Source organism: Anomaloglossus baeobatrachus, chromosome 4, assembly GCF_048569485.1.
Source record: "Anomaloglossus baeobatrachus isolate aAnoBae1 chromosome 4, aAnoBae1.hap1, whole genome shotgun sequence".
In the NCBI taxonomy this organism is placed as follows: Eukaryota; Metazoa; Chordata; class Amphibia; order Anura; family Aromobatidae; genus Anomaloglossus; species Anomaloglossus baeobatrachus.
Window position 1 is genome coordinate 394,068,107 of NC_134356.1, and position 126,921 is coordinate 394,195,027.

Below are 126,921 nucleotides of genomic sequence, written 5' to 3' on the forward strand. Positions count from 1 at the left end.
GCTACGCTGCGGTCTCCGCGCCATTCCTGCCAATCCGGACCTGGTTCCCATCGCCTCGCAGATTTCCCTCGCGGGTGAGTACTTGCTCAATGCAGCCCTGGCGTCTGCAAGTTGCACGACCCAGGCCGCCAGCAACAATGTGGCCATCCGTCGAGCCCTTTGGCTCCGGTCCTGGAACGCGGATGCGGCCTCTAAGAAGTCACTAACTTCCCTGCCCTTCCTAGGGGAGCGTCTCTTCGGAGATAGGCTGGACCAGCTGATCTCCGATGCAACGGGAGGAAAGAGTACATCTCTCCCCCAATTGCGTCCCAAGCGCTTCCAGAATCGGCGCCCCACCGCTCGTTTCCGGCCCTTTCGCAGCTTCAGCTCCAATCCCCAGCCGCGGAAAAGCCGCTCTCCTCCGAGAGACAGGAAGACCCCGTCATTCAAGACCAATCCCGCCTGGCGTTCACGCCCCCGCCAGTCCACGAGATCCTCTTCCGGTTACCGCCGTCGTTCATCCAAGTGACTCGCGGTCGGCGCGCAACAGCGCCAGACTTGTGGGAGGGCGTCTGTCTCGTTTTCAGCATGTGTGGATCCCCCTGACCGCCGATGCCTGGGTCAGAGAGATCATCACATCAAGCTACAAAATAGAATTCGAGGCAAAGCCACCGAGACGTTTTTTCCTATCTCGCCCTCCCGAGTCTACCGCGCGGGCTCGCGCGTTCTTTCACTCCATAGACTCCCTCCTCCGAACCGGAGTCGTGGTACCAGTCCCTCCCGCAGAGCGTTTCAAGGGGTTCTATTCCAACCTTTTCGTGGTCCCCAAAAAGGACGGCTCTGTCCGTCCCGTCCTCGACCTAAAGCTTCTGAACAGGTCGGTGAGACCTCGGCCGTTTCGAATGGAGTCACTCCGGTCAGTCATCGCGTCCATGGAGGTAGGCGAATTCCTGGCATCGCTGGATATTCAAGACGCCTATCTTCACGTCCCGATAGCCACCTCTCACCAACAGTTCCTCCGCTTTGCGATAGCGGAAGATCACTTCCAGTTCACGGCTCTTCCCTTCGGCCTCGCATCCGCACCCAGGGTCTTTACGAAGATCATGGCTGCTGCCATGTCCGTCCTGCATGCCAGGGGTGTCATGGTCATCCCGTACTTGGACGATATGTTGATAAAGGGCTCTTCCTTCGAGGACTGTCGTCTTGGGGTTCAGGTCACGATCGACACCCTTTCACGGTTAGGGTGGCTGATAAATCGGAAGAAGTCCTCTATGATCCCGGCCCGTCGGATCACCTTTTTAGGCATGGTATTCGATACCATCCAAGGGCGAGTTTTCCTCACACAGGAGAAGATCTCCTCCCTACAACGAGGACTCCGCGCTCTCCGGCGTCAGCGCCAAGTGTCCATCAGGTTCGGCATGCGAGTCCTCGGTCGTATGGTGGCGGCGATGGAAGCGGTACCCTTTGCACAGTTCCATCTCCGACCCCTCCAGCTGGCCTTGCTGAAGAAGTGGGACAGATCTCCCTTTTCTCTGGACCGCAGGTTTCATCTTTCGCCGGAGACCCGCCACTCCCTCCGTTGGTGGCTCAATCAGCGCAACCTCGCATCAGGGAGGTCTTTCCTCCCGCTCCACTGGAAGATAGTGACCACCGACGCCAGTCTCCAGGGCTGGGGAGCAGTGTTTCGACATCACGCAGCGCAGGGCCGATGGTCACCGAGAGAGAGTTGCCTCCAGATCAACATTTTGGAGATAAGAGCCATCCGGCTAGCCTTGCAGCAGTTTCGGCACCTCGTACAGGGTTGCCCGGTCAGGATCCAGTCGGACAATGCGACGGCGGTGGCGTACATCAACCACCAAGGCGGCACAAGAAGTGTCGGGGCGATGCGAGAAGTCAAGAAGATCTTGCACTGGGCCGAGTGTCATCACTCCCTGATCTCAGCGGTACACATCCCAGGCGTGGACAATTGGGCGGCGGACTTCCTCAGCAGGGAAGGCCTCGCCTCCGGAGAATGGTCCCTCAACCGGGAAGTCTTCAACCAGATCTGCGACAGATGGGGAGTTCCGGACATGGACCTAATGGCCTCCCGGTTCAACCGTCAGGTTCCGCACTTTGTAGCACGGTGCCGCGACCGCTTGGCTTTAGGAGTCGACGCCCTCACCCTGTCATGGAGCCAGTTCAGTCTCCCGTACATCTTCCCTCCGCTCCCTCTAATTCCGAGGGTCCTCAAGAAGATCAAGGCGGAAGGGATACTGGTCATCCTAGTGGCTCCGGAGTGGCCCAGGCGAGCATGGTTCGCGGAACTAACTCAGCTCCTCGCAGACGCTCCGTGGCGCCTTCCAGACCGTCCAGATCTCCTGCAGCAGGGGCCTCTCTTCCATCAGAACTCACAGGTCCTAAATTTGACGGCCTGGCCATTGAATCCTGGGTTCTAGCTAAGGCTGGTTTTTCCTCAAGAGTGATTCAGACAATGATTAGGGCCAGGAAGCCATCTTCATCAAAGATTTACCACCGCACGTGGAAGGTTTTCTTCAGGTGGTGTGAAGAGCAGAATATTTCTTCTCCTCTCGCCTTCTCCCTTCCTTCCCTATTGGCATTCTTGCAGTCAGGCCTAGATGTGGGTCTCTCGCTCGCAACACTAAAGGGCCAGATATCGGCGTTATCAATCCTGTTTCAGAAGCCACTGGCCGCTCGTTCACAGGTTAAGACCTTCGTCCAGGGAGTTGCCCACCTGGCACCGCCGTACCGGCGGCCTCTAGAACCGTGGGACCTTAATCTAGTCCTAGGGTCACTTCAGGGCTCCCCATTCGAGCCCTTGCGAGAATCTTCCCTTTCTCACCTGTCATGGAAGGTGGTGTTTCTTGTTGCCATCACTTCTATTCGCAGGACGTCAGAGCTGGCAGCTCTCTCTTGTCGTTCCCCCTTTTTGATTTTTCACCAGGACAAAGCGGTTCTCCGGCCAGATCCCGCTTTTCTCCCAAAGGTGGTCTTCCCCGTTCCATCTTAACGAGGAAATCGTCCTTCCGTCCTTCTGTCCTGGCCCCTCTCACAGCTTGGAGAGGTCCTTGCACACCCTGGACCTAGTGCGTGCACTTAGAATTTATGTCTCCAGAACCGCGCCGTTCCGTAAGTCAGATGGTCTGTTTGTCCTCCCTTCTGGTCCCAAGAAGGGTGAATCGGCATCCAAGGCCACAATTGCCAGATGGATCCGTTCCGCCATATCAGAGGCCTATCGGATTCGGGACAAGTCTCCGCCGCGGGGGGTAAAGGCGCACTCTACCCGCGCAGTGGGAGCCTCTTGGGCGATTAGGCATCAGGCGTCGGCCGACCAGGTCTGCAAGGCCGCCACCTGGTCTAGCCTGCACACCTTTACTAGGTTCTACCAGGTTCACACCCAAGCATCGGCAGATGCTATTTTTGGGAGAAAGGTCTTGCAGGCAGCAGTTGCACACCTGTAATAGGGTGGCAGCATTCAATTATAGTGCAAGCCCGCCGAGGGAGGTTGTTGTTTTTTCTTCCTCTGCGGGTTTTTCGGTATTCCCACCCAGGGACTGCTTTTGGACGTCCCATGGTCCTGTGTCCCCCAATGAAACGATAGAGAAAGTAGGATTTTTGTGTACTCACCGTAAAATCTCTTTCTCTGAGTCTTCATTGGGGGACACAGCACCCACCCTGCTTGGTTTTTTGGTTGATTCAATTGCATTTGCCGGCTATTTTTTCAGTGGTCTTATGTTCATAGACCTCTTGTTTGCACGGCTGCATTGTTTTAGTTACAACTTGTGTTTATGTATGGTGATTCTGGTACTCCTCCTACTGCTTGTGCACCAACTGATCTGAGCCCGCCTCCGGCTCGGGGTGTATGCTGCTAGGGAGGAGCTAACTTTTTTATGTTTACTTAGTGTCAGCCTCCTAGTGACAGCAGCATAACCCATGGTCCTGTGTCCCCCAATGAAGACTCAGAGAAAGAGATTTTACGGTGAGTACACAAAAATCCTACTTTAGTATCAAAGCAGAAAAAACAAGAAAGTGGAAACAATAAGCAGAGGTACAAAAATTCCTTATCCTTATCTGAGAGGAGTTCTGGTAGTGAGCAGGGCTAGTTTCAGAATGTCCTTCACACAAAGGATATCCATTGAGCACCAGCAAGTAACAGGAGAAAACTGCTCAGTTATATAGTCCAATCTGAAATACCTGTTTGCCAGTCCTCCACAGGTGTGTGGCTTTCATTCCACAAATCAACTGCATCGCCAGCACTGACCACAAGAGGGAGCCCCAAACTGGAAAACGTATTCACAACATTTTTTTTTTCTTTTTCTTTCTGTAGATTCTATAAGGTTTTTGTTTTTTACTATTTACATAATGCTGACCTTTTTGTATTTATGGGGTTGTATTCATGATGTTTTTCTCTTAATATGAAGCCTACCTTTATATTGTTTAATGACAATTTTCATTTATCCTTTTTCTTTTTTTTTTTCTTCTCTTTTCTCCCCACATATTAGCGGAAGGAGGTATGTGACAATAATATCCACATAGCGTTTAAGATGTTTTTTTCCATACATTTTCTGTTTAAATCTAAAATATTTGATACTTTTCTTTTTTTTTTTTTGGTAGAATTTACAGAGACTATACTGATGCCTAAAATAGAATTTCGAAAGCGAATTGATGGTACGTATGTATATGGTAACAAGCTTATTGCATGGTAAATTGCCCTTGGTTTTTTTTTGTATTAGGTTTTGTAGGCTGATTTAAAGCACATTTTCTAATTAAGGAATTCACTTAATAATTTTACCATAGAGGTGTGTAACTATTGATCTACTTATTATTTTATCATGTACTGCTCCTGCAGTGAAGGAAATAATTATTTGATCCCTTGCTGATTTTGTAAGTTTGCCCACTGACAAAGACATGAACAGTCTATAATTGTCAATTTTAAGATTTTTTTTTTTTTGATTTTCAAGAAAACAGAGAGCACTTAACAAAACAGCTTATGAAGTGCCAACATTGACATATACACTTGAGTAAGTGCCTATAACTTGGAAGAGAGAAACAGGAGAAGGGAGAAAAAGACGTAGCAACTAAAAAGTGAGAGAGCGAGAGAATCGCCCGCTCGGGCAGATCCAAAAAGTTGTTAGAACTCAGAGCACGCGAATCCACCACTCCAGAGGAACAGTCTATAATTTTAAGAGTAGGTTAATTTTAACTGAGAGATAGAATATCCAAAATAAAATACAGAAAATCATTGTATAAATTTATTTGCATTTTATAGAGAGAAATAAGTATTTGATCCCTCTGGCAAACAAGACTTAATACTTGTTGGCAAGCACAGCAGTCAGACTTTTTTTGTAGCTCAGGAGGAATTTTGGTCCACTCCTCTTTGCAGATCATCTCTAAATCATTAAGATTTTGAGGCTGTTGCTTGGCAACTCGAATCTTCAGCTCCCTCCATAAGTTTTCTATGGATTTAAGGTCTGGTGACTGGCATGGCCACTCCATGACCTTAATGTGCTTCTTTTTGAGCCACTCATTTGTTACCTTGGCTGTATGTATTAGGTGATTGTCGTGCTGGAAGACCTAGCCATGACCCATTTTTAATGTCCTGATGGAGGGAAGGAGGTTGTCACTCAAAATTTTACGTTACATGGCTCCATCCATTGTCCCATTGATGCGGTGAAGTAGTCATGTGCCCTTAGCAAAGAAACACCCCCAAAACATAATGTTTCCACTTCCATGCTTGACAGTGCCGACGGTGGTCATAGGCAGAATATCTCTTCCTCCAAACATGATGAGTTGAGTTAATGCCAAAGAGTTTAATTTGTGTCTCATCTGACCACAGCACCATCTCCCAATCACTCTCAAAAGCATCCAGGTGGTCATTGGCAAACTTCAGAGGGGCCTAAATATGTGCTTTCTCGAGCAGTGGGACTTTGCGGGCACTGCAGGATCTTAAGCCATTACCAAGGGTTTTCTTGATTAGGGGTCCCAGCTGCCTTGACACAGTGTGTGTGTGTGTGTGTGTGTGTGTGTGTGTGTGTGTATATATTATATATATATATATATATATATATATATATATATATATATATATATATATATATATATATATATATATATATATATATATATAATATATATTTTTGTATTTTTCGCTTTATAAGACGCACCCCCAAATTTGGTGAAGGAATAGAGAATTTTTTAATAATTGGGGTATGTCTTATAATGCCAGTGTCCGTCTAACAAATCATATAGGGTATATGTCCCTCACAGCCCCCCCATCCTAAAATTAGCCTGCTTAATCTGGATATGGCCACCTTATATTGAATATAGCCCCCTTGTGCTGGCACACATCCCCCAGTGATGCCACATGTCCCCTATCGCTGGCACACGGCCCCTTGTGGCTGGCGCACGGCCCCCAGTGATGCCACATGTCCCCTATGGCTGGTACACAGCCCCCAGTGATGCCACACGTCCCCTATGGCTGACACACGGCCCCCTGTGTTAGACATCGCCCCCGTGCTGCTGCTTTTAGTAAAATAAACTCTTTCCTTACCTTCTCCAGCACGGTCTTCCCTCGTGTGTCCCTCCGTGGGTTTGAGCTCCTCCTGTCTCCTGCACTTCCTACTTCCTGGTTCTCGGTGCGGTCATGTGATCGGCACAGCAGACATATCTGCGTGCCTCATCACAGCAGCTGGAGGGAGGCTGGGTAGACACGCAGGAGGAGGTAAGTAAAGTTTTTTTATTTTACTATGGGCAGTAGCATGGGGGCCATAGCTAACACAGGGGTGCATGTGCGATCAAAGGGAGCACAGGCAGATAATATGCGCCGCTCTCCCAGCCAGTCACCGCGGTGCAGTTTCAGCACCACGGTGATGGACAGCGGCTGTGCATATTATATGAGCGGGAGCAGGAGATCTCCTGCTGTAGCCTTCCCCAGCTCACCAGCCTCCCTCAGCCTCCAGGACGGCTCCAGAGCGGCCCCCACCTCCCCTGGACCCTGCAGTATATAATCCGTATATTCGGATTATAAGACGCACCCCCTACTTTCCCCCAAAATTATTGGAACAAAAGTGCGTCTTATAAAGCGAAAAATACGGTGTGTATATATTTTGCATACACTCTCTCTCCTCATCCCCCGCTTCTTCTATCGTGGCCGCGGTCAGCACTAAATCTCAAATTCAGATGACCGTTTGGCCGATGCTGCGCAGAGTCAAGCTCTCTCAGCACAACTATTCTAATGCCAATTGTCAGCCAATCAGAGGCAAGCAGCTGATGTCCTACACGTTAGCTGTCTGCCTCTGATTGGCCAATGGCTGCCATTGGAATAGTTGTTCAGAGAGAGCTTGACTCTGCAGCGCCGACAAAACATTAATCTGAAATAAAGCACTGATGGCTGTGTTGGAGACCCCTGATATCGTATCATCTGGTATCAAATGTTTTATATTTAAAATATTTCAACTTTTTTTTTTCTTTGATAACTGTATTTAACTGTATTTACAGAACTGGTTGCAAATGAAAAACTAGTGGTGGACGCCAGGGTCTACACCTACGCCTTGGCCCTGGAGCATGCAGTGGCCAAACCATATGAACTCCCATTTCTCAAGGGATAAAGTTTCCTCTCACTTTGGATATGGACCAGATTTAGGCACTTAAATCATTCTACTTACAAGAGCAGCAGCCCATTTGATGTGAACATCAATTACCTGTATTGCCCTGACACATACCATGGTGTACTACGTAGCAAAGCCTTGCATTTTACCACAGATCTCCAACGCAATTGCATAAATTCGTAGTAAAACATTCAGGTTTTGTAATCCCTCCACGACCATTTGTTGTCCCCATCCTGGGGTTTTAGAACACTAAGGGGTACTTTGCACGTTGCGACATCGCAGGTGCGATGTCGGTGGGGGTCATGTCGAAAGTGACGCACTTCCGTGCGTCGCTCCCGACATTATAGTGTGTAAATCCTTCCTAGATGATACGATTAACGAGCGCAAAAGCGTCGTAATCTTATCGGTGCAGGGTCGGGGAAAACCATAATTAAGCTGCAGCGACGGTACGATGTTGTTCCTCACTCCTGTGGCAGCACACATCGCTGTGTGTAAAGCCGCAGGAGCGAGGAACATCACCTTACCTGCCTCCAGCAGCTCAGGCCGACTATGCGAAAGGAAGGAGGTGGGTGGGATGTTTACGTCCCCCTCCGCTTCTATTGGTCGCCTGCTGTGTGACGTCATTGACGCCGCACGACCCGCCCCCTTAATAAGGAGGCGGATCGCCGTCCAGAGCGATGTCGCAGGGGAGGCGAGTGCGTGTGAAGCTACCATAGCGATAATATTCGCTATGGCAGCTATCACTAGATAGTCCCCGCCCCCATCGCAGGTGCAATATCGCTGCAGCATCGGTATTGTTAGTGATGTCACAGCGTGCAAAGTACCTCTAAGGGTATGTTAAATCTGCTTGCAACAACCTTCCCATTCATTTAGATGGGAAAACCTGTCTACAGTGCAAGTCATACTTTTTTCCATGCATTTTAAACTATGCTGAAAAAAAAAAAACTGCTTTAAAGTGTTGTTTTCACAAAATTGTAACAAAAACCATGTGACTATTAGTAGTGGATATTTCTGCAGCATTTAAATTTTTTTTTATTTTCTTTCATGTGAACATAACCTTTAGGTTAAGTTCCAACGGTTCATTTTTGGTGAGTTTATAAAGCCGTGCATTTTTGCTGTGCAAACAAAAACAATATGTCTTGGGCTTATTTGCACAATGCATTGTTTCCATATAAAAAAATTTCAGCATTTTACAATGCCAGCAAAGTGCATTAGATTTCTGCACTCTCATGCACACTCTGCTTACTTTTATTTTTTTAGTGGAGATTTGTACCAAAGCGTTTTTTCCAAATCTGCAGTATACTTTGTTTTTTTTTTTTTTTTTAATATTTTGCACACATTCAAATGAATAGTAAAAAAAAAACAAAACCCATAATCAAAAACATGAAATCTGCTGGAAAAACGTGTGCACATGCCTTTATCGCTCCTTCGAGTACGCTGAGTGTAATGTGCAGATTTTCCCAATGGAATTGCATTAGGTGCAATAAATACACATTTCATATATACATATGCTTTTAACGCATTTCTGCTGCGTAAACTCACTAAAAATGCGTGTAATCAGCACATGACTGTATCAAAACAGTTGTGCTAAAGCCAAATATCAGGACGTATCAAAAATAGACGCTTTATTTAAAACAAGACCAATCAACACCCCTACGCCAAAAAACATGATTTAAAAAAGCACAATGAAAAATATGCATGTATATACAGTGCCTTGCGAAAGTATTCGGCCCCCTTGAATTTTTCAACCTTTTTCCACATTTCAGGCTTCAAACATAAACATAAACATTTTAATGTTATGGTGAAGGATCAACAAGTGGGACACAATTGTGAAGTTGAACAATATTTATTGCTTATTAAATTTTTGTAAAAAAACCCTGAAAATTGGGGTGTGGAAGATTATTCAGCCCCTTTCAGTTAATACTTTGTAGCGCCACCTTTTGCCGCGATTACAGCTGCAAGTCGCTTGGGGTATGTCTCAGTTTTGCACATCGAGAGGCTGAAACTCTTGCCTATTCTTCTTTTGCAAACAGCTGGAACGGAGTGAGGTTGGATGGAGAGCGATTGTGAACAGCAATTTTCAGTTCTGTCCACAGATTCTCGCCTGGCCATTCTAACACCTAGATATGTTTATTTGTGAACCATTCCATTGTAGATTTTGCTTTATGCTTGGGATCATTGTCTTGTTGGAAGAAAAATCTCCGTCCCAGTCTCAGGTCTTTTGCAGACTCAAGCATGTTTTCTTCAAGAATGGTCCTGTATTTGGCCCCATCCATCTTTCCATCAATTTTCCCTGTCCCTGCTGAAGAAAAGCAGCCCCAAACCAGGATGCTGCCACCACCATGTTTGGCAGTGGGAATGGTGTGTTCAGGGTGATGAGCTGTGTTGCTTTTACGCCAAACATATTGTTTGGCATTGTGCCAAAATAGTTCCATTTTGGTTTCATCTGACCAGAGCACCTTCTTCCACATGTTTGGTGTGTTTCCCAGGTGGCTTGTGGTAAACTTTAAACACCACTTTCTTTTTCGCTCCTAATTGGGAGACCCAGACAGTGGGTGTATAGCTACTGCCCTCTGGAGGCCGCACAAAGAACTACACTTAAAAGTGTAAGGCCCCTCCCCTTCTGGCTATACACCCTCCCGTAGGAGTACAGATTCCTCAGTTTTAGCTTTGTGCGCAAGGAGGTCAGACACGCACGCATAGCTCCATTGTTTTTAGTCAGCAGCAGCTGCTGACTATGTCGGATGGAAGAAAAGAGGGCCCATAAACAGGGCTCCCAGCATGCTCCCTTCTCACCCCACTGTATGTCGGAGGTGTTTGTAAGGTTGAGGTACCCATTGCGGGTACGGCGGCAGGAGCCCACATGCTGATTCCTTCCCCATCCCTTTTTACAGGGCTCTGGGTGAAGTGGGATTTACTGGTCTCCAGGCACTGAGACCGGGCTCCATCTACAGCCCCTGGACAAGATGCTGGATGGAGCGGAGTACATCAGGGACATGGCCCTGCATCCTCAAGGTACTCTGTGTCCCCGTGCAGGCGCTCACACCGCAGCATGCTGGGTGTTGTAGTGCGCCGGGGGACATCAGCGCTACGGCGCTTGTGCCATGGCCTCATTCAGCTTAGCTGAAGCAGGCACACTTCCAGGAATCGGTCGCGCCGGCCGCTGGGACGGCCCGTCCTGGATCTAAAGTTGCTCAACAGACACGTAAAAGTCAGGAGGTTCCGGATGGAATCCCTACGCTCCGTCATAGCCTCAATGTCTCAAGGAGATTTTCTAGCATCAATAGATATCAAAGATGCGTATCTCCACGTGCCGATCGCACCAGAGCATCAGCGTTTCCTACGCTTCGTCATACACGACGAACACCTGCAGTTCGTAGCGTTACCTTTCGGTCTGGCAACAGCCCCCCGGGTCTTCACCAAGGTCATGGCAGCAGTAGTAGCTGTTCTGCACTCGCAGGGTCACTCGGTCATCCCGTATCTAGACGACCTGCTTATAAAGGCACCCTCTCAAGAGGCATGCCAACACAGTCTGAAAGTGGCACTAGACACTCTCCAGAGTTTCGGGTGGATTATCAACTTTCCAAAGTCTCATCTAACCCCGACCCAATCTCTGACTTATCTTGGCATGGAGTTTCATACTCTCTCAGCGATAGTGAAGCTTCCACTGGACAAGCAGTGCTCGCTGCGGACTGGAGTGCAATCTCTCCTTCAGAGCCAGTCGCACTCACTGAGGCGCCTCATGCATTTCCTAGGAAAGATGGTAGCAGCAATGGAGGCAGTCCCGTTCGCGCAGTTTCATCTGCGCCCTCTACAATGGGACATTCTACGCCAATGGGACAGGAAATCGACGTCCCTCGACAGGACTGTCTCCCTCTCTCAGACTGCCAAGGACTCTCTGCGTTGGTGGCTTCTCCCCACCTCATTGTCACAGGGAAAGTCGTTCCTTCCCCCGTCCTGGGCAGTGGTCACGACGGATGCGAGCCTATCAGGGTGGGGAGCGGTGTATCTCCACCACAGGGCTCAGGGGATGTGGACTCTGGAAGAGTCCACCCTGCAGATCAATGTTCTGGAAATCAGAGCAATCTATCTTGCCCTGCGAGCCTTCCAACAATGGCTGGAAGGCAAACAGATTCGGATTCAGTCGGACAATTCCACGGCGGTGGCGTACATCAACCACCAAGGGGGAACACGCAGTCGCCAAGCCTTTCAAGAAGTCCAACGGATTTTGACGTGGGTGGAAAGCAGAGCGTCCACCATATCCGCAGTTCACATCCCAGGCGTGGAAAACTGGGAAGCAGACTTTCTCAGTCGCCAGGGCATGGACGCAGGAGAATGGTCCCTTCACCCGGACGTGTTTCAGCAGATCTGTTGCCGCTGGGGGACGCCGGACGTCGATCTGATGGCGTCACGACACAACAACAAGGTCCCAGTTTTCATGGCACGGTCTCACGATCACCGAGCACTGGCGGCAGACGCCTTGGTTCAGGATTGGTCGCAATTCCGACTCCCCTATGTGTTCCCACCTCTAGCATTGTTACCCAGAGTTCTCCGGAAAATCAGGTCCGACTGCCATCGAGCCATACTCGTCGCTCCAGATTGGCCAAGAAGGTCGTGGTACCCGGATCTGTGGCATCTCACGGTAGGCCAACCGTGGACACTACCAGACCGTCCAGATTTGCTGTCTCAAGGGCCGTTTTTCCATCTGAATTCTGCGGCCCTGAACCTGACTGTGTGGCCATTGAGTCCTGGATCCTAGCGGCCTCAGGTTTATCTCATGAAGTTGTTGCCACAATGAGACAGGCTAGAAAACCATCCTCAGCTAAGATCTATCACAGAACGTGGAAGATATTCTTAGCGTGGTGCGTGGCTCAAGGGTTTTCTCCCTGGCCATTTGCATTGCCAACTTTTCTTTCCTTCCTGCAGTCTGGGTTGGAAAAAGGCTTGTCGCTTAGCTCTCTTAAGGGTCAAGTCTCCGCGCTATCCGTATTCTTTCAGAAGCGCTTGGCACAGCTTTCTAAAGTACGCACTTTTCTCCAAGGAGTTTGTCATATCGTTCCTCCTTACAGACGGCCATTGGAACCCTGGGATCTGAACAAGGTTCTCATTGCTCTCCAGAAGCCGCCTTTCGAGCCTTTGAAAGAGGTTCCCCTTTCTCGGCTTTCACAAAAGGTAGTTTTTCTTGTGGCGGTCACGTCTCTTCGAAGAGTGTCCGAGCTAGCGGCGTTATCTTGCAAATCTCCCTTCCTGGTGTTTCACCAAGACAAGGTAGTACTGCGTCCAATTCCAGAGTTTTCTCCCAAGGTGGTTTCTTCCTTTCATCTCAATCAGGATATCACTTTACCATCTTTGTGTCCGCATCCAGTTCACCAATTTGAAAAGGGTTTACATCTGTTGGACCTGGTGAGAGCACTCAGGATTTACATTTCTCGCACGGCGGCTCTACGCCGTTCTGATGCGCTCTTTGTCCTAGTCGCTGGTCAGCATAAGGGATCGCAAGCTTCCAAATCCACCCTGGCGCGGTGGATCAAGGAACCAATTCTTCACACATACCGTTCTGCTGGGCTTCCGATTCCATCTGGACTGAAGGCCCATTCTACCAGAGCCGTGGGTGCGTCCTGGGCATTGCGGCATCAGGCTACGGCTCAGCAAGTGTGCCAGGCGGCTACCTGGTCGAGTCTGCACACGTTTACCAAACACTATCAAGTGCATACCTACGCTTCGGCAGATGCCAGCCTAGGTAGACAGGTCCTTCAGGCGGCGGTGGCCCACCTGTAGGAAGAGGCTGTCTGACAGCCCGTTCATGTGGTATCTTTTTACCCACCCAGGGACTGCTTTTGGACGTCCCACTGTCTGGGTCTCCCAATTAGGAGCGAAAAAGAAGAAGGGAATTTTGTTTACTTACCGTAAATTCCTTTTCTTCTAGCTCCAATTGGGAGACCCAGCACCCGCCCTATTTGTTCTTAGGGTTTCGTTTTTCGGGTGCACATGTTGTTCATGTTGTTTCTTAAGTTCTCCGATCATGTTATCGGATTGAATTTGTTTTTGAAACTGTTATTGGCTTTCCTCCTTCTTGCTTTGGTACTAAAACTGAGGAATCTGTACTCCTACGGGAGGGTGTATAGCCAGAAGGGGAGGGGCCTTACACTTTTAAGTGTAGTTCTTTGTGCGGCCTCCAGAGGGCAGTAGCTATACACCCACTGTCTGGGTCTCCCAATTGGAGCTAGAAGAAAAGGAATTTACGGTAAGTAAACAAAATTCCCTTCTTTGATGGATATGTTGGATAAATGGCTTTCTTCTTGCCACTCTTCCATAGAGGCCAGATTTGTGCAGTGTACGACTGATTGTTGTCCTATGGACAGACTCTCCCACCTCAGCTGTAGATCTCTGCAGTTCATCCAGAGTGATCATGGGCCTCTTGGCTTCATCTCTGATCAGTCTTCTTGTTTGACGTGAAATGTTTGAGAAATGGGCGGGTCTTGGTAGATTTGCAGTGGTATGATACTCCTTCCATTTCAATATGATTGCTTGCACAGTGCTCCTTGGGATGTTTAAAGTTTGAGATCTTTTTGTAACCAAATCCGGCTTTAAACTTCTTCACAACAGTATCATGGACCTGCCTGTTGTGTGCCTTGGTCTTCATGATACTCTCTGTGCTTTAAACAGAACACAGACTATCACAGAGCTGGTACAGTTATACGGACACTTTATTACACACAGATGGCTTATATTTATCATCAGCGGTCATTTAGGACAACATTGGATCATTCAGAGATCCTCAATGAACTTCTAGATTGTTTGCGGCACTGAAAGTAAAGCGGCCGAATAATATTGCACGCCCCACTTTTCAGTTATTTTTTACAAAAGTTTAAAATAAGCAATAAATATTGTTCACCTTCACAATTTGTGTCCCACTTGTTGATTCTTCACCATAAAATTAAAATTTTTATCTTTGTTTGAAGCCTGAAATGTGGGAAAAGGTTGACAAATTCAAGGGGGGTGAATACTTTCGCAAGGCACTATATCTAATAGGTTCAGAAAATTTGCAACCTCCAATACTCAACAAATGGTTATCGTGGGACTGGATCCTAGACGCTATCACTATGGTGTATGAAGGTGACAGAAGGTCATACTCGCAGCCATAGTTTCCGTTAAGTGTGTAGTATTCTACCAAACATGGGAGTGGACTCCTCCACAGAAGAACATTTCACGCTTCTGTTTTTTGTTTTATGTTTGTTTTTGCAAGAATTTATCTACTTAACATAAAGGAAAATAAGGACCATGTGAATATTTCTATAGGAAAGTGTTGAAAATCTCCTTAAATCAGTTAGTCCCTCTCTGACGTATTTAGGTCATATGATCGGAGTTGGATGATAACTTGCTTGTGTTACGGACATTTGATGTCTGTGTGACTCCACTGTATATAATGTGGTTATACCGAGGAGAGACCTTTTTTAATGTGTAGTTTCATATTCTAATTTTTTCACTGTCGTACTAATCATTATAACACATACAACATCTCTTCCTGATTAAAAGTGCAGAATGTTGTGCTGCCAGTCAGGACTGAGTGTATGCAATGTGGTCATGCTGACGTACAGCACGATTAAACGTCTGTCAAGTGCAAAATTGAAAATGAACATTCTTTGGAAAGAAGAGAGAGTTTCAATAGCATAGCAGATCATTAATTCTACTTAAAGGGCTTGTCCAGGAGTCTACAGCATTTCTGTATGCAAGGTGTCAATTCGTGTTGAATTGATGATGCCCTACAATTTTGTAATTCACTTTTTTTCTCTCTCGTTCTGTTTAAGATAAAAATGCTAACTCCGTTGTTTTCCACCAGTTGGTGCTATAGGTGGTTTCATTGCGTAGCGCATGGCTACTTTACCATACCTAGACACCACTTCTATATCTATAGCTGCCGCCGTTTTCAAGTTAATGGCGGAGGACAGGATATGGGTGGACACACTGTATATTGATGACCAGATCAAATTGAAGTGAATGAGGACAAAGCTGCAGTACCTGACAGTGGCCACTAGTCTGTGGAGATGTTCTGAAAACAGCTGATGAGAGAGATGTCTTCAGATATTGATGGCCTATTGTACATATAGCTCCTCAATATGTAAATCCTGAAAGCCCAATTATTTGGCACAGCTGAGATTCTAGCATATATTTGTTTCAATTTTGAAGTCTCTACAGGAATTCTTTGTGTGGCGTCTATATGTACTTTTTTACTTTACAACATATTCCAAGGATTATCTTTTGTGTTGTGGTACAAAGAAAATCCCTACCTCTAATCACTGTAAAATGCATAGCAAGAAATGTGTTAGCGGGATAAGGCTGTAAGGGAATACTTGACATTTATAGAATTGTAAAGCCTAATGCCAATTTTTTTTGTATTGGTTTAAATTAAAGAATTTAACAAAAAAAGTTTTGTTTTTTTCTGTTTACTGAAAAATTAAATGCTATACAATTAGAATGGTTTCATATTAAATTGTTGGCATGTCTCTGAGAGAGAACATTCTGATTCAGCCTTAGTCAAAATTTAATTACAAAAAATGCTCCTTAAAGCCGAGACTTGACTAATCTAATCTAAAAATTAAAAAACACCTGTGCACTAAAAATGTCCTTGCTATATAGCATGTGTTCAATGTAGATTAAAGTGAGTGAGGGCTCACTCACACTTGCGCTATTTTGACGCAAACTGAATCCGTCACTAATGTAGTACAGTTCATTTATTTACAGTGGAAGCGCGACATCATGTGGACACAAGCGGGCACTGTATGACACACACGCGCCATAGTAACGCGCTTCCAATGTAAATAAATGAACTGTACTACATTAGTGACGGATTCAGTTTGCGTCAAAATAGCGCAAGTGTGAAACTAGCCTTAACTGCACTACTGACACCACTCAGGATAGATCAAATAGGACACAAAATCATCCAAAAAGTGATAAAACAGACTACTACTACAATCCTGGTAACACTTTCACAATTCTATTGCGGCAAATAGAGTTGAAAGGAATGTACACTGAACAAAAATATAAACCTTTTTGTTTTTGCTCCCATTTTTCATGAGCTGAGCTCCAAGATCTTAGGCCTTTTGTGCACATAGAAAAAGAGTCTATTTCCCCCAAATACTCCACAAATTTGTCTAAATCTGTTAACACTTCTCCTTTGCTGAGATAATCCATCCACCTCACAGGTGTGGCATATCCAGATTAAACCGCATGATTATTACACAGGTTTGCCTTTTTAGGCTGGCCACAAATAAAAGCCACACTAAAAATATGCAGTTTTACAATATGGGGGGGGGGGCAGAAAACAAGTCAGTATCTTTTTTTGACCACCATTTGCCTTACACGGTGCAACAAATCTGCATATGGTTGATTGTGGAATGTTGGTCCACTTCTCTTCAATGGCTGTGCAAACTTGCTGAGTATTGGTAGGAACTTAAACACATTGTCTTATACTTTGATCCAGAGCATTCCAAACCTGCTCGATTGTGGTACTTGTCCTGTCAGTATGCTGGCCATACAAGAACTGGGGTGTTCTCAGCTTCTAGGAATTGTGTACAGATCTTTGCAACCGAGGGCCGTGCATTATCATGCTGCAATTTGAGGTGGTGGTTGTGGATGAATGGTACAATGGGACACAGGATGTTATGACGGTATTTCTATGCATTCAAAATGGCATCAATAAAATGCACATTTATTGGTTGTCTATAACATACTTCCCCGTACCATAACCTCACTGCCACCATGGGCCACTCGATTCAGTGTTGACATTCGGAAACTGCTCACCTACACAACGCCATACACACAGTATGGCGTTTGCCCTATACAGTAAAAACTAGAATTCATTCTTGAGGAGAACACCTCTCCAATCTGCCAGATGCCTTCAAATTTGAGCATTTGCCCACTCAAGTTCGTTACGACGACAAACTGCAACCAGTTGCAGACCAAGATGAGGACAAGCATGTAGATGAGCTTCCCCGAGGCAGTTTGTTCAGACATTCTTTGGTAATGCAAACCCATTGTTGCAGCAGCTCTCCGGGTGGCTGGTCTCAGATGATCTTTGAGGTGAAGATTCTGGCTGTTGAGGTCTTGGGCTGGTGTGGTTACATGTGGTTTACGGTTGTAACTCGTGAGGACACTTGGATGTAATGCCAAATTCAATGAAATGCCTTTTGGAGCCGGCTTATGGTAAATAAATGAGCATTCAATTCAAGGGCAACAGCTCTGGTAGACATTCCTGCAGTTAGCATGCCAATTGCACGCTCCTTCAAAACTTGCGACATCAATGTCATTGTACTGTGTGATAAAACTGCACATTTTAGAGTGACCTTTTATTGTGGCCAGCCTATGGCACTACTGTGCAATAATCATGCTGCGTAATCCTCACCTTGATATACTACACCTGTGAGGTGGATGATTATTTTGGCGAAGGAGAAATGCTCACTAAGGCTAGAATCATACTTGTGCATGTAAAATTGGTCTGATTCTCATGCTAGAAAGTCGGACGATTTTAGTTCACTTTTCATCAGTCTGCAATCAGTTTTTACCCTCAGCAGCTGCTACTCATGTACTGTTATGTACAGGAGCATTTACAGTGTTCTCTGCTACATGCGTGAAATGTATTGAGAAAAACGGATGTCACTAGGATGGTGTGTGTGCCGTCCGTGTGACATCCGGTATTTTTTCACGCACCCATAGACTTGCATTGAAGAGACTCGTGTGAGAAACTCACCAAAACGCAGCATGCTGCGATTTTTCTCAGTCCGATTCGGACTGAGAAAAAAATAGCAGATGGGAGCTGCCTCATTGATTAACGTTGGTCTGAGTGCAATGCGAGAATATCTCGCATTGCACTCGTGTGAGTTAATCGCAAGTGTGAAGCCGGCCTAACACAAATTTAGACAAATTTGTGAATATTTAAGCAGAAAAAGGTCTTTTGGGTAAATAGAAAAAATCTTGATTTTTGAAATTAGCATATGAAAAAATGGGAGTAAAAACAAGTGTTGCATTTATTTTTTTGCTCAATCTAAATCAAAAAAATTAGAGAATAGCAGCACTTGCAATGTCCATAAAAAAACCCGCACAACAATGTGTATTGGTTGAAAAAGGCTGCAAACCAGTATAGCACACCCTGTAAATTGTGCATTTTGTCAAAGAGGACCACAAATAATTTCCTGCGCGCTACACAATGTCTCTACACAATCACATGGTAACATGTTAATCAAAGTACTGAAAACAGGTCAGGTATTAAAGGGAACCTGTCACCAGATTTGTACTCTATAACCTGTGGTCACCACCAGTAAGCGCCTATATACAGCATTGTAGAAGGCTCACCTGCAGGGCGGTCCAGTCCGATGGGCGTCACTAGTCTCGGTCCGGCACTGCCTATCTTCTTGCGATTGCTGGCCCGCCTTCACTGTGCCTTTGGGATGACGTGTCCTACGTCATCCACACAAGAGTCCTCCATTGTGCTACTATTCAGGACAGGTCAAAGTATTATAGTGCACATGGGTGGCATTCTTTACCTCTTGCCTACACATTACAGTACTTTTCTCTGCCCACCGCAGGGCAGACAGAAGTGCACATGTGCAGGACATGTCATCCACATGAAGCAAGAAGAGATGAGGCATGACCTCCGCAGAGTTCGAGTTGCCTCTGGGGACGTGGCAGGGCTGCCCACTATCGCCGCTCCTATTTGCTATTGCAATAGAGCCTCTGGCTGCAGCCATTAAGAAATTGAAGGAGATCCATGGATTTAGATATGGGCATTTAGAGGAGAAAATAGCATGCAGGTAATAGAGAAATTTGGAGAAGTTTCGGGACTGACCATTAATTGGTCTAAATCGAGCCTCTTTAAAGTGGATGGGGAAGTAACCTGGACAAATGGTGATACTGGGGCTAAAAAATTGAAGAGTGGACGAATTTAAATATCTAGGTATCCAGATCTCTGCCAGTAGAAAAATACATACAGGTGAACTTATGGCCGCTTCTTAAAAAATTGAGAGCTAAAGTGGATGCCTGGAACAAGCTACATTTGTCAGTTGTTGGAAGGGTTAATTTACTAAAGATGGTAGTAATGCCTAAACTCCTATACATACTGCACAATGCCCCTGTTTGTAGTTCAAAGAAAAGATTTAAAAGGGATAAACTCGCTGTTTAGAGACCTGGTGTGGGGTAAAAAGCAGCCCAGGGTGCCATTAGAGACTTTACAAAGGCCGAAAGATGAGGGGGGTCTAGCAATCCCAAATCCGGAATTGTATTATATGGCGGCACAATGTCAACATCTCAGGGAGTGGTCTGATCGAGAGAAAGATGGGGGCATTAAAGAAGTGCTGGAATACACAGTGGGTAGAAGTCCATTGGTAACGGGACTAGAGGATGGTGTGGTGGGGCTCCTGGGTGGAACATCTCCTACAATGGCACTTATAAATAAGACCTGGGAGAAGCTGAAAAGGTTGAGAGTGGTGACCCGGTTAACTAAGTTTACACCTATCTGGAATAACAGTAATCTCCCGGAGATTAAGAAAATGGGGAATATTGAGGAATGGAGACGCAAGGGTGTAATATGTCGTGGGCGGAGGAGGGGACGCTGCGCTCTCCCACTGCTCGGGTCCGGATGCTGCTGCTGCTCGGTGGTGGCTCGAGCGGTGGGCCAGATCCCGGGGACTCGAGCGGCGTTCCTCGCCCGTGAGTGAAAAGGGGGGAATTGATTGTGGGGATTTGATATTGTCCGTGACGCCACCCACGGTTGTGGTGAGATTGGTGACACCACCGCTGCTCTGGACGAGGATCCCAGGAGCGATGACAGGGAGCAGCCTGGATGTTAGTTCTCCCCTCCGTGGGTAGGGGGGTTGGTTGTCCCGGGGCCCGGTGATGGGGTAGGGATGGATGGCAGGCGGGTTACGGGGCCTGGCGAGGTGCAGGGTCGCGGGGGAAGCGCTGTGCCGCATGGCACGGTGGTACTCACTCAGCCAATGATGTGCACAAAGTCTCCGGTAAAACAAACGGCTGGATGGACGGGTCCCACAGACGGCTGTGGTGTTTCTCCTCCCGGCAGGTTGATGGTGACTGCCTTTCCCTGCACCTGTGTAGTGTAAACGGTTCCAATGGGTTCCCACCGGTAACCCGCTCCCCAGCTTGAAGGTTGCTGAAGGAGCCCCTTTTGCCCGCAGGCTCTGGCCCTGGGAACTTTAGCCTTGGCGGTGACTGTGTTTCCCTCTAACGGTTGGACTGTTGCCTTCTGTCGGGACTTGGCTGCTGGGAAACCCAGGAAGTTCCCATCGCTAACGGATTTGACAAATTGCACGGCGACTCCTAGCCTTGTCTGGGTCCGTAAGCCCCTGCCGGATGGTGCTGGCTTCTCTTTGCGTACGGGTCCGGTACCGCCGGGCCACCCCCCGTCCACGGTCCTTACGGCTAGCTCCAATCGGCCTCTCCTGCAGACGGTCACCACCGTCTGCCAACCTTGCTGTTCCGTCCGGGCCACACACCCGGACCAACTTCAGACTCCTCAACTGCCACTTCACTTCCACAACTCAACTGCAAACTGACTCATTTCCCGCCTCCAGGACTGTGTACTCCTCGGTGGGTGGGACCAACCGCCTGGCCCACCCCGTGGTGTGGAGATCAGCCCCTGGAGGGAAGCAACAAGGGTTTTTGTTTGACTTAGGTGTGCCTGACCGGGAGTGTGGGGTATGTTGGTGTAGTGCTTGTGACGTCCTGGCTTTCCCAGGGCGCCACATATACATGCATCAGATATTGGACGGAAGAATTCTGAAATCGTTCCCACAGTTACAGAGTGAGTTTCAGTTGCCGGCTGGCTCCACTACAGTGAATTGAAACATGCGATTGCAGCCCAAGCGGCTAAAAAAAAAAAAAGTGTGGACATACAGACTGACATGGTACTGGAGTATGTCTGTAAGGGGAGAGGAAGCACTAAAGGGATAATTTCTGGCACGTATAAAGATATACTACATACCTTTCTTTTAGACTACCCACTTAAAACTAAATCTAAATGGGAGGAGGAAGTTGGGACGATAACGGAGGAGGTGTGGGAGAGTATCCTGGAGTATGTGCCTAAACTCTCTGAGTGAACCGGCCAGAGTATCTCACCTATACGTGATTCACCGCGTATATAGGTCTCCCTTACTGATGTTTAAAATGGGGTTGACAAGGAATTCGGAGTGTCCAAGGTGTCAGGGATCTGACGCAGGTATTTTTCATATGATGTGGTTGTGTCCGAGACTGGTCTCCTTTTGGACTAAGATTATCCACAAGATAGGAAGAACATATGGGTGTGTCCTTCCCAGGGAACCATTGATATGCCTATTGGGATATGTGGAGGAGCTTGGGGTGGAAAATACTATGAAAATTGCCATTGCTAGGCTGCTGTATGCGGCAAGAAAGCTAATTGCCAGGTCCTGGATTAAAAAAGACGTCCCCGACCAGGGGAGAGTCATTAAAAGGGTGAAATTTATTCTTCAGATGGAACAGGGAGTGTATGAAAGAAGGGGGAATGTTAAAACGTTTGAGAAGCTATGGTCTCCTTGGCTGCAATGTGAATAAGACGAGTGATGGACCAGTAAACTGATTTGGGACCGGGATAGCCGTCGGAGACCTCTGATGTGTGTGCTCTGTTTTATTTGTGTTACTAGTAGTTCCTCCTGCACGTCGGGATGAACGGGATGGTTGCTATACTGCAGTTGGAGGGTATTCTAAGTGTGTACTAAATGGGATGTAGTACTGGGGAGGAGGGTTGCTGCCGGGGAAGGGGGCGGGAGGAGGAGGGAAAGGGGTAATAAATATAATAAACTTAATTTGGATGCCGATTTGTTATACTGTTTTATGTATTCTGTTTTAATAAAGTATCTGATTTAAAAAAAAAAAAATCATTGCCTGATTACGACAAGCAACGCCAACCGGACCGCCCCTTAGGCAAGTATAATGAAAGCTTTAATGTTTTACAGATCGGCTTAGGCACTTAGACCATTATAGAATACTGTATATATGTAAAGGCTTACTGGTGGTGGCAGCAATCTCTGACAGCAGGATTTGACACGCAGAGGCTGGGAGTGCTCCAGTTCATCAGCAGCCATATGAAGTGATCGGGGGGAGCTGATGGGTTGTCTTGGCAGCTGGCGTCAGCTGATGACTTCTGCGTCTGACATGACCAACTTCCTTTGAGCCGGAGTTCATAGGAGAACGTGATTTTGGCTATACAGAGCAGTGCTGATGACCTGCTCTGTATAGCACAACCAATTGGATGATAGCAACCTCAAGTCTAAGGGGACTACTAAATACAAAAAAAAAGTGAGAAAAATAAAGTTAAGAAAGTTCAAATCACCCCCCTTTTTTAAAAAAAAAAAAAAAAATACACATTTGGTATCACTGTATTCAGAAACATCCAATCCATTAAAATATAAATTAAATCCAAACGTTACATGGTGTAATGGAAAAAAAATTAAAACGCCAAAATTATGTGTTATTGTTAAAAATAAAAAAGTTATAGCTCTTGGAATAAAGGGAGGAAAAAATAAAAAATGGATTGACTTGGAGAAAATTCTCAGGCTCCATATATAAATCAGCTTGGAGGGATGAACGAGTCCTCCACCCCTGGAGGTACTAGGGCTTTCAAAGTGGTTTTCCTCACTGTTGTTACAGTGTTCCCCCTGAAACTAAGCCCTATCAGAAATTTTCGGCCTTTTCGGCTTAAAGCTTAAATATAAGCCCTACCCCAAAAATAATCCCTAGCTACAGTTCAATAATAAAGTGTTCATGCAGCTAAAAAAGTTAATGAATACTGCTGGACACTTCATAAAAGAAATCAGATACCCCTAAATGAAAGAAGACAGACCCCACAACCATACTCGCCAGATCAGGATGCTGTAGAACGTGAGGATCTGCAGTGGAATACATTAAGGATTTGTGGTGGAACACACACACATCTGGTGATACCGTACTGCTCTGGTGACCTGGGATGCTGTGGAACGCATCCTTGTGCTCCACATGTTGATTCTCCTGGGGAGAGGGTGTCTGCCTTTTTGAGGTGGAAAACTTGCCCCTAACCTTTGTTTCCCCAAAATAAGCCCTACCCTATTTTTTGGGGCAAAAAATAAATATAAGACTGTGTCTTATTTTCATGGAAACACGGTATCTGTCAAAAAAAAAAAAAAGATGGGTTTAATCAGACTTTTAAGATAATGTATGTTCTTTCAGATGAACAGTATGGATTGACTACCCCTCCTAAAGTGGATGTGTCGGTTGTCAAATTATCAAAACACATTTTGGCTCCATCCTTGAGATTCCTATGGATTGAAGAATTAATTGTGCATTAAAAACACACACATTTCTTCAAATACTTCCAAGCTAAAGTCAGTGTGGCATCTTATGATACAATGAACACACTGAGAACATGCGTTTGGTGCACGCAAGAAGAATTGTCTGGATAAAAGCCCAGGTTGCATATGCCATTTGCAAAATAGCATGTGCAACTGCAATACGGAGTTCAAGCCAGGATATTTTCGGGAGACAGAGCTGGATCAGTTCATGAGGTACAGTGCTGATAAAAAAAGGGACGGTTTCTCACCTTAGTAAAAGCCATGGCAACTGGCAAGTGTATATTTTTGGACACTAATATATATACAATTTTGGAAAAAACATAAGTTTGAAGACCACGTTTATATCTTCACCGACAGGCTACATACCCTTGGACTTTTAACATGGATATTTCCACCTTCCTGGATAATGAGGAACGGAGGAAGAGGGTAGAAACAGTTTTTTCTGAACATACTGACACGCCGGATTCAGGAAGGCGATTTGCAAAATGATAATATCCATACCTTTTGGATCTTAGAAAAGATATCTATACAGAGATTAAAAACCTGGTGGGACTCCATGACTTTAAAAAAAATACAATTGAGAAAAACATGGTCCCGAGAGGCCTGAGACTAAAGAAGTCCCCCACCTTTATATTTTCTGACAAATTCATGGATGAATGGAATTCCATTTTATCGTCCTGCTCACTTAAATTAATGGATATGATCATTAGAGAAGAGGAGTCACGTATCTCAGATTTGGATACGAAAATTAAGGAGATACATGATTATCTGGTTAGAACTTATGATACATCTGACTTTGATAAGTTAAATATGAGATTCAGAAATACCATTGACAAAATCGAATCCAGTATTATGGAGTTAAAACAAAATAAATATCGTCGGGATACGAAAGATTGAGCTGAATCAAGTGTATACTTGGCAGGCAGCCAAGAAAACTAAATCTATCTTGAAGAAGCAGAGTCAGTATACCCATAACGAAAGATCTGTGTACTTTTCCTCCACGGACTTGGATTCCACTGAGGGTAGTGTTAGCTCGTATGAATCAAGCAGGGAAACAAATGCCCCCCGGTATACAAAAAAAACTTACCGGCAAAAAACGCAAATCGCACAGAGGGGGAAAGAAGCACAATCGATATAGAGGAGAGATATCCCCTGCGCTCAAAAAAAAACGCAGATACTGGAGGAATTAGATAATCCAGATTCTTTGGAGATCTCTGTTTTGAATCTTTCAGCATGCATCATGAGTTCTGCCCAAATTGACATTCTGCAAAAAGGGTTAACTTTCGCACCCAGCAACAGAGCCAACCTTTCTCAAACCATGAGAGATATAAACATATTTGTCAGAAACCTTACGGTAAAAAAACGCTTTTCTCTATCGTTTCATTGGGGGACACAGGACCATGGGTTATGCTGCTGTCACTAGGAGGCTGACACTAAGTAAACAGAAAAAGTTAGCTCCTCCCCAGCAGTATAACCCCTGAGCCGGAGGCGGGCTCAATCAGTTTTTTGCTTAGTGTCGTAGGAGGCTGATGTGGGCCGACTGGGCCCCCTTCAGCCACTTGTTTTTTTGCGTATATTTTTTCTTTTTTCTCTCGGCGACGCTCGTCGCTCTCATCTGTTGGATTTCTCTTTTTCTGCAGGTATCGTTTTCTCTACCTCAGCTCTCGCAGCCCGTGTGGGTACCACTCCCCTGGGTAGCAGAAGCTTGTTTCGTCGGGCCCTCTCCCCCGTCCAATTCCACGGTACCACTCCCGGGTTGGCACGCGGGGCTAATCCTTCCTGGGCACCCCCTATTCACCCTGCGGTATCACTCCAAAGGGTGCAAGGGGCATACAGCAGGGACTGGACCTCGCAGCGCGTTTGGATGATATCGGGCCCGCAGCGCTGCCTCACTACAGGGGGCTCCCTGCCCCCACCAGCGTCCATCTTCCTGCCTGTCTGCCTGCCTCATTCTCTTCTGCGGCCCGCAGCCAGACCTCCGGTGTGCGGAGCGGACACAGGTGCAGAGCTCCACGCCTGCACACTGCCAGATGCGGCGCCGCCGACCAGGTAGGACACTCACCCTCCCTTCTCCCGGGCGGCTACAAGATATAGGCCCCGGTCTGGGCCTACTCACCGAGCACCCCGGCCTCGCCCCCACCCGGCGCTGGAGTCCACACAGGCAGGGCTCGGCCGGTGCCCGGACATCGCTGCCGCGCCGCCGCTCCCGCAGGTAGGACCCCCGGTCTCTACCTTCCCCTGCGCCGGCGGTTTCAAATTTAGGCCCCGGTCCGGGCCTACTCACCGGGCGCCCCGGCCGCGTCTCCATCCGGCGATGGAGTCCTTCTCCGCGCCTGCGGTGCTCGTCGCTGCCGTGCCGCCGCTCCTGCGGGTGGATCCGCCGGTCTCTGTTTTCCCCTGCGCCGGCTGCCTCAAAATTTAGGCCCCGGCTTCGGCCCTGTCTCCGGCGTCCCAGGCCCGCCCCCCGCCGCATCGCTATTGGCCGCCGGCCGCTCCGTCTCCGCCCTCCGCTCAGCCCCAGGCATCGCAGTGGGGGCGGTGGTTGCGTTTTCCCGCTCTCCTGGGCCCACCTCCAGCCTCCTCAGCGTTCATTAAAAAAAAAAAAAGGTGATTATGGCAAACTCCTGGTATGCGGTTTACTGACGCTGCAGCAGCCCGTATATCAGGGGAAGATAAACCCTAGTTTCCATGATGATTAAATACAGTGGGGTTTTTTATCAGGGCTTGCGTTTTGTACATTATACATTAACCTCTTCAGGTACTTTTTTCGGGTTTTTTGCATCAGGACACATCCCAATAGGGTTAGTCTAAGAGCTCTCAGAGCTGAGTTTTTTAATTATTTGGGACCGGTAGCTCAAGTTTGCGGTTCCCTTAATGGTAATTTCCCGCACATAATGGCAGATTAGTGTTGACAGCTACCGCAGCCCCTGGCACCGCACGCCCCTGTGTCTCGCCCCTGCCGGCTGGTTAACGCCCTGTCTCAGGCCATATATTCCCTCGCTGACATCCCTCGGGTTCGTGCGCATGCGCTGCGTCCCCCGCCGACGCTTGGTCATACCATCCACAAGACGGCGCCATTCCCTCGGGGAGACAAGTCCCGTACCAGGGACCTTTTTCCTAGGCTGGAAGCGGACCTGTCAGGTCTCGTCTTTCGTGGCCCCCCAGTTTTCCACCTTATTCCCCAGGTCCAGACTGCCCTTCCTACGGTAGTCTTACGACCTCTCGGGTGTTGGCCCAGGCTTTCCATCTCCGCTGGACTCCGAGCAGGACCTAGATGTTTTGGCGCAGGACGCATTAGTATGCTAGAAACGGTGAGTCAAGCCGTAAGGCTACGGACAGCCCCTCTTCTCTCCGTGCACCCAGGTCTCCTTTAGGGCGTTGGGAGCAGACCCTTGATGTGCTCGGGGGACATCCAGAGTTCGCCGAGTTACCGCGTGTTCACGGACAACTACCAGACACGACGTTTGCCTACGGTAAGCCATGTCATTGTCTTTTTTCCCTTCTCCAAAGGGGTTTTCGGAAAGTATGGCCAGGCTACACTGGAGTCTTGGATTGATTACAGACATCTACCAGACACGCCGTTTACCACCGGTAAGTCGTGTGTTTTTGGCATTATCATTCCCCCGAAGGGCTCTGGAGAGAGGGGGCAGTCACCTTGCAGAGACGAAGACGGCAGGCCCCTTCGGTTTCAGTGGAATACAGTTCGCCGTGTGACTGTGTTAGCACGGATAATACCAGGCCTCGATTTCTACCAATGGTAAGTCCTTTTATTGTCATTACCCCTTATAAAAAGGGGCTCCAAAAGGAAGGGGCACCCCACCCTGTGGTCGACCCGCCTGTGTTCCTCCGGGTTTCTCGTCCCGAACGTGGCGTCCCTCAGAGAATCAGCGGACTCCATACGCAGCGGACCAAGTTCCACCTATCCCGTCCCAGGACTGGTTATCATCTTCAGTGAGTACCCTCTCTTCACATACCTGGGGCCTGCCTACTGCTCGGCCTAAGCCTCTACCATCAGTGTGTCCACCTGTCGAGACCGCTGACTCGGGATCAGGAACGCAGATTTGACATCTAGGAGGTCACTGACTTCCCTTCCGACTTTAGGGAACGCCACTCTGAAGATAGGCGAGTCCAGTGGCCCCACTTGGCTACGTCAGAGTAGAGTACTTCTCTACCCTAGACTACGTAAGGGAAGGATTCATCCTTTTCCCTGCATCGACCCAGATGCATCAGGATCGTCCCCTCACACTAGGTCCCAGCCCGTTCACGCCGCACCCGTCAGGAAGCCTCTATCCCTCCAACAGCCCCTCCACCTTGAGTGGCAGTGGACCGTTCCAGTTTTTTATCAGAGCGCTTGCAGGGATCACTGTCCCTGCGCACCCTACTCTACAGGGCTGCTAGGTTCTCTACGCCCAAGTACGGCCGGGAGGCCCAGAGTTCTCCCTTCAAGGATCCTTGCTTGGGGTTTAGACCGTCATATTCACTTTTCGCTACTAGCGCAGCTGAGATACCGGAAGGAGTCCTACCAGACCCCGGCTCGGTCCATCATCCCTTGGGCACGTTTTTTTCGAGCCCGTTCAGGGGTAGCTACTCCTCACGCAGGAATAGTTTTTTCCTTCCTGGCACAGAGTCCCGCGTACCCTTGCCACCCGCTCCCGTTTTGGCTATGCGAGCCCTCGGCAGTCTGTGGCGGTGATAGCGACGGTGCACGTACCAGATTCATCCCTTAACTCGCTGACCTCGGCAGTACATCCCTAGCATGGACGTTTTAGACGGCCGATTTTTTTCGGTAGGAAAGACCTCCCTTAGGAAAAGGGCTCCTCAACAGGGGAGTCACCAGTCAGTTCCCGGGCGAGGGAAGACCTCCAGTCGTGGACCTATTGTTCTCCCGTTCCAGCTTTCAAGTCAATGGTACGTCGAGTGTACCACCTGCTCTGGACTAGGTGACGACGCCCTCGACCGGTCGGGTAGCCTTTTCAGGTTCTCCTGCATCTTCCCGCAGTTTCCCATGGTCTCGAGGGTTCTCAGGATGGACCAAGGCAACGATGCCTCTGGAGTGTCCCAGGCGAGCATAGTTCGCATAGCCTACTCAACTCCTCACGGAGGCCCCGGGGCTCCTTCCCGACCGCCAAGTTCTCCGTGTCGGGGCCCCTCTCTTCTACCAGGACTCAAAGTCCCAAGTTCGACGGCCACGCCAGTGGATCCCGGGCTCTGCCTCGGTCAGGTCTGTTGACAAGAGGATTACAGACAACATTGAGGGCCGGGAATCCAGTTTCCTCCAGGATTTATTTCCACTAGGAAAGAGCTTCCCGGTGGGTGAGGACCACATCTTCCCTCCTTCTTGCTGGCATTCTTCCAGTCAGATCCGAATGCGGCCCTCTCGCGCGTCCGTGTTTCGGCCAGGTGTCGGCCCGTTTCGCTTCGGTGTGTTCAGAGTCTTTTCACTTCCCGTCCTCCAATCGGGGCCTTCGCTCAGAGAAGCGTCCATCTGGCTCGGCTGTTTCATCGTTCGCTAAAAACGTGGGTCCTTATTCCAGTGAGGGGTTCGTTCAAGGTAACCCTTTTTGCCCGGCTCCACCTGTTTTTGTTAGGTGGGCTCCTCGTGGACATCTTGTTGTTACAGACAGCATCGGGGCGGACAGCCCTCTTGTCGCTCTTTCCCCCCTTTTTTGTTTTCCAGCTCCTCCAGCAGGACAAGGGGAGGCTCCGGCCAGAACTCTTCGTTCCTGTCCAGGGCAGCTCGCTGATTCCTTCCAGAAGATGTGTTTAGTTTTTGGTTTTCGGTTCTAGTCTCCTCTCTCAGCCGGAAAGGGGCCTAGTTCGTTCCAGAACTGGTACGAGCCCTCAGTCTTACATGTCTGCAGGACACCCCTTTCGGTTACACCGACACCCAGTCCACCACGCCACCCGTTCCCAAGGGGCGCATGCCGGCGCCAGAGGCCAGAATTGTCACATGGATCCATTACTCCATAGGTGAAGACTTTCGCTTGAAGGGCGGACTTCCGCCACGGGCTACCGAGCAAGGGGTACCCTTTGGACGATTGGACTCCAGATGTCGACCGTCCAGGTTCCCTGGGCCGCCACCCGATCTAGTCGGCATACCTTTACTAGTTTCTACCAGGGTCACACCCAGGCTTCGACAGCGGCCAGTCTTGGAGTAAGGTCTGCGGGTGGCAGTGGCACACCTGTCACAACGTAGGTGCTTGTACGTCTGGCGCGAGCCCGACAGGGGGAAGCGGTTGCCTTCCTGTCTCCGGTGATGGTTTCTCTTCCCACCCAGGGACTGCTTTTGGACGTCCCATGGTCCTGTGTCCCCCAATGAAACGATAGAGAAAGAAGGATTTTTGTGTACTCACCGTAAAATCTCTTTCTCTGAGTCTTCATTGGGGGACACAGCACCCACCCTGCTTGTGTTATTGGTTATATATATTACCTGTCGGTTGCATCAGTGGCCATTTCCCCAGGCCACTAGTCACACGATTACTGGTCATAGTTTTTAACTTGTTTTATCCAGGATTGTTTGATTCTCCTCCTACTGCTTGTGCACTAAACTGATTGAGCCCGCCTCCGGCTCAGGGGTTATACTGCTGGGGAGGAGCTAACTTTTTCTGTTTACTTAGTGTCAGCCTCCTAGTGACAGCAGCATAACCCATGGTCCTGTGTCCCCCAATGAAGACTCAGAGAAAGAGATTTTACGGTGAGTACACAAAAATCCTTCTTTCTCATACTACAATACCACCACAATTCCTTTATTCTTGTATTTAAAGGAACAAATCTCTATAATGAATTTGCAAGAACTGATTGAATCTTGTACAATATCTGAAATACCTCCATTTGGCACTAAGAATCCGGGTTTCTATTCCGTAGCCTCTCGAGCATCGGTCATGGACACTTACCAGGATCTAATGGAGACAGAAGTTAGGAGAATTCTTTCTTCCAAACCTGATGTCCAGGATAATTTACCCCTTCGGGAGAGAAGTGCCCTTAGAGACTTGATGAAAAATGAGTATACATCACCATCCGGATGGCAGATAAGGTTGGATCAGTAGTCGTACTAGATAACACCTTATATGAGAGGAAAATAAATACCATGTTGAATGACAGTTCCACTTACAGGCGCTTGCATAATGACCCTACATCGATTTTTTTCCACTAAATTGCAAACTATATTATCACAGGGTCTGGAGTGGGGTATCATTAATAAAAATCTATGAATATCTTTTGATTGACATGCCTATAAGTCCAATTTTTCAGGGTCTCCCAAAAGTGCATAAAGGCATATTTCCCCCTCCTCTAAGACCCATTGTTGCCAGCACAGGTTCCTTAACCAGCCATCTCTCTGATTGGCTTGACAACATTTTACAGCCACTCATGAGACGTACTACAGGATATATAAGGGACACTAAGAGCCTTTTACAGAATTTAGGGGAGATGACTTGGACAAAACACTCTTTCTAGATAACCAGCGATGTCATATCGCTATACCCCAGTATTCCACATGATGAGGCACTGCAAGCCCTCTTCTACCATCTCGAGAAGTATAGCTCACTTGAGGACATTTTCAAAGAATATATCCTCACCGTCACAGGCTTCTTACTGAGACACAACTTTTTCCAGTTCAATGGGGCTTACTATCTCCAAATAACTGGATGCCCCATGGGAGCCAGTTTCTCGTGTGCCCTAGTGAATATCTATATGGGCACCATGCCTCAGCCTACATGGATATCGGGACAATAAAACTCACACCACTAATCAAAGCTAATTAAGGTTACACTTTCTAAGCTCAGTGTTTGTTTATTTAAATGTCCTTTTACTATGCATCGCTCTGCCCTGTTTTGTGTATATATTTGTGTTTCTTCAGATATTTTGTCATACCATGCCTGATGAAGAGACCTGAGATGTCTCGAAAGCTTGCTTTATAACATCAGATTTTATTTTTACTTTTAGTTAGCCATTAAGAGGTATCACAACTACAAAATTTTAATTTTGTTTCTCTCACTGAGAGCAATCAATCAAAGATCATGATACACCTCAAGATTTCACCAACTCTTTGAGTGCATATCTTAATAACACCAACTTAAAATTAGGGTGTACTGTGAATTATCACATACACCTGGCACCCTTCCTAGATATCCAATTATTTGGTAATCCTGATACAGGGACTATTGATTCTATTTTATATAGGAAACCGGTTAGTGGCAATACCACACTCCACGCTGACAGTTGTTGCATGCCACACACATTACAGAACTTACCCGTGGGAGAATTCTTACGGGCAAAAATACTGTGTTCATCGGAAATATCTTATTTCAAAGAGGCCAATCATATCAGGAACAGATTAAAGAAAAGAAGGTATACTGACCATTACTGCCAATAGAACATGGGATAGTTTGTTGGAAGAACGACCGAAAAATAAAAAACAAATGGAGCGTGTTACATTTTCCACTCCCTACAGTGTAGATTTTTTCCGCATTAAAAAGCAATTCTGCAATTTATTCCCCTTCTTCGGCAGGACACTGAATTGGACTCCAGTCTCTCACAGGGGATCAATATTGTGGCCAAGAAAGCACAAACTATCAGTAACCTGGTATCACCAAGTATGTATGTGGCGAGCAAACCCAAAACAACTTGGTTGAGTACCTCAGGCTCTTATAAATGCAGTTCACAGCACTGCAGTCTTTGTAAATGTATGCATAAAACAAAATCATTTATGGGAAAGAATGATGAAGTTTTTAAAATTAACTCATTCATTAATTGCTCTTCAACACACATAGTATACAAGGCGACATGCACCAGCTGTGATAAAAATTATATTAGTTGCACATCGAGGTCCCTTAGGGTCAGAATATCTGAACATATCAGAACTTCTTCATTAGTTCAAGATACAACTACCTCTAACAGATTAACAAAAAAACGTTCCATGTCAGGTCTTACTAAATATTTTCTTGATTCTCACGCAGCAGATTTTTCTTCCCTTACCATCACGGGCATTGAACACGTTCCCAAACCCCCTAGAGGTGGGGATTGGTTTAAAAAAAAGAAAGAAAAATTTGATATGATATCGGAAGTGTTAATGGGGAAACATTAATGGGTGTCAAATATACACAGGTTTGCAAATAGGGGTTGATGACAAAGATCCCAGCATTAATACATACTGATATATATACATCTTAGCAGTAGTTCCCCCCCCCCCCATTTTTGTGTGCTCATCTCCCATATATATTGGGATATAACGGAATAATATTAATATTAACCCTAGAACGCGCAAGCAATACAATCTACCATAGAAAACAAATGACCTAGCAGGCTTACGAGGCCCCAGGTATGCGTTCTAGGGTTAAGGGTAAGAACGCACTTTGCTTTTTACCTGCTTTTTCAACTGCAGCGTTTAATGTCAAAATGGATGTGTTCTGCTTTTCAAGCAAAGTCTATGGGAATTTGGTTTTCTAAACCGCACTATGCAGTTCAAACTGCAGCCTTTTTGTGGCAGAACTTTGGGCAAAAACTCAACTTTGCAGTGCAAAACCCAAATGGCAAAAACAATTGACAGGTCATTGTGTGTGCGTGCCTGGCAGAGCATTGTGTGCGTGCGTGCGTGCATGCATGGGTCTGAGCATTTTGTGCGTGCGTGCGTGCATGCATGCATATCTGTTAGTGCTAGCCACCAATCAGCGCGGCCTGTACAGCCACATGTCCGGGAGGAGTGGAAGGGAGACAAGCGCGGGAAGGTGAGTGAGGCTGCTGTCGCTTCACCATATTAATAATATCTCTAATGTGTCTCTGTGTGCATGTATGACGTGTATCTATGTATGTCAGTGTATATGACTTTATTTTTATGTCTATGTATTTTTTTGTGAATTTGTCTTTAAATATGTATGTGTACGTATGCCTGTATGTGTACACATGTTGTGCATGTCTGTGCATGTGCATCTCTACGTGAGGGTGGGGCCCACTGAGACGCTTTTGCCTGGGGCCCACAAAAACCTGGAGCCGGCCCTGCCTTGAAGTACAGTCTGACTTATGTACTATCTCAAATGTGAGGAGATTGTTGCATAAGATCTGACCAGATATCAGTAATAGTGATTCCATATTTACCCAAGAAGGTCTTGTTCACATAACTCAAAGTAAGGCAAGTTTTGGATACTTTGGTTATAATGGTCAGTTCTACTAGACCTGTGTCAACTTCTGCTGCAAAATGATTTGTTGTCTAAGTAAACATATTTGTGGTGCAGAACCTGCTCCTCTTCTTCCACCTCTATTACAGGACAATTATTTAGGAGAGACTTCCTTTCGGCAGTCTGTTCTTAAAGTTGTGGTATATATATCCCACTCACGATGTGGTGATTTATCATTTATATTTATTTTTTACTCTTAGTCCCATCAGCAATACAATCCTTATTTCTTTTGTTAAGCAAAATACTTGAAAAATTACACAAGAGGGGTGGCGTTTTAGGGTCCTTTAACAGGCTATCAAAAATTCCACGTGTCCCATCAGCTCACAGGGTGGAGTTTTTCCACAAATGTGCTGCTGATGGGACTAAAGGGTACTTTACACGCTGCGATCTCGCTAGTGAGATCGCAAGCGATCGTATCCGCCCCCGTCGGTTGTGCGACACCGGCAAATCGCTGCTCGTGGCGCTCAACCTCGCTTACACCCGTCATCCGACTTACCTGCCTGCCGTGCGACGTCGCTCTACCCTCGAACTGCCTCCTTTCTAAAGGGGCGGTTCGTGCAGCGTCATAACGACGTCACACGGCAAGCGTCCAATAGAAGCGGAGGGGCGGAGATGAGCGGGACGTAACATCCCGCCCACCTCCTTCCATCCACATTGCCGGTGGAGGCAGGTAAGGAGATGTTCTTCGCTCCTGCGGTGTCACACACAGCGATGTGTGGTGCCGCAGGAACGACGAACAACATCGCTAATAAGCAGAGAACGATCTCTCCGCGGCAAACGATTTTGACCGCTTTTGCGATCGTTTAAGGTCGCACGTACTTGTCACACACTGCGATATCGTTAATGACACCGGATGTGTGTCACAAACACCGTGACCCCGACGATAATTCATTAACGATATTGCAGCATGTAAAGTACCCTTAAGGGAAAACAGATTTATATTCTAAATCATCACTTCTTGATACAGAGATCAAGTAGGTTGTTCTAATAAATGACCAACAGCCTTTCTAGAATGAGCAAGAATACATAGCTATCAGTCCCTAGTTATAACAACTTCTTTTTAATCTTTTGCCATAAAAACATATCCATTGGCTCGGCTTCTCCTGTAGTAGGACATGATGCTAATAGTTCAGGCTGTTTCTTCAATTTGAAATGTTCCTTTTACTCTTGGGACTCTTGTAACCACAGAATGACTGCTCAAACCAAGTGCTGGCACTCTGTGCATCATGGTGGGGGCTAAACATATAAGTGTACCGGTCCACCTGCTTCTTTTCCCCTTTATATCTACCCCTCTTCCTTTTTAATTGACCGCTGTGGCTTCATAGAGCCAGACAAGGGCAGAGATGGAGGGAAAACAAACATGTAGTAAGATGCACTTAAATGTTTGGCCACACCATGCTGCACTGAGCTCCTGTACTTGGTTTGAACAGTCAGTCATTCTGTGCTAACAGAGTCCCTTTACGAAGGCTCGAAACACAGATTTACTTGCGTTCTCAAGGTGCAGACTAAGATTGCGTTGCCCATACACATTAATGGGGTTATCCACTACTAGACAACCTCTTATTAATGGGCTCATGGAGGTTAGAACAATATAAAAAATTGATATACCCCAGATCAGTGCTGCTTCCCTTCCTTCAGAATATCTTCTGGCTTGGCTTGCCCAAAATGTCAACATTGCAGCCACCTAGCAGCAGCTGACCAGCTGTAGTGAATCCCCTGACAGAGGTTCAGACCAACATGGGAAGCATCGCTGACTATGGAGATATGGTGTCAGTCCAGGAGGTGAATATTAATGGTTTCTTTTTTCCTACCTTCCTGGGCCCATTGATTTACACTAAGTAAATTTGGTCTTCCTTTCCCCATATAAAATACTTGTTTATTCTATTGAGTTGAGCATGCATCTGTATAAGAAAGCAGGGATTAATAGTTTTCACGTGACATCTAGGTTAAGACATAAAGAGACATTTGAGGGAAATTTTGTTTTACTTACATGGATTGTCGGTTAAAATAATTTCTGCAAGTAGATTTCAATAACATTTTGAACTGTTGCGCTCTGTATGACTGGATATGGCTGAATGTGTAATATTTTTCTCATCACATCAAAAATGAGCTGAAACTATTTTTGAATTAGAATTTTTTTAATGTCATACATTGTCTTATAATAATAAATAGGTAAAATAAGAAAACAGCACAATTAATAGCAATAAACATTATGGTTGATAAAATCAACACGTTCAACTATATTCTAACTACTTTGTACAAATGTTATCACATACAAAAATGTAAGAATTTTTACTTGAAAACCGACACTGAATTTTGAACAACACAGTTTTACTACAGTATTATGTATTTTGACTTCATAATTATCGCTGTCTAAAATGTTAACCAAATATAACAGAAAAAAAGGATAGTCATTGATTAAGGATACCCCCAAAAGGGATCCAGTCCTGTTCTGATAAAAAAAAAAATTAAATCAAGGAGGATAATGTAGAGTTAAAGTTTTTTTTTCTATCCTCTAAGTAAAGACCAATTCTGTCCACTAGGGAATAATAAAAATGATAAAAATGTACTTATATAAAAGGAGCCCTTAATTACAGAAATCACTGTCTAACATTCAGATTGACTATTATTGTGTATTATTGTATAGTGCAAGACTTGCCTAAACTGAATTTACAAGGAAGGATAATAGTCCAGCTCACCTTGTGGTAACGGAACGGCATGTATGGACCAACATTCTGGGGATGTCAAAAGGAGCAATGAAAAGAGACAAATTATCCAGCTTACGTGTTGTAGTGAAAAGGACACTTTGATTAAAACGTGTTTCGAACACAATCCACGTTCTTTGTCAAGCCAGAAAAAATGCGGATTGTGTTCGAAACGCATTTTAATCGAATAAAGTCTTCTTTTCACTACAACATGGAAGCTGGATCCCTTGTCTGCCTTTTAAAACTGTATTACTATGTTATTACACTACTGTTAAAGTGTTAGCCCACTACTCAATCACCTCTGAAATACTGTCTTTCCCTAGTATAATATGAAAATAAACAAACACCTCCCACAGCGACACCATTCCAACAATGTTGGTACCAAGTCTCCCAGGGCTCATGTGACATAGCCATGAGCGGTAACTAATGGGCTTCAATTCTCACCCATCCTCCAAAATAGCCAAGGTTTGTCCAAAGGAAGTGTGAGCAAAGCAGTCCATTAGGGACCACAGACTAGCTGCAGCGCTTACCTGGCATAACATCATGCAAGTCCTGGGAGACCCGGCATTGACATCATTGGAATGGCACTGATGCTGGAGGACAGCCATTTGTTATTAATTTACACTGGGAATACAATTTTTAAGGTGTTGTCTATGTAGCAGACAAAACCTTTAAGAGATGTGATGTACGCAGAAACAGAGTAAGAACAATTTGTTTGAAACGCCTACATCTTTCTATGTTGTTATGACCTGAGGATGGACTTTTTTTTTTTAAAAAAAACTATGGAATAAAAAAAAAAAAAATAGTATTTTTATAAAAAATTATTTTGGACCTGTTTGCTGGATTTTCCTCATGATACCCAACACAAAACATTATATATTTGTCTTTGGCTGCGTTTACACGTTGCTGCCGCAGTGTAGATTTTTTTTTTTTTACTACACACAATTATTTCATGAACCACATTGTTTTGCCACAGTTTTCCTAAATTGTGGTAAAAACATTGCAGTTATACTGTGTTCATGGCAAAACACGCAGCGCCACTAGAACTTGTAACCACAGCTTTTGGGTATCCTCACACTTTGGGTATGCTCACACGTAGCTTTTTCATATTTTTTCTGTATGAAAAACAAAAAACTATGGCAATGAAACTAGAGTGGAAATTATGTGCATTCTTGCCGCATTACTTGATGGGTTTTTGGTTTGCTTTTTAAAGTTAACCCATTTTAATTTCAATGATGGCAAACATTGAAACATTAAAATAATGGATATGCTGCTCTTTTGCTTTTTTTGTGTGTATACTGTAAAATGCTTGTTTTTTTTCCTGCACAAAAACCATGCATCAAATATACATGTAAACAAGCCTTTTCAGAGTATTTGCACATACCACAAGGATTGTGAAGCTGAAATTTGCACCAAATTATTTTTTTCCCAAGTAAATTATTTAAATAACGCGTGGGTATTCCACATCTTTAAGTCAAGAAACAACTATTAGGCCAGAGTCACACTTGCGAGTGGCTCGCGTGTAACTCGCGCGAGTCTCTCATTGAATCACCCGGCATGGACTCACACTCTCAGGACAGGAGCGTCTCAGCTGCATAGACATACATGCAACCGACCCTCTCCTGTCAGGAGTGTGCGAGTCCGTGCCGGATGATTCAATGAGAGACTCGCACGAGTTACACGCGAGCCACTCGCAAGTGTGACTCTGGCCTTAACAAGACATTAGTAAATATCATAAAATTCCTTCACCCAATGTTGACTTTCTTTCCCCCCCAATAAAAGGAAACAGCCCCTTTAATATACTGCAGTTCTTGCAATCTAGCTGGCTGTCTTCATTTGATTTAAAAATCCCATTGACACTTGTAGCAGAGTAAGAAGTAGATTAGTGCTTTGATCCCTGTCCTGAGAGGAATGAAGGTTTACAGAGAAGAATTGGCTTCTGTCATTCAGTTCCTAAAATGTTCTTGAAAAGAAATGCATGATACTGTCCAGAATTGATGCAGGTAAAATGTACATTCTCCTAGTTATATAAATGTTTTTCTAATGATATCTTCTTGTTGCTGGTGGTGTAGAGTCCCGATTCCCACTGCCGGTGCAGGAAGCGCAGGTCTGCTTACAAGTTGTAGCTAGAATGACAAAAAAAAATCCCAAAATAACATTTTTGAAGATAAAGCGATAAGAACTAACACCAATAATGTATCAGTTAGAGCATTATTGTGTGTAGGTGATGGACACAGCACATCTCCTCCCTCTTCCTGCACAAATCATACAGCATGCCTAAAACAGTCTCCCTTAGGCCCCTTTCACACGTCAGTGATTCTGGTACGTTTGTGCTTTTTTTTAAACGTACCAGAATCACTGACATACGCAGACCCATTATAATGAATGGGTGTGCTCACACGTCAGTGATTTTTCACTGCACGTGTCTCCGTGCGGCATACCCGCGTGTGCGTGTTTGCCGCACGGAGACATGTCCATTTTTTTCTGGCATCACTGATGTTCCACGGACCACGCAGTGGTGTGGTCCGTGAAACACGTGCCAGAAAAAAAACGTGCTTTTAAAATAAAAAACATTTTAACTCACCCGGCGTCCAGCGATGTCCTCTGCAGCCCGTTCTGCCGGCTGCTTCTGAGCCGGCTCATTATTGTCGCGCATATTCATTATGCGTGACACAGCCGACCCGGAAGCAGCTGCTGCGGGGGTCACCGCCGGCCGGATGCTACACCGCGGGAGCGATCAGCATCATGGACAGCGGGAGCGCGCACAGGTGAGTAGTTTTCTAAGTGCAATCACGGGCCACGGAGAACGGAGCCCGGATTGCACTTAGACAACCCACGTGTACCGAGAATCACGGCACACGCAGGGACATGTGCGTGTTTTACACGCCAGTGAAAAACGTCACTGTTTTTCACTGACGTGTGAAACGGGCCTTAGACTACAGTGGAACCTCGCTTAACGAGTAACCCACTTAACGAGAATTTCGCTTAACAAGCAAAGCCTTCTGTAAATTTGTAACTCTGTTTACGAGAAAGCTTTGCTGTACGAGATAAATACTCACCGCACACACTTCCGGTTCCGTACATCCACCGCACTCTGACCCGCTCTTGCAGTCCACACAAACCCACACAAGCACGCACAAAAACACACACAAACAAACACGCACGCACGCACACACATACAGTATTATGCTCACCTTACCTTTCGTTCAATCGCCGGCCTCATGGTGCTTGTAGTCCGCCGGTACATCGCGACGAGGGAGGAATCCTTGCGGCGAACTACAAGATCCAGGAGGCCGGCGATGGAACGGAAGGTAAGGTGAGCATAATATGTGTACGTTCTGTTCCATCGCCGGCCTCCTGGGTCCTGTAGTTCGCCGCTCCAGGATGTGTATCGGCAACCATAGCGACAAGGCAGGAACTTCGGCTGTCAGACGCTACTCAAAGGCAGCGCGCTGGCCAATCAGAGGCAAGCGGCTCCTGCCTTTGACGTCAGCGCTCTGGCATGATGGTTACCAGATACACAGCCCGCACTAGAGAACAGCAAGTCCCAGGAGACCGGCGATGGAATGGAAGGTAAGGTGAGCATAATATGTGCGTGTGCATGCGTGTTTGTGTGTGCTTGTGTGTGTGTGAGTTTGTACGTGTGTGGAATGGCACAATAGGGGACCAGGATGGGACATTTAACAAGTTGTGGAACGAATTGTCTGCATTGCAATGATTTCCTATGGGAAATCTTGCTTTGCTGAACGAGTAACTTGGTTAACAAGCACAGTCCCAGAACGGATTGCTCTTGCTAACCAAGGTTCCACTGTATGTGCAATCAATGTCTTTTTCCGGTGGATTCTGCCTGGACCCTGTCTGAAAAACTGCTAAAAAAAAAATAAAAAAATGGCAATCATAACAAACACGAGCACAGCAATTGAAAAACGACTTGATGTGCATATGTTCAGTCTTTTTTCAGGCTTTGAAAGCAGTGAGGAGGCTGAAAGAAATGACCTGACTACTATTTTGGTATCTTCTGCATGAAAGTAGCCACTAACCACTGAAATAATAATTTAAAAAAAATAAATATAAATCAGAATCGGTTTTTGGCTAGGGAAAAAAAAAAAAAAAAAAAAAAGACATACAATCCATATATTCCTTAAAACAGCAATAACAACACAGACTGGACAGATTTTGAAAAGTATACCAGACTTCTCAAACATTGACAAATTTTTTGTAAAGGCAAATTTAATATGCTTTTCTAACATTTCGCAAGTCCTATACAATAGGAGCAAACACCACCATACATTCGACAAATTTCTTTTATTCGTATACATATACAATACAAACAATAAAATAGAATAGACACACAGATTTTATTTTGTTATTGTATCTATTGTGTACAAATAAAATAAATAATGTGTAAATGTATGAAGTGATGTTTGCTCTTATTGTACAGCAATTGATGGTTTTTGGAAGAGCTACACCTAATGATTACTAACTAGATTTTATTGTGGGCTTTTTTTTGCTTTTTTTTTTTATACAGTTAGCCACAATGCACAAATTAAATGGTTTAAATAGTTTTGAGAATATAAAAAACAAAAACAAAAAAAAATCCTCTTGCCGCATTACCAATGACTAGATTCCAATGCTTTAATTTAAGTTTCCCTAAATAGCATGTTCCCTAGTGAGCATCGTTTTGTTTTCTTGCCACACTTTAGGCCACAAGTATTTTCTGGTTTTCAATGCCTACATATGTCACATTGGCTAGCACTAGTATCTTAGCCAGTTTCAGCTACTACATGTGGTGGATCTATATCGAAGAGTCGTCACACAGGAACATTTTAGGCATTTCACTGAGCATGGGTACAACAAACTAAGTCTGAACTGCATATCTTTGAGTATTGTTGGCAGACCTCGTCAGATAATGTACACCGAGGCAGCTAAATGAAAATATGACTTTGCAACTAGAGAGGCATCCCGTAAGATGGTAAAATGCCTGCAATTCAGCAACAAAAAACTCAGACTAACATGAAGACAAATGAAAATGAACTGGTCAACTAATAATCACTGTTAGCGTCGATCTTAATGAGAAAGCGTGCTAGAGTCAAGATGCTGCCAGTTCATAAAGAGGTGCCCACGTCTTCGGGAATCAGGAGCATCTGACGAGGGGCGTGCGCTTCCATGTTCTAAGACAGAAATCTCACTCCAGATACTGGAGTGAGATTTCTAGTGTAGGGAATGTCAGTCATGAATTCGAAGTAATTCTGGAAGTAATTCGAAGTAATTCGAGTAAGACTGTATTGCGCACACTGTAGTTTTAACGGCACCCAAAACTGCACCTTGTCACATAGAGCCTGGAAATGTTAAAAAATGTTTGAAATGATGGTGCGTTTTTGTTGCTTTTTTGGTGCATTGTTGTTGCATTTTTGTCAATTCTGACTTCATGTGTTTGTCAGTATAGACAGTGTGACAAAAGTGCAACAAAAAAAGCAAGAAGAATGAACATGCTGCATTTTTTTGTCAGAAATTTGTGACAAATAAACTGCAGACAAAAAACTGCAACCAGCGCACAGCAAATTTGATTTCTCATAGACTTTGCTGGAAAGTGAAAAGTCAAAACTTGCTGACAACAAAACTGCACCAAAAAAGGAACAAAAACTGCAGCGTGCGCATACAGCCTTATGCCATCACACCACAGTGGTAATTTTCTTTTTACTGCATGGAACGATTGTATTTAAGGGGAACTAAATATATAAAGATGAGATGCACAGTGTAGTTATATTATCCTTACAATACCCTTCACCTTACCTTTAACCTTTCAGTGTTACAGGAGCTGCTCTTTCTGCTCCCCCTCTCCTTTGGGATTTTACGTCACACATCAGGAGGCCTGGCCTGCTCCATGCTGTTCGTAAGAACCAGTCTCCTGATATCTGCTTCTGTCCAGAACCGGGTACATGGTGGAGGTGTGATATAATCAGAACATTATATGGAGAGAAGGTATGCGCACCAGTGACTATGTAAGGGAAATATATGAAAAGCAGAAACTGCTGTGTGAATACTGATATGAAAAATCCAATAGCTATATGTAAGAGTGAAAGTATGAAAAATGGAATCTGCATTACTGCCATGAACATATGAATAAAGAGAAATTTAGCTATTGAATTGATCAATGCAACAGAGCCCCAATTTTTCATACTATCACTCTTAAATATAGCTATTGGATTTTTCATGTCAGTATTCACACAGCAGTTTCTGCTTTTCATATATTCCCCTTACATAGTCACTGGTGTGCATACCTTCTCTCCATAAAGTGTAGCATTTTTTAGGTTTTTGCACCCAGTTCAGACTCAGAATGGTGTTCCAGACGTTATTTCTTGAATAATCAGAACATTGGCTGTTACTAACCATAGGGCGCAAGCCACGTCTCCTGATGTGTGATGTAACATCCCAGATGTGAAAAGGGATTAAAATAGCGGCTCCAGCGTCACACGGAATTACAGGTATTGTATGGAAAATAGAACTGCACTGTGCATCACATCTTTATGAAGACAGGGACAGTAGAACATTTTCCTTTTATTTCCCCACAGTACTCCTTTAAATTACCACAAATGGTATATCTTCCTGCAGTTCAAGCGATGCTAAGGGTGGACACATCTGTTAATATTAATAGCAGTATGTAAGCTGGATAGTAAAATATATTAACATTATCTAGAAACCTTACCTTTCGCCCCAACTGCTTCTCACACCTGGGTGCAACAAAAGACCAAGCACCCATATTTTGTGGCTCTTCTTGGCTCCAAATAAAATCTTGAAAAATAAGAATAGAATTTATTGACTATAAATCTTTCTGTTAATTTTAACTAAAACATGGTGTTGATAATGGTAAAATCAAGTAATAAAAATTGTAGACAGGTTGTACATTTGATTTTTCTTTTTCCTTTTAAGAAAAATATTCCATTTGACTCAATACATTAGCAACTGTAAATCTTGAACTATTGTTGCAAATTTGCAGAATGCAACTTCATTTAAAGTAAGGACTTGGTTGTGGCCATTGAAGGCTCAAAACATCCCACGATATGTAAATGTAATATTAATAAATAAAATTTGCCCTACAGTGCCCACCCCTGAAATATGGATATGGTTTGGGTAATGATTTGATTTTCTAGACTTCAGCCATTAACTACTATAGAAGCCAATTAATGAAGGGAGTGCACCTCATTAGTAGGGCGTGTTTACATCTCGTTTGTGCTGTGTGTTGTGGCTCCTTTGGGAAATGAATTAACAAAACCTATTGTTTATGGCTTTATGCATGGATATGGTGAAAAAAAAGCACAAATGGCATCCAAAAATCCATGTTTAGGTCTCCCATTTGATATTAACATCTTTGGCTCTACGAGAGAGAATGCCACAAACGTGTGGCAGTAACGTAATGTAATATTAACAACTGGACTACAGGAGCAAAACTAATAATGTCACATTACTAGTTTTGTATGTGTAAGTAGTTGTGGTAGTAGTGTTTTTTTTCTAACAATGGATTCATGTAAAACTATTTGTTAAATCAAATATAATAAATTAATATTTCTATAGTGTTGATATTAAACATTTTGTTAAGGACTAACGCTCCACCTGACTTTTCACTGGTTTTATGTAACTCTCCCCTTCAAATAAAAAAAAAAAAAAAAGAACCAAATTCTTATTGCAGCATATGAGAAAGTTCAACCATTAACCATGTATATATAGCATGAGCTTTGTTAGATGCACTTGCCAGAGAAATGAGAGTTAAGTGAAACATCCCCAGAACTCACCTTTGGCCTTTGGATATTTGCTCAATTCGTGCTGCAGTGATTCTAATGGGAACGGACATAGCTCTTCCATCCTAATAATGGCATATTTGTGTCCTTGTTCTCCAAATGTTTCTTTCTGTTTAGCTAAGGCATAATAGTGCTTTCCAGAACACAAAATCACCGTGCTAACTCTGAAAATACAAAAAAAGAGACAAGTAGCAGTGATGTGCTCGTGCAACTTTATGGAAGTCTAGATGTCATTTTGTAAATGTAATTTTTAATAAAGGTCAAAAGTTTTATTTTTATAACATTTGTTCAATGGACTGGACTCAGTAGACAGGAATAGAATAATGTATAAACATTTAGAGTCATCTAATAGGTAGGAAATCGTACTTTTATCAAACATGCTAATTAAGTGAATAGGGCAATCTGAAGCCTATGGAGTGCTCTGGCTGTCCTCAGTAATCCTGCTCCAGTACAAACCCTTAGGGCCCGTGCCTATGATCAGGTGTTACCTGTGTTTGGATGCAGCGTGTTTTTGCTGTTTCCAAAACGCTGGGTTATACAGTACATGAACAGTGGATGGATGGAATTTATAGAAATGCCATGCCCGCTGTGCTCCTTTTTAATACTGCATAAACAGATTTGTGGGGCAGATTTCTGAACCGCAGCTCCTGATCATGAGCATGTACAGCGCATTCTCCTGCATTGGACACTAGCGTCTCTGCAAGAGAAAATACGCTGCATCCAGAACCCAAGGAAGCCTGATCATGGGCACGTACCCTTACTTTCTTAGGTTCTGAAGTCTCCTCACATAATGTGGCATCCTGGGACAATAACACAGAGATATGGCACATGCGCAGTCATTAATTGAGTAGGATGATTATTGCACATGTGCCATCCCAGGATTTCATTGGGGATACACAAGAGTTCAGCAATTAAAGGGGTGCCCTCAAGTTTGAAAGCAAGTTATCTCCTGTGCGAAGGACAGGGTTAACTTATTAATCGCTGGGAGTCCGACCGCCGTGGCCACACCGATAATAAAAACCTGGGCTCTGAAGAGCCCTGGCTGAGTGGAGCAGAAATCGATAATGCATACTGCCTTTCAATACATTCCAATATTAGCGCTGAAGCTCAGCCGATTTCTGCACATGCCAATCTCTGGAGCTCCTATTAGGAATCAAAGGAGCGGTAATGCTCATGACTGACCTTTGCTCCATTCAAGGCTTTTCAGAGACAGAATTCTCTGAAACGGTGTTGGCCACAGCAGTCTGAAAGTTACACCCTATCCCATCGATAATTTTTAAACTTGATAACACCCCTTTAAGCAGTTTATATTAAGTTTTTAAGAGTTGTGCATAGTTGTCTCTGGCAGTCCCATAGACAATGAATGAGGTAGAAAAGTCCATGCTTGGCTTTTGCTCCCTTCCTAATGTTCTCTATCTCACCCAGTTCTTTAAATCTGCAGGAGGCCAAACATTCAGACCCCCCAGGGATCAGCAATTTATTCCATATCCTTTAGATAAAACTTATAAACTTTGTTTAAACCCTTTTAAAAAGAAGGTAAAGCCCCAGTCACATTTAACGACTTACCAGCGATACCGAAAACAATGCGACCTGATAAGGATCGTTGGTAAGTCGCTTGGAGGTCGCTGGTGAGATGTCACACAGTCAGACCTTACCAAGGACGTTACTCAGTAACGATGAGTGACCTGTATAGGAGGTCATTGTTAGATGTCAAACACAGTGATGTGTCCTGCCCAGCAGGACATCACCTTTGAAGAAAATTGTCCAGACCATTCTGCAACGACTAGCGATCTCACACCACTGTATTGGCATCCTAGCTAGTGTTACTGCTATCAAGGGGAAGACAGACTGCATTTAAGCTAAATCAGTCAGTACCACTAATATTAATTCATTAACTGGTTGCAGGCTCTGCAGTAGACAAGTAACTCCACAAGAACAGTGGCAGGACGGGAAATTTAACCAATAGTCAATGCTCAACTCTTTACATTAGATTTGCACATACTGTAGTTTCCTTTGGCTCCATGAAAATATCATGTACTACAAAAAAATAGGTACACATGTAAGAGAATCAACCAATATTATCAAAAGAACAGGAAAAAAAAAAACAAAAAACAAAACACAGTATGGGTGAAAATTAAGAATCTGAACAGATTAGTCGGATGGCAGGTGAATGGGCCCTTTTTAGAACACTTTTATAATGGAGGTGTAATCAATCAAAGTACCTTTTGGGGTCTGCAGCAACGTCTCCTATAACAGGCTTAAATGTGCTTCCTGGTGCCAGATCTTTAAAGCTGGAAACAGCAGCCTTCCAAACAAAAAAAAAAAATGAAATTAATAAAACTGTCAAATGTCAGTAACGTGAAAAAAAAAAAAAAAAGTATATAAATGTAAGTTATATATATCTATGCACAAATACAGGTTTTTTTTTTGTTTTAAATTCAGATCTTATATTTTTAACTCTAGTGATATTCATAGAGAATACTGACATCATGGAGAATATAAAACCTCAGTTAATCAGTCATTGTGCTAGGTCTTTCCTAGTTCAAGCAGTAGAACAATCTTTAGATTAACTGTTCAGCGGTTAAGGTGGTGTCACACACAGCGACGACGACAACGACGTCGCTGCTACGTCACCATTTTCTGTGATGTTGCAGCGACGTCCCGTCGCTGTCGCTGTGTGTGACATCCAGCAACGAGCTGGCCCCTGCTGTGAGGTCGTTGCTCGTTGCTGAATGTCCTGCTTCATTTTTTCGTCGTCGCTCTCCCGCTGTGAAGCACACATCGCTGTGTGTGACAGCGAGAGAGCGACGAAATGAAGCGAGCAGGGAGCAGGAGCCGGCGTCTGGCAGCTGCGGAAAGCTGTAACCAAGGTAAACATCGGGTAACCAAGGGAAGACCTTTCCCTGGTTACCCGATATTTACCTTCGTTACCAGCCTCCGCCGCTCTTGCTGCTAGTGCCGGCTCCTGCTCTGTGCAGATGTAGCTGCAGTACGCATCGGGTTAATTAACCCGATGTGTACTGTAGCTAGGAGAGCAAGGAGCCAGCGCTAAGCAGTGTGCGCGGCTCCCTGCTCTCTGCACATGTAGCGACGTTATGATCGCTGCTGCGTCGCTGTGTTTGACAGCTAAGCAGCAATCATAACAGCGACTTACAAGGTCGCTGTTACGTCACAGAAAATGGTGACGTAACAGCGACGTCGTTGTCGCTGTCGTTAAGTGTGACCCCAGCTTAATCCTCCTCTGTAGAAACATCAGACCAGTGGCACTTTGTCCTTTGAGCTGATAAATACACATGTAAGATTTTTGTTCATAAGTCTGTTACTTACAGAAAAGGTGAACAGATTATGTCTAAACGTGTGGTTCCCACCTTGAAGAATGAATAATAGCGAGTACTTTGTTGTTGATCCTTCAAAATTTATATAGAATTTGCATTCACATTTAACCAGCAGGGCTACCACACACTTTAGCAAGATAAACTGTGTGGCTGTGTAGGAGATGGATGGAATGTCATCTGGTATCCCATATAGGGACAGTTTATTGTGGATACCTAAGCTACTCTAATGCCCTGCATATGAGGTTCTGTAAGTGACATAGCTAATCAGGGGAACTATACCACATTTCTAATTGGAGGTATTTGCTATTATTATTATTATTATTATAATACCACCTACAAAATATTGGAATAGGATCTTGGCGATGGGAATATTAAGCTCTATTATCCTTTTACTCACTGTACAGTTCCACCACCTTTTATTATTCCACTTTCATGCTTTACTAATACTCTAATTCTAAACGCAACATATATATCATACACACACACACACACACACACACACACACACACACACACACACACACACATATATATATATATATATATAATTGCCCCGATTTATTAAGATTGGAGTTTCATACACCAGTGTTAATGAAAGCCATGCAGGAACATGATACATACTTAAAAGGGAACCAGTTCTGGGTGCATATTGTTAATCTCTGCCCAACTGTCCCTGTATCTAGTAGCATAGGGGCGTGCTAACATGCTATTCAATGCCCACTGCCCAGTATCATCATCAGCAGTGAGTGCATAGCTGTGTCAGTTGCACCGCCTTAGTACGCCAGGCATAGGGTATTGATACGCATGATAATGCGCATGATACGTCCCCAGCATTTCCAGTCGTGCGCACTAGACATCGCTCAAGTCGTGAGGCGCATACCCGGCTTCATAGTGCGCATGACAGGAAGTGCCGGGGACTTGTGATCTCGCGCATTAACTCTATGTCCGGTACATGGTCATCGCTGATTAGATTGGGCATTAAGTATCGCTCATTATCATAAAGGATCTTTAGATATACTTTTTCTAAAGATCTCTTTATCTATGCTACTAGATACAGGGATGGTCAGGCAGGAATTAGCATTATGCACCCAGAACTGCATGTGGTTCTGGGTGCATATTGCATCTGACAGGTTCCCTTTAAATCTCTTAAGTGCATGCCACATAATGAATTTGGTACAGCTTATTAAAGCATGCATCTTGCCAGAAATGTTACTCCATTCCAAGACCAGAGTAGCATTTTTGGCATCAAAAACCGTGCTGGCGTTCTGTAATTTGAAAGGCAGACAAGCCAGGCCATCAAAGCTCCTCCCTAGCTCCGCTCTTGTTGGCGGTGATGCTTCAATCTGCTGTGAAAACTCGAAAAGTTGCAAAATCTGTTACACAAACATTTTGCGTTTTTTCAAAGTGTTTTACTACAGTGTTTTGGCAAAAACATTGATTAATTGCTTGCAACATGTTTACTAAAAGAAAAAAAAAAAAAAAGACCACAATCAGAGTGGTTATCAACAAGCCTTAGTTGTGGAGAACAGTTTTGTTTCACTTACACCATTGATGGCAAAGTGCTTTTTAAAACACTTGTCAAAATACAATGCCATGTTCATCCAGCATCCCACAATCTAAAATCTAAAGTGACTGGGTTAATTGACCATAATATGTTTTTGTTTTAATTCTTGGCATTATGTATTTATTGCAAGAGAAAAAATATATATAGTTACCGGATATCGGAGTAACATTTTTGGAGAGGCTACAATTAGAGGTTTTCTGAAATTTCTTATCATTTGTCGGCGTAACAAATGAAAGTATTGTGCTGGAGTTGTGGGATTAGCAACACACATATTTACAGCATCACTGTCTACTCCTTCTTCTGTGCTGTCACACATCTATGTAGGAAAATAAAACATTGTTAGTAACATTGTACCACATTGCATTGTAACAAACAGCTAAATAAAAGTGTCACGAAATTTCCAGGGGTATGTTAAAGTGAATCTACATTTCTCATATAGTCACCCCACAAGTGCCCTGAGTTTGTCTCTTTTTGCCTCTTCCGCTGGTGTTCCGGTCTTCCTACATTCAATATTGATATGACATTCACATAGTCACATGGGGAGCACAGCGGTAAGTTCCTCTGCACGGAAAAGGCAGGGGAGGTGCTGTTCAGACCTTCCTATTCCACAGTATGACTAGAAATCTTGTCTCAGCAGAAAAGGCAGCAGGAGGCAGCTTGTAAGGCTATGTGCCCACGCTGCGGAAAATTTGCCGCGATTTTTTTGTGGAAATTCCGTAGATTTTTCAAAAATCCACAATACAGCGACTCCCCAGCCATTTCTACGGCATTTGGGGAGTGCTGTTCCCATGCTGCGTTTTTTTCCGCAGCAGAAATAATGCGGATTTTCCTGCGGAAAAATCTGCAGCATGTCAATTATTCCTGCGGATTTTTCCGCACGATCCCATACTTACCTGCCTTGATAGAAGACACCGGAGTCACTTCCTCCGGTGCAGAGGAGCGCAGTGGAGCCAGGAGCAGGAAGTAGGCGGGGCCTGCACGAGCTCCGGTCATGTGACAGCCAGAGCTAGTTCAGGCCCGCCCACCTTCTCTGGCAATATGCACACAGACAGGGCCGGAGAGTGAAGTGCTGCATGATGGAGGTAAGTATGATCGCCCCGATCACTCCAGCACTTGTTTTGCATTGAGGATGCAGTGCCAAAGCCATGGTACTGTATCCTCAATGCAGGATACCGCAGCATATCCGCAGGACATTCCGCAATAAAACCGCAGCATGGAAACAGACAAAGTTGTGCTGCGGTTTTCTGGGAGCTCCTGCGGAATGTCCTGTGGCTATATCCGCAGGACACTTTCCCCGTGGGCACATAGCCTTAGGGTCACTATGCATTACAGAGCTATAGTAACTTTTCAATACCAGGTTTAAGGGTTCCAAAGAAATTCAAGGTGTCCTGCAGGGTGCATCATTGTCAGCACGAACGATCTGTCGACATTTTAATGAAACTAAACGCTATGTCTGGAGACCCTGGAGGACTCCACAGCTGACACTGCCTCTACACTGGGTGTCTTGACTGTGTGCAAGGAGTCATGAAATCTGAAGGATTACTAAAGGATTTTGGGTCACAATGTAGTGCCCAATGTCAGAAAGTTGGGATTATGTCCTAGGTCATGGGTTTTCCAGCAAGAGAGTGTCCCCAAACATACTGCAAGAAGCACCCAGAAATGGATGGAAAGCGCTGGAGAGTTCTGAAGTGGCAGCAATGAGATTGGATCTAAATCCTATTGAAAATCTGGAGAGATCTTAAAATTGCTGTTGGGAAAAGGCGCCTTCAAATATGAGAGACCTGGAGCAGTTTGCAATATTGGAGTGGTCTAAAATTCCAGGTGAGAGGAGTAAAGCTTGTTGATGGTTATAGGAAGCGATTGATTGCAATTATTTATTCCAAAAGGTGTGCAACCAAATATTAAAAGTAGATTGTGGCAACAATTATGTCAGGCCCACTTTGGGGAGATGTGTGTGAAACTATGTCTAATTTTCTTTTTTTCCTCTGTTTATTTTTCTGTTGTTCCAATATACACAAAGAAAATAAACAGGTTTATGCCAAAACGTGTATGTCGGTCACTAATATGCTGCAGTTTGCAAGGTTCTAACAATGCCTCTCCTTCAGTGTGGCTCCCAAGTCCACTTCTGGGTTGTGCTCTGTGATAAGAGAGAGGAGTGTTGTCCACTACTCGGACAACTCCTTCCCAATTCTTATGTTTCCCCACTGGTTCATCTGGGGATTGCATGACATTATTAAGTCATGCGACCCCTGCAGCCAAGCAGCACAGGCTTCACTCTCCTCTCCTTCGGACAAATCAAACATATGGAGGAAGTGAGATCTGTTGCTGCTCTCTCTCTTCCTTTGCATGTCAATTACATCCATAGGAGAGGGGAGTAAAGCCTACCCCGATTGGTATACCAATGTCATGCGATCCTGAAAGAGTCCATGCTGACGCTGCTGGAATGACGCTTGCGTCGGAGGTGAATATAGGTGTTATTATTTTACAGAGGGGAAACATAGGGATTGAGAAATGATTGTTCTAATAGTGGACATCCCCTTTAAAAGCTAAGCCAGCCTCTTACAATGTCTGGTATAATGACAAAGTCAAGGAAAGGGACTACTTGAGCTATTAAAAAGAGCAGTCAGCTGGCTCCCTTACACACAATATTGGTTAGATACGGGCACAGAAAAGTTCTCTCCTATATTGAGCACAGGATTAAAGTAAGGCGGGCTTTACAAGCTGCGACATCGCTAGCGATTGCTAGCGATGTCGAGCGCTATTGCACCCGCCCCCGTCGCACAAGCGTTATGTGGTGCTTGCTGCCGTAGCAAACATTATCGCTACGGCAGCTTCACGCACATACCTGGTCGGCGACGTCGCTGTGACCGCTGAACAATCCCTCCTTCAAGGGGGAGGTGCGTTCGGCGTCACCGCGACGTCACTAAGCGGCCGGCCAATGGAAGCGGAGGGGCGGAGATGAGCGGGACATAACATCCCGCCCACCTCCTTCTTCTGCATTGTCGGTGGACGCAGGTAAGGAGATGTTTGTCATTCCTGCGGTGTCACACACAGCGATGTGTGGTGCTCTACGACGACAAACAACATCGTACCGGCAGCAGTAACAATATTATGAAAAAGAGCGACGTGTCACCGATCAACGATTTTTGACGTTTTTGCGATCGGTGATTGTCGCTCCTAGGGTTTACACGCTGCAATGTCGGTAACTGCGCCGGATGTGCGTCACTAACGACGTGACCCTGACGATATATCGTTACCAATGTCGCAACGTGTAAAGCCCGCCTAAGGCTGGTGATGGTTAAGGAAAGGCAAAAATAGAGCTTTCCTAGCTGAATTGCGTAATTATATAAGTATATTTACATAAATAAAATCTATAGCTATTATTTTTCAAATAAACAACCACCATGAGTGGCTAATCTTTTTATATTTAGGGCTACCTGTAAAAAGCGTTCAATGCGGCAGGAAGAATGTTCTGGACCTGCACCATCATATCCGTGTGGAAGCAGAATCACAATTCCACTCTGTAAAAGCCACTTAGCCTCACCTATATGGGCATAAAAACAAAACAATGAAGCACTGTAATTTCAAACTGTCATTTACTTTTCAGAGCTTAGCCATGGTCTCAAATATCTTTGCATAAAGTACATGGAGGTGAATGTTATTATTTACATTTGTTCTGATTAACGTGGATAGCGCGATGACAGCTCTCCATAGGCTATCGACCATTGGAAGCTGACATGGCTTGTCTTATTTTTACAAAGGGCTAACTGGGCGATTGATAAACTACTAGCTGTCTATGATGGTAGTCAAGAACAGATTTGTAACAATTACAGGTTTGGCAATTTATAAATTTCAAAGTTCAAATTCACTAAGTTCGAAGTATTCTATATCTCTGTAACTTGGACAACCTGTGAATAACAAGCCGTTTCGTACATTGTACAATTACAGCAAATTTAAAGATACATTTTCAAGACATATTTGCCATAGCAGTGTTATGTTCTGTAATTCAGAGTCCCTGACTACTGAGCATTGCTCATCACCACAGCCATTGGGGAGAGGGACTGCCCACAGACCTGAACACATTATCTACTTACATTCCACAAACAGAAAACCCCCATTAATATATATTCAGTAGATTTTAAAACTTAGATAAATGACTGTCACGGGGTAAATTGAAACAGGAAAGGGGCCCCTAGGCTGGCCCTGAGGCTTATGACCCTGTGCTGTTCCTTATCTCGAAGGTAGGTTTGAGGGTAACGAGGTTCAAGCCCCTAGCGTGACCCTAACTCCTGTCCGGGTCATGATCTTACGACCCCTCAAAATGACACGGACAAAAGCGAACGTAAACTCGTACACATAGCCTCAAAACACACAGGAGAGACAATAAGTGTACTGGGGTGCAATGCAAAAGGGAAGGAAGTAACGCACAACCGGAAAACGCTCACATTACTCAAACGCAGCACGGATCACCATTCACAGGAAAAGCACCAAGACCGGGTTCGCTCAAGTAAAACTGAAGCTAAGATCGGCACCTCTTGGAAGGAGGCAGTGCCTTAAAGGGAACCTGTCACCTAGAATATGCATTCTGACCTATCAGCAGACGCATGTGTGCCCTAATTACACCTCCCTACCCATCCCTGTGCTGTAAAATTGTATTATATGAAAGTAATAAAAAACGTTTTTCTTACCTTCATATTTGTTATGTAAATAGCAGGGTATTTGGTTCCATGGGCGGCGCCTTGCCCTATAGACGTCTGCATACTTTACCCACAGGGGCGTGATACCATGGAGTCACATAAGCGACGTCCCCGTCGCTCATTCTATCCTGCGCGCTTTGCGGCAGGCTTCTCTTCCGGGTTCTCCTTGTCAGTTTCAGACGCGCACTGCGCATGCGCAGTGCACGTCTGAAGCCAGCAAATGAACACCCGGAGAAGAAGCCTGCCGCAATGCGCGCAGGATAGAATGAGCGACGGGGACGTCGCTCATGTGACTCCATGGTATCACGCCCACAGGAGGGGGGTGATACCACGGAAAGTATGCAGACGTCTATAGGGCAAGGCGCCGCCCATGGGACCAAATACCCTGCTATTTACATAGGAAATATGAAGGTAATAAAAACGTTTTTTATTACTTTCATATAATACAATTTAACAGCACAGGGATGGGTAGGGAGGTGTAATTAGGGAACACATGCGTCTGCTGATAGGTCATAACGCCTATTCTAGGTGACAGGTTCCCTTTAAATAGGGAAGTGACAGCTGCACTTGGCAATCATCAGCCTGAGCACTTAGGTCCCACTCAGCAGTCTTCAGGAATTAACTCCTGCAGAGCTGAAGACCAGTGAACATTAACCAGCAGACGCCCTGCTCTGGCTGAACAATCCAGAAGTCTCAGGTTGCTTGCCAGACTCTCTAGTGTGAACAGAGTCTGACACCACAGTACCAGCCGGTGTGTGCAGAGCTGAACATCGCATGACAATGACATTTTGCCCTACTGATATCCACGCTTTCATACTAATAAAGGCAAAAATCAATTGGTTTGACAAGGTATTCAGACAGAAAATGCACACTGTGAAAAATGATTACATTCAGTTTTCAATTTACCCTGTAACCAGCACTGAACTTCAGATAATAGAAAAACGCTACATCAGATGCATTGACTAAGAAAGAAATTGATAGAAAACTTTGTTGCCACTTTGATTTATTTGGTTTTAAATTCAGTCAATTTTTATTATTTATCAGTTATTTAATACCATCATACCTCCAGAAATAAAGGTGTCAAATATTATCTGTGCTCCATTGAAGAAATCTCCAAACTGTGCCTCCCAAATTGGCAGCAACTTGGGACTTTCTATACTCATGCCGTATTCAAATCCAAGGACGGCTTCCTCCGATAAAGCACTATTGCTTACCTGCAATTAGAGGAAACAATTTTTTTTTTTTTTAACTAACTATAGTAAAATATGGCCCTGCTGAATTATAGCTTTTTCTTGTTAAAAATAGACTGTTCGTAGTGAGCAGTAAGTGTATGATCAAAAGCAAGTTCGACATGGAGTAAAAGACAAAATATTGGCATTGCAATCTGTTATATCAGATTTCTGTTGCTCTCTGATTGCCGGAAATGTTTAGCCTTTTCTCACCATAAAATCGAAACCTGATGGACCCATTATAAATTAAATGGCTCACACAAAGGTTAATGCCAAGTTTTATGTAACAATGGCCATAAAAGTCAAGATGCCAATGAGAACATAATATGGAACATAGTAGTGCATTATGCATGGTTTTAGGGAAACTGACCTCCAAAAATCCTTTTTGTTCTGACATTATGTGGTTCAGAGGAATATAAGTGTCGTTAGTCTCTTGACAAACCACCATGGCATGTCTTTGACTGAATGTTCCACGTCCTACATCTTGTCCACTTAGTCGAACATGAAAACCTTTTAATGGAAAGAAAAAGGTGTCATATGTCAGACAGAGAATTCAATAAACATTATGGAAAAAAAAAAAATCTATCAAGAGTATTTGATCAAGAAAGCGAGGTTACCTTGACAAAGCAAGGAACCAAAAGCCAAAGCTTCAGCTGTAGCCCAGTCTAACTTTGTTCCTTCCTGGAGCTTCTGTATTCTGGACTAAACATAGAAACATACAATTATATCTTCACTCTCATTTACTAAAACTCATAAGTAGGTTGGATCCCCCAAAGATACACATGAGGGAAATCACTTAGCCCCAACCTGCGCATGCATCTTGAGAAGATGGCTGTGCATCTGAATTTCAGCAGGAACTTCTACAGATTTGGCCCCGATAAACTGTAGTAAATTAGTGGGAACACCAGAGTCCCATGCTGTTATCCGTTTACTTGGTTCAACCATCTCACTCCAGTTAGCCTGAAGGTTAGTCGGAGGTGGTGTGTATAATGTCATGTTGTTGAGCTGGTCACTTAATTTGGTGTAATAAGAGGTCTTTATATCTCCAACCTCTTCTGTAGTCAATAGTCCAACAGATATTAAATTCTCAGCATATACATCTGGGATGCTTTTTCGGGACCTGCACAAGAAAAAAAAAAAATAATATTTTCAAATCAAAATAACGTACCGTGCCTTGCGAAAGTATTCAGCCCCCTTGAAATTTTTAACCTTTTCCCACATTTCAGGCTTCAAACATAAAGATAAAAATTTTAATGTTATGGTGAAGAATCAACAACAAGTGGGACATAATTGTGAAGTTGAATGAAATTTATTGCTCATTTTAAAAACTTTTTTAAAAAATAAAATAACTGAAAAGTGGGGCGTGCAATATTATTTGTCCCCTTTAAGTTAATACTATGTAGCCCCACCTTTTGCTGCGATTACAGCTGCAAGTCGATTGGGGTATGTCTCTATCAGTTTTACACATCGAGAGACTGAAATTCTTGCCCATTCTTCCTTTGCAAATAGCTGGAGCTCAGTGAGGTTGGATGGAGAGCGTTTGTGAACAGCAGTTTTCAGCTCTTTCCACAGATTCTCGATTGGATTCAGGTCTGGACTTTGACTTGGCCATTCTAACACCTGGATACGTTTATTTGTGAACCATTCCATTGTAGATTTTGCTTTATGTTCGGGATCATTGTCTTGTTGGAAGACAAATCTCTGTCCCAGTCTCAGGTCTTTTGCAGACTCCAATAGGTTTTCTTCAAGAATGGTCCTGTATTTGGCTCCATCCATCTTCCCATCAATTTTAACCATCTTCCCTGTCCCTGCTGAAGAAAAGCAGGCCCAAACCATGATACTGCCACCACCATGTTTGAGAGTGGGGATGGTGTGTTCACGGTGATGAGCTGTGTTGCTTTTACGCCAAACATATCGTTTGGCATTGTGCCCAAATAGTTCGATTTTGGTTTCATCTGACTAGAGCACTTTCTTCCACATGTTTGGTGTGTCTCCCAGGTGGCTTGTGACAAACTTTAAACAACACTTTTTATGGATATCTTTGAGAAATGTCTTTCTCCTTGCCACTCTTCCATAAAAGGCCAGATTTGTGCAGTGTATGACTGATTGTTGTCCTATGGACAGACTCTCCCACCTCAGCTGTACATCTCTGCAGTTCATCCATGGTGATCATGGGCCTCATGGCTGCATCTCTGGTCAGTCTTCTCCTTGTTTGAGATGAAAGTTTGGATGGACAGTCGGGTCTTGATAGATTAGCAGTGGTATGATACTCCTTCCATTTCAATATGATCGCTTGCACAGTGCTCCTTGGGATGTTTAAAGTTTTGGAAATCTTTTTGTAACCAAATCCGGCTTTAAACTTCTTCACAACAGTATCATGGACCTGCCTGTTGCGTTCCTTGGTCTTCATGATAGTCTCAGTGTTCTGTTTAAAGCACAGAGAGTATCACAGAGCTGGTACAGTTATACGGAGACTTGATTATACACAGGTGGCTTATATTTATCATCATCGGTCATTTAGGACAACATTGGATCATTCAGAGATCCTCAATGAACTTCTAGAGTGAGTTTGCTGCACTGAAAGTAAAGCGGCCGAATAATATTGCACGCCCCACTTTTCAGTTATTTTTTACAAAAGTTTAAAATAAGCAATAAATATTGTTCACCTTCACAATTGTGTCCCACTTGTTGATTCTTCACTATAAAATTAAAATTTTTATCTTTGTTTGAAGCCTGAAATGTGGGAAAAGGTTGACAAATTCAAGGGGGGCGAATACTTTCGCAAGGCACTGTATCTAATAGGTTCAGAAAATTTGCAACCTCCAATACTCAAATGGTTATCGTGGGACTGGATCCTAGACGCTATCACTATGGTGTATGAAGGTGACAGAAGGTCATACTCGCAACCATAGTTTCCGTTAAGTGTGTAGTATTCTACCAAACATGGGAGTGGACTCCTCCACAGAAGAACATTTCACGCTTCTGTTTTTTGTTTTAGGTTTGTTTTTGCAAGAATTTATCTACTTAACATAAAGGAAAATAAGGACCATGTGAATATTTCTATAGGAAAGTGTTGAAAATCTCCTTAAATCAGTTAGTCCCTCTCTGACGTATTTAGGTCATATGATCGGAGTTGGATGATAACTTGCTTGTGTTACGGACATTTGATGTCTGTGTGACTCTACTGTATACAGTTAGGTCCAGAAATATTTCACACAATTTTCGCGAGTTGGGCTCTGCATGCCACCACATTGGATTTGAAATTAAACCTCTACAACAGAATTCAAGTGCAGATTGTAACGTTTAATTTGAAGGTTTGAACAAAAATATCTGATAGAAATTGTAGGAATTGTACACATTTCTTTACAAACACTCCACATTTTAGGAGGTCAAAAGTAATTGGACAAATAAACCAAACCCAAACAAAATATTTTTATTTTCAATATTTTGTTGCGAATCCTTTGGAGGCAATCACTGCCTTAAGTCTGGAAGCCATGGACATCACCAAACGCTGGGTTTCCTCCTTCTTAATGCTTTGCCAGGCCTTTACAGCCGCAGCCTTCAGGTCTTGCTTGTTTGTGGGTCTTTCCATCTTAAGTCTGGATTTGAGCAAGTGAAATGCATGCTCAATTGGGTTAAGATCTGGTGATTGACTTGGCCATTGCAGAATGTTCCACTTTTTTGCACTCATGAACTCCTGGGTAGCTTTGGCTGTATGCTTGGGGTCATTGTCCATCTGTACTATGAAGCGCCGTCCGATCAACTTTGCGGCATTTGGCTGAATCTGGGCTGAAAGTATATCCCGGTACACTTCAGAATTCATCCGGCTACTCTTGTCTGCTGTTATGTCATCAATAAACACAAGTGACCCAGTGCCATTGAAAGCCATGCATGCCCATGCCATCACGTTGCCTCCACCATGTTTTACAGAGGATGTGGTGTGCCTTGGATCATGTGCCGTTCCCTTTCTTCTCCAAACTTTTTTCTTCCCATCATTCTGGTACAGGTTGATCTTTGTCTCATCTGTCCATAGAATACTTTTCCAGAACTGAGCTGGCTTCATGAGGTGTTTTTCAGCAAATTTAACTCTGGCCTGTCTATTTTTGGAATTGATGAATGGTTTGCATCTAGATGTGAACTCTTTGTATTTACTTTCATGGAGTCTTCTCTTTACTGTTGACTTAGAGACAGATACACTTACTTCACTGAGAGTGTTCTGGACTTCAGTTGATGTTGTGAACAGGTTCTTCTTCACCAAAGAAAGTATGCGGCGATCATCCACCACTGTTGTCATCCGTGGACGCCCAGGCCTTTTTGAGTTCCCAAGCTCACCAGTCAATTCCTTTTTTTCTCAGAATGTACCAGACTGTTGATTTTGCTACTCCAAGCATGTCTGCTATCTCTCGGATGGATTTTTTCTTTTTTTTCAGCCTCAGGATGTTCTGCTTCACCTCAATTGAGAGTTCCTTAGACCGCATGTTGTCTGGTCACAGCAACAGCTTCCAAATGCAAAACCACACACCTGTAATCAACCCCAGACCTTTCAACTACTTCATTGATTACAGGTTAACGAGGGAGACGCCTTCAGAGTTAATTGCAGCCCTTAGAGTCCCTTGTCCAATTACTTTTGGTCCCTTGAAAAAGAGGAGGCTATGCATTACAGAGCTATGATTCCTAAACCCTTTCTCCGATTTGGATGTGAAAACTCTCATATTGAAGCTGGGAGTGTGCACTTTCAGCCCATATTATATATATAATTGTATTTCTGAACATGTTTTTGTAAACAGCTAAAATAACAAAACTTGTGTCACTGTCCAAATATTTCTGGCCCTGACTGTATAATGTGGTCATACCGAGGAGAGACCTTTTTCAATGTGTAGTTTCATATTCAAATTTTTTCACTGTCGTACTAATCATTAGAACACATATAACGGGTCTTGATAGATTAGCAGTGGTATGATACTCCTTCCATTTCAATATGATCGCTTGCACAGTGCTCCTTGGGATGTTTAAAGTTTTGGAAATCTTTTGTAACCAAATCCGGCTTTAAACTTCTCCACAACAGTATCAAGGACCTGCCTGTTGTGTTCCTTGGTCTTCATGATGCTCTCTGTGCTTTAAACAAAACACAGACTGTCACAGAGCAGGTGCATTTATACGGAGACTTGATTACACATAGGTGGCTTATATTTATCATCAGTCATTTAGGACAACATTGGATCATTCAGAGATCCTCAATGAACTTCTGGAGTGAGTTTGCTGCACTGAAAGTAAAGGGGCCGAACAATATTGCACGTCCCAATTTTCAGTTATTTATTTCTTTAAAAAGTTTAAAATAGGGGGGGGCGGAGCCAGACATGGCTGAGTGAGGACACTGTTTTCCTGAGCTCCTCTCTACACTCTCCCATAAAGCCGGTTTTAACTTCAAAATGGGCAAATCCTCCACTAAAAAGAAGAAACCCTGCACCCCATGGCGCCCACCTACCTCCCAAAGCAACATCGGAGCATATCTTACCCGCTCCCGGGAGCTTGGGGCCGTTTCACTACCAGGGCAGGAATTGAGGCCTGCAGACCCTGCACCCCAGCTGAGATCGGAGAACCAGCATAACTCACCTGCAACCGGCGCTGGTAGAATCCAGGAGGTGGGGACCGGCCGATGCGAGGTACACGTGGGCCTGGGCTCAGGCGATGACTCACCGCTGCAGCAGCGGGCACTGAGGAACCAGCTGCTGCGCAATGAAGCTGATCGGCAGGAACCTCCATCATCACCTCCATCATCACCATCAAACACAGGTGCTGTGGCTGGGGGAGAGGGGGGTATAATGATTAACCATAAGGGACTGCCTGGCTGTATCACCCAGAAGCAGGGACAGCAGGGGGTCCTGATGGACAGGGCTCAGGCTGGGGGCAACAGTAATAACCCCAGCCATACCTTCTATATGGGAGGTCCCACAGCCTTCAGGGGGAGCTGGAGAAGGAGGGAGGCCACAGGAGCCCCTGGTGGATGCTGGTGAATCGTGGGGACTCCCTGAAAGAGAGGTATCCCCCACACCCTCAGGGAGCTGGTCCACGGGATTCTCCTGGGCTGAGCACCTGTCAGGCCCTAATAGGGATCTAGAGAGGGGCACACTGATGCCCGTGAACAGGGGATCCAAGATGCTGGGGTCTCCCCTCAATCCGTCTTGCGGCAGACCCACGGGCGTGGGATGACATAATCAACCCTCATGACACGCAAAACATGACATGTGGTCCAACTCCACAGGACTCTTTTCGTGCATTCCCCAACATATCTCATATAGCCGCTGCGATGGGCGAGGACCGCCCGGCATCCCTGGCAGACCTGCGGTCATTGCTACAAGCGATTCCCACCAAGAATGATATTGCTGCACTGGCCAGCCAAGTGGTAGCAGAATGTAAACAAGAATTCACCCAATTACGGTCTGAACTTTCCATACTTTTTTTTTTTAAATCAGATACTTTTTTATTAAAACAGAATACATACAACAGAATAACAAATCGGCATCCAAATTAAATTTATCACATCTATTACCCCTTTAACTCCCCCTCCCGCCCCCTCCCCCACCCCGGCAGCAACACTTCTCCCCGATACTACATCCCATTTAGTACACACTTAGGATACCCTTCAACTGTAGTATAGCAACCATCCCGTTGTGCAAGAGGAACAACTAGTAACACAAATAAAACAAAACATACACATCAGAGGTCTCAGACGGCTATCCCGGTCCCAGACCAGTTTATTGGTCCATCACTCGTCTTATTCGCATTGCAGCCAAGGAGACCATAGCTTCTCAAACATTTTAACATTCCCCCTTCTTTCATACACTCCCCGTTCCAGCTGAAGAATACATCTCACCCTTTTAATGTACTCTCCCCTGGTCGGGGGGTCTTTTTTAATCCAGGACCTGGCGATTAGCTTTCTTGCCGCATACAGCAGCCTAGCAATGACAATTTTCATAGTATTTTCCACCCCAAGCTCCTCAACATATCCCAATAGGCATATCACTGGTTCCCTGGGGAGGACACAACCATATGTTCTTCCTATCTTGTGGATAACCTGAGTCCAAAAGGAGACCAGTCTAGGACAAGACCACATCATGTGAAAAATACCTGCGTCAGATCCCTGACACCTTGGACACTCCGAATTCCTTTTCAACCCCATTTTAAACATCAGTAAAGGAGACCTATATACCCGGTGAATCACGTATAGGTGAGACAGTCTGGCTGGTTCGCTCATGGAAAGTTTAGGGATATACTCTAAGATACTCTCCCACACCTCCTCCGTTATCGGCCCAACTTCCTCCTCCCATTTAGATTTAGTTTTAATTGGGTAGTCTAAAGAAGGGAATTTTGTTTACTTACCGTAAATTCCTTTTCTTCTAGCTCTAATTGGGAGACCCAGACAATTGGGTGTATAGGCTATGCCTCCGGAGGCCGCACAAAGTACTACACTTAAAAGTGTTAGGCCCCTCCCCTTCTGCCTATACACCCCCCGTGCTCCCACGGGCTGCTCAGTTTTGGTGCAAAAGCAAGAAGGAGGAAAAATAATTATAAACTGGTTTAAAGTAACTTCAATCCGAAGGAAACTCGGAGAACTGAAACCATTCAACATGAACAACATGTGTACACAAAAAAACAGGGGCGGGTGCTGGGTCTCCCAATTAGAGCTAGAAGAAAAGGAATTTACGGTAAGTAAACAAAATTCCCTTCTTTTTCGCTCTATTGGGAGACCCAGACAATTGGGACGTCCAAAAGCAGTCCCTGGGTGGGTAAAATAATACCACGTAAGAGAGCCGTAAAACGGCCCTTTCCTACAGGTGGGCAACCGCCGCCTGAAGGACTCGTCTACCTAGGCTGGCATCTGCCGCAGCATAGGTATGCACCTGATAGTGCTTCGTGAAAGTGTGCAGGCTCGACCAGGTAGCCGCCTGACACACCTGTTGAGCCGCAGCCTGGTGCCTCAAAGCCCAGGACGCTCCCACGGCTCTGGTAGAATGGGCCTTCAGCCCTGAGGGAACCGGAAGCCCAGCCGAATGGTAAGCTTCGATAATTGGCTCCTTGATCCACCGAGCCAGGGTTGATTTGGAATCCTGTGACCCTTTACGCTGGCCAGCGACAAGGACAAAGAGTGCATCCGAGCGGCGCAGGGGCGCCGTACGAGAAATGTAGAGTCTGAGTGCTCTCACCAGATCTAACAAGTGCAAATCCTTTTCACATTGGTGAACTGGATGAGGATAAAAAGAGGGTAAGGAAATATCCTGATTGAGATGAAAGGGGGATACCACCTTAGGGAGAAATTCCGGAACCGGACGTAGAACCACCTTGTCCTGGTGAAAAACCAGAAAAGGGGCTTTGCACGACAACACTGCTAGCTCAGACACTCTCCGAAGAGAAGTGACTGCTACTAGAAAAACCACTTTCTGCGAAAGTCGTGAGAGGGAGATATCTCTCATTGGCTCGAATGGTGGTTTCTGAAGAACCATCAGCACCCTGTTTAGATCCCAGGGTTCTAACGGCCGCTTGTAAGGTGGAACGATGTGACAAACTCCCTGCAGGAACGTGCGTACCTGTGGAAGTCTAGCTAGGCGCTTCTGGAAAAACACAGAGAGCGCTGAAACTTGTCCCTTAAGGGAACCGAGCGACAAACCCTTTTCCAGTCCAGATTGAAGGAAGGACAGAAAAGTAGGTAATGCAAATGGCCAGGGAGAAAAACCCTGAGCAGAGCACCACGACAGGAAAATTTTCCACGTCCTGTGATAAATCTTGGCGGACGTTGGTTTCCTAGCCTGTCTCATAGTGGCAATGACTTCTTGAGATAACCCTGAAGACGCTAGGATCCAGGACTCAATGGCCACACAGTCAGGTTGAGGGCCGCAGAATTCAGATGGAAAAACGGCCCTTGAGACAGCAAGTCTGGTCGGTCTGGTAGTGCCCACGGTTGGCCGACCGTGAGATGCCACAGATCCGGGTACCACGACCTCCTCGGCCAGTCTGGAGCGACGAGGATGGCGCGGCGGCAGTCGGCCCTGATCTTGCGTAACACTCTGGGCAACAGTGCCAGCGGAGGAAACACATAAGGGAGCTGAAACTGCGACCAATCCTGAACTAAGGCGTCTGCCGCCAGAGCTCTGGGATCTTGAGACCGTGCCATGAACGTTGGTACCTTGTTGTTGTGCCGGGACGCCATGAGGTCGACGTCCGGCACCCCCCAGCGGCAACAGATCTCCTGAAACACGTCCGGGTGAAGGGACCATTCCCCTGCGTCCATGCCCTGGCGACTGAGATAATCTGCTTCCCAGTTTTCCACGCCTGGGATGTGAACTGCGGATATGGTGGAGGCCGTGGCTTCCACCCACATCAAAATCCGCCGGACTTCCTGGAAGGCTTGTCGACTGTGTGTGCCGCCTTGGTGGTTGATGTATGCCACCGCTGTGGAATTGTCCGACTGAATTCGGATCTGCTTGCCTTCCAGCCACTGCTGGAACGCTTTCAGGGCAAGATACACTGCCCGAATTTCCAGAACATTGATCTGAAGCGAGGACTCTTGCCGGGACCACGTACCCTGAGTCCTGTGGTGGAGAAAAACCGCTCCCCACCCTGACAGACTTGCGTCCGTCATGACTACTTCCCAGGATGGGGGTAGGAAGGATTTCCCCTTCGATAATGAAGTGGGAAGAAGCCACCACCGAAGGGAAGCTTTGGTCGCCTGAGAGAGGGAGACGGTCCTGTCGAGGGACGTCGGCTTCCTGTCCCATTTGCGTAGGATGTCCCATTGAAGAGGACGCAGGCGAAACTGCGCGAAAGGGACCATCTTCCCCAGGAAGTGCATGAGGCGCCTCAAGGGGTGTGACTGGCCTTGAAGGAGAGATTGTACCCCTGTCTGTAGTGACCGCTGCTTGATCAGCGGAAGCTTCACTATCGCTGAGAGGGTATGAAACTCCATGCCAAGGTATGTGAGCGATTGGGCCGGTGTCAGATTTGACTTTGGAAAATTGATGATCCACCCGAAACTCTGGAGAGTCTCCAGGGTAGCGTCGAGGCTGTGTTGGCATGCCTCTTGAGAGGGTGCCTTGATCAACAGATCGTCCAAGTACGGGAACACCGAGTGACCCTGAGAATGGAGGACCGCTACTACAGTAGCCATAGCCTTGGTGAAAACCCGTGGGGCTGTTGCCAGGCCGAATGGCAGTGCCACGAACTGCAGGTGTTCGTTTCCTATGGCGAAGCGCAAGAAGCGCTGTTGCTCTGGGGCAATCGGAACGTGGAGATAAGCATCTTTGATATCGATCGATGCAAGGAAATCTCCTTGGGACATTGAGGCGATGACGGAGCGAAGGGATTCCATCCGGAACCGTCTGGTCTTTACGTGTTTGTTGAGAAGTTTCAGGTCTATGACAGGACGGAAAGACCCGTCCTTCTTTGGGACCACAAACAAGTTGGAGTAAAAACCGTGGCCCTGTTGATGAAGAGGAACAGGGACCACCACTCCTTCTGCCTTCAGAGTGCCCAGCGCCTGCAGAAGAGCCTCGGCTCTCTCGGGAGGCGGAGAAGACCTGAAGAATCGAGTCGGGGGACAAGAGATTAACTCTATCTTGTAACCGTGAGACAGAATGTCTCTCACCCAGCGGTCTTTTATTTGTGGCAGCCAGGCGTCGCAAAAGCGGGAGAGCCTGCCACCGACCGAGGATGCTACTAGAGGAGGTCGAAAGTCATGAGGAAGCCGCCTTGTTAGCGGTGCCTCCAATGTTCTTTTTAGGACGTGACTTAGACCGCCATGCATCAGAGTTCCTTTGTTCTTTCTGAGACCTTTTGGACGAGGAGAATTGGGACCTGCCCGCGCCCCGAAAGGACCGAAACCTCGCCTGCCCTCTCCTCTGTTGGGGAATGTTCTGTTTGGGCTGGGGTAAGGATGTATCCTTTCCCTTGGATTGTTTGATGATTTCATCCAGACGCTCGCCAAACAGCCTGTCGCCAGAAATTGGCAAACTGGTTAAGCGCTTTTTGGAAGCAGAATCTGCCTTCCATTCCCGTAGCCACAAGGCCCTGCGGAGTACCACCGAATTGGCGGTCGCCACCGCCGTACGGCTCACAGAGTCCAGGACAGCATTAATAGCGTAAGACGCAATTGCCGAGGTCTGGGTGGTAATGGATGCCACTTGTGGCGCGGCCGTGCAAGTGGCTGCTTCAATTTGCGCTTGACCTGCTGAAATAGCTTGCAGCGCCCATACGGCTGCGAATGCTGGGGCAAAAGAAGCTCCGATAGCTTCATAGATGGATTTCAACCAGAGCTCCATCTGCCTGTCAGTGGCATCTTTGAGCGAGGCCCCATCTTCCACTGCAAGTATGGATCTAGCCGCCAGTCTGGAGATTGGAGGATCCACTTTGGGACATTGAGTCCAACCTTTAACCACGTCCGGGGGGAAAGGATAACGTGTATCCTTAAGGCGCTTAGAAAAACGCTTATCTGGACAAGCATGGTGATTCTGGATTGCCTCTCTGAAATCAGAGTGGTCTAGAAACATACTCTGTGTCCGCTTGGGAAACCTGAAACGAAATTTCTCCTGCTGAGAAGCTGACTCCTCCGCCGGAGGGGCTGAGGGAGAAATATCCAGCAACTGATGGATGGACGCAATAAGATCGTTTACTATGGCGTCCCCGTCTGGAGAATTAAGATTGAGAGCGCTCTCAGGATCAGAATCCTGATCAGCTGTCTCCGCATCATCAACCAAAGATTCCCCCCGCTGAGACCCTACACAATATGATGTCGAGGGAAATTCTAAGCGAGCCCGCTTAGTCAATCTGGGGCTGGGGTCTAAGTCAGAACCCTCAGACTGGGATGTAGGAGATACCCCGGGAGGACATTGTTGGTCCAACTGAGGGGGGCCCGGGAACAACGATTCAACAGGGTCCCGTTGCTGAGATACCGGCCTGGACTGCAAGGCTTCTAGTATCTTAGCCATAGTCTCAGAGAGTTTAGCAAACTCAGTCCCCGTCACCTGGACAGTGTCAACAGGTGTCTCCCCCTGGGCCCCTCTTAGCATAGGCTCCGGCTGAAGAAGTGGCACAGGGGTCGAACACTGCACACAATGAGGGTCAGTGGAACCTGCCGGTAGTGGGGTCTTACAAGCGGCGCAGGCAGCATAATAAGCCTGTGTTTTGGCACCCCTGCCTTTTGTGGGCGCCATGCTATAGTTTTCCTTGAGTTACACAAAAGGGTATATAGCCAGAATGCACTGTGCTCATACAGTGTAAAGTATATATGATACACAAATAATGTACCAATACACTACAGCACCATGGGGCTAGCACCAACAGGTGCTGCTTACCAGCCGCCTAAAGCGGTTGTGAGGCCACCAGAGACCGTGTCTGGGTCTCCCAGGACTTGTCCCTCTTCTGCAGCGTCGGTGGAGCTGACAGGAATGGCTGCGGCGTCCTGACGAGATGAGGGAGCTGTGGGCGTGGCCGAGAAAGAGCGCGAACTGGTGCTCACACCGTGCACAGTGAGGGGGGTGGAGTATGTAAATCATACTCCAGCCCTCAGAGCTGCTCGCTCCGTGCAGCGTCCCGCCCTTCCCCTGCCTGTCAGGGCTGAGGGAGGGAGAAAAGTAAACTAGGCCGCAAGGAAGCCGGGGACTCTAGTAATAAACGCGGCCGCCGTAAAAGCGCGGCCGGCGTGAAAGTCCCCGGCGAACTACAAGTCCCAGCCGCGCCGCAGTGTCCCATGGCAGCGGCGGTTAGTGCGGTAGCCCTTACATATAAACACACTCAGCGACGCTGAGTGTGTAATGGCACATATAGACCCGGTCAGCGCCGCGGTCCCCGGTGCACTAGCACACCCAGCAAAGCTGAGGTGATGCCGTGCGCGGTCCCCACAGGGATACAGAGTACCTCCAAGATGCAGGGCCATGTCCCTGAACGATACTCGGCTCCTATCCATCAGGCTCCACAGGAGTTGTGGATGGAGCACGGTCTCAGTGCCTGGAGACCGGTAAGATCCCACTTCACCCAGAGCCCAGAGGGGGATGGGGAAGGAAAGCAGCATGTGGGCTCCAGCCTCCGTACCCGCAATGGATACCTCAACCTTAACAACACCGCCGACAAGAGTGGGGTGAGAAGGGAGCATGCTGGGGGCCCTATATGGGCCCACTTTTCTTCCATCCGACATTGGTCAGCAGCAGCTGCTGACTATCTGTGGAGCTGTGCTGTGCGTGTCTGACCTCCTTCGCACAAAGCAAAAAACTGAGCAGCCCGTGGGAGCACGGGGGGTGTATAGGCAGAAGGGGAGGGGCCTAACACTTTTAAGTGTAGTACTTTGTGCGGCCTCCGGAGGCATAGCCTATACACCCAATTGTCTGGGTCTCCCAATAGAGCGAAAAAGAAAGAAAGGTATGTAGTATATCTTTATACGTGCCAGAAATGATCCCTTTAGTGCTTCCTCCGCCCTTGCACACATACTCCAGTACCAGGTCAGTCTGTATGGCCACACTTTGTTTAGCCGCTTGGGCTGCAATCGCATGTTTTAATTGTCTGTAGTGGAGCCAGCCGGACGCCGGTAACTGAAACTCACTCTGTAACTGCGGGAACGACTTCACAATTCCTCCGTCCAATATCTGATGCATGTATATCACACCCTTGCGTCTCCACTCCTCAATATTCCCCATTTTCTGAATCTCCGGGAGATTACCGTTATCCCAGATAGGTGTAAACTTAGTTAACCGGGTCACCCCTCTCACCCTTTTCAGCCTATCCCAGGTCTTATTTATAAGTGCCATTGTAGGAGATGTTCTACCCAGGAGCCCCACCGCACCATCCTCTAGTCCCATTACCAATGGACTTCTACCCACTATGTATTCCAGTACTTCTTTAATGCCCCCATCTTTCTCTCGATCAGACCAACCCCTGAGGTGTTGACATTGCGCCGCTATATAATACAATTCCGGATTTGGGATTGCTAGACCCCCCTCATCCTTCGGCCTTTGTAAAGTCTCTAATCGCACCCTAGGCTGCTTTTTACCCCACACCAGGTCCCTAAACAGCGAGTTTATCCCTTTAAATCTTTTCCTTGAAATACAAACAGGGGCATTGTGCAGTATGTATAGGAGTTTAGGCATTACTACCATCTTTAGCAAATTAACCCTTCCAACAACTGACAAATGTAGCTTGTTCCAGGCATCCACCTTGGCTCTCAATTTTTTAAGGAGAGGCCATAAGTTCACCTGTATGTATTTTTCTACTGGCAGAGATATCTGGATACCTAGATATTTAAATTCGTCCACATTCTTCAATTTGTTAGCCCCAGTATCCTCATTTGTCCAGGCTACTTCCCCATCCACTTTAAAGAGGCTCGATTTAGACCAATTAATGGTCAGTCCCGAAACTTCTCCAAATTTCTCTATTATCTGCATGGCATGATCCAATGAGGCTGATGGATCCCCCAAGAAAAGTAATAAATCGTCAGCATAAAGAGCTATTTTCTCCTCTAAATGCCCATACTTAAATCCATGGATCTCCTTTGTTTTCCTAATGGCCGCCGCCAGAGGCTCTATTGCAATAGCAAATAGGAGCGGTGATAGTGGGCAGCCCTGTCTCGTTCCCCGGTGCAACTCAAACGCTGAGGAGGTCATACCGTTAACTCTAACTTTAGCAGTAGGCCTATTATACAACAGCTGCACCCACTTTACAAACCTTGGGCCAAAACCCATATGCTGCAACACTTTCCACAGATACCCCCACTCAACACTATCGAACGCTTTCTGGGCATCTAGCGAAGCGATCACCCTCCGGCCAGGGTTGTCAGGCGGCAACTGTAGATTAAGGTACAATCTCCTGATATTAGCAGCTGTTGACCTATTGGCCATGAACCCTGATTGGTCCATATGGATTAGGTTAGATATAACTCCAGTCAGCCGGTTTGACAACACCTTAGCCAGAAGCTTCACGTCCGCTGTTAATAACGAGATGGGTCTATATGAGTCTGGAAGCCTCGGATTTTTATCCTCCTTAGGAATTACTACTATTATTGCTTCTCTCATAGAGTCAGGCAATACACCTTCCCCCTCCGCCACCTCAAAGACTTTCAATAGTTTGGGTAATAGGATTTCTTCTAACTGTTTATAAATTTCAACTGGTAGCCCGTCTGCTCCCGGTGCCTTGTCATTGCTCATGCCATGCAGAGCGCCCTCCAGTTCATCAATAGTAATAGGTGACTCCAGTTTATCTCTATCCGCCACAGACAACACCGGAAGCTCACCTCGCTCAAGAAATGAGTCCACCTCTTCCACCCTCATCTCTCCAATAGAAGAATATAGCGTGCGATAGAAATCTTTAAAGACCCCAAGGATCTCCTCAACCTCAGTGACCTGTGTCCCCTCCACCGTGTCCATACCATGCACAAATGAACTACTTCTTTGAGCTGCAGCTATGACCGATAATAGATGACCAACTTTTTCCCCCTCCTCATAAAAATGCAATTTTTGGAATGCCTGCTTCCTTACCGCCTTCTCCAAAAGCATCTTATTAACCTGTTCATGCGCCTGCCTAAGATTTTGCTTCGCGTCCGTAGTAGTACTCCGGATTGCTTCCAGCTCTGCCTTATCTAAGGCCTCCAGGCTATCCTTTCTCATCCTGCCTCGTCTGTGTTTTACGTTTACAGATATCCCTGAACAGGAGCCCCCTGAGGTATGCCTTCATCGCATCCCATACCACCAGCGGACCAGTGCTACCCTCGTTGTGGATAAAGAAATCCCCAAGATCCCGTTCTATATTCCCCATATTAATATGACGGATCCATGCTGGATGAAGCTTCCACTCTCCCCTCCTTCCCCCTGTCAGGGTCCCCCGTCGTATGGATACTAGAATTGGGCTATGATCTGAAATCACTCTTGTCAGATATTGCACGTCGCTTATCATTGCATCCATCAGATCACTAGCTAGAGCCATGTCAATGCGGGACAGACTGTTATGTGAAGCCGAATAACAAGAGAAGCAGGATACCCTCCCATTCCTCACTCGCCAGGCATCCACCATTCCAAGTTCCCCAATAAGAGTGCCAAACGAAGTCATACAACTATCCTGGATACCTGGAGGTCTACTACTCCTATCCCAGTACAGATCTATCACATTATTGAAGTCCCCCACCAGTAAAAAAAGGATTACTCCCCCCTTCTCAGAGAACTCCCTTATCTCCCTTAGTTTGGTGCACTTATATGGAGGTGGTATATATATTGCAGCTATACACATGAGTCTGCCAAATATTTTACACTTGACGGCCACACACTGTCCCTCTTTATCCACATACACTTCTATCTCTTCATATTGCACAGAGTTATGGATCAGCAGTGATACACCCCTTGCATAGTTGGAAAAGGTGGAGTGATAGGCCTTCTGCACCCATCTCCTATTTAAAACATGTGTTGTCTCCTTTGTGAGATGCGTTTCTAGTAGACATATTACTGACAGGTTCTGGTCTTGAACATATTTAATTAATGCCGCTCTCCTAGACCTATCTGATAACCCTCTAATATTCCAACTCAACTCCTTAATTCTATCCCCCATTATCCCACCCAGTAAAACCATCAAACCTTGTAGTATCTCCCCATGCTGCCTCTACCCTACCCCTTTCCCCCCTCCCTCCCTGCTCCCCTCCCCCCCTGCTCCCCCCCCCCCCTACTCCCCACCACTTCGTGTTTTCGAGTACTCCCGTGAAGCATCGGGTTTTCCAAACCTGGTCCATAATCCCTACTAAATTCCCCCCTACCTCCCTCGCCTTCCCCTCTTAGACACATTTTAAAACTCGTCCCTTTTCCAACAATTCTCCACTCCCCCCCTTTCTATGTATAATCATATTCCACTCAACCAATATAACAGTAAAATGGCGAACAGTAATTAAACTGGAATCTCAAATTGTAAATACCACCACCGCGCCTAATTAGGCAGTCCCCATGTCCTGCGAAGCTCACATCAAACCCTTCGCATTCCCCCTGCATACTACCTCAATCCCAAAGGGAAGGAGAAAAAAAAAGAAAAAACAAGAAGGGTCCCCTGTAAGCTCCTAAGGATGTTGTAGAGCCTCAGCCGGCCTTCTCCAACACACTGCAGATTCAGACAGTCAGCTCATTCCTTCAAACGGATCCGCTTTTCGTTTGCGTCCAACCACTGCATGGCTTCCTCCGGAGTTGTAAAAAAGTGCACCCGCTCCAACGCCGTCACTCTTAGCTTTGCCGGGAACATCATTGAGTATTGCACCCCCATCTCTCGCAGGCGCCTCTTTACTCCTGTAAAAGTCATACGTAGCTTTTGAACAGAAATGGAGTAGTCCGGGTATATGGAAATTCTCTGGCCGTCAATCATAAGATCCTCCATGTCTCTTGCCTTTCGCAGTATAGTGTCCCTGTCTCTGTAGTTGAGGAGCTTGGCTAGCATAGTGCGAGGGCCCCTGCCTGCTGGTTGTGGCTGCATCGGGACTCTGTGTGCACGTTCCACGGCATAGAGCTTGGATAAGACATTAGCACCCATTTTCCCCCTGAGCCAGTCTTCTACATATTCAGTGGGGTTTCTTCCTTCCGCTTTCTCAGGGATGCCGACAATTCGGATGTTATTTCTTCTAGAGCGGTTCTCTAAATCATCATTTTTTGCCATGATTTCAGCTATCTGCTGTGCAAATGTTTTTTCAGACTTTTGTAGTTTTGTAATATGATCCTCTGTTATCCCCACTCTCTCCTCTACAGCCGTTGTTCTCAGATCGGCTTTCTTGAGGTCTTTCTTGATGTCAGCAACCTCTGCCTGTAATCCCTTAACTTACTTCGTCAGGGTAGTCAGAGCTGTTTTACAAAAAGACACCACTGCAAAAATGTCCTTTAAAGTGGGGTTTTCTGGAGCCTCCTGTGCACTATGTGCTTTCTCCACTTCTCCTGTCTTATCTTGCTGCTTTTCACCATCCCCCATCTCATCAGAGCTGGCATTATCTTCTCCCTCCTCACCTCTGTTATCTATATGCTGAAGTGATTTCTCTGAAGTCCGGGCAAATTTCTCCAGCCTTGCCGCGACCTGCATCCTCTCCTGACAGGCTGCATTAACTTTCTCAGCTTCCTGCCTTATCATGGCACCATCTTGAGAGCTGGGGACTTTCCCGCCTCCATTATCTTTTTGCCTGTGACGGACCATGGCACTCTGCATCCACCAGACTCACCCCAGACAAGTCCTCACCACCTTATCTTCCTGACAGCCGGCTGAGGCAGTGATAACAGCGGTATTCAGGGATTTATCAAGGGAGTTTGCAGGAGAGCTCCACAAACACGTCTCTTCACATTGCCGTCCAGGCCACACCCCCTGAACTTTCCATACTTACCCACAGGGTAGACGCCCTTGATGAGCAGCAATCAAATTCTCAGGTCTCTATGCAATCTATCCAAGAGACAGTAAAAAACCAGTCCAAGCAATTATTTGCCCTCCAACAGCACGTAGATGATTTAGAGAACAGAAACAGAAGGAACAATATACGTGTTAGGGGCATTCCTGAGTCCATTGCTGCCCCCGATATCCCAGCAGTCCTTTGTTCACTTTTTAATGGCTTGCTAAAGAGACCACCAGGTGCCCCCCTTGAACTTGACAGAGCTCACAGGGCCCTACGTCCTCCTTACCCAGTGGACTCTCGCCCGAGGGATGTTGTGTGCAGGGTGCACTTTTTTGCCGTCAAAGAGGCCATCTTGCAAGTTGCTAGGAGGAAACAGACCTTATCATACAATGTTTCCGCCATCCGTATAATGCCGGATCTCTCAAGGCACACCCTGGCCCAGCGCGCCAATCTTAAGCCTCTCCTGGATGTATTAAAGGAGAAGGGTTTACCGTTCTGATGGGGATTCCCCTTCTCCCTATCGGTGCAGAAGGACTCGCGGTGGTGGGTCCTACGTTCCCCAGAGGACTTTCTGGCCTTCATCTCGAGCCTTGGTCTACCCGCAGTATCCATTTCAGTATGGCCTACCACCCTGCTTCAGCCGTGGGTCCCCGGGGGGGGACGAACGCTCCCAAGTCAAACCCACCTGCAGAATCCAGCAGGGGGCTACCCACGAGAGGAGAAAGGGGTCGCAGAGGGGGCCGCCTTCGGCAGACGACATAGAAAAGCCCGGAGGCCATGCACGCCTTTATGACTCATATTACTTACAGTCATTTATGCTAATTAACCTTCATATGTCGCCCTTCAAAACTTACTTATTGCCCGTATTGCTTAAACATTTGTTACCTTTGCCGGTGTTTATGGTTATCTTTAATGTTCAAAGTATAGATTGAGCTCTGCTCGGTTATGTCTGACATCTTTCCCCAAATAGGTTGGGATCCCCGGTCCTGCTTAGTTGAAGCGGATATGTTCCCTATGAACGTTTGTTCAGACTTAGATTACTGTGTAAGGTCTTTATACCTGCTGTTCTTGTTGTTTTTTTCTCTGATACACTCTACCCTTCCAAAGTCTCTCTCCTTTACTCTTCCGCGGCCGGGCTGATCGTGTTCGATCCCCTCTTTCATATATCTCTAATATGTCTCATTCCCTTACAGATGGCGGACCTAACCATCGCTTCTTTCAATGCCAAGGGCCTCAATGTTCCGGAGAAACGGACACAGGTACTTTACCACCTTCACAAACGGAAGGTGGGAATAGTGTGTTTCCAGGAGACCCACTTCAAGCTAGGACATGCCCCCATTATTAAAAATAAGTATTATTACCAGACATGGGTATTCTCTGACAACCCAGATTCCCGTTCTAAAGGAGTGGCGATTGCCATCCATAAATCTCTCCCGCATCAATTCTTAAAATGCTCGACTGATAGTTTTGGCAGATACATCATCCTCTCTCAGAGTGGGGGACCAAACTCTCACAATAATCAATGCCTATGCCCCAAACCAAAGGCAGGACAGCTTTATTACCCGCTTGGTCGACGAGGCGATCCCGCTGATACAGGGTTAGGCAATTCTGTGTGGCGACCTCAATGTCACCCTGGACCCCACATTGAACAATTCCAGGGGGAAATCCAGCAGTTCATACACTACCATTAAACGCATCAAAAAAAGCTTTATTGCGTATTCAACTGTTCGACACATGGAGACTGAAACACCCGTCGGACAGAGACTATAGCTTCTGCTCCCATACACAAGACTCATACAGTCGTATAGACTATATACTACTACAGCACAATGCTCTTCCATGGATCCAACATTCTAGGATGGATAACATATTGTGGTCAGACCACGCGCCGGTCTATTGTACGATTGCAATTCCCTCTCTCTCGGCCCCTTCAGGGTCGTGGCGGCTGAATGAGTCGTTGTTGCTGGATGAGCTCTGCGTCACAGACGTTCAGACCTCTATCACAAGGTTCATGGAGGACCACTCGGCGAACGGCACAGCCCCCACTTACAAGTGGGAAGCATTGAAGTGTGTCCTACGAGGTATTTTTATCAAGCATGGGTCCCGAATTAAAAAAGAAAGGGCCCAAGACATAGTAAACGCTCTCCATAGGGTCTCTGAACTGGAACTCATCCATAAACGATCGTTATCGGCCACAAATTTACAAGCTCTTTTTCAAGCCAGGATTGAGGTTAAAAAACTGTTAGATTCCTCTTACAAGCGCCTACTACAGGTGGGGAAAGGGAAGTTTTACGAGTTTGGGGACAAGCCAGGAAGATTGTTGGCTAATGCGTTGAGAGAAGGGAGAGCCCATACCCTCATTCCTTGCATCAAAAACTCATGCGATGAACTGCTCTATGCTACCCCCGACATTTCAAACACCTTTCATGACTTTTATTCCAAGTTATATAACCTACCTGTCGAGCCCCCGGAGCCGAAGGTAGGCGGTCCTTTAATGTCCTCACCTTTCCGACGTCTTAATAGCTCTATAATTGAAAATTTGGAAAGCCCATTTTCACTGGAGGAATTGTTGGCGGTGATTAGCGACTGGTAATAAGAGTCCTGGACCAGACGGGTTCCCCGCCAAATTCTACAAATCCTTTTTTGAACAATTGGCTCCCCTAATGCTTCTCTCCTTCAATTCAATTTCTGACTCTGTCCCTCTCCCGCCCCATTCCACTACGGCCCACATCCCCTTGCTCCGCAAGGCTGGAAAAGACCCCACGGCGTGTAGCAGTTTTAGACCGATCTCACTCCTTAATGTCGATTTAAAATTCTATGCCAAGCTTTTGGCAAATAGACTTGGCCCTTTTCTCCCTGACCTGATACATCTTGACCAGGTCGGATTTGTCCCGGGTAGGGAGGCGAGGGACAATACAATAAAGACCTTGGACCTGATCCAACATGCACACACAAAAAAAACTCTTTGATGTTGCTATCTCTGGACGCTGAGAAGGCCTTCGACAGAGTCTCCTGGCAGTCGCTTTCACAAACACTGGACCATATGGGCCTGGGGCCAGTTTTTTCGTCCAGGATTATGGCGCTATATCATTCTCCGACTGCACATCTTAAAATTAATGGCACTCTGTCGAGGCCCTTCTCCGTCCATAACGGGACCAGGCAGGGGTGTCCCTTGTCACCTCTGCTATAGCCTGGTCATGGAGCACTTGTTGTCGGCCATTAGGACCAACCCGGATATACAGGGAATTAGGATCGCCAATCGGGAACATAAATGCGCCGCCTTTGCCGACGATCTTCTTATTTACCTCTGTAACCCTCTCACATCACTCCCACCCTTAATGCTAGAACTAAACCGCTTTAGTAAATGGTCCAACTTTAAAATTAATTTTGATAAATCAGAGGCCCTAAATATTACTTTGCCACAAACGACAATAAATGCAATAAGACCTAACTTCCCCTTCAGATGGCCACCCCACGGCAGTATTGGATACTTGGGCATCAATATCCCATCCGATTTGACGAGACTTTCAACTAAACTATCAAAGCTTCCTGTCAAAGCTTGAGGGAGACCTGACCTTGTGGCAGAGAGGTACTCTTTCAGAGGTACTCTTTCATGGTTCGGCAGGATTGGTGCCCTTAGAATGACAGCCCTGCCTAGATTGCTGTACTTGATACAGACGGTCCTGGTTTACGTTCCGGCAGCCTATTGGGCCAGGATACAGCGCTTATTTAATCAATTTGTTTGGTCAAAGAAGCGCGCCCGTCTCAGGAGCAGCGTTCTAACTAGGACCAAGAACGCAGGAGGTGTGGGGCTGCCCGACTGCAGGCGTTATTACATGGCGGCCGCCCATGCCAGAGTTTTGGACCTCTTGCATAGCTCTGGGTCTAAGCTTTGGGTCTGCCTAGCGCAGGATCTATGCCCCTTGTCAGTGCTGACCCTGCCGTGGACCTGGCCACTCCTTACCAAACATAAGAGCGAAATGTCTTATAGCACTAAACACACATTGAAAACTGTACACTCTACATCATTACGCAATTGCCTGATTCAGCCGGGAGGACCCCTTATGCCATTAACCGATAACGCTGAGTTTCTACCGGGGGCATCACCCAACAACTTCCTGGGCAGTACGAAACAGAGCCCCTTAAGACTGAACCAGGTGGCCCCTGGGAGTTCCCTTCTACCGCTTCTGGAGATTGTGGAAAATCGTAATTTCAGGATGCGGTTTAATTTTCAATATTCACAACTCAAACCCTTCATAATCTCACAAAACATTGTTATGGCGCATCTTTCACCCCAAACCCCATTTGAAAACCTTTGCACTGGGTCCTTAGATACACGTCATGCGATATCAAAAATATATAAGATCATAACCAACACGGCAGAGGCATCCCTTCCTCGCTTTTGTGCGGCGTGGGAAGCAGAGGTCAACCAGACGTTCCTCAGGAACCAGTGGGCACATTGCTTCCGACTGACCCACAAGTCCGTCGTGGCCACCAGAATGCAAGAAACCAGCTATAAAAATACTCTCCAGGTGGTACAGGGTCCCAGCGTCTCTTCATGCGTAGTGTCCCGAGGTACCTGATACCTGTTGGCGTTGTGGAGCACAGGGAGGCACCATGTCCCACATCTGGTGGTATTGCCCGGGCTTGGGGGTCTTTTGGCTAGTCCCCAGCCGCTTAGAGGCAGTCCTACTATACATTTTTAACGTCTCGGAAAAGGCCTTTAGAAAGTCCCTCTTGGGCCACCTTCTCCAGGCAGCCAAGACAGTGGTCCCACGGCGCTGGATAGATCCTGCCCCCCCTACGATATACGAGTGGGTAATGGAGGTGAATGTGATCCACCGCATGGCAATGGTGATGGCCCAGTCGCGTGGACAGACGGTGGCGACAGCCACTAAATGGTTTCAATGGGAGTCATTCCTCTCTGGCAAAAAAAATTCTTGAATTAATCTAACCTCCGGAAGATAGGCACCTTGGCCCCACTTACTTCAGATAATATTCACCACCCTTCCAACATGTCTTGGCCCAACGGACAAAGTATCAGACCCGGCCGATGCGCTCTACTCTCCATCTCTTCCCCTCCTGCCCTGACTTATCCTTCCTTCGCTATTTTTTGTGATCATACTGCTTCTTAACCTTTCCTCAAATGGCATATTATTTTGTTTCAAAACGACTATCCATGTATTATATCAAATCATTTACATACAGTACTGTCATGACGTTTGCGAATGTGTTGTGTCGCATGCATAGACTTTGGTTTCGCATTGTCAGTTATAACATGGATCCATATTCTTTTAATGTATTCTTTAAAACTCAATAAAACTTTAAATTGGAAAAAAAAAAAGTTTAAAATAAGCAATAAATTTCGTTCAACTTCACAATTGTGTCCCACTTGTTGATTCTTCACCATAACATTAAAATTTTTATCTTTATGTTTGAAGCCTGAAATGTAGGAAAAGGTTGAAAAATTCAAGGGAACCGAATACTTTCGCAAGGCACTTTAAATGGCATAATGAACTTTATACAGAAACGGGGGAGGGGGGGGGGAGATGGTTTAACCCTTTTAGGACTAAGCAATTTTTTTTGCAACTTCTTTCCAAGAGATATATTGTAATTTGTTTTATGAATCTGTCGACAAAGCCATAAAGATGTCTTATCTTTTTTGCAGGATAAGTTGCAGTTTTGCTTTATATCATTCATTTTACCATAAAATGTAATAAAATGTTGAAAACGTTATTTTTCCAGTAGGGTACAATTATGGAGTAATCAAACTTGCATACATTTTTTTTTTTTATTTTTTTTTTAAAGTGGCGGGTTAATTTATTTTATATTTTGATAGAGTGGCCTTAATTTTTTAATGTGGAAAAAAGGGGTCAGATAAATTTCCATATTTAAATCATTTTTTTAAAAAATATTTTTAATTTGTTTTTTCAGTCGTACCATGGGATTTGAACCAGCAAATGCTTGATCACATACTATCCTACCTTAGTATTGCAGTATAAAAAGTAAATCTGTCTCCTTTAGAGTTCAGGCTGTGACAGACCTCCAGCTGCTATGATAACCTGTCAGTGCCCATACATCATGTCACAATTACGTGAATATAAAAGCATATACAGCCATATCAGATAAGGAGGGGCTGCAGTATTGGAAATCAATAAAGAAATAGAAAAACTCAGAATTGTTCACACCTATATGAAATTTTCAGAATATGTAATACTGAACAACGATAAAAAAATTAAAACCTCAAAAAGGAAAGTTTTGCTACAGTAAGTAGATATTAATATGCTCAGATGCAAAAATCTGGTGAAAACTTGTAAAGTGGTCTCAAATTATCAAAATATAATATATAGTGTATAGAATGTCTAATATATAAAATATATCCTAAATAGTTTGGACATAGATATGAATGTAAACTAATAAGATTTTTTCTTGAGTGTCCAGATGAAGGAGACGGAGTTCTCTGAAACGCGTTAACCTGAATAACAAAAAAACCTTTTAAATAATCAACATCTGGACCTTCTGGTGACAGTGCAGCATACACCCGGTTTCTCTACTTTGGCACTGATTTCTACATACCCGGGGCTGCGGCGGCCACCATTTCTGCTGCGTGATTAGGAGTTGTGACAGGTACATCCCTAATAGGTTTATTTGCCTGGATCTCTTCACTTTCTTTGCCTATATATATATATATATATATATATATATATTTTTTTTTTTTTTTAAATCTGTCACAGATGAAGTGTACCTACGATAAAAATTATAGACCTCTCTATTCTTTGTAGGATGGAAAACTTGCAAAATTGGCAGTGTCTCAAATACTTATTTTCCTCACGGTAGAATCACCTAAATATACTATATACACAGTATTTACCAACTACATTCAGAATACACTTCTATGGATCAGTTGCATCTCAAGAGTGTTTGCGACTGGTTTACACCTACATGTGGTTTCATATGGCTGTATATATACAGAAAGTATTTTGCAGCTATGATATGAACAGGACCTTACTCCGTTTACATTAACTTGGCAAGTATAATAAAACGTGAACTCACCGGATAATTTTGTACATCCCAGGATTAGTAAAGAAGGGCTCATCTAGCTCATTATGGCCCCACTGCCGATAGCACAATAAATCTACAATCACATCCTTTCTAAATAGTCTTTGATATTCCACTGCTAATTGTGTTGCTCGCACAACTTCTTCTGGACAGTCTCCATTGACGTGAATTACTGCACACCCAACAATTTTACCTACATTGTAAGAAATTAGGAAATTATTATTGTAGCATGGTTATAGCATATCGAATACAGTACTGAGTGCGGACTTTGGAAGCATACAAAATACATAAGCATTTTTCATGTCTGGATAAAACAGGGTTCTACTGACACTGTGCTGGGATCTCTAACTTGCAAGATTTGGAAAAGTTGACTCAAGATTGCAGAGTCATGTGGATTTACATTCAATCAGATTAGACGGGCGAAATTGAGGAATTGTGTGGTAACGCAAAGGTTATACCAGCCCACTGACATGGACCAGCAAATCTCACTGACGTACATGCAACAAGTGTGTATTTTGATTTAGAAAAAGTTTAATCCAAAGGCAAAATCTATATATTTTACACTATTTTGAAGGGTAAGACACTTACCAACATCACTGCAATACAATGATGATCTACCACGATCTGAAGGCGTGGTATATCCTAATTGATTATTTACAATTAAATGAATGCTTCCCCCGACTCGATAATGAGGAAGGTTTGAAATTGTAAAAGTTTCAGGCACAATGCCCTGACCAGAAAAAGCAGCATCTCCATGAACCTAAAAAAGAAGATAATGAATACGAGTAGATTAACTGTACTTTCAAGCAAATGAATAAAATTCAATAAATATTCATAACATAACATGAAAACAGAAATATACTACCTGACTGCTTAGGGTAGATCATCACGGCTATTCACATATTAAGAAATTTACTAGAATAAATTACTTATGGGATTGATGGCTTTGACAGAAAGAAGGCTTGAAAAGAGGTTACTCAGGACTTTGTTTTTCCTATGGTGCTTTGCACTTATTGTCAGGCAGTTGCCAACTACCCGACTGTGCTGCCCTGCGAAGATCTCACCTGGCTCACAACAATTGCGGACCGCTGCTGCAAGCAATTTTCCCGATTCCTGTTACGTCACATTGACAGAACACTTCCTTCTCCACTCTGTCGATAGAAGGTCACTGCTGATGTCATGTTGATCGACAGCCAGCTCCACCCTGCAATAGGCTGAGACAGCTGTCAATCAACATGAGATTCTTAGAATGGGATCTGCAAAGCCCATTCCTAAAATAAGCCACACATGCTCGGCCTTATACTACACTCATTGTCTAATAAACTGCCAGGGAAAGTGGAGTACAGAGCTCTGCTATTTTCAGGAATCTCATACGCTTAAAATAAAGATGACGTGTGCAAACTCGACCTCCGCTCTACTCGTTAAGGGGTTCTGCAGAGCCCATTCTTAAATGAAGCTGCAGGTGTGCATGCTCGACCTATACTATGCTCAATGTTTATTAGACTGCTAGGGAAAGCGGAGTACAGAGCTCAGCTATTTTCAGCAGTCTCATACACCTAAAATGAAGCAGAGGTGTGTATGCTCAACCTCCGCTCTATTCATTAAGGCTAGGTTCACATTTCCGTGGTTTTGCATCAGTCACATGCGTTGCTTGATGCTTGTGACTGATGCGTTGTACAAAAGATGAAATTACTGGAATTAAAGCGGATTCCGTTGTAAAACGAGAGCGAGAGAACCATCAGCTGATCGTTCACAATAGCCGGCTTTTGAGAGCGATCAGCTGATCGCTCACAGCAGCCGGCCGCCGGGAGATCAGCTGATCGCTCACAGCAGCCGGCCCCCGGGAGATCAGCTGATCGCTCACAGCAGCCGGCCCCCGGGAGATCAGCTGATCGCTCACAGCAGCCGGCCCCCGGGAGATCAGCTGATCGCTCACAGCAGCCGGCCCCCGGGAGATCAGCTGATCGCTCACAGCAGCCGGCCCCCGGGAGATCAGCTGATCGCTCACAGCAGCCGGCCCCCGGGAGATCAGCTGATCGCTCACAGCAGCCGGCCCCCGGGAGATCAGCTGATCGCTCACAGCAGCCGGCCCCCGGGAGATCAGCTGATTGCTCACAGCAGCCGGCCGCTGGGAAATCAGCTGATCGCTCACAGAAGGCGGCTGCCGGGCGATCAGCTGATCGTTCGGCCGCTGAGAGAGAGCATGTGCAGCGAAAGCCTAAGGATTCCGCTACTCAAAAAAAACGTTACACTCTGCATTCCTGCCGCCCGACGGTCAGTCGTTCCACGACTGATCAGTCGGGCGAAGGATGCAACGCAAGAGCATCAGTCACAATCCGACGCTCAAATAAGTCTATGGGAAACAATGGAATCTGACAAACGGATTGCGTTGTTTATCAGACGGCGGATTGTGACTGATTCAAAACAACGGAAATGTGAACCTAGCCTAAGGGCTTCTGAAGAGGCTAGTTCTGAAACCTTTTTTTGACAATAACCCATTAATTCTAGTTTGTGTTGACATTTACAAAAATGTAACTAAACCAGTTTCTATCCTGACAATGCTTAACAAAAAAATCACTTAAAATATTTAAATGTCAAAAAGGAAAAGACATGATTATTGCTTAATATTGTGATATGATATAAACGTGAATCAGAGTCACTGCGTTATTTGTATATTACAGATACATCATTCACACATCTACATCTTAAATCCAACTATTTACCTGAAGACATATAACCTTGTCACCAGGTTGTGCAGAGCTATCTGATGAGTAGTCTCCATCTGACAAAGACTGTTGCCTTGCACGAGTTTTGCCCACAGCGACAGGGTTAATTGCTTCCAAGTGTGAAGGATTGGGCAACATTGTGACGTGAAGAGTCTTATCTGATCCAAAATCCAAATCGACGGAGGAAGTCAAATGGGAAAGGACGTCGCCTATGGCTGGGGAGTTTTCAGGGAACTCACTTAAGCCTCGCATTTTACGAAACATCAGCTACAAGTAAAAGGTAATAAAAAAAAAATAAATAACAGATATGTATCAAAATTGTTGCAAAAGTAAGAAGCAAAAGTTATCTATAGCAACCAATGAAAATGAGATGGAATCTTCTTCTCACTACCATATTTATGCACCACTATTAAATGGATAGTCCAAGTTAAGTAAAATCCTACCACAGTCAATGACACTGGTAGAATAATTAGACTTGGTCTCCTCTGTTCCAGAGTTTGCCTCCAGTGCTCTCCACCTGTATAATATTTACATCGGATGCACGCAGCACAGTCTGTACACTTCACAAGACGACTACAAAGGTCTCCGTACACCAGGGAGCATGGCGGACAGCACTGGAAAGGAGGTTATCCAATTGTTTTCTATTACTATCGAGGAGGAGCTTTTCCTTAACCTGGACAACCTTTTTAATACATACTCCCATTAGCCTCTGTATATAAAAACTAAGTTCTGGTCCTACACTCTGATGCACAGGTTATGACAAATTAAACAGAAAATCCTCTATGTAATGTAGCAGTATCAGTACATAACCCTGGATGACTAAATATCAGCTGATAATTTACCTGGATAAATATTTATCAGCATCTAGCAATCTTAAAAACACATGCAAACGATGAGTGTTTGGGCAGTTTTTTCCCCTCAGTATGTGTAAGACAAAACCAGGAGTGGAACAATCGGAAGAAAAGTACAATAGAACCACAAGCACCAATTCTGCATTTATTACCCACTCCTGGTTTTGGCTACAAATACTGAGGTAAAAACTCACCAAATACTCAATGTGTGCATGTGGCCTAAAAGAAATGTGTGGTCACTCAAGGAACTATTATTTAAATCGGTCAACAGGTTTTTGCTATGTAAGCTCTTATCAGTGTATGTGCAATTGTTTCCATAAACTTAAGGGTTTATTACCCTGTGATTACCATTACAGGACTAGATACTCATGTACAGGGTAGTCTGACACTCCACCCTCCTCTGATTGTGCATGGATTGTGAGGTGTCAATCCCGATTGAGAGCCTGGCGTGGGCAGGCACTGCTGTGTTCCAGAATCTAACTTTTTTGATTCTGTCAGAACAGCTGCACCCAGTAATCTATGTGATACACCATTCGATTCAGACTCTCCTTGCCTACATTATGCTGCTGTCAAATGAGGTAGCAAAAACGTGCTAACAGATACTCTTAAAGAAGGGAATTTTGTTACTTACCGTAAATTCCTTTTCTTCTAGCTCTTATTGGGAGACCCAGACGATTGGGGTATAGCTACTGCCCTCCGGAGGCCACACAAAGCACTACACTAAAAAGTGCAAGGCCCCTCCCCTTCTGGCTATACCCCCCCGTGGTATCACGGGTACTCCAGTTTTAGTGCCAAAGCAAGAAGGAGGAAGCCAATAACTGGTTTAAACAAATTAACTCCGAGAAACATCGGAGAACTGAAAAACCGTTCAACATGAACAACATGTGTACCCGCAAACAACAAAAAAATCCCGAAGGACAACAGGGCGGGTGCTGGGTCTCCCAATAAGAGCTAGAAGAAAAGGAATTTACGGTAAGTAACAAAATTCCCTTCTTCTTCAGCGCTCTATTGGGAGACCCAGACGATTGGGACGTCCAAAAGCTGTCCCTGGGTGGGTAAAGAAATACCTCATGTTAGAGCTGCAAAAAAACAGCCCTCCCCTACGGGGATGTCACTGCCGCCTGCAGGACTCTTCTACCTAAGCTGGCATCCGCCGAAGCATAGGTATGCACCTGATAATGCTTGGTGAAAGTGTGCAGACTGGACCAGGTTGCTGCCTGGCACACCTGTTGAGCCGAAGCCTGGTGTCGTAATGCCCAGGACGCACCCACAGCTCTGGTTGAGTGGGCTTTTAGCCCTGAAGGAACCGGAAGCCCCGCAGAGCGGTAGGCCTCTAGAATTGGTTCTTTGATCCATCGAGCCAGGGTGGCTTTAGAAGCCTGCAACCCCTTGCGCGGACCAGCGACAAGGACAAAAAGTGCATCGGAACGGCGTATGGGCGCCGTTCGGGAAATGTAGATTCTGAGTGCTCTCACCAGATCTAGCAAACGTAAGTCCTTTTCATACCGGTGAACCGGATGAGGGTAAAAGGAAGGCAAGGATATATCCTGATTAAGATGAAACGAGGATACGACCTTAGGGAGAAACTCCGTAATGGGGCGCAGCACTACCTTGTCCTGGTGGAACACCAGGAAAGGAGCCTTGGATGACAAAGCTGCCAGCTCAGACACTCGCCGAAGCGATGTGATCGCGACAAGAAACGCCACTTTCTGTGACAGGCGAGAAAAGGAAACGTTCTTTAGAGGCTCGAAGGGCGGCTTTTGCAGAGCAACAAGTACTCTGTTCAGATCCCATGGATCTAACGGCCGCTTGTACGGGGGCACAATATGACAGACCCCCTGTAGGAACGTGCGCACCTTAGGAAGACGTGCTAGACGCTTCTGAAAAAACACAGACAGTGCCGAGACTTGCCCTTTAAGGGAACTGAGCGACAAGCCCTTTTCCAACCCCGATTGCAGGAAGGAAAGAAAGGTGGGCAATGCAAATGGCCAAGGGGATACTCTCTGTGCAGAGCACCAAGATAAGAAAATCTTCCACGTCCTGTGGTAGATCTTAGCAGACGTTGACTTCCTAGCTTGTCTCATTGTGGCTACGACTCCTTGAGATAATCCTGCAGACGCTAGGATCCAGGACTCAATGGCCACACAGTCAGGTTCAGGGCCGCAGAATTCTGATGGAAAAACGGCCCTTGGGACAGTAAGTCTGGTCGGTCTGGCAGTGACCACGGTCGACCGACCGTGAGATGCCACAGATCCGGATACCACGATCTCCTCGGCCAGTCTGGGGCGACGAGTATGACGCGGCTGCAATCGGATCTGATCTTGCGTAACACTCTGGGCAAGAGTGCCAGAGGTGGAAAGACGTATGGGAGCCGGAACTGCGACCAATCTTGAACCAATGCGTCTGCCGCCAGAGCTCTTTGATCGCGCGACCTCGCCATGAATGCCGGGACCTTGTTGTTGTGCCGGGACGCCATTAGGTCGACGTCCGGCACTCCCCATCGGCGACAGATTTCCTGAAACACGTCCGGGTGAAGGGACCATTCCCCTGCGTCCATGCCCTGGCGACTGAGGAAGTCTGCTTCCCAGTTTTCTACGCCGGGGATGTGAACTGCGGATATGGTGGAGGCCGTGGCTTCCACCCACATCAGAATCCGCCGGACTTCCTGGAAGGCTTGCCGACTGCGTGTCCCCCCTTGGTGGTTGATGTATGCCACCGCTGTGGAGTTGTCCGACTGAATTCGGATCTGCCTTCCTTCCAGCCACTGCTGGAAGGCTAGTAGGGCAAGATACACTGCTCTGATTTCCAGAACATTGATCTGAAGGGTGGACTCCTGCGGAGTCCACATCCCCTGAGCCCTGTGGTGGAGAAACACTGCTCCCCACCCTGACAGACTCGCATCTGTCGTGACCACTGCCCAGGATGGGGGCAGGAAGGATCTTCCCTGAGACAATGAGGTGGGAAGGAGCCACCATTGTAGAGAGTCCTTGGCCGTCTGGGAAAGAGAGACTTTCCTGTCCAGGGACGTTGACTTCCCGTCCCATTGGCGGAGAATGTCCCATTGAAGTGGACGCAGATGAAACTGCGCAAAGGGAACTGCTTCCATGGCTGCCACCATCTTCCCGAGGAAGTGCATGAGGCGCCGTAAGGGGTGCGACTGGCCCTGAAGGAGGGATTGCACCCCTGTCTGTAGTGACCGCTGCTTGTTCAGCGGAAGCTTCACTCTCGCTGCTCGAGTATGGAACTCCATGCCAAGATACGTTAGTGACTGTGTCGGAGACAGATTCGACTTTGGAAAGTTGATGATCCATCCGAACGTCTGTAGAGTCTCCAGTGTAGCATGTAGACTGAGTTGGCATGCCTCTTGAGAGGGTGCCTTGACAAGTAGATCGTCTAGGTAAGGGATCACCGAGTGTCCCTGAGAGTGCAAGACCGCTACCACTGCCGCCATGACCTTGGTGAAAACCCGTGGGGCTGTCGCCAGACCGAATGGCAGAGCTACGAACTGAAGATGTTCGTTTCCTATCACAAAACGTAGAAAACGTTGATGTTCTGTAGCAATTGGCACGTGGAGATAAGCATCTTTGATGTCTATTGAGGCAAGGAAGTCTCCTTGAGACATTGAGGCCACGACAGAGCGGAGGGTTTCCATCCGGAACCGCCTGGCGTGCACATGTTTGTTGAGCAGCTTTAGATCCAGAACAGGACGGAACGAGCCGTCCTTTTTTGGAACCACAAAGAGATTGGAGTAAAACCCTCGCCCTTGTTCCTGAGGCGGTACAGGGACCACTACTCCTTCCGCTCTTAGGGAGTCCACCGCCTGCAGCAGGGCATCTGCTCGGTCTGGATGTGGGGAGGTTCTGAAGAACCGAGCTGGAGGACGAGAACTGAACTCGATTCTGTACCCGCGAGACAAAATGTCTGTCACCCACCGGTCTTTGACCTGTGACATCCAAATGACGGAAAAGCGGGAGAGCCTGCCCCCGACCGGAGATGCGGAGGGGGGGAGCTGGAAGTCATGAGGTAGCCGCTTTGGAAGCGGTTCCTCCATTTGCTTTCTTGGGGCGCGCGTGAGCCCGCCAGGAATCTGAGCTTCTTTGCGTCCTCTGAGTCCCTTTGGACGAGGAGAATTGTGTCTTGCCCGAACCTCGAAAGGACTGAAACCTCTGCTGCCACTTTTTCTGCTGAGGTTTGCTTGTTCTGGGCTGGGGTAAAGAAGAGTCTTTACCCTTGGACTGTTTAATGATGTCAGCCAATGGTTCGCCAAACAGTCTATCTCTAGATAAAGGCAGGCTGGTTAAACATTTTTTGGAACCAGCATCTGCTTTCCAGTCCTTTAACCACAAGGCTCTGCGCAAAACTACCGAATTGGCGGACGCCATTGAGGTGCGGCTGGTAGATTCTAGGACCGCATTGATAGCGTAAGACGCAAACGCGGACATCTGCGAGGTAAGGGACGCCACTTGCGGCACCGCTGGATGTAAGATAGCATCCACTTTTGCTAAACCAGCTGAAATAGCTTGGAGTGCCCATACGGCTGCGAATGCTGGAGCAAACGACGCGCCGATAGCTTCATAGACAGATTTTAACCAGAGGTCCATCTGTCTGTCATTGGCATCCTTAAGTGAAGCGCCATCCTCCACTGCAACTATGGATCTAGCTGCAAGTTTGGAAATCGGGGGGTCAACTTTTGGACACTGGGTCCAGCGCTTGACCACATCAGGGGGGAAAGGAAAACGTGTATCCTTAGAACGTTTAGAGAAACGCCTTTCTGGATGAGCGTCGTGTTTCTGGATTGACTCTCTGAAGTCAGAGTGATCCAAGAAAGCATTTAATTTACGCTTGGGATAAAGGAAACGAAACTTCTCCTGCTCTGCAGCTGCCTCCTCTGCTGAAGGGGCTGGGGGAGAAATATCTAACAGTCTATTGATGGCTGAGATAAGATCGTTTACCATGGCGTCCCCATCCGGGGTATCCAGATTGAGAGGGGTTCCAGGATAAGACTCCTGATCACTCTCATCAGACGCATCACAGGGAGACTGATTGCGCTGAGACCCTGAGCAGTGTGATGACGTTGAGGGTCTTTCCCAGCGAGCTCGCTTAGGGTGGCTGGGGCTATCATCTGAGTCATAATACTCAGCCTGTGAAGCCGGGGACCCCCTTGCAGTCTGGATTAAATCCAACTGAGGGGGATTAGAGGACAGAGACCTCGCCGTGTCCATAGACTGAGCCCCAGGCATGGATTGCAAAGTTTCAAGGATTTTTGCCATAGTCACAGACATATTATCAGCAAAAACTGCAAAGTCTGTCCCTGACACCGGGGCAGGACTTACAGGCGTCTCAGCCTGGGTCACTACCCCTCCGGACTCCGGCTGGCGAAGCAGCACCGGGTCTGAGCATTGCACACAATGGGGGTCCTTGGAGCCTGCTGGTAGAGCAGCCCCATATGCAGCACACGCAGTGTACACAGCCCTAGCCTTGGCAGCCTTGCGTTTTGTGGATGACATGTTGCTGCCTCCTCAGAGCGATCTGGGTATACAGCCAGGAAGCGACCTCACAGTGCAAGCAATAAGGAAATATATATATATGTCCAGTGACACAGTACACTAACATACACTGAGGCACTAGAGGGGCCAGCTGAAATGCCGCTTACCGCCCGCTTAAGAGCGGGTGTGTGATCTCCAAAGCCCCCTAGTCCAGGTCTCCCAGAGCCTTGCGTCCTTCCTCCAGCCAGACATGCATGTAATGGCTGCCGGCGTCCTGAGAGAGGAGGGGGGGCGGGCCCTGGGCGTTCCTGGCTAAGAGCGGGAAGCCTGCTTCCCTCTGTGCCTAGTGAGAGGGCTGGAGCATGTAAATCAGGCTCCAGCCCTCGTCGCTGCCGTGAAACAGCGTCTCTCCCCTACCCTGATTGACAGGGTGGGGGCGGGAACGAATCGGAGCTGCCGGCGTCCTAGGCCGCAAAAGCCGGGGACTAGATTTATAAACGCCACCGCCGTAAAAGCGCGGTCGGCGTGTCCCCAGCGAACTAAAAGTCACAGCAGCGCCGCCGGTCCAGCGGGGGTCGGCGCTGCGTTCCCACACACAGAAAAAAGTCCCCCAGTTAAACTGTAGGAACACTAGCTCTAGCGTTACTGTCCCCGGCGCACTACAACACCCAGCCAGCCCGGAGTGTGTCTGTGCCTGCCGGGGACACAGAGTACCTGTATGATGCAGGGCCATGTCCCTGATGGTACTCCTGCTCGGCATCCACCAGGTTCTATGGGTCTGTGGATGGAGCCCGGCGTCAGAGCTTTGAGGCCGGCAGGATCCCACTTCCACAGAGCCCTACAAGGGGATGTGGAAGGAAAACAGCATGTGGGGCTCCAGCCCCTGTACCAGCAATAGGTACCTCAACCTTACAACACCATCCACGGGTGAGAAGGGAGCATGCTGGGAGCCCTATATGGGCCCTCTTTTCTTCCATCCGAAATAGTCAGCAGCTACTGCTGACTAAAATCTGTGGAGCTATGCATGGAATGTCTGACCTCCTTCGCACAAAGCTTGAAAACTGGAGTACCCGTGATACCACGGGGGGGTATAGCCAGAAGGGGAGGGGCCTTGCACTTTTTAGTGTAGTGCTTTGTGTGGCCTCCGGAGGGCAGTAGCTATACCCCAATCGTCTGGGTCTCCCAATAGAGCGCTGAAGAAAACTTTATTTAAAGGGAAAGTTATTTTCTTTAATATATTTTCTATATTAAAAAAATATTGCAATTTTTAATCTGGCCAATTCGCCTCATAATAGACTGCACAGATCCCAGAACATGCTGGAAAAAATGCTCACAGTATATGTCTCACACATCACATCCTAAGGTAATTTTTATTGTGCTTAGTTCTGCGGATCAGAGGACAGACCTCCCCTAAACATACTAGATCACTGACAGGGTTTGATAAAGGCCATCTTTGGTCTAAGTATCCTCTTCAATGTATGCGTATTGTGAAGGAAGAATGGTTTTCTATCCCTATGTGGACACTGGTGCAGACGAATTCTCTAAAATTTAAAAGGTGCAGCTCCCAGTCGTTTATGAACTGCAAACAATACCACACAATGTGAGCAATGGTAGGGACTCAGCAATAGACCCATGGAGGACGAGTAAAACTCAGTGTGATGGTGTCTTATGTGGGGTGTGTGTATCATTTTGTGTACATTCATAGTTTCGGAGCCTTGCTCCACTCATTCTGTGTATTTCATGTCTTGACTGCAGGTTAATTAATTTAGCTCAGTTACCATTTGCTTTATGAAAATCAAAAAGGTGACAGTTCCCTTTTGTGAGGAATTGACTAAAAGCTTCAGGCTTCTTTGGCTTTCTGTGAGATTGTCCATTGTTTACTCCCCAGCTCTCCAAATACTGGGACTCACCCCCTACAGAGTTTCTGTCCCCATGTCTGGGGGATGGGGTCCTGGAATCTAACCAAACCAACTGTTTACCTGGGGGATTAGTCTGTTGGAAACATCAAGAGAAAATCAGGAAGCTTCATCCTCTGTGGCAGAAGCTGAGGCTCCCCAGAGAGACCTGGACATGTATCGCTTACTGGAATATATCCATGTGTCTGGACTATTTTACCCTCTGTATGGTGGATTATTTGATCGACATTCTGGATTGCATGGAATAAATAGGCTTTGGATTGTTCAATCATCTCTCGCTCTGTTGATTGTGTGATATGGGAGAAGGACCCCGTGACACTCAGTTTGGATTTTTAAGGCCTCTTTTACACGTCCTTTTAAAAAAAGAAAAAACATGTAGCATGGTCTGTTTTGTCCCCCTGTGTGTACGTGTGTATCATCTGGTATGGTTAAAGGAAGAATAAAATGAAAAATTTTCTCCTATTTTTGCAATGTTAAACATTTACTGCACATGAATGTAATCCGTGTGCTGTGCGTGTTTTTCACAGACCCATTGACTCGTATGGGCCTGTGCTGCCAGTTAAAAATGGATATGACTCCAAGTGGATCTCACAAATATGTGTTGTTCACATTGACACGGTTTGTTGAAAACAAGGTGGTGTGAAGATCACCATAGATTTTAATGAGGATCCGTGTGAAAACTGTCACCACACGTACTGGAAACATGGATGTGTGAAGGAGTCCTAAAGCAAACTGCAGTCGATGAGATAGGGGTTTTGTGTTACGAGTATTGCTTTAGATTATGCTCTATATCTGTCTGTTACCTCTGGTGGAAATTGCAGAAGTCCAGTGAGAAGGTTTAGTCTCCCTCTGTGTGGCATTCCTATAATCACATCTGTGACACCACTGAAGGAACAGGTTTTTAACATCTCGTGGAAGAAACCCATCATACTTTCTGCGCCTTCTCCGCCATATCGTTTTACAGTTGAAAATTTGGTAGCCAAAAAATGATCAAATTCCTGTGTAAAAGACATGTATAAATAAACAGTGTCCAAAGACAATGGGGAACATTGATACCCCAAATTATGTGCAATTTACGATATTTCCTTGTAAAAGCCCATACCAAATTTATCAATATTTTACATAATTTATTACACCATGTTTTAGTAGCAAAATTACAAGAAAAGGGGGTGTCGTTAACCTTTTGGTGAGAAGTACCATATATTTAGTTTTACATAAAACTTGAAAAGAGTTGCATACTCAGACATGTCATAGGTGGTCTTAGAAAAGGTATGGAACAAATACATTTATGCCACTATCATTTTTGACAAAGCATAAAAAGTCTGAATTGGAGAAAAGAAAGAAAAAAAAAAAAAATCATCATCATTAACGTGCAACATTAGAGACATTAATTTCCAGCTCTCTGCTATTATTGGGAAGAGTATTCTTTACTAATAATATAATATTTATTCATTTATATACTGCTATTAATTCCATAGCGTTTTAAATACATTGTGAGTCCAAATGGGGACAGTGTTGTCAATTTAAGTTCCCTACCAGTAGTTGTTTTTTGGATGCATTATATTTAAAAAGGTGCAATTTGCACAAAAATAAAGAGCAGAATTGACAGGCCCCATTTGACACATTGGTGTCCCACTCTTATTTAACATCAGTAAGTGTAATACTAGGACTAAAAAGTTGCACCACGTTCATCATTAATGCAATAAATGATACCACTTGGCCAGATTAATACTGAATTTAATCTAGCCACTTTAGAATTTGACTAGATGTGCCAAATTTATCACAGGGTCTCAAGCCAGATAACAAATTTGCCACATTTTTACAAAAATGTATACCAATTCTTCGGCTATGTGCGCACGTGTGCGTATTTCATGCAGTTACGCTACGATCTGCACCGCAGCGTAACTGCATGCGTCCTGCGTCCCCAGCATAATCTATGAAGATTATGCAGGAGGCTTGCGCACGTGGCGTATTAGAGCGCAGCGCTTCGGCTGCTACCTGAAGCGCGCGTTCTAAGAAGTGACATGTCACTTCTTTCCTGCGCTCTGCCTGCAGGCCCCGCTCTGTCTATGGGAGGGGCTGCACTCAGAGCGCATGGAATCGGCTTTTTTTTTTTCATTTCGGACTCTTTCTGCAGCGATTTGAAGTGCACGTGTGCTGTTCAAATCACTGCAGAAATTTCTGCGCACGTGCGCACATAGCCTTAGCTGGCTTTCTTCATTCTATTTTTTTTTGCATCAAAAATTTACATCAACATGGCACATTTTAAACCAAGCTGCCAAAAAGTTAGGCTCACTTAAAGGGGGTTCTCCACTTTTACCCTCCAACTATGCAGCATTGACTAGTCGATGGGCTGTTAGTTTTCCAGACTAGTGGGCCCTTTTTCGATGTTATCACGCCCACAGGGGTGTCATAACATGATTTCCATAAGCTGGCATCACTTCTAGCTCCTGGAAATCTTGCGCGCAGTTTTGCTCACTCACATTAAACCCCTGAAGCCTGGTGTATGCGTCTCAGCTTCAGAGAGGCGCACTGCACATGTTGGAAGAACATCTTCTAAACTTCTGACCACGTGCCGTGTGCCATTCTGAAGCCAGGTCAACTACACCCGGCTTGAGAAACTCACGGACACTGCTGAAATGAGCTAAGCGCAAGATTTCCAGAAGTTGACGATGCGCCGGCTTGTGGAAATAATATCACACACACAGTGGTGTGACAACATGGAAAGAGGGCCAACTAGTCTGGGAAACTAACGCCCTATCAACTAGTCAAGGCCCTAATTAGTAAAGAAAAAGTGGCGCTTATATATCTTTTTTTTTAACCATTCCGTTAAGTGAATAGCCTTACACAGGCCTCGTTAGGTAGGGTATTTAGACATACAGATAGGAGTGCTGCTGGGTTGGAAGCATAGGTGACCTGACAGGTTCCCTTTAAATAGATTGCAACCAGGGCCGTATTTACTGGGGCGGCAGGATGTGGGGGGCGGCACCTTCTAGCAGTAAAAAAAAAAAAAATTTTATTTTCACATATCCATTAAATCCGCTGTATTTTCGGAGGGGGGAGGGGGGAGAGGCGCACCTCCATTTATTTGTATCCGCATCAATTAAGACGCAAATGCAGACAAATTGCGGCGGCCGGGCACAGAGAGCTGATTGACCCCGGAACTGCCGGCGTCTGCACTTCCGGGGTCACAGGCGCGCCAATCAGCTCCTTCCTCTGTGCTGCGTCCAATGCGGTGTGGATTTCACATGCAGAGCTCACAGCAGGAAGCCGCAGAGGACGCCGCGATGGAAGCCGGTGTCAGAAGAGGATACTCACGTGAGCCAGGAAGATGACAGTGGGCCCTGGAGCAGGTAAGTGCTTGCAGAGCTGAAGATTCATAAGGAGCGTGGGGGTCTCTCTAATGCAGACTGGAGATCTGCGCATGTGGTGGGGGGAGAGAGGCTGATATTGGGGGAGACTTGGGGGAAGAGAAGCTGATACTGGGGGAGGCTGGGAGGAGAGAGTCTGATGCTGGGGGAGGCTGATGCTGGGGGAGGCTGAGGCTGATGCTGGGGGAGGCTGGGAGGAGGGAGGCTGATGCTGAGGGAGGCTGATGCTGGGGGAAGCTGGGAGGAAAGAGGCTGATGCTGGGGGAAGCTGGGAAGAGGGAGGCTGATGCTGGGAGGAGGGAGGCTGATGCTGAGGGAGGCTGATGCTGGGGGAGGCTGGGAGGAGAGAGGCTGATGCTGGGGAAGGCTGAGAGGAGAGAGGCTGATGCTGGGGGACGCTGGAGGGAGAAAGGTTGGTGCTGGGGGGGCTGGGGAAGAGAGGCTGATGCTGGGGGTGAGGCTGCTGCTGAAGGCGGGGGAGGCTGCTGCTGGGGGAATGGGAGAGAGGGGCCAATGCTAGAGACAGAGGACAAGGGTTGAGGGATAGTGCAATGACAAAATCGATGGGGGGAGTGTAAGGACTCAGAATGAGAGGGGGGGCAGCATTGGGAGCTCATTATGGAGAAGGGGCAGCATATGTGGGCTCAGTATGGAGTGGAGCAATGTAGGGGAGTCAATATCAAAAGTGGGGTAGTGTGTGTGTGTGTGGGGGGGGGTGTCTCAGCATAAGCGTTAGTGTGGTGGTCTTAGTATGATGAATGGGGCAGCATGGAGGTGTCATTATGGAAAAGAGGAAGGCAGCATTAGGAGCTCATGGAGAGGGGCAGCATGCATGGGACATTGTGAGGAGGGGGAAGCATGCATGGGACACTGTGAGGAGGGGGAAGCATGCATAGGACACTGTGAGGAGGGAGCAGCATGCATAGGACACTGTGAGGAGGGAGCAGCATGCATGGGACATTGTGAGGGGAGGGCAGCATGCATGGGACATTGTGAGGAGGGAGCAGCATGCATGGGACATTGTGAGGGGAGGGCAGCATGCATGGGACATTGTGAGGAGGGGGCAGCATGCATGGGACACTGAGGAGGGGGCAGCATGCATGGGACATTGTGAGGAGGGGGCAGCATGCATGGGACATTGTGAGGAGGGGGCAGTATGCATGGGACATTGTGAGGAGGGAGCAGCATGCATGGGACATTGTGAGAAGGGGGCAGCATGCATGGGACATTGTGAGAAGGGGGAAGCATGCATGGGACATTGTGAGGAGGGGGAAGCATGCATGGGACATTGGGAGGAGGGGGAAGCATGCATGGGACATTGGGAGGAGGGGGCAGCATGCATGGGACATTGTGAGAAGGGGGAAGCATGCATGGGACATTGTGAGGAGGGGGAAGCATGCATGGGACATTGGGAGGAGGGGGAAGCATGCATGGGACATTGGGAGGAGGGGGCAGCATGCATGGGACATTGTGAGGAGGGGCAGCATGCATGGGACATTGTGAGGAGGGGGCAGCATGCATGGGACATTGTGAGGAGGGGGCAGCATGCATGGGACATTGTGAGGAGGGGGCAGCATGCATGGGACATTGTGAGGAGGGGGCAACATGATGTGAGGTCAATGTGCAGATCATATTTCATAATTGAGGAAGGTGTGGTGGGTATAATTTATAAGGGAGGGCAGTGTGTAGTTTATTAGTGGCAGTGTGACAGTCACAGTATATAAGTGGGGACGTTGTGGTGGGAATATTTTATACTCATGCTATGTTTTGATGTGCCTGTGGTGATCCCCATTGGGGGGGGGGAGGGTTAGTGCCCTTCGTTTCTCATTGATACTTTTTCAAGTGTTTTACAGAGTAGATCTGCCTTAAACAGATGTCGTGTGCGAAAACTCATAGTGTTACGTTGTCACTAAGGGGCGCGACCACTTAAAGTGCCTAGGGCAGCACGAAGGCAAAATACAGCCCTGATTGCAACACTGCCTAGAAGTGAAATTGCTGGTAAATTCCATGCATTAGTGCATCCCCTTAAGGTGTACATTATTATTTACCTGGCATTCTAGCATTAGTTTTGCCAAATGTTTTTTCTCTTCTGTTGAAAAGGTTTCCTGATTTAACTCTTCAAATCTTCTGGAAAACCATTCCCGTTCTTCTAAGTTTTGTAGCTGGCTTGTTTCAACAGAGATCTGTCCACAGTATGTGTGATCAAGGTACGCCAGAACCTCTTCAAGCGTTGCCTCCTCTTTCCCTATATTTAATAAGCCTGTTAGCAGAAAGAGATTAAAAACAGAATTGAAATACATTGCGATGATTTTATCAGGGTATAACAGTCCACACTCAACATGGCTGCCCTCTGAACAGAGGGCAGTATAACAACTTTTTTACAGGAATCCATTATTAGGAAAGTGTCTCCAAATGCCACAAACCTGTCTAAGTGACCATATAAATGACAGATTTATAGAAGAAAGCTGCAAGCAGACAGATGCCTTATGTCTACAGTCTGCTTTCTGACGTGATTGCCATTGTGAGACACAACACTGTTTACAATAAATTAATAACTTTGCACCCAAAAAAGAGGCAGCACTAATGTAACCTGAACCAGAGAAGCTGGAATGTATTGGCATCAGTTTACTGATCAATGTACTCCAGGGGTGGGCAATTATTTTTCTCAATGGGCCACATGAGATCCTGTGACTGTTTTGGACAGATAAACCAACCAGCTGAACGCAAGTCTGTTTATTATTCTTGTGCAGTGGCAAAAACCATCAAACGCTACAAAGAAACTGGCTCACATGAGGACCACCCCAGGAAAGGAAGACCAAGAGTCATCTCTGCTGCGGAGGATAAGTTTAACAGCAGCTCAGATTAGAGACCAGGTCAATGCCACACAGAGTTCTAGCAGCAGACACATCTCTAGAACAACTGTTAAGAGGAGACTTTGTGCAGCAGACCTTCATGGTAAAATAGCTGCTAGGAAACCACTGCTAAGAGCAGGAAACAAGCAGAAGAGACTTGTTTGGGCTAAAGAACACAAGAAATGGACATCAGACCAGTGGAAATCTGTGCCAGACCTGAACCCAATCGAGATCGTTTGGGGTGAGCTGGACTGCAGAGGGAAGGCAAAAGGACAAACAAGTGCTAAGTATCTCTGGGAACTCCTTCAAGACTGTTGGAAAACCATTTCCGGTGACTACCTCTTGAAGCTCATCAAGAGAATGCCAAGAGTGTGTAAAACAGTAACCAAAGCAAAAGGTGGCTACTTTGAAGAACCTAGAATATAAGACATATGTTCAGTTCTTTCACACTTTTTTGTTAAGTATTCCATTCCACATGTGTTAATTCATAGTTTTGATGCCTTCAATGTGAATCTACAATTTTCAGTCATGAAAATAAAGAAAACTCTTTGAATGAGGTGTGTCCAAAATTTTGGTCTGTACTGTATATGTCGCGGGCGGGGAGGAGGGTGTCAGCACTGCGCTCACCCCTCTGCTCGGGTCCGGCTGCTGCTGCTCAGTGGTGGCTCGAGCGGTGGGCCGGATCCCGGGGGTTCTCGCCCGTGAGTGAAAGGGGATTGGGTTTTGGGATATAGTCTATTGTCCGTGACGCCACCCACGGTTGTGGTGATCTGTTAGCACCACCGCTGCTCGGTGTGGGGATCCCGGGAGTGATGGTGTGAAGCAGCAAGTTGTTGTGTTGCCCTTCCGTGGGTAGGGGTTGGTGATCCCGGGGCCCAGTGTTGAGGTGGGTAGATGCAGGGCTTGGTAGGCGCAGGGACGCGGGGGCAGCGCTGTGCCTTGCGGCACTGTGGTACTCACTCAGCCTGAGACGTTGACACAGTTCTCGGTAAAACACACGGCTGGAAAGACGGTTCCCACGGACGGCTGCACTTGCTTTCACCAGTAGGTGACGGTGATGTCCCTTTTCCTGCACCTAATGTTGTTGATGGTCTCGATGGGTTCCCACCGGTAACCCGCTCCCCGGCTTCAAGCTGGACCGTAGGAGCTCTACTCTTTGCCCGCAGGCGCTGGCCCTTAGAAACTGGTGCCCTGGCGGTGGCGGTGTCTCTACTGTAATGGTTGGGCTGTTGCCTTCAATCGGGACTTGGTTGTTGGGAGACAGACGTCCCTTTCACTGACTGATTTGGCAAATTATGGCGACTCCTAGCCTTGCCGGGGTCCGAGAGGCCCCTGCCCTGATGCTGACTGTCCTTTGTACACTGCTCCAGACCGCCGGGCCACCACCCGTCCGCGGTCCTTCCAAACGGTCACCCCTCCGGACAATCACCGCTGTTGCTGACCTTGCTGACTCTGTCCTGCACACAGCTGGACCTACTTCAGGCTTTTCTACTCTCACTTTTACTCCTTTTCTCCAGTTTTCTCCTTTGCTCCTCTACCACTTCACCTCCTTCCACTTCCTCCTCCTTTCCCTAACTTTTCTTAACAGCCAGTTTCTCCCGCCTCCAGGGCTGTGAACTCCTCGGTGGGCGGAGCCAACCGCTTGGCCCACCCCCTGGTGTGAACATCAGCCCCTGGAGGAAGGCAACAAGGATTTTGGTTTAGCTTAGGTGTTCCTAACTGGGGTGTAGGGTGTGGTGGTGTGATGACCTGTGACCCCTGGCTTGCCCAGGACGTCACATATACTAATAATATTAAAAATGTTTCAATTAAATCTGTGTCATGGGGAGGGGATGCCTAAACAATTTTTAAATGACAGATCAATATTGTTCCAACCATACCATTTTACAAAACACATAATGAAAATTTCTAATTCTTGTAATGCAACTATTTATCTTACTTCTTTAAGTATTATTAGACCAGAAAACTAAAAAATATGACATTAATGTAGGAAAAAAATAAAATAAAAAAAATTGTACTTGAACCTTAAAGTGGGCCGAGTGGCCATGTACTGTCTACCATATTTTTCGGACTATAAGACGCACCGGACTATAAGACGCACCCTGGTTTTAGAGAAGGAAAATAGGAAAATAAAACTTTAAGCAAAAAAATGTGGTCATGACACACTGTTATGGGGCGAGGATCTGCTGCTGACACTGTTATGGGGGTAATGTCCCCAAATTCTCTACTAAGGTACCCCATCCTGGTAATGATCCTCCTGCCTTGTATATGATCCTGCTATAAACCCCCATCCTGCTCATATACCCCTATCCCGCTCATATACCAGCATCCTGCTCATATTCCCTCATCCTACTGATATACCCCCCATCCATCCTGCTCATATTCCCCCATCCATCCTGCTCATATACCCCTATCCTGCTCATATACCCCCCATCCTGTTCATATACCCCCCATCCTGTTCATATACCCCCCATCCTGTTCATATACCCCCCATCCTGTTCATATACCCCCCATCCATCCTGCTCATATACTCCCATCCTGCTATATGTCCCCATCGTGCTCATATACCATCCTGGTATATGGCCTGTATCCTATAGCACAGAGAAAAAAAATAAATGTTTATACTCACCTGTTCCTTACTCCCTGAAGCACCGATCATCTTCCTCTCTGGCACGCTGACCTGTGTGTGTGGAGCCGTTCCCCTGCAGCACGCGATGTCTTCCTGTCTGTGCCGATCAGCACAGATCAGCTGACCGGCACAGACAGGAAGACATCGCGTGCTGCAGGGGGACGGCTCCACACACGGGGACGAGTGAGTACACTGATTCACTGCACCCCGCGCTGATGATGACACGCGGGGAGCAGTGAATACAGCCGCACATGATCACTCCAGGCTGTAATTGCCAGGGGTGATCATGCGGGCTTGCTGTTTACTATGCGCACGTCCCCGCTCATCCTCCCGCCCACCTGTCAGTGCCGGCTTCTGCGCTGAGAGATGGGCGGGAGGATGGGCATGCATATGTAATGAGCGGGCCCACGTGGTCACGGCAGGCTGCTACAGCCTGCTCGTGCCCCCGATGACCCGCTCCACCGCAGCACCCTCATTCCCGGCCGCAGCCCTATAGTCAGACCATAAGACGCACCCCCAACTTTCCCCCAACATTTGGGGGAAAAAAAGTGCGTCTTATGGTCCGAAAAATATGGTATATCGCCATGAGCACAGAGCTTGGTAATTGGCCATCAGTGGTCACAGACTGCATTAGAACGTCACCACTGCCAATATGTTATCGAAGACTGAGGCAGTGGCACAGAGGCCACGCTGGAGCAGCACAGGGGTAAGTAGGGAAGATTTTGTTATCTCTGGGTGGAAGAAAGTCAACGGAATACAAAAAATAAAATGTGGAAAAAGCCTTTAAATTATATCAACAGAAAATTCTTCTCCATAGATAGTGGATCATAGGAGGAGGCTGCCAAGGATAAAAGGGCAGAGGCAGAGTAATCATCATCCCTCAAAAGATATGGAGAACGGACGTGTGGTAATTATGTCACCTCTGTATGACAGCAATTTGTGTAGGCAAACAGGGTTAATGGGGTTGTCTAGACTAAGAAGAAAAGTCTGCAGTCACTCTATAGGACTACCAAATCCTGACAGCGTGTGATCAACTGACTTTATTACCCATGTTGGTGGGAGATCACATGTATCCGGTGTATAGTTACGGTCACGTACCAACTAGTCTTATCTAACTTTTTTCAACAGAGGGGAATTAAAAGTGGAGAAGAGTCTAGTTGGCACATGACTGCAACTATGCAAATGGTATACATGTGGCTGCGCACACACATACGATGAATATGTATATACAGCTCTAGCAAAAATTAAAAGACCACTGCAAAAATGTCAGTTTTTCTGATTTTTCTCTTTATAGGTATATTTTTGAGTAAAATGTAAATTGTTCTTTTATTCTATAAAACTACTGACAACATGTCTCCGAATTTCCAAGCAATACATTTTGTATTTTCTGAAAATGAAAAATGGTCAAAATAACAAAACAATGCATTGCTTTCAGACCTCAAATAATGCAAAGAAAACAAGTTCATAATCATTTAAAAACTACAATATTAATAATGTTTTAACTCCAGAAGAGTTCAGAAATCAATATTTTGTGGAATAACCATGATTTGTAATCACCGCTTTCATGCGTCTTGGCTGCTTTCCACCAGTCTTTCACACTGCTTTTGGGTGACCTTATGCCACTCCTGGTACAAAAAATGTAAGCAGTTCTTCTTTCTTTGATGGCTTGTGACTATCTTCCTCTTGATTACATTCCAGAGGTTTTCAATAGGGTTCAAGTCTGGAGATTGGGCTGGCCATGACAGGGTTTTGATGTGGTGGTCCTTCATCCACACATTGATTTACCTAGCTGTGTGGCATGGAGCATTGTCCTGCTGGAAAAAAAAAAAAAATCAGTCCTCAGAGTTGGGGAACATTGCCTGAGCAGAAGGAAGCAACTCTTTTTCCAGGATAACCTTGTATGCGGCTTGATTCATACGTCCTTCGCTCAGTTTAATCTGTCCAATTCCAGCCTTGCTGATGCATCCCCAGATCATCACTGTTCCTCCACCAAATTTCACAGTGGGTGCAAGACACCGTAGGTTGTACGCCTCTCCAGGTCTCCGACTAACCATTAGATGACCAGGTGTTGGGCAAATCTAAAAATTAGACTCCGAGAAGATTACCTTATTGCAGTCCTCTATGGTCCAATCCTTATGGTGTTTGTACTTCAGCCTGGCTCTCCTTTGCTTTTCATTGATAAATGGCTTTTTTCTAGCTTTACATAACTTGAGCCCTGCCTCTAGGAGCCAGTTACGAACTGTTTTTGACGTGCACTTCACCCTAGCTGCGATGTACCATTCCTTTTGTAGGTCACTTGATGTCATCCTGCGGTTGCTGAGTGACATCTGAATAAGATGACGGTCATCCCGGTCAGTGGAGAGTCACTTTCATCCTCTGCCGGTCTGTAGCTTTGTTATCCCTAATGTCTGCTGCTTGACCTTGTTGTAATGGATTGCCTTCTTAGAAATGTTAAGGATGGAGGATACATGACGCTCATTGTATCCTTCTGCTAGTAAACCAAGAATTGAGCCCTTCTTTTCCTCACTCAAGACTTTTCTTTTCAACTCCTTTGGCATGGTTAAAAGTTATTTTTTAATTCCTTTAACTTTTGGGATATTACTAGCACTTGTTTTGCCATCCAGCTTGTCCCATTGCAAAAGGATTGTGAAGACCAAAGCAGTGTTTTTATACTTTCCCTCGTAAAATAAGATTTGGTTTAGATGATCACCTAATCAGAAGCACATTAAAGAAGTTGTCCAGTTACCAAAACTGTTTTTTTTTTTTTCTGATAAATCTTGCTAATATGTGCCCCTCAACACATCTATTATGTTTTTTCAGCAAAATTACCTTTCATTGTGCACTAGCAGCACAGGGTCATTGCTGGCTCCAGCTCTGATGGGGTTAATCTCTCCTCTGACTTCCTGTGTTCAGTTCCTACAAGTCCCAGAATTCTTTGTGGCTTTAGGGCGGTGTCTGGCTTATCTAACACACCCATTGTGTCTAATACACCCACTCTGCTCCCACCCAAACCCTCCTCCCTGCCTCTTCCCAGTGGATGTGCACTCAGAGAAATCACAGATACAGCAGCTCTGCACAGCCAGGGGAAGAAAGTGTGTGCGCGTGTATATACAGTGTGTGTGCGCGTATATACAGTGTGTGTGCGCGTATATACAGTGTGTGTGTGCGTATATACAGTGTGTGTGTGTATATACAGTGTGTGAGTGAGTGTGTATGTGAGTGTGTATGTCATACTCACCTGTCTGCAGGGTCCGGGTGCCATGCTTGCTTCCAGCCCCTGTCTCGGTACCGCCGCTTCGGCTGTGTGCAGTCTCCCCGGTGCATGCACGAAGCTTGCAGGACCTGGCCGTGGATCACCTGATGCAGTCACCTGACGCATCAGCTGATCGTAGTCTCGCCGGCTTTTTCTTGCCCGGCCGGCTATCAGCTGATCCTGCCGTCAGGAGACTTCATCAGCTGATTACCGGCAGCTCCTGCAGTGATGGGCCAGGATCAGACTCCGCTCCAGGAGCTGCCGGTCATCAGCACAGACGTGAGTATTTATTTATTTTTTTTTTTTTTTGCACTGATGCATCTGCTGATTGTATAATCGGCTTTTATACAATCAGCTGATGTATGATGTGATTCACATCCTTTATCCTGACACATCATCTGATCGCTTTGCCTTCCTTCCAGCAAACCGATCAGATGATATTGGATCCGGATTGGACGGCGCGGGACCCTGACCCAGGATTACTGCGGAGGGGGGTTTATTTCAATAAAGATGGAGTCACTAATTGTGTTGTGTTTTATTTCTAATAAAAATATTTTTCTGTGTGTTGTGTTTTTCTTTTTTTCTTATCATTACTAGAAATTCATGGTGGCCATGTCTAATATTGGCGTGACACCATGAATTTCGGGCTTAGGGCTAGCTGATAATATACAGCTAGTCCTAACTCCATTATTACCCGGCTAGCCACCCGGCATCAGGGCAGCTGGAAGAGTTGGATACAGCGCCAGAAGATGGCGCTTCTATGAAAGCGCCATTTTCTGGGGTGGCTGCGGACTGCAATTCGCAGTGGGGGTGCCCAGAAAGCTTGGGCACCCTGCACTGTGGATTCCAATCCCCAGCTGCCTAGTTGTACCCGGCTGGACACCAAAATTAGGCGAAGCTCACGTCATTTTTTTTTTTAAATTATTTCATGAAATTCATGAAATAATTAAAAAAAAAAAAAGGGCTTCTCTATATTTTTGGTTCCCAGCCGAGTACAACTAGGCAGCTGGGGGTTGGGGGCAGCCCGTACCTGCCTGCTGTACCCGGCTAGCATACAAAAATATGGCGAAGCCCGCGTCATTTTTTTTTTTCTTTTTGGGTAAAAAACTGCATACAGTCCTGGATGGAGGATGCTGAGCCTTGTAGTTCTGCAGCTGCTGTCTGCTCTCCTGCATACAATGAACATTTTGAATAAGGAAATGACATCAGACCTTTTTTATTTTTTTCATCAACAATCTTTAATGGCATTGTGCACTGATTAAAAACGCAGTGAGCAAAAACGCAGCAAAAAAGGCACCAAATCGCGGCAAAAACGTGACATGCAGCATCCGGTCACCTGCACTACAAGTGCCAGAGTGGAGAAAGATAGTGACATGCAGCACACTATGTGTCAGAGCAGAGCATGTCACTGTCTCCACTCCGCTGACCTCACAGCCCGTACACGCTGCAATGGATGTAGGGGGACACAGAACAAGTAATCGGCCGACACTGGAGTCATCTGATTACTTGGGATGAATGAGAAGTAAAATGCTCTGGTGCTCGATGGGCGAAGCCCATGCCGTTTTTTTAAAAAAAAAAATTAATTAAAATAAAAAAAAAAAAAAAAAAAAAAAAAAAAAAATCACATTGTTTGTGGGCTCCCGCTGCATTTTCTGTTGCTAAGGGTAACCAAAGCAGCTACTGGCTGCTAGCCCCCGCTGCTTGGTGTTACTTTCACTGGCAATAGAAATGCAGGGAAGCATTTTTTTTTTTTTTTTATAAAGGTTTTTCCCTGAAAACGTTTTTAAGAAAATGACGTGGGCTTCGCCATATTTTTGTATGCTAGCCAGGTACAACAGGCAGCTACGGGCTGCCCCCAACCCCCAGCTGCCTAGTTGTACCCGGCTGGGAACCAAAAATATAGAGAAGCCCTTTTTTTTTTTTTTTTTTTTATTTCATGAATTTCATGAAATAATTAAAAAAAAAAATGACATGGGCTTCGCCGAATTTTTGAGTCCAGCCAGGTACAACTAGGCAGCTGGGGATTGGAATCCGCAGTGAAGGGTGCCCAAACTTTCTGGGCCCCCCGCTGCGAATTGCAGTCCACAGCCGCCCCAGAAAATGGCGCTTTTATAGAAGCGCCATCTTCTGGCGCTGTATCCAACTCTTCCAGTGGCCCTGGTGGCAGGTGGCACGCTGGGTAATAAGGGGTTAATACCAGCTATGTTTTACCCGCTGGTATAAAGCCCGAGATTCTAAATGTCAGGCCAAGGTTGACCTGGCCATTAAGAATCTCCAATAAAGGGTTAAAAAAAAAAAAGACCACACAGAGAAAAATACTTTATTAGAAATAAATACACAGACACAGTAGGGACTCCATGTTTATTACTCCCTCTCACCCCTCCACGATGGAGAGATTTCTGTACTGACCATGCCAGGAGAGAGCGGGGGGGGAAAGAGCGAGCGGGGGGGGGAAAGAGCGAGCGAGGGGGGAGGAAAAGAGAGCGAGGGGGGAGGAAAAGAGCGCGAGGGGGGAGGAAAAGAGCGCGAGGGGGGAGGAAAAAAAGAGAGCGCGAGGGGGGAGGAAAAGAGAGCGCGAGGGGGGAGGAAAAGAGAGCGCGAGGGGGGAGGAAAAGAGAGCGCGAGGGGGGAGGAAAAGAGAGCGCGAGGGGGAGGAAAAGAGAGCGCGAGGGGGGAGGAAAAGAGCGCGAGGGGGGAGGAAAAGAGAGCGCGAGGGGGGAGGAAAAGAGAGCGCGAGGGGGGAGGAAAAGAGAGCGCAGGGGGGAGGAAAAGAGAGCGCAGGGGGGAGGAAAAGAGAGCGCAGGGGGGAGGAAAAGAGAGCGCAGGGGGGAGGAAAAGAGAGCGCAGGGGGGAGGAAAAGAGAGCGCAGGGGGGAGGAAAAGAGAGCGCAGGGGGGAGGAAAAGAGAGCGCAGGGGGGAGGAAAAGAGAGCGCAGGGGGGAGGAAAAGAGAGCGCAGGGGGGAGGAAAAGAGAGCGCAGGGGGGAGGAAAAGAGAGCGCAGGGGGGAGGAAAAGAGAGCGCAGGGGGGAGGAAAAGAGAGCGCAGGGGGGAGGAAAAGAGAGCGCAGGGGGGAGGAAAAGAGAGCGCAGGGGGGAGGAAAAGAGAGCGCAGGGGGGAGGAAAAGAGAGCGCAGGGGGGAGGAAAAGAGAGCGCAGGGGGGAGGAAAAGAGAGCGCAGGGGGGAGGAAAAGAGAGCGCAGGGGGGAGGAAAAGAGAGCGCAGGGGGGAGGAAAAGAGAGCGCAGGGGGGAGGAAAAGAGAGCGCAGGGGGGAGGAAAAGAGAGCGCAGGGGGGAGGAAAAGAGAGCGCAGGGGGGAGGAAAAGAGAGCGCAGGGGGGAGGAAAAGAGCGCAGGGGGGAGGAAAAGAGAGCGCAGGGGGGAGGAAAAGAGAGCGCAGGGGGGAGGAAAAGAGAGCGCAGGGGGGAGGAAAAGAGAGCGCAGGGGGGAGGAAAAGAGAGCGCAGGGGGGAGGAAAAGAGAGCGCAGGGGGGAGGAAAAGAGAGCGCAGGGGGGAGGAAAAGAGAGCGCAGGGGGGAGGAAAAGAGAGCGCAGGGGGGAGGAAAAGAGAGCGCAGGGGGGAGGAAAAGAGAGCGCAGGGGGGAGGAAAAGAGAGCGCGCAGGGGGGAGGAAAAGAGAGCGCGCAGGGGGGAGGAAAAGAGAGCGCGCAGGGGGGAGGAAAAGAGAGCGCGCGGGGGGAGGAAAAGAGAGCGCGCAGGGGGGAGGAAAAGAGAGCGCGCGGGGGGGGAGAAGAGAGCGAGGGGGGAGGAAAAGAGAGCGAGGGGGGAGGAAAAGAGCGAGGGGGGAGGAAAAGAGAGCGAGGGGGGAGGAAAAGAGAGCGAGGGGGGAGGAAAAGAGAGCGCAGGGGGGAGGAAAAGAGAGCGCAGGGGGGAGGAAAAGAGAGCGCAGGGGGGAGGAAAAGAGAGCGCAGGGGGGAGGAAAAGAGAGCGCAGGGGGGAGGAAAAGAGAGCGCAGGGGGGAGGAAAAGAGAGCGCAGGGGGGAGGAAAAGAGAGCGCAGGGGGGAGGAAAAGAGAGCGCAGGGGGGAGGAAAAGAGAGCGCAGGGGGGAGGAAAAGAGAGCGCAGGGGGGAGGAAAAGAGAGCGCAGGGGGGAGGAAAAGAGAGCGCAGGGGGGAGGAAAAGAGAGCGCAGGGGGGAGGAAAAGAGCGCGCAGGGGGGAGGAAAAGAGCGCGCAGGGGGGAGGAAAAGAGCGCGCAGGGGGGAGGAAAAGAGCGCGCAGGGGGGAGGAAAAGAGAGCGAGGGGGGAGGAAAAGAGAGCGAGGGGGGAGGAAAAGAGAGCGAGGGGGGAGGAAAAGAGAGCGAGGGGGGAGGAAAAGAGAGCGAGGGGGGAGGAAAAGAGAGCGAGGGGGGAGGAAAAGAGAGCGAGGGGGGAGGAAAAGAGAGCGAGGGGGGAGGAAAAGAGAGCGAGGGGGGGAGGAAAAGAGCGAGGGGGGAGGAAAAGAGAGCGCAGGGGGGAGGAAAAGAGCGCAGGGGGGAGGAAAAGAGCGCAGGGGGGAGGAAAAGAGCGCAGGGGGGAGGAAAAGAGAGCGCAGGGGGGAGGAAAAGAGAGCGCAGGGGGGAGGAAAAGAGAGCGCAGGGGGGAGGAAAAGAGAGCGCAGGGGGGAGGAAAAGAGAGCGCAGGGGGGAGGAAAAGAGAGCGCAGGGGGGAGGAAAAGAGAGCGCAGGGGGGAGGAAAAGAGAGCGCAGGGGGGAGGAAAAGAGAGCGCAGGGGGGAGGAAAAGAGAGCGCAGGGGGGAGGAAAAGAGAGCGCAGGGGGGAGGAAAAGAGAGCGCAGGGGGGAGGAAAAGAGAGCGCAGGGGGGAGGAAAAGAGAGCGCAGGGGGGAGGAAAAGAGAGCGCAGGGGGGAGGAAAAGAGAGCGCAGGGGGGAGGAAAAGAGAGCGCAGGGGGGAGGAAAAGAGAGCGCAGGGGGGAGGAAAAGAGAGCGCAGGGGGGAGGAAAAGAGAGCGCAGGGGGGAGGAAAAGAGAGCGCAGGGGGGAGGAAAAGAGAGCGCAGGGGGGAGGAAAAGAGAGCGCAGGGGGGAGGAAAAGAGAGCGCAGGGGGGAGGAAAAGAGAGCGAGGGGGGAGGAAAAGAGAGCGAGGGGGGAGGAAAAGAGAGCGAGGGGGGAGGAAAAGAGAGCGAGGGGGGAGGAAAAGAGCGAGGGGGAGGAAAAGAGAGCGAGGGGGGAGGAAAAGAGAGCGAGGGGGGAGGAAAAGAGAGCGAGGGGGGAGGAAAAGAGCGCAGGGGGGAGGAAAAGAGCGCAGGGGGGAGGAAAAGAGCGCAGGGGGGAGGAAAAGAGCGCAGGGGGGAGGAAAAGAGCGCAGGGGGGAGGAAAAGAGCGCAGGGGGGAGGAAAAGAGCGCAGGGGGGAGGAAAAGAGAGCGAGGGGGGAGGAAAAGAGAGCGAGGGGGGAGGAAAAGAGAGCGAGGGGGGAGGAAAAGAGAGCGAGGGGGGAGGAAAAGAGAGTGCAGGGGGGAGGAAAAGAGAGCGAGGGGGGAAGAGAGCGAGGGAAAAGAGAGGGATAAGAGGGGAGAGAGGGATAAGAGGGGGGCAGAGAAGAGGGGGAAGAGGGGAGGGGGAGAAGAGTGGGGGGAGAGAAGAGAGTGGGGAAAGAACAGGGGGGGGGGGGGCAGAGGTGCTCTGTCACCAACTGTCTCCACTCTGTGACTTGTGGTGCAGGTGACAGAGTGCAGACAGTTGGTCCCATGCAGCAGGACAGATGGCAGAGCACAGCGGTGACATGCCTGCCAGTGTCTTGCTGCTGGGAGGAGCAGATGATCACACTGCCCGACACCGGCCGCTCTCCTGACATCGCAGCAGAGCGGGCGGGTGGACAGTGTGATCACATACTTACGTGCAGGGGGGGATTCAGCTAAAGACCCCCCCTGTACTGCACCCTGGCGCCCCGTGTCTCAGCCTCTCTGCAGGACGCCGGCTCCACAGTGACGTCCTCCGGCTCCTCCCCTCGATACTGGGCTGTGACGTGCGGTAGTCACCGCCCACAGCCCTGTCACTCAATCTGAGTGGCGCCGGCATCCTGTGACGTACCCGTCTTGTTTGAGAGCCCGGAAATGCCGGGACGTCAGAGGATGCCGGCGGCCACAGCTCCAGGGGGTCATGTGACTGGCACTGAGCGTGCAGGATAGCGCCGCTCAGTGCCAGAACTGGAAACAGAAGGCAATGGAGAAGACGCCTAGAAAGGTAAGTAGAGCTCATACAGAAAATAAAAAAAATGGGTGAACCACCCCTTTAAGTAGAATGAGGTGTACTCTGGTTGGAATTCAACTGACACTGGAATGGAATGGATGTTAGACATGTAGAGAAGCTGATTTTTATAGAACTGTGTAGTGCTCTCTTAAATGTTTGCCAGAGCTGTATATTGACTGTAGAGTAGGGTATGTGCACACCACATCTATTAGATGCCAGGAAACCTGCATAGTTTTTGAAGCAGAAAACACATCAAGAACGCTGTTATTTTTTTTACGTCTCTCTGAACATCTTTTGCAGCAGTATTGCAACAGGTTTTTTTTGTTTCAATTCAATATAAAATGTATAAATATAGCGGTGGCTACCAAGTGGAAGTCTCAAGAATACAGTGGAACCTCGCTTAACGAGTAACCCAGTTAGCTAGTATTTCGCCTAACAAGCAAAGCTTGCTGTAAATTTGTAACTCGATTTACGAGCAAGCTTTGCTGTACGAGCAAAATACTCACCGCACACACTTCCAGTTCCGTACATCCACCGTGCTCTAACCCGCTCTTGCAGTCCACACAAATACACTCAAACACAGACACACACGCAAACACACACATATTATGCTCACCTTACCTTCCGTTCCCTCGCCGGCCTCCTGGAACTTGCATGTATCGGGTAACCATCGCGACCGATACAGGACCTTCCTCCCAGTGCGCTGACGTCAAAGGCAGGTGCCGGTTGCCTCTGATTGGCCAGCGCGCTGCCTTTGAGTAGCGGCTGACAGGGAAAGGTCCTCCCTCGTCGCGAGGCTTGCCGATACACATGCTGTACATGCGGAATACAAGACCCAAGAGGCCTGCGATGGAACGTATGGTACACATTATGCTCACCTACCTTCCGTTCCATCGCTGGCCTCCTGGTTCTTGTAGTTCACCGCTCCAAGAGGAGTATCTGGTAACCATCGGCGACGAGGGAGGAACTTCCCCTGTCAGGCGCTACTCAAATCAGCCTGCTGACCAATCAGAGGCAAGCGGCTCCTGCCTTTGACGTCAACGCGCTGGGAGTTGAAGGTCCCGCATCGGTCGCCTTGGTTACCCGATACACAGCCCGTACTGGCGAACTACAAGATCCAGCAGGCCGGCGATGGAACGGAAGGTAAGGTGAGCAGTGAGCATAATATGGGTGTGTGCGTGCTTGAGCGTGTGTGGAATGGCACAATAGGGGACCAGTATGGGAGATTTAACAAGCTGTGGAACGAATTGTTTGCATTGCAATGATTTCCTATGGGAAATCTTGCTTTGCTGAACGAGTAACTTGTAACGGATTGTTCTCGGTATCCAAGGTTCCACTGTAAATTGGTTACTTCTATTAGCCACTCACAGTTTTTTAAAACCTAAAAAGTGGTTATAAGAAGTTAAAAAAAAACGGAACGATCTGCACTGCGAGTTGTTTGACATTTCTGTTCATATGTTCATTCTTTTTGACGTTTTTTTTGTTTTTCTTTTATTGGGAATGGTAAATGATAGATGAATACTGTCTGTAAATCACGAGTCGCAGCATGTCAATTGTTTGCTGCGGAGTCACAAGTGTCCTTCGTAGGGAGAACACAAGCAAGAGACCGCAGTGCACCGAACTCTGATCGCGGGTAGAAGCAGCTGCAGTCTCCTGCGTTCTCCACACTGCTGGAATCAAGATCTCTGCCTCTACATTATTCTGCTCACGGATGAGGTGGCAAAAACCTGGTGACAGATTCCCTTTAACACAAGCAAATTGTGACACCATATCTCAATTTAATCCATGAAATCATCTTGGCTTTACCTGTTGTACGAAAAGGTCCATGGAGAATTTCGGTAAGTGCCTGTATTTCTGGCACCATATCCATCACTGCTTGTCCAGTAAACAATGGATTAATTTTTGCAGCTTTGTGACCATGCTCACGGTAAGCTGTAATAAGTCTTGCGAGGCCATGATCCACTACAAAAGATATACACAAAAAAAGGAAATTAAAACAAAAATCTTCTGTACAAGTTTATAAAAGTAACTAGTATTACACAATGCTAATTTTAAAGAGTAACTGCTTTATGACATCTTCGTGGTGAGGTTAAAGCGTAGCCGTCAATTTAATTTTTAAATTTAATAAATGAATAGTACACATGAAAATAAGCAACTCTAACATATCTGATCAGACAAATCTGCTTCTCTGCCAGAATTGATAGAAGGGGCGGAGCCGTCTCTAGCTCCTCCCTCCATCATAGAATCTCCTCAGTAAGGCTAAGTTCACACATCAGTTTTTTTGCAATTAGGCACAATCCGATGCTTTGCAGAAAAAACGCATCCTTTTTTTTTTGCCGCCGGACGTGTTTTTTCCTCAGACTTGCATTAGTGCCGGATTGTGCCGCATGGCCTTGCGTCCGGTTTTTGCCGGATGCGGCATATTTAGCCGATGCGGCGGCCACATGGAACGTTGCTTGCAGCGTTTGTCTGCGGGGAAAAACCGCATCCGGCGCGATTTACAATGGAAGCCTATGGTCACCGAATGCGGCGTCCTGCGGCAAAAACAGCATTCGGCGGCCGAATGCGTTTTTTTAACCGCGCATGCTCAGTATCGTACCGGATCCGTCAAAAAACAGACGGGCTGCATGGAAAAACTTATGCAACGGATCCGTTTTTTTTTCGCCACATCCGTTGCATAGATTTTTGAGCCGGATTGAGCCTGATGCAAAAAAACTGATGTGTGAAAGCAGCTTAAATACCTTTCATTTATCTCAGTAATGGGAAACTCTTCACTGAATATAGATTTTACCTCAGAATTGAGGCTTGTGATGATGACTGATTAATTCTGGCAGAGATAGAAGCAGATTTGTCTGATCACATATTACAGAGTGGCTTATTTTTATATGCACTATTCATTTATGGAATACAAATTAAAACGACAGTTATGCTTTAAGTACAGGTAACAGGAGTGCTAAAGAAAGGGGAATATTCCGATTTTTTATTATTATTTTAAAAGGTCAGCGTTTTTTGTTTTTTTATCAGGACCTGTAAATGTGACTTCCCTGTTAAACTCAATGGGTGAAAATCCATCACATACATTTACATGCTGCAGATGAAGTCAATCTTTGGACGGAAGACTCCCTCAGCGTACGGATGAGATTTGTTCATGATACGTAGAGCTGACCACAACCATCCAAGAGAAAGCTTGAAGCAGGCCCAATAACCATATTACAGTCACCGGATCATCTCCCAGACAGCAAATACAGTGTTTCCCCAAAAATAAGACCTACCACAATTCTACAGGGTTTTTTCGAGTAGGCTTGAAATATAAGCCCCACCCCAAAAATAAGCCCTAGTTACAATCAGGGACAGTGTTGGAAGGGGGGTAGTCAAACCGCACAATTTCTCAGGGCCCCCACTCTCTTAGGCTACTTTCACACATCCGGTTTGAGCACTGCGGCTCAATCCGGCTGTGCAAGCTATGCAACGGATGCGGCGAAAACACCGCATCCTTTGCATAAGTTTTTACATGCGGCCCGTCCGTTTTTTTCCGGTTGCGGCATGCTACTGAGCATGCACAGTGAAAAAAAAACGCATGCGGCGGCCGGATGCGTTTTTTCCCGCATCGCGCCGCATCCGGCGTCCATAGGCATGCATTGAAAAATGCGCCGCAGCGGCCGGATGCGGTGCGATGCGTTTTTTTTGCCGGAGCAAAAAACGTTGCAGGCAACGTTTCATCCGGCCGCGGCACCGGCTAAATCTGCCGCATGCGGCAAAAACCAGACCGACCGCAAGCACATGCAGCACAATACGGCACTAATGTAAGTCTATGCAAAAAAAAAAACGCAACCGGCGGCAAATAAAACAGTTGCGGTGTTTCTGCAGAGCGCCGTATTGTGCCGCAGAGCAAATACCGGATGTGTGAAAGTAGCCTTAAGGAGCCCAGCATTTATATTCCAAGGTTCTGAGTATTTAAGGACCTATGATGACTTCACAGTCGTGTGACCAAAGGTCTCTTAACTGGAGAAATCTAAAAGAACTTAACAGGAGACAGGCTGGTATGCAGGACTGACATTATGGGGGGGGGGGGGACCAAGCTGACATTTTACAGGCCCCCCATTTTCTTAGGGGCTCTAGCATTTATATCCTGATTATACCACTGCTTTAAGGACCTGCAAGTAAAAGTAAATTGATGGTACAATACTTATGCTAACGCTAATTCTAACAGGGGGACAGGATAACTATGAATACCCCCCCCCTAGATATTATCTTCTCCTTTGCTCATGTCACTCAAGAAGCTGATGATTTTATAAACTTTACTTTCTTGGATTTCAAAACCTAAACATCCGAGCTGACCACTACAGGTATGTATAGAATCAGCCTGATAGTGCCAGTATAGCACTGCCTTTAGGTTATATAGGAAAATCCTGGTGATTGGTGCACTTTAAGAATAAATGTGGATTGTTGTTCATGGGAAAAATATAAGACATCCCCTGAAAATAAGCCCTAGATAAAGCTGCTCAGACTCAGACAAAAAACGGGATCGGCAGGTTGCTGCTCAATTTAAAAAACAAAGCAAAACACAACCCTGATCCGCTCCGGTATCCGGTATCCATATAAGTCTTAAGCCTGCTTTACACGGTACAACCGATTGTGCGATTTCACAATCGATCGTACCCGCCCCCGTCCTTTTTGCGTCACGGGCAAATCGCTGCCCGTGTCGCACAAAGTTAGTAACCCCCGTCACACATACTTACCTCTCGTGCGACCTCGCTGTGGGCGGCGAACGTCCACTTCCTGGAGTGGGAGGGACGTTCGGCGTCACAGCGACGTCACACGGCCGCCGGCCAATAGAAGCGGAGATGAGCGGGACGTAAACATCCCGCCCACCTCCTTCCTTCCACATAGAGACGGCGGCGGCCGCGGGAGGCAGGTGAGCTGCTCATCGTTCCCGTGGTGTCACACGGAGCGACGTGTGCTACCACGGAAACGATGGTCAACTAAAGTAAACGATATTATGGAACCTAACGAGCAGTACCCGACTCACGATTTGTGAGCGATACTGCATCGCTAGGAGGTGTCACACAGGCTGGCATCGCCAGCGATGCCGGATGTGCGTCACAAAAACCGTGACCCCGACGATCTATCGCACGATAGATTGCCTGGTGTAAAGCAGCCTTAAGGGGACCAGGATCCAAATTAAAAATGTTGGTGGTAGGGATGGGGGGTAGGAAGCACGCGGTGTACTCACCGAGGCTGTGTTATGGCGGCAAGCTGCTTTAGGAGCACGCATTTCCTTCCAGGGCTGACAATTGACTCTTCACTGCTTTGCCCGCCCACCAGCGCGTGTAATTGGATGTAGTTAGATGCGCCCCCACCCCAAGTGTCAGCTGACTGCAACCAATCACAGGCACCAGGATGGCCAGTGGGCGGGGAAAGCAGTGCAAGTGTCTACGAGTCAGTATGGTGAGCATGCATGTATATAGAAACACATGCGGCCCGCTTCTGTTAAAGAGTGTGCTGCTGAGACGGTGATGCGATGTCAGACTCGTGCGAGTCTGATGACATCACCAGGCACGGCCTGCTGCTCTCTGAACATGAGCGTGCATGTACATAGAAACACATGCGGCCTGCTCCTTTCAGAGTGTGTGGCTGTGCCGGGTGATGCGAAGCGAGACTCGCACGAGTCCCTTGCAAATGTGACTCCGGCCTACGAGAACCGCATGCGGCTTTTTTTAAATTTAAATAAAGAAGTAAAAAAAATAAATAAATAAATAAATATAATGATGTGCACTCCCCCCAAATTTTCATCCCCAGCCAATCCCCATATTCTCAGCCCGCAGCCGTGCAGATCTGGACTTTTAGGCTATGTGCGCACTTTCCGTCATCCTACATGCAGTTGTAAACGCACGTTTTGGGCTTAATTGATTTAGCCAAAGTTGCCTTTTTAAGAAATTTAGCGCTGAAAACGCATGCGTATTTACCGCGTTTCAGATGCGTTTTCAGCGCTTTTTGCATGCTTTTTCACCTGCGTTTTGACAGATGCGTTTTGAACATCAAGACACTACTAAATAAAGTTGAAACATTCAGACGGAATGAAAAAGTAGAAAAAAAAGGGACAAATTTATATTAATGGGAAAAATAATGGAAAAAGATATATTTAATAAAATTATAGCATTAAGATACATTTTATCGGTAAAATAACAATAAATGCATATTTTTCTTAAATTTAATTGTCGGATTATGTGTGTGTGTAAAGGAACATATCAATTCATTATTTTGATGTCCAAAAAGCATGCGTTTTGGTAGTCCAAAACGCATGTTTTCTGCAATGAAAAAGCAGGTAAAACGCAGGAATTTTGATATTTCTTGCTTTTTGCAACTTCTCATTGACTTCAATGTTAACAAAACGCAGCACAAATGGCAAAAACAATTGACAGGGTCCTTTTCTGAACGCATGGTTTTTGACCAAACTTATGCAAATTTTGTGATGCGTTTGTAAACGCAAAGTGTGTACAAGAATTCATGATTTCTCATTGACTTTAATGGAAAATCAAAACGCATGCATTTGGGCACAAAAACGCTGCAGTTCAAAACTGACTCTAAAAGCAGCGGAAACGCAGGTGAAAACGCAAAGTGTGAACATAGCCTTACAGTCCGGGTCTGCTCAGCCCTAGCCCATCTATCAGAGCAAAAAAAAAAATAGTATTAGACCCTGTCATTTTTTCAGGGAAACACGGTAGCTGAATTTACCAGGGGGAGGCAGGCAGACATCCTCCAGCTGCTGGAGAACGTAGTATTAGAAAGTTGCCATTCACATAAATGCCTACAATCAATAAAGGCGAGCTTGAGTCCATGCTGGCTCATATAGGGGGGCAGGGCTACATCAATGATATCTATATACTCCATATAAGAATATGGACGGGGGTTGTTGGTACAGGGGTGAGGTACAAATGAGAAGTGCAGCATCAGCTCAGCTACCTGCGGAGCATATTACAGACAGTACTGTTTAACGATGTAAAGTCCAAACTCCAGTGAATGCGGCTGGTCAAATACCACAAAAGGCTAGAGCCTGAAAGAGAAATTGATCTCTACGTGTGACGGGAAACAAAATCCACTCTATGGCAAGAAGGCCAGATGGCCACAGCGGTCACAAGTTTCATGTACAGCTGTCAAAAAAAAGTTTTATTCCTCCTGCCTGTTACCTTGACCTACAAATTCACAGTGTCCCTAACATGCAGTCAGCAGAGCAGATGCAATATGCACATACATAGAACACGACTCATTAGCGACAACACTGATTTACAGGATGGGTAACTGTTCTAAATTCACTAAAAGGCTATAGCAATATCTTCTAAACAGCACCCGGGACAATTTTCGGTGGTACTATACTTGAGCACGTCGTTTGGCAGAAGCCTGATCCAGCGGCCATGTTGGTCATTTGTTACAACTGGACCAGAGTATTGTGAACAAAATACAAACTGTAGCGTTCCCTGCGCCTCTTCTGATTAGTGGCCGGCATGACATCATGGCGCAACGTCACGGGCCTGCTAGTGAAAAGAAGTGCCAGGGATGGTGCAGGTGGTAGGGGTTGCCCTGGTCCAATGGACACAGACTGCAGACGTGGCTGACGGACCAGGGTCCTGCAAACCTTTTTCTTCAATTCCATTGACCATATTAGTATCCATTTTGTGGATAAAAATACAGTGGTTGTTCCATACAAACACCTCCTCACCGTGGCCCTACAACATTCAGCACCTACTCTCGGGATAGGTAATAAATGTTAAATGGGTATTACCATGTTAGAGTGATGGCAGATCACAAGGTGTCTGACCTTGGAGACCCCCACGATCATCAAATCAAAGAGGCTGCACTGGTTATACAGGGCTGCAGTTGGCTTCCAGTTTCCCCCCACAAAAAAAAAAATGGCCACAAGCTGAGAAGTGCAGCACAGTGCCTTCCAAGCCTCCAGGTCTGACAGCAGCTTTCTGCTAGGGACCTTTCCCAAACCTAATGGTGAAGGGGCAGCATCGCAGCTGTGTCACTGCTCTTCTCTACACAGCAGTATCCTCGGGATCAGTGGAGATCCCCAAAGATCAGGTGCTCTCTGATATGCATTCATACTAGGATATGGAAATATTTCTTTAAAAATGTGCACAGTGCAGCAATACATGGAGTCGCTGTTCCAGCCGCAGAGCTGGGTGTGTCGCCCTCCAGCCAACTGCCCCACCTCTGCTATGCACATGGCCTGAAAGTGGAACTTTGCTGGAGTCCTGTTGTAGCACCATGTCATGGAATAATGATCACTTCACTGCTCTCACCTCATAAAATAATCTCTACCTGCTTCTAGAAACCTGTGTGAGAGAATCTTACCACCCTCTGCTAATATTTTATTAGATGCCGACGTTGTTACTTTGTGACATATCCTGTAATGTACTGCAATAATGTGTGAATTTGGCTGGGGACTAAGGGGAAGCAGTGTGCCAGGCGCCCACAACTGTACATGTTACCACGAATTGCTGCAGATAACACACATAACCTCGGGCTTCACATGTAGAGAGGCCAACAAGGGCAGGTTATGCTCCAATTAGTCCGGCAGCTCCTTGGTATTTCATTTTATTATTAAATTCACCAATATGGTTCCAGAGGTATGAGCCAATCTATCGTGTGATATGTCATCGGGGGTCATGCTTTTCGTGACGCACATCCGGCATTGTTTACGACGTCGTCCCGTGTGACACCTCCGAGCGACGCAGAACGTTCCCAAATAGTGTATTGTTGACGCATCGTTTATTTTTAAAAAGTCGATTATTTTTCATGGCTCCGGTTGTTCATCGTTCCCGGGGTAGCAGACATCGCAGTGTGACACCCCGGGAACGATGAACAGATCTTACCTGCGTCCCGCGGCTCCCGCCGGCAATGCGGAAGGAAAGAGGTGGGCGGGATGTTTACGTCCCGTTCATCTCTGCCCCTCCGCTTCTATTGGCCGGCAGCTGTGTGACATCGCTGTGACGCCGAACGTCCCTCCCCTTCAAGAAGAGGATGTTTGCCGCCCACAGCGACGTCGCTCAGCAGGTAAGTGCGTGTGACAGGGGTTAACGACTTTGTGCAACACGGGCAGCAATTTGCCCGTGACGCACAAACGACGAGGGCGGGTGCGATCGCATGATAGATCGTACCGTGTGACACCCGCATTACTGTGTAGTGCTCATTTTTATAAGGGGGCGGTGCTCACAGAAGGGGCGTGTCTTCAGGGTACTCCATATTTTCCTGTTTGCCACACCCCCTTGGCAACAAACAAAAGGGAAGGCAAAATAAAAAACCCACATTTCCGGAACAAGATAGCACGGCATAGTATATGTATAATAGAATTATTCTTACCGTTAATTCGGTTTCTAAGAACCCTCCACGACAGCACAACCGAATCCATGATGTCGTGGAGGGTGAGTAGATAAAGAAGGGCCCGGCCAGCGCACAGGGTGTGTATACAGGGGCCCGGCCAGCGCACAGGGTGTGTGTATACAGGGGCCCGGCCAGCGCACAGGGTGTGTGTATACAGGGGCCCGGCCAGCGCACAGGGTGTGTGTGTATACAGGGGCCCGGCCAGCGCACAAAGTGTGTGTGTATACAGGGGCCCGGCCAGCGCACAAAGTGTGTGTGTATACAGGGGCCCGGCCAGCGCACAAAGTGTGTGTGTATACAGGGGCCCGGCCAGCGCACAAAGTGTGTGTGTATACAGGGGCCCGGCCAGCGCACAAAGTGTGTGTGTATACAGGGGCCCGGCCAGCGCACAAAGTGTGTGTGTATACAGGGGCCCGGCCAGCGCACAAAGTGTGTGTGTATACAGGGGCCCGGCCAGCGCACAAAGTGTGTGTGTATACAGGGGCCCGGCCAGCGCACAAAGTGTGTGTGTATACAGGGGCCCGGCCAGCGCACAAAGTGTGTGTGTATACAGGGGCCCGGCCAGCGCACAAAGTGTGTGTGTATACAGGGGCCCGGCCAGCGCACAAAGTGTGTGTGTATACAGGGGCCCGGCCAGCGCACAGGGTGTGTGTATACAGGGGCCCGGCCAGCGCACAGGGTGTGTGTATACAGGGGCCCGGCCAGCGCACAGGGTGTGTGTATACAGGGGCCCGGCCATTGCACAGGGTGTGTGTATACAGGGGCCCGGCCATTGCACAGGGTGTGTGTATACAGGGGCCCGGCCAGCGCACAGGGTGTGTGTATACAGGGGCCCGGCCAGCGCACAGGGTGTGTGTATACAGGGGCCCGGCCATTGCACAGGGTGTGTGTATACAGGGGCCCGGCCAGCGCACAGGGTGTGTGTATACAGGGGTCCGGCCAGCGCACAGGGTGTGTGTATACAGGGGCCCGGCCAGCGCACAAAGTGTGTGTGTATACAGGGGTCCGGCCAGCGCACAGGGTGTGTGTATACAGGGGCCCGGCCAGCGCACAAAGTGTGTGTGTATACAGGGGCCCGGCCAGCGCACAAAGTGTGTGTGTATACAGGGGCCCGGCCAGCGCACAAAGTGTGTGTGTATACAGGGGCCCGGCCAGCGCACAGGGTGTGTGTATACAGGGGCCCGGCCAGCGCACAGGGTGTGTGTATACAGGGGCCCGGCCAGCGCACAGGGTGTGTGTATACAGGGGCCCGGCCAGCGCACAGGGTGTGTGTATACAGGGGCCCGGCCAGCGCACAGGGTGTGTGTATACAGGGGCCCGGCCAGCGTACAGGGTGTGTGTATACAGGGGCCCGGCCATTGCACAGAGTGTGTGTATACAGGGGCCCGGCCAGCGCACAGGGTGTGTGTATACAGGGGTCCGGCCAGCGCACAGGGTGTGTATACAGGGGTCCGGCCAGCGCACAGGGTGTGTATACAGGGGCCCGGCCAGCGCACAGGGTGTGTGTATACAGGGGCCCGGCCAGCGCACAGGGTGTGTATACAGGGGCCCGGCCAGCGCACAGGGTGTGTATACAGGGGCCCGGCCAGCGCACAGGGTGTGTATACAGGGGTCCGGCCAGCGCACAGGGTGTGTATACAGGGGTCCGGCCAGCGCACAGGGTGTGTATACAGGGGTCCGGCCAGCGCACAGGGTGTGTATACAGGGGTGTGTGTGTGTAGCAGTCTGCCAGTTAGAAGACCGGGTGGCACCAGCTGTGCCAGGCCACATACCCAGCGACGCCCCCACACACCTGCACGGCCCCCCGCCGTCTCGTAGCCCTGCGCCTTCACCCGGCTGCCTGCAGCCTCACTCTTCTTCGGCCGGTATCCGTACACCCCGCGTTCAGTGCGGTAGAACCTGTGCAGCGCTGGTCGCCACAAGCTGCCACTCCGGGCACAGACAGTGAGCCAGGCCGACATACTGTAGTCAGTGCCTGAAAGCCCAACAGCCGGCACTGCTGCAACCAAAGAGTTAAAGAACGAAATTACAGCCTTGTGCGCAGTCTCAATACAAGAAAACGTGGTAATCGCTTACAGGAGACTCCCCCTGCAGCGGATTGGTTGGTTCTGGGGGCGCGATTATAAGGCGTTTGGGTTCATCCATTCACTCCACGTTAGGGGGAGGATCTAGGCTTTATTTTTGTTGTTATGAGAGCAGTTTTTCACTTGAAGAAAGTACACTAGAGCTGTGTGCTCCTCTCTGTGCCCATACTGGAGCTGTGTGCAGTGTGCTCCTCTCTGTGCCAATACTGGAGCTGTGTGCAGTGTGCTCCTCTCTGGGCTCATACTGGAGCTGTGTGCAGCGTGCTCCTCTCTGTGCCCATACTGGAGCTGTGTGCAGTGTGCTCCTCTCTGTGCCCATACTGGAGCTGTGTGCAGTGTGCTCCTCTCTGTGCCAATACTGGAGCTGTGTGCAGTGTGCTCCTCTCTGGGCTCATACTGGAGCTGTGTGCAGCGTGCTCCTCTCTGTGCCCATACTGGAGCTGTGTGCAGTGTGCTCCTCTCTGTGCCCATGCTGGAGCTGTGTGCAGTGTGCTCCTCTGTGCCCATACTGGAGCTGTTTGCTCTTCTCTGTGCCCATACTGGAGCTGTGTGCAGTGTGCTCCTCTGGGCCCATACTGGAGCTGTTTGCTCTTCTCTGTGCCCATACTGGAGCTGTGTGCAGTGTGCTACTCTCTGTGCCAATACTGGAGCTGTGTGCAGCGTGCTCCTCTCTGTGCCCATACTGGAGCTGTGTGCAGCGTGCTCCTCTCTGTGCCCATACTGGAGCTGTGTGCAGTGTGCTCCTCTCTGGGCCCATACTGGAGCTGTGTGCAGCGTGCTCCTCTCTGTGCCCATACTGGAGCTGTCTGCAGCGTGCTCCTCTCTGTGCCCATACTGGAGCTGTCTGCAGCGTGCTCCTCTCTGTGCCCATACTGGAGCTGTGTGCAGCGTGCTCCTCTCTGTGCCCATACTGGAGCTGTGTGCAGCGTGCTCCTCTCTGTGCCCATACTGGAGCTGTGTGCAGCGTGCTCCTCTCTGTGCCCATACTGGAGCTGTGTGCTCCTCTCTGTGCCCATACTGGAGCTGTGTGCTCCTCTCTGTGCCCATACTGGAGCTGTGTGCTCCTCTCTGTGCCCATACTGGAGCTGTGTGCTCCTCTCTGTGCCCATACTGGAGCTGTGTGCTCCTCTCTGTGCCCATACTGGAGCTGTGTGCTCCTCTCTGTGCCCATACTGGAGCTGTGTGCAGTGTGCTCCTCTCTGTGCCCATACTGGAGCTGTGTGCAGTGTGCTCCTCTCTGTGCCCATACTGGAGCTGTGTGCTCCGCTCTGTGTCCATACTGGAGCTGTGTGCAGTGTGCTCCTCTCTGTGCCCATACTGGAGCTGTGTGCAGTGTGCTCCTCCCTGTGCTCATACTGGAGCTGTGTGCAGTGTGCTCCTCCCTGTGCCCATACTGGAGCTGTGTGCAGTGTGCTCCTCTCTGTGCCCATGCTGGAGCTGTGTGCTCCTCTCTGTGCACATGCTGGAGCTGTGTGCAGTGTGCTCCTCTCTGTGCCCATGCTGGAGCTGTGTGCAGTGTCCTCCTCTCTGGGCACATACTGGAGCTGTGTGCAGTGTGCTCCTCTCTGGGCACATACTGGAGCTGTGTGCAGTGTGCTCCTCTCTGTGCCCATGCTGGAGCTGTGTGCAGTGTGCTCCTCTCTGGGCACATACTGGAGCTGTGTGCAGTGTGCTCCTCTCTGTGCCCATACTGGAGCTGTGTGCAGCGTGCTCCACTCTGTGCCCATGCTGGAGCTGTGTGCAGTGTGCTCCGCTCTGTGCCCATACTGGAGCTGTATGCAGTGTGCTCCTCTCTGGGGTCATACTGGAGCTGTGTGCAGTGTGCTCCTCTCTGTGCCCATACTGGAGCTGTGTGCAGCGTGCTCCTCTCTGTGCCCATACTGGAGCTGTGTGCAGTGTGCTCCTCTCTGGGCACATACTGGAGCTGTGTGCAGTGTGCTCCTCTCTGGGCCCATATTGGAGCTGTGTGCAGTGTGCTCCTCTCTGGGCCCATACTGGAGCTGTGTGCAGTGTGCTCCTCTCTGGGCCCATACTGGAGCTGTATGCAGTCTGCTCCTCTCTGGGCCCATACTGGAGCTGTTTGCTCCTCTGTGCCCATACTGGAGCTGTGTGCAGTGTGCTCTTCTCTGTGCCCATACTGGAGCTGTGTGCAGTGTGCTCCTCTCTGTGCCCATACTGGAGCTGTGTGCAGCGTGCTCCTCTCTGTGCCCATACTGGAGCTGTGTGCAGCGTGCTCCTCTCTGGGCTCATACTGGAGCTGTGTGCAGCGTGCTCCTCTCTGGGCCCATACTGGAGCTGTGTGCAGCGTGCTCCTCTCTGGGCCCATACTGGAGCTGTGTGCAGTGTGCTCCTCTCTGGGCCCATACTGGAGCTGTGTGCAGCGTGCTCCTCTCTGGGCCCATACTGGAGCTGTATGCAGTGTGCTCCTCTGTGCCCATACTGGAGCTGTTTGCTCCTCTGTGCCCATACTGGAGCTGTGTGCAGTGTGCTCTTCTCTGTGCCCATACTGGAGCTGTGTGCAGTGTGCTCCTCTCTGTGCCCATACTGGAGCTGTGTGCAGCGTGCTCCTCTCTGTGCCCATACTGGAGCTGTGTGCAGCGTGCTCCTCTCTGGGCCCATACTGGAGCTGTGTGCAGCGTGCTCCTCTCTGGGCCCATACTGGAGCTGTGTGCAGTGTGCTCCTCTCTGGGCCCATACTGGAGCTGTGTGCAGTGTGCTCCTCTCTGTGCCCATACTGGAGCTGTGTGCAGCGTGCTCCTCTGTGCCCATACTGGAGCTGTGTGCAGTGTGCTCCTCTCTGGGCTCATACTGGAGCTGTGTGCAGTGTGCTCCTCTGTGCCCATACTGCAGCTGTGTGCAGTGCTCCTCTGTGCCCATACTGCAGCTGTGTGCAGTGCTCCTCTGTGCCCATAGTGGTGATGGCCACCTTTCCAGGCTGCAAATCATCTGTACATGCAGGGGCATTCACTTCTGGGGTCATTGAGATGGGAAAGGACATGGCCCCCACAATGATAATGTACCATTCAGATCTAGCTCATCCCTTTGTACCTAGGTCTATGACCATGACCAGGGGTGCAAGCTACATCTAGGTGAGATTTTCTTTATTTTATGCCCAAACTGATTAAACATAAAAATATTTATCCAATATGGGAAACAAAAAAAATGCAATGGCAGAATCAGTGCTTTCGGCCACATAACCTCCCCCAAAAAATTAATCAGAAAGAGACATATGGCTCCCAAAACTATATGAATAAAATCTACAGCTCAACATGCAAAAAAAAGGTCCTTCTACAATCCCAGCAAGCAAAAATAACAAAAAGATATGGTTCTCGGAATAAGGAGAAAGAAGACAATTAATTAAAGTGCACCAATCACCAGGATTTTCCTATATCACCTAAAGCCAGTGCTATACTGGCACTATCAGGCAGATTCTCTACATACCTTTAGTTGGCAGCTAGGATGTATAGGTTTTGAAACACAAGCAAGTAAAGATTGTAAAATCAGCAGCTTGTTGAGTGACAGCAGCTGATGATCAGCTGATAGCTGGGGTGGGTATACATAGTGATTCCCTCTCCCTGTTATTTATGCTAATTCTATTATACAATGGTTTTACTTTGTGGCTAAAAGGACCTGTGCTGATGTCATACCCATGTGACCAGAAGGGGCGGAGCCACAGCCAACAAAAAAATATTGCTTCCTGGTATAAGCTATGTTGGCTGAGGCCCCGCCCCTTCTGGTCACATGGGTATGACATCAGCACAGGTCCTTTTAGTCACAAAGTAAAACCATTGTATAATAGGGGGAGAGGATAACTATGAATATCCACCCCCAGCTATCAGCTGATGTAACTCAACAAGCTGCTGATTTTACAATCTTTACTTGCTTGTGTTTCAAAATCTATACATCCGAGCTGACCACGACAGGTATGTATAGAATCAGCCTGATAGTGCCAGTATAGCAATGGCTTTAGGTTATATAGCAAAAGCCTGGTGATTGGTGCGCTTTAAGGGGATTTTCACAACTGATATTGATGAACGTTGTGATATTAAGATGGTGGGTATCCGACAGCGGACAAATCCACCGATCGCCTGTCACCACCTCCGAAAGGGGCTGGGTGTGTAGTGTTAGGCCACGTGCACACGTTGAGTATTTGGTGAGGTTTTTACTTAAGTATTTGTGGCCAAAACCAGAAGTGGAACAATCAGAGGAAAAGTATAATAGAAACACATCACCACTTCTATATTTATTACCCACCCCTGGTTTTGGCTATAAATACTGAGGGAAAAACTCACCAAATACTCAGTGTGGGCACTTGGCCTAAGGACTGAAAAAAAGCACTGCTGTTCAGTAGCAGCTCTCAGGTACTTCTGATCAGCTCTTATAAAAATGTATCGAGCTGATGTGCATGATCAGAAGAGGCCACTAAAGAGTGATGGAGCAATGGTGCTTACAGCGGGAGCAGCCTGAGCTGGGCACAGTGGATCATTGAGGGTTTCATGTGCCAGACCAGGTGCCTACAAACCACTGGTGAAACCTGGGGCCCAAGGGGCAACAGGGCCCATTTACACCTGCAAAGTAGGTAGAATTGTGTATTGCCATGAGCTATTGGACAGCATAGGGCCCATGCAGTGTTCCTGGGCAAGGAACTCTTCTATCTTTGTCTGCCAGACCCCAAATGATCTGACATTGGGATAGGAATCAGCGCAGTGGAAAACTCTTTTCAGTACATAAAGATTTTTAGGTTGTATTTCAGGTGACTCTAATTTAATAAACTGACAGAGGATGTTTCTGTTGGCTCCCGTTCACATCTGCCAGGGAAAATTCCTAGTATTTTCATCAGATGCAGACATATTCTCCACCAGATGCATTGATATATTGTTCACCAGAAATGCAATCAGTGCAATGGTGCCAGAATATGGGCTCCAATCAGAAGGGGCATTTCAGTGCTTTGCTCTCAGGATTGATGGGGGTCCCAGTACGCAGACCCCAGCTTATCAGAAAATTTTATTTCTAGGTGATAACGGTTATTCCCAATATTGTGTGGTAACATAGGTAACATAAATCTGTAAGAAAACTCGCTCCCACATTGTTATTTCAGGACAAGGGAGCGGTCACCACTGCTGACAATTTTAATAATTCTATAAACGTTCCCACAATCAGTGTTAGCAAAGTATTTTCACTGTTTTGTACAGTACAAGCACAGTGGATGGGGTTTATAGAAATCTGCACACTGCTTCTTTTAGACGCTCCGTAAACTGACATGTGGTGCGGCTTTCCGATCCACAGCATGTCGATTTATTTTTGCAGA

At 47.0% G+C, this 126,921-nt stretch overlaps 2 protein-coding genes across 2 annotated transcripts in view; one reads left to right on the forward strand and one right to left on the reverse strand.

The window, feature by feature from the left end:
* Positions 1–10,158, forward strand: part of NUDT5 (nudix hydrolase 5) — a 33,337-nt gene extending 23,179 nt beyond the window's left edge. The window contains exons 8-10 of the mRNA XM_075345274.1: positions 4,479–4,487; positions 4,591–4,644; positions 7,474–10,158. Coding sequence (XP_075201389.1) covers positions 4,479–4,487; positions 4,591–4,644; positions 7,474–7,583 — 173 coding nt within the window. The 3' untranslated portion in view covers positions 7,584–10,158. The remainder of the gene's footprint in view (positions 1–4,478; positions 4,488–4,590; positions 4,645–7,473) is intronic.
* A 26,068-nt stretch (positions 10,159–36,226) lies between these two features.
* On the reverse strand, positions 36,227–121,571 carry DHTKD1 (dehydrogenase E1 and transketolase domain containing 1). Its single transcript, XM_075345272.1, has 17 exons — positions 121,322–121,571; positions 111,952–112,107; positions 97,261–97,472; positions 92,645–92,839; positions 83,586–83,855; positions 81,451–81,622; positions 80,857–81,055; positions 56,241–56,553; positions 56,051–56,135; positions 55,804–55,943; positions 55,268–55,418; positions 52,945–53,051; positions 49,659–49,823; positions 46,831–46,913; positions 44,603–44,772; positions 43,519–43,604; positions 36,227–38,938 (listed from the first exon to the last, which is right to left on the reverse strand). The coding sequence occupies exons 1-17, from the start codon at positions 121,488–121,490 to the stop codon at positions 38,837–38,839; spliced, it is 2,775 nt and encodes a 924-aa protein (XP_075201387.1). The 5' UTR covers positions 121,491–121,571; the 3' UTR covers positions 36,227–38,836.
* Between the last annotated feature and the right edge of the window lie 5,350 nt (positions 121,572–126,921).

What these genes read in the sequence shown, in the direction of transcription:
- DHTKD1 (XM_075345272.1), bottom strand. Translation starts at nt 121,490, where the DNA reads ATGTCGGCCTGGCTCACTGTCTGTGCCCGGAGTGGCAGCTTGTGGCGA. An exon ending in GGGATGTACAAAATTATCCG is followed by an intron (nt 56,554 to 80,856) that starts GTGAGTTCACGT and finishes TTTCTTGTGCAG; the next exon opens with GTCCCGAAAAAGCATCCCAG. An exon ending in GTTGCTGCAGACCCCAAAAG is followed by an intron (nt 44,773 to 46,830) that starts GTACTTTGATTG and finishes TTGTATTTTCAG; the next exon opens with AGTTAGCACGGTGATTTTGT.